This window comes from Callionymus lyra, chromosome 5 (assembly GCF_982586985.1).
Source record: "Callionymus lyra chromosome 5, fCalLyr1.hap1.1, whole genome shotgun sequence".
NCBI lineage: Eukaryota > Metazoa > Chordata > Actinopteri > Syngnathiformes > Callionymidae > Callionymus > Callionymus lyra.
Genome location: NC_141822.1, coordinates 29,266,551 through 29,388,446, shown reverse-complemented (window position 1 = coordinate 29,388,446; position 121,896 = coordinate 29,266,551). Strand labels below are relative to the sequence as shown.

The 121,896-nt window shown below is 38.8% G+C and overlaps 5 protein-coding genes across 7 annotated transcripts; 3 read left to right on the top strand and 2 right to left on the bottom strand.

The window, feature by feature from the left end:
- Positions 1 to 287: 287 nt before the first annotated feature.
- LOC148080167 (protein-tyrosine kinase 2-beta-like) lies at positions 288 to 8,570 on the bottom strand. Of its 2 annotated transcripts, none has more exons than XM_087791774.1 (30): positions 8,394 to 8,570; positions 8,118 to 8,314; positions 7,566 to 7,744; positions 7,414 to 7,501; positions 7,258 to 7,337; positions 7,121 to 7,183; positions 7,003 to 7,057; positions 6,799 to 6,939; positions 6,411 to 6,482; positions 6,236 to 6,337; positions 5,956 to 6,064; positions 5,739 to 5,778; positions 5,646 to 5,671; positions 5,522 to 5,563; positions 5,325 to 5,419; positions 5,171 to 5,252; positions 4,964 to 5,064; positions 3,959 to 4,074; positions 3,783 to 3,883; positions 3,597 to 3,686; positions 3,195 to 3,399; positions 3,047 to 3,137; positions 2,928 to 2,975; positions 2,135 to 2,251; positions 2,031 to 2,063; positions 1,878 to 1,911; positions 1,678 to 1,718; positions 1,470 to 1,604; positions 1,321 to 1,401; positions 288 to 653 (listed from the first exon to the last, which is right to left on the bottom strand). In XM_087791774.1, the coding sequence occupies exons 2-30, from the start codon at positions 8,301 to 8,303 to the stop codon at positions 411 to 413; spliced, it is 2,796 nt and encodes a 931-aa protein (XP_087647900.1). In that variant the 5' UTR covers positions 8,304 to 8,314; positions 8,394 to 8,570; the 3' UTR covers positions 288 to 410. The 2 variants fall into 2 exon arrangements, with proteins under 2 accessions (XP_087647900.1, XP_087647901.1); XM_087791775.1 differs by having other exon boundaries at positions 8,118 to 8,309.
- Positions 8,571 to 15,973: 7,403 nt separating this feature from the next.
- Positions 15,974 to 42,798, top strand: mcf2la (mcf.2 cell line derived transforming sequence-like a). The gene is made up of 32 exons (XM_087791772.1): positions 15,974 to 16,186; positions 23,102 to 23,185; positions 24,936 to 25,050; positions 27,051 to 27,141; positions 32,283 to 32,396; positions 32,945 to 33,061; positions 33,138 to 33,287; positions 33,400 to 33,524; positions 33,657 to 33,771; positions 33,901 to 34,020; positions 34,104 to 34,295; positions 34,362 to 34,553; positions 34,619 to 34,772; positions 34,850 to 34,902; positions 35,369 to 35,448; positions 35,526 to 35,592; positions 35,667 to 35,782; positions 36,054 to 36,123; positions 36,602 to 36,694; positions 36,766 to 36,858; positions 36,923 to 37,048; positions 37,112 to 37,333; positions 37,400 to 37,492; positions 38,155 to 38,233; positions 38,397 to 38,460; positions 38,524 to 38,636; positions 38,818 to 38,901; positions 39,053 to 39,127; positions 40,063 to 40,172; positions 40,245 to 40,357; positions 40,949 to 41,052; positions 41,175 to 42,798. Exons 1-32 carry the CDS (start codon positions 16,114 to 16,116, stop codon positions 41,252 to 41,254), a joined length of 3,477 nt encoding a protein of 1,158 aa, XP_087647898.1. The 5' UTR covers positions 15,974 to 16,113; the 3' UTR covers positions 41,255 to 42,798.
- A 905-nt stretch (positions 42,799 to 43,703) lies between these two features.
- cab39l (calcium binding protein 39-like) lies at positions 43,704 to 51,825 on the top strand. Its single transcript, XM_087791773.1, has 9 exons — positions 43,704 to 43,910; positions 47,210 to 47,328; positions 47,514 to 47,678; positions 49,365 to 49,483; positions 49,583 to 49,751; positions 49,905 to 49,964; positions 50,074 to 50,139; positions 50,206 to 50,349; positions 50,875 to 51,825. The coding sequence occupies exons 2-9, from the start codon at positions 47,230 to 47,232 to the stop codon at positions 51,052 to 51,054; spliced, it is 1,002 nt and encodes a 333-aa protein (XP_087647899.1). The 5' UTR covers positions 43,704 to 43,910; positions 47,210 to 47,229; the 3' UTR covers positions 51,055 to 51,825.
- A 233-nt stretch (positions 51,826 to 52,058) lies between these two features.
- On the bottom strand, positions 52,059 to 64,121 carry LOC148080164 (radixin-like). The gene is made up of 15 exons (XM_087791771.1): positions 63,950 to 64,121; positions 62,710 to 62,777; positions 58,401 to 58,484; positions 58,159 to 58,254; positions 57,892 to 58,014; positions 57,678 to 57,829; positions 57,516 to 57,599; positions 57,302 to 57,448; positions 57,145 to 57,241; positions 56,912 to 57,075; positions 55,138 to 55,268; positions 54,922 to 55,082; positions 54,771 to 54,863; positions 53,440 to 53,676; positions 52,059 to 53,361 (listed from the first exon to the last, which is right to left on the bottom strand). The coding sequence occupies exons 2-15, from the start codon at positions 62,719 to 62,721 to the stop codon at positions 53,197 to 53,199; spliced, it is 1,746 nt and encodes a 581-aa protein (XP_087647897.1). The 5' UTR covers positions 62,722 to 62,777; positions 63,950 to 64,121; the 3' UTR covers positions 52,059 to 53,196.
- A 1,181-nt stretch (positions 64,122 to 65,302) lies between these two features.
- Positions 65,303 to 83,496, top strand: LOC148080163 (rho guanine nucleotide exchange factor 7-like). Of its 2 annotated transcripts, XM_087791769.1 has the most exons (22): positions 65,306 to 65,647; positions 67,156 to 67,239; positions 71,216 to 71,300; positions 71,412 to 71,527; positions 71,642 to 71,846; positions 73,142 to 73,233; positions 73,817 to 73,911; positions 74,029 to 74,124; positions 75,644 to 75,766; positions 75,833 to 75,971; positions 76,042 to 76,101; positions 76,197 to 76,343; positions 76,412 to 76,498; positions 76,581 to 76,659; positions 78,162 to 78,286; positions 78,351 to 78,563; positions 79,268 to 79,361; positions 80,204 to 80,293; positions 80,597 to 80,749; positions 80,882 to 80,978; positions 81,982 to 82,036; positions 82,280 to 83,493. In XM_087791769.1, the coding sequence occupies exons 1-22, from the start codon at positions 65,483 to 65,485 to the stop codon at positions 82,400 to 82,402; spliced, it is 2,523 nt and encodes an 840-aa protein (XP_087647895.1). In that variant the 5' UTR covers positions 65,306 to 65,482; the 3' UTR covers positions 82,403 to 83,493. The 2 variants fall into 2 exon arrangements, with proteins under 2 accessions (XP_087647896.1, XP_087647895.1); XM_087791770.1 differs by lacking the exon at positions 80,597 to 80,749 and having other exon boundaries at positions 65,303 to 65,647; positions 82,280 to 83,496.
- Positions 83,497 to 121,896: the final 38,400 nt, after the last annotated feature.

The following is a 121,896-nucleotide window of genomic DNA, read 5'->3' as shown; positions in this document are numbered from 1 at the left end:
TTTTCACTCAACCATTGTTTGATTTCTAGCAAACAATTGCCTAAGCTGTTCAGCCTTTGGGGCTCAGTTGGGTCAAAAGAGCAGTAGAGCTGGATGTCATCAGCAAAAATGTGATAAGAAACATCTGGAAATCTCTGAATGATTTTACCGAGACAATTTTTTAAATGAGTTAAGATGACACGCTGTTAAGGTTACGTGAATAATGTTGTAGACTCTTAATGGAATTGTACCAATCTAAAATGTTTTTACCGACCAATATGCCAGAACAAGAAAATACAACGACAATAAACCGTTTTCCAGCTTTATTGTAACAGCAACACATTAACTTTATGTGCATGATGTGCATCACAGTTTAAAACTTATCTGATGATACTTTTGATCTTGCTTATTAAAAAATACTGTTCGTCCCATCAGTCCCCAGCAGCGTCTGTGCAACACGCAACAGGTTTAGGCTTGGCCAAATTGGCTCGGATTCTTGCCTGATCAACAGCATCCAGGAGGTTTTTGGAGTCCAGGGCGAGTGTGTGTGAAGCTGCCAACATTTGCCGAAGGCACTCTTCCTTCAGAGACGTGACAGAGTTTTGTTGTGCCAGTCGCATCTTGTTGATCAGCTCGGCTAAATCGTTGTTCAGCAGTTTCTTAGTTCCTTCGATCTGATCAACAGAAAGAAAGAAAGGATCACTCATTTGAAATATTTTTAGGGCCTATCAGAGGAGTCACATTCAGTGGAGATAATTTATGGAGTTTTTATTTATTTTATTTATCAGACTAAATACAAAGTACCAGTGCATTGTGCAGTATGAGGGTTCAGAGTGATTTCCATTCTGTGTAAAATTCCAATATCTTGTTTAAGACAGTTTATATTGTTTTTACCACAATAAACTGCCTTTGTAACTCCTTTTGTCGGATACATTTTATCTCCAAATTTATCACAGCAATACATCAATAAAGGTTCTGACTTCAGAAAATATGATTTAATAAAAAATAGAAAATATATTGTCAATTGTATACAATTGAACATATATGGTGATAGAAAAAAATGCTGAAAAATATATAGTTTATGTTTTTTGTCAGTAATAAATACATAAAAGGTGTGTATTGTATTCTTCTATATGATTTTGTGTTCAAGCTTAACCATACAAAACATTTTTTTCTAAAACGCAGAAAATTCATCTGGGAAAGTTGAAAACTGGTGCAGAAAACAACAACTGGAAAAAAAGATTGTCTCTAGGAAACTAAGGTGTTGGTTGTGGTCAACCACAGGAATGCGTATCAAATCTTCTCTAAAAAACATGTTTGATGCGTCGGATGTTGACTCACCTCAGTGGTAACAGACCTGTGGAGGACCGGAAGGATCTCGTCTACACTTTGAATCAGACTGCAAAGACTGACACCGATGGCCTGTTGGCGAAGAGGAAGTGTCAAATTATAATAGTGCAAACACATGCACGTCAAGAAAAAACACGTACCTTGACAGCATCAGGATACTCTGAGACCTGCAGCGTTCCGATGTTGTTCTTCAGCTGGACCACTTGTCTGACCATTGCCATGACCCCCATGTAGACGCGGTCCTCTGACCGGTCCAGTTCAGCTGTGGGCGGAGTCTACAGGAAGGAAATCTCTTATTTCTTATCAGATTAAAATATTAAATCTTCAAAACAAACATATTAACTTCACCTTTGTTGCTGCTGCAGGTGTCGGAGGCTTCTGTGGTGGCTCTAAGACAAATAGAAAATTAGTTTCAATTTTTGTTTGGATGAAATATTTAGAAACATTAAGATGTTATTGTAACTCTGCAGATGCTGGATTACTTCCTGTGGACAATCAGCTGAGTTTGAGGAGTGAATTCATGATGTGTGTGGAAAACTGTCACTTACCGTCATCTGCGTTTGTTTGTTTGTTGTCAGGAGGCTGCAAAGGTGGAAATGAAAGAGTGAGAATGAATAATTCTTAGCAGAAAAGTTTTTTTTACTCCCTATTAGTGGACAGGAGGAGGTAGTACAGAGGAATTTTGAAACAAATTAACACACCTTTGTGTGAGATTCCACTTGCATTGAAGGATCCTGTAGACATGTACTCATTATTATATCAAAGTGTGTATCTCTGTGTGTAAGTGTGCAGTTGTTTGTGTTACCATTTGCTTCTCCTCCTGCTCCAGCCACTCTCTGTCCATTATCATCTCTCTCCTCTGTCTTTCTAAGGTGTCCTGTACTTGGGTTTGGTCCATCATGTGGCTCATCCTATCGGTGTCCTTCAATGAAGATTAAAACTGATTAGTTATCAAGACTAGAGTTGCTATGACAGAGTTATGTGTTGTGATAATCTAAATTGTTGATTAAATTCACAATAAACAATAATCCCAAAATGGAAAGGACAATAAAGTCAAAACTCAAATCAAGATAAAAGTTTATTTTCTAGATGAGTGTAACATGAATACAGGACGCTGAGATGCTCCAAAAAGTCTGCTATTTTTTTGGCCATATTTTTAACCTTTACTTGTTCTCTCTAACTGCATCCATGTCGGTGACATACATCAGAGAAGCTCTTTAGCACCATCTAGCGTAGTGGAGTTGCGGATGTCGTGTACAACTACCATATTGGCTAAAACATTAATTTTTAGTTTCACAAAATAAAATCGATATAGATATTGTATATTTGGTCAATTGATCGCGATGTGTACTGGGGTATCAATACTTTTTTACTTTTCTAAAAGCTAGACAATTCTAATAATCTGATAAACATGCAGTTCAACTGCTCGTTTCTCTGGATATTTTTGCTAAACTAACCAGTGTAACCCATACAAAATAATCTGGATCGGAAAAAGAGAGTATATACTGTATATAACTGGTTAAACATAAAACAGATGTAATTAAGGTGAGAGTTAAAATGCATCACTGAAAGCATTTATGAGAGAAAAAAGGTACAACCTCCATGTGTTTGCCTCTTGGTAAAGTGTTCCCTGGATTTCTAGAAGGCTGATGAGAGACAAACAAACATTTTACTCACAACACACATGAGAGTATTATGGCAGTTTGATAATATGTACTTTTGGTGGAGGTTGTGCAAGACTGTAGTCGGAGAATGTAAGGACGGAGCTAGACCTTCCTTCCTCATCCTCCTCCACTCTGTGGATTTCACTGAAGCAAAACACACATCAGCACCACCTTGTACCACAAGTGTGTGTTTGTGTTTACCTCAGTGTGCACACAAGCTGGGCGAAGGGGGGCCGGCTGTGCGAGCTGTAGGACCAGCATTGGGTCAACAGTGAGTAGACCATCGGAGGGCAGGACTGAGGTTTAGGTAGACGAACTCCTGACTCAATCTGGTTTATCACTTCATGGTTTTCTAGCCAGAAGAAAGGTTGTTGGGCCACAGAGAAGATCTCCCACACACACACTCCTGGAGAAATACAGGATTCATTTTACAGTAGGATTTGGATACCACACATTTGAATTGTTTTGTATGTTTGCTTTGAAATCAATATGTCAGCAAGTACTGCCCTTAGGGAAGGAAATGTTTTGAAAATGACAAAACATGCTTTTAGAAAATCCTGGTTTGAGCTGAAATCCTTGTTCTCTTCTTTATTTGATACTAACCAAACATCCACACGTCACTGGCTGTCGTGAACCTTCGGAAGTTGATGGATTCCGGAGCCATCCATTTGATTGGCAAACGACAAACAGAAGCTTTAACAGAAACATGACAGTCAACATCAGAGTAATGAATATGAGCCAGTGTGTGAGTGTGTGTGTGTGTGTGTGTGTGTGTGTGGGTGTATACACCTTTATAATACTCTTGTTCATCCATGTAGCGAGACAAACCAAAGTCACCCAGCATGACGTGAGAGGGAGAAGCCACAAGAATGTTTCTCACCGCTATGTCTCTACAGATAAAAAAAAAAGACACTGTTAGCTCAAGCTCTTCAATTTATGCTTAAAGTTGAAATTGTGTTTCCCACCTGTGCACCATATTAAGACCCTCCAGGTAGGCCAGAGCTTTGCAAATTTGAAGACAATAGAGGACCCGTGTCTTAGTGGACAGAACCAACTGTTGCTCCACCAAGTAGTTGCCGAGCTAAATATAAAAAGACTTATTGTTTTTGTTTTTTAACACATATCTTGAACCGTAAAGACGATTACAACTTAGAATAATAACTTCAGGAGTAGTCATATATATACACATAAACAACAACACAGACAGATAAATAAAAACATGTTTCGGTTAAAAAGTGTTTGAATAAGCGAGTCTATTCTACACAATTGTGTGACAAATGTGCGTGTGTGATTGCATCTAGACTTAAGTTACACAATAGATAAATAAATAAAAATAATACATACTGGGTCTCATTCATAAAGGGGGAGCAGAACAAATTGTGTGTGTAAAACGTGAACAGAGATTTTGGCTTCATCAATATTTTAGTATCTGCGATCTTGTGTTAGATACTCACAACATATACACCTGATCATTTTGTATAAATTCAAGAATGCACTAAAATAATGTTTGTCACTATTGGAAATAAACAATTGAATTCATATTGTGCTTTGTTGTGTGAACAATAAGCTGCAGATTCCTTTGCCAGATGTACAACCTGATTTAAAGATTAAAAAGAATAAATATATAAATACATATAATAATATATAATATATATATATAGTAAATAATAAATCAATCAATCACATTTTACAAGAAAATACACTATGACATTTTTTTTTTCTAAACTCGACTTCATGCAAAATGATTTGAATTCTCTCTCTCTGTTTGCTGCGTGTCTGTACAGCAGACAGAATCATCTACACCTCCTTTTATGGTCAACATTGTCTATTCTAACACACGTGTTTATGACCAGATCTGAGTGTTTCTGAGTCTGTTCATGAATCTGAAGTAGGTTCCTCATAGCAGAGACCTTTATGTACAAATCTGCACAGGGATTTACTCATGAATGAGACTGAATTTATATCCTCACCTCTCCGTGCGCATAGAGCTCCATTACAATCCAAATTGGGTCGACTTCAGTGACGCCTATCAGACGTACTATATGACTATGGTCCAGATTCTTCATCAACTCTGTCAAAAGTATATAAAAAAACAATTATATATATATATATATATATATATATATATATACTGTATATATAATGCAATGTTCTGGTGCGGATGTCACAAAGCTCACCAGCTTCACTGAGGAACTTCTCCTTGATATCAGGAGAACAATCTTTACAAGTTTTAATGGCCACATTAATCCTTTCTCCATCCTAGAGAAATTCAGGACTTTTGTAAGTGTAGCATGAGCTACATGATTTAAAAAAAAAATGGTTAAAACTCACTGGGCCTTTATAAACTCCAGCATGGACCTCTCCAAAAAAACCCTCTCCAAGGATTCGTCCAACTATGATGTCATCTCTGGAAATACAAGGTTTCTCTGAAAACGTTAACGGATGTTTTAGTTGCTTTTAACCTTAAAGGACCTGTTTATTTCTTAAATCATGTTATACCGTCATTAACAGTTAAGAATAAATCTCACCATCTGTGGTAGATTCTGGTATCTCAGCGTAGATGGATGATGCTGAAAATATAATTTATTTAACATACACTTTTAAATTTAACGTTCATGTATACTTCTAGTATTTTTTTTAGAAAAAACATACATCTTTTAGGGCCACTTGTGCTTGTGCTGAAAGAGGAAGCACCATCATTATAACATGACATCCATTAAATCAGAATACCTGCAAGTTTCTTACCATTTTGGAATGTCTGGCAATTTCGTTCTTTTGTCTCTCCCTGAAACCATAAGGGGTTTGGAAACATTTCAGAGTGAGGCATTTTGCATCTTTAGGTAAGAAATTAAAATAAAAAATGTATGATATAATAAATGGCTATTTGGTTCGGCATTGTAGAAGTACGATAAATATGAACACACAGTGTTTTGATTATCTAAAAGTGAGTATGTGCCTTTACTTTGCTTGGTGATCCGTGAGGTCTCAGCACCTTCCAGTCGACAATATCCATCAATAAGTTCAGCCATGTTTTCTGCTACAGACAAGGATCCTGTGCTCACTGACAGCGGCTGCAGGACGAAAAAAATACATATGAATTCCTAAAAAACCTTCTAACTATTTTTCAGTGACAAGCACAAATGTGGATGGAGAGATGTGGAAAAATAGACATTCATTGAGTGACTGTAGAAATGGTCAAATAAAGAAAATAGTGGCCTGGCATCAACACGGCTCACTTGTACCTGTTTGGCTCCCTCTATGTTGATGGAGAGCTGAGTGCGAGAGCCGCTCTCTGCTGACCAACTGATGCTCCTCACCTGAGAGTAGCAAGCCATGCAGACAGGCTGAAACACATAAAGGTTAAGATGTCAAACAACATGCGAAAAGGCTAGTTGGGGAATGATGCTTTGATCACACAGTTGTGTTTTCTGTTTGCTGACTGATGCCTTCAGGGCCGATGACAAGGTCTATGTTGACTATCCAGCCGTGCTTGAAGAAAAAAAAAGGACACAATTAGGGTTTGGTCAAGTTCTGTCACTGTTAGAGGAAGAACAATTTTATTTAACTATTGTATATTTAAAAAACTTCCATCGCATGTTTTCACACTTTTTATTTATAGAACAAGTTAGCAAGTAAACATTTAAAGAAACTTGTGACCAAAAACACACTTCTCTGTTGCATCTACATAAATAAATAATCAGCAAATAAACATTTCTAATCATGTCGTCATTTTTTTCTGCTGTTCCACCATTGTATATTGTGAAATAAATGTAAGTTGAGTAGTTTGTGTTCAGACAAATCCTACCACCAGCTGGCAGGAGAAACTCTCTTCCGTGAAGCTGTAGCACTGAGCCAGGGTGCTGAAGAACTTGCTCATACACTGATCCTGGTTCAAAGTTGAGTAGTTCTCAAAGGTCTGTTGGATCAGCCGTCGCCGCTGCTTGGGCTGGAACAACAACGCTTTTACCGGTCTGGTGAAAGAAAGCCAACAAGATGTCTGACGGCTTACCTTCATGCATTTGATGAGTTCTTCGGGAAAGAAAAGGTCCAATCCAACTTCCTTTCTATTATGGGGCAGATCAATTCTGTTACCACACTTAACTCTTGTAAAGATAGTGCACACTTACTCTAAGAATTCAAAATTGGACTTTTTCTCCAGTCCCTTAGGATTCATGTCTTTATAAAATCTCCTGTGGAGAGATAAATACAATTAAGATTTTTTTCAGAACCAGATATTTGACGATTACATTCCCGTCAATTACACCTTATTTCAAGACAACCAAGCTGCAGAGCCATCCCTTCACTGATCTTTGAGGCGTAATGTTGCATGTAGTCACTTCGCACCTGATGTTAAAATCAAAGAGCAGACGATAACGTGTTAAAGGGTCTAAAATGACATACTTCTCTCACAATGACTCACTTGCTGGTAAAAGTACACCATGGTTGTCTTGTCATCTTGAAACTTTTCACAGAAATTCGATGGTATGTATCGAATCCTGAGGTCATATCTGGAATAAAACATACATATATTTATGAACCTTTGATCAGCGGGTAAAAACACCAAATGCTGACCTCCATTCAGCCTCCAGGTGCTGCTGCTCGTAGCGCTGGGTAAGCTCAGACACAGTCAAGTCTGGATGAAGCCAATGCTTCTCTGACGACTTCAGATGTTTGAGCAGTAAGCCATAACACAGGTTGTGTGTGATGTTTGGACCGACACATCCACTAGAGAGCACGACGTGAACGATGTCCTGGAACACATCGAAGTTTGGTACGTCAGCTCTGCTAAATATATAGTATGGTGCAGTGCAGTACGGTACATTATGGTATGGATTGGTATAGCATAGCAATGTTTGTACAATATTGTGAACAATTTTATATTGAATTTAAAAGGCTACAAATCAAACCCTATGTGAAAATGTTCAATTTTCAAAATTCAATTATTAAAACTAAATATTTAATAAAAACTTTACAATAATGATTTTTTGTTAAATTTGTTAAGGAGTAGAATCTACTAGCATATTTGTACAATGTGCACTGGACAGTATTGTTGATCATTTTAAAATTTGTGTGTGAGAGATGATCCAAAAGTAAAAAGACGTTAATCAACATTGATATAATTACCTTGACAGTGCTTCCGTCTTCACATCGGACGAGTTTGAAGTTCTTGCTAAGGTTGCAGTTGTTGCTAAGGAAACACACTTTGATGATCTTCACTAGGCTATTACTGTGGCTCATAACAGGGGACACATCGGTGGAGCCAGGCGAAGACAGGCTCCTCCAGGTCAAGGTTTTCCTGTCTCCAGACATGACTCTCTAACCTTGTCAATGATGGAGACAAACAGGAAATCAAAGCGTTGTTAAGTTATTCAGATGACATGACGTTGTCTTCATACTCACCAGTATGGTACGAGCTCCAAGCAACACACAAAGAAGTCAGGAAAAGGTTATTTTAAATTAAAAATGGAAACATTGCTTGTCCGTCTGTTGCTGTGAAGTTCTAGATCCGAAAACCGAAACTTTGGTCTCAAGAAGCCCCACATGAGCAAGCGAAAGAGGAAATAGTTCTTGTGTGTAAATGAGGAAGTCAAATATAGGCAAGAAATGAAGTACTGACAAGTGCAGTGTGCACTTTTGTTTTGTATCTGCAGCAAAAAGGTAATGAAAACCACAACCCACTGTCGCGGATCAGAAGCGTCAGACAGCTCTTCTGTTTTTTTGTTGCTGAGAAGTTGACTAGTGAATCCTAATATCAACCTTATTAGTTAGCTATTCATTGACAGACTAAAAGACACGTTGTCAGGTATTATTGACGGAATTAAACCGTAAAATCAATTCTAAACTAATTTGACATGTAACTATTATCTGATAAAATGTAAAATTAAAGTTTTGTTTATCTTTTAATCATGTGCTTTTGACCTGTATGTTCAGGTTACAGTGAGGAAGTCCTTTACAGGTTTTTAATTTTATTTTTTAAACTCTAAATATCTCCATTCCACTTATACTTCTTCCTACTTCTGTGAAAACATTTGTTTCTAACCTAAAAATGTAACCTTAAACCTTAAATTTGACATTAGAACATGGTTTTTAATGATTAATTTATATGTAAAATCATTCGATGATGTCGACATAGGGGTCAATAATAATAATATTATTTAAATATTACAGTCATATTTAAAATAAATTATATTTTTACTCGAAGTTAAAAATAAAAATATTACTCGAGTATATATTAAGCGGACACAAGGGAGCGCTACAGTTTAATTGTTTTGTAGGTAAAAAAAACCCCCGAATTTGCCAGATAATATCGCGTGTATTTGTATTTACTGTAACCTGGAAATCGTGTGCGGAAACAAAATGCAAACAAATGAAACATGTATTATTTGTACCTTATTAACGGGGACGTGATGCATCACGGATGAGGAGGCGGGACATAGTTCAGTGAAGGGCTGAAGCGTTGAGCTAAATGTTACATTTAAAGACTACTTATACAAGTTTAACATCTGAAACGGTAGGCATACACACTACACACCTGTTGTAATATTAACTTTTCATTTATTTACAACGCTTTCACGAGCAAACTCTCGACAATTAAGCAACCCTCATATTTATTTACCGCTAATATTCATTGGAATTATTATTATAAAGGGAGCTGTCGTGACTTTATGCTCGAGTTCTGACAGCAAGTCTTAACTTTAAACAAATGAAAGACAACAGGTGCTTCACATGCATCGCTATTAAACATGGAGGAAGCTCTCATGTTCGTTTTAGGCAAATAAGTAAAAAAATGACCCCTGTTGCACTTAAAAAAACAACGAACATTTGTAATAATATTTAGATGACGTTATATTAGCGTTTGGGGTGACGTTTTTAGCTTAGTTGGCCTATTTCTTTTTAAATATTGCTAAAACGAGCCTTTCATACATGCAGTTTGGTTGGTGCCACAAGTCGAGGATGAATTTCGAATCTCAGGAAAAACAATGAAGTATTTTGCTCACACTTTTAATATGGAGCGTAATACAAAACTGGAAATATAATTTGTAATGAATTAAAAAACAACAATGACTTCGGACATGGCGAAATTTTTGGAGATCCGTTGTTTGTTTTTTTTTTATTAATTTTCAAGATTCAAAATCAATTGATTATTTGGACAAAGAGGAGCAATTATTATTCAGAAATTAAACTTTTATTTAGTTTAACTAAACATCTGTTGTTGGTTAGTTGGGATGTGTTAGTAAACAAGGTTTGGTATTTTAAATAAACAAAATTAATTGTTTAGTATAATAAAACCCAATCATGTTCTGAAACGTTAACTAAATAAATCAAATATTTAGTATTTCTCTTCAGGATATAAGTTGCTGGTAATAACTTGAAGCCATGTCCAGCTGAATGTGAGTTCTTTCTTCAATTTGACACCTGGAATGTGTTGATTCTTGTTACTTTTCTGTGGACATCCCCTCTGTGTGAACTTGTCACATTGTACTCCACGTGGAACTCTTTATTTAGTCCAGAAGATCATCACGTCACAAGATCCCAGTCCTTATGACCTGCAGCTCTATTGTCAAAGAGAAAAGGGAGCAACTGCTGGAGAAAGAAATGTTCAAGTCGGAAAACACAAGCTATGCTTGGCAGTATAGTAAACATTACAATTAGAAATCTAAATTCCAATTTATATGATAACCGTATTTTTTTTTCAGTGCTTGGTAAATGTTGATGTTGAAAAGGGAAAAAAAAGACACCTTTGTCTAGTCCTGGATCTAATTTTAAAAAAGTGAGATAATCATAATTTGAAGCACAAATTGAATTTTTTCTTAATTTCTAGATTAATATCAACAATTATCTTAGAAGAAGAAGTATCTGATTAGAAGTCTGAATATTTTGGCTTTCATTTCAGATTTGACTCATATTTGATTTTGATAAAATTAATATAAAATGAGTATGACTGGTTCCTGTCCTGAACGAAGTCAAGATGCTAACAAGATCAGTACCACAGCTGGAGCTTGAGATCAAATTAGCATGTGTAATGTTGTTAGTACAAGCAGAGGTTTTCAAGGAGCACCAACATCGACGTGTCTCACAACTGTCTGAGCTCCGTGTGTGAAGTATCCTCCGATGACTTCCTATGTCTCATGTTTTGTTTTTGATTCTTTCAGTGTCTATTCTTAGTGCATCATCAATCCTGATGTTTTCTGATGCTGCGGGACGCATGTGAGGGAGAGCTGGAGGCCAGCATGGGAGAAAATCTGTCGTTGCCTGAAGAGCAGGAGGAGACATCCGAGGTCCTGTCAACCATCAGTGGTAAGAACTTTTATTTAAAAGATTTTAATGTCAGTTTTAGATTCAAGAACAAGATCGTCCTGCCACGTAGATGAGTGGCAACGTAATTTCTCATCTGTACACTATATTCCCTAAGTTTTCACATAGGGTCAGTTTCTCTCTTCTCATTTTCTTATCCACCTCTTTTTTTTATTCCCACCATTCATGATCAAAACACCTCCATTACATAAAAAAATATCTCAGGGGGTTGTTGATTCATCTCTGATGGTCCCTTGACGCCTAATCTTAGCTGTGAGGTTTAAAATGTAAAAGAACATGTTAGATAATTCAGTTTATTAGCATGTCTTTAAGGGAAGGAAGGCTGACGTCTTGATCTTTACAAGGTGACTGCTCTGCTTGACGAATAAATGAATCTAATAAAATCGCATGGTAGTTGTAATGAAAAGAGCGTGACGAGCTTCGTTTTCTATCTTTTCATGTGTAAATGGGCAAACACATAAAAGTTAATGTGATATTTCAATAAAAGCTGCACCGCCCCAACTATCATCCACCTCAGACCCTCCACCCTCTACTTCCTCTACTGATAAACTCCTCAGACGAGAAGCACAATAAACAAACACTCGGCCAGAGGAAGAGAGGGTTTGGAGCCTTGCTGAGTTTTTGTAGATGTCATCATGTCTGCGATGGTTCTGACTCGCCAGCTGCGGATCCTGTCGACGACCATCAACTTGCTGACACGACATTCAAACGCCACCAAAGCCGTAGCACTTCGAACAGGTCAGGACTTTAATTTAGTTTTAAATAAGACGCATTTGTTCAAAAAGTGTGTGCTCCAGATGCGAAACCTTCTTTTGTATTGTCTGACGGTTGTAGAGGGAGAATCTCGGATCGAAACCCTGGTTACCTGAGGCCACAAAATAATTAATTTCATTGATGATTTTTAACATTTAAACAAAGAAAACTAACTAAAAGCTTAATAACTGTTGCAATAATTTTTGTATCCTTACAAACCTTTACAAACAGTTACAACTATCTTTTGCAGAAAACATTAATTATTAAAAGAAAAATAATACATTTAAAATGTAAAAGCTTAAAATATATATATTTTTATATTCAATTCTGCAGTAGTCAATGTGACCTAAACAAGAGCTACAATGCCCAAAATGAACATGAATAAGATTAATAGTAGAATGATGCAAGTTTCCTTTTGTTTTCTACGCTTATGCAGGTTTGGGTCGCAAATTATGAATTCATAAAAATATTAATAATACATTTAAATATCTTGATTGAAGTACGAATGTTTAAGTATGACACTTAAACATGGAAATATTTCCGCCATGTGCACTTTGCCCTGATCTGACCTGAGAAGCTTGAGCATTGCAAAAGGAGGAAATGGTTAACTTAACATACTTTTGTCGTTTTGTCAAGGCTATTGTTTGGTGTAAGCCTGGGGAAGTTGAGGTATTGTTGCTTTTAAAGACAGTTGCACCAACACATTAAATAAATCCCAGCTCGTAGATACAACCATGATCCAACCCTTGAGAGTCTTTGGGCGTGTGGAAGCTGTCAATGATTATCAAAAAGCTCACGGCTGATGAGCACATTGTATAGAAAGAAACCTGTGCTGCTCAGTTGTTTGCCCGAAGCTTATTTGAAATATCAGTCTCGAAACATGTTCTGTGCTCTGTGCTGTGGACATGGAAACACAGAAAGAAACCATAAATGCATACAAGTTAACATACGAGGTGAGTGTATTAAGATCTTGTTGCAGTTGTGAGTGAAGGCTAGTTTGGTTGAAGCTATTGTCAAACAACAATATGGAACCTTTTTGGTTGATCAGCCTATTTTTTACTGCAAAATGTTGTTTGAACGTGAAACCTTTGTTTTTTAATCAAGTGTTTTGTAGTGGTGAATGGGAAATACAGATATATATACATCTATTTTAATTTTAAAAAAACAATGGCCGCTATATAGTGGATTTTGGTATTTAAACATATTCTCAACTCCAATAGTAACTGATTTTGTCTGTAGCCTCATGTTTACATTTGCTTCTAGTTCAAGGTGCAAGAGGGTGGAGTTTTGTGTTATAATAATATTAATATGTGTGCGATGACATAAAGAAGGGAGGGAGGAGAGGATGAGATAGTTTGTGAAGACGAGTGTGAGGGGAGACAGTGGAAAGTGGAGCAGCAGGATGAAGAAATGTTCAGGAGCAAAGTTCGTCTGCATCTCACTGATGGAAATGCGGAGCTACTACACATACACCATGTGTTGTCAACTGCTGCACAGTGAGTGGCTGTTTTGTGCGTTTAAGTCGATTTAAGTGATGCTGCCTTTATTCTCTGTCCGGATTATTCATGTTTTGAGTATATTAGTGATCATAAGTTACAATAGACCTGAGAGCTTGATCACCTTATATGTATGTGTTTGTTGTTATTCAGGCGGTCAGAGATATATCCTTCCTTATAATGGGTTGTTAAATAAAAATGTATTCATTGTTCGTGCGTCACTGATTAAACATTGGTATCAGCACCAGGAACTTTCTGATGATTCTTTTTTTAGGTGTCATCATTTTTAGGTCTATTTCTGTCACTTCCGGTTTTCCATTTTTAGAAGCAATATGTCCAATTTCAGCAAAGAGCACCGTTGTTCATGTGTTTTTATATAACCTGTTTAGAATGTACTCCACTCGCACAACCACTCATTTGGGATTCTTATCAAAATCAAATCAAATCAAAACAGAATCACTTGCATTAGTGTTTTAATTTCCATGTTATGATTAATATTCTTATGATCGACATCATTTTAAACTTGTGTTTTTTTTGCATTACTATTTATTCATATGCTCAATTATTTTAAGGAACATCTTTGACATTTATAAAATAACTTTTTAGGCATTTCTGATTGGCTGATATCTTATTTTAAGCTGTTAGGAAGATTATGTCCATCTCTATATAAAAGAAAGAGCTGTATATTGATTCATTTTGACAAATCTAGGTTGGACAGTGTGTCATAAATGTATGTATGTTTCTCTGCAATAGTGTAGATATTGTCTCGACTGCAAAATGAAAAAAGCAAGTCAAAACTGTAATTGTGGAAAAAGGGGAAAGCCATGGAATCTGACCTCCTTCCACAAGAACATGCCTGGAACATCTCACCATAGAGGCTCCCAGGAGGCATCCATGCTAGATGGCCAAACCATTCTAAGTGGCCTCTCAGTATGGAAGAGTGGTAGCACTTTTACAAAGCCACTCCTTTGTGACAGTCCCAGCATCCCAGGGAGAACTAGTGTCTGCTTGTATGTGGGCTGTTTTATATACACCTAAGGTGAGAGTTGGGATGTAGATTGAATCATAGAGCTTTTGCTTTACCTGTTTGCTCTTTACTAGGGTCCTTGTGTCATGACTGAACTCTGTTCATACTATAATCAAACAATCTTTTGGATACTGTACTTTGACCACACACAGACACACACACAGACACACATATTTGTGTGGAACACGTTTAGTTATTAGTCATGATTAGCAGCTGTTCGATAGCTTTGACACGTGTTTAGACAGGATGTAAGGTGATACCTTTAATAGTCCAGTTTACTTCCTGTTTACAGCAATCTGGTTAATGCCGTTTGATCTGCGCAGGAAGCAGCAGATAGTGTTTGTGCACTGAAAGACATTGATAGACAGGAAGTAAAGTCTGGGACGGTGGGTTCCGAAGGCTTGTTTATGGGATAATAAATAGTCTGCACCTCTTCCTTACCCTTACAGACACAAATACACACACTTACTCTTCTTCTACTTCTATTCATTTAACGAACTTCACAAGTCTATACAATATACTGTGAAATGATACACTCGTCCTTTAATGTTCTTGGACTATGGTAGGCTCTGTCGACCCAGTCTTGAGCAGTCAAAAGGTTCTTCTCTGAGGAAAGGACGCTGTGTGTTGGGAGCTAATGTTGAATTTGGTGCTGCCTCTAGGGGGACATGTGATGAGGAGGGCAACATAAGATTTCTGGATTGACAGTTGTAATAAAGATTTGAACATGTGCTACAAAGCTTATTTTGTGGTTGTTTATTTGAGAGTAATGACAACATTGTTGAGGAGAAAAGGAAATGGTTCCATTGCTCTGGGTCACGTGTTTGGGAAGTGAAAGAAGGTTTGATGTGAGATTTTTATTATTATTATTATTATGTGATGGATTTGTGTGTCAATGTGCAGTTGACAGAAATTTATTTGGGTATCAATTGACTTGATCCGGCAAAAAGGGGAAAAGTCTCACCATTTTGAGCATCATAGTAAATGTGGAAATGTGGTTAATAATTTACAAGTCCTTTATGAGCCATCTGTACCAGGAGGGAGTGGTACCAGTCAGGTTAAGTGGGGTGACGGTTTTGATAGTAGGCTGTATTTGTACCGGGATGTTCACTAAATTGTTGTTTCTTCTTTGATAGTCCAAGAAGTTGTGTTGCACTCATCACCAGTTTTGTATGGTGAAGGGATTAGAAACTGTAGGATGTCAAAACCTGTGCATGTGAAAAGATGTTCTCTTTCTCTCTTACCCTCTTTGTATTTGAAACATTAGCTGGGGGCGGGATAACCGAAGCTCCGCCTAAGTGTCTGCTACTATTAGTGCAGGGGGAGGTATTTGTGTGTGTGTGAGGGAGAGTGTGTGCGGCTTATCGGCGCTCTGACTGCCGGGCGAGCGCTGGAGTCCTCCGCTGTGGCGGAATGGACTGGCTGGACTTCCACCCCGATGTCCTCTGACGGCATGTGTCTGTGTGCCGGTGACTTTTTAAAAGTGTGTGCATGAGGAAGGGGTTCACGCACACCCACCAGCAGGACGATGGCTCTGAACCGAGTGTCGCAACTATGCCATGATATCACCAGGCTGTGGCTGCACCTGAAGATGCTGACAGGTGAAATTCACGCTCAAGATTCTGTTTCTGCAGCTTTTCTGATGTTCGCTTTCATGTGTAACCCAACAGCCAGCTCTGACATTTGATAAGATGAGAGGTCAAGACTGTCCACATGTTAGTGCTTGAGCTCAGCTGCAAACGTTCTGCAGAGTAAATCCAACTTGAATTTTACATCTGTTTATCAGGATATTTGTTGAGAAATGTACAATTATAGTCGTCTGTGAGAAAGATTTAGTGTCTGCAAGCATATTTTCACAGATGAAATCTTCACAATCCTGATCACTGTTTGAATTCATAGGGATGCACTAATGCTTGTGTGTGTGTTTGTCTGGCAGCATATCTATGCTTTGGCTTGGTCACCATGTAAACTGACAGTTGTATTCCCCTCTTAGATACCAACATTAACACTGTGCTTAATAACTGAAGAGAAGTGCCTATTAGTTTGCATATGTTCACTCTACCATACATTCATACAAAAGAAGTCTTTTGGCCTCCAGACTTTTTTACTAAAAGCTTTACCTTGCGTTATATAATATAATCTTGTGGTCCTGAGGGTCTCTGTGCTGCAGTGAGGGCCGACCCGTGGTCTACTGGCCCACTGTGGGCCGTTAACTGCATGTTAATCACATTGGTCCCATTAACACACTGTGTTTCCTCTCCACAGTCGGAACAAAACCCTTTTGAGGCTTTGAATGTCAACAACTTTATTTTAACTTCACGCACATGCAGGCCAGTGCATGTGATTGACAGCTGTATTTATCTTTTATTTTGAGCAATTTGGGGCCATATACCTGAGTCATTTCAGATGTCTCTGTTCTGTGGGGGAGCTCAGGTGTGCAGGTACAAGCCCGGTGTATTTGCATGAGGATTACGGTTGTTTGCTTTGCTAGCAGATGGATTGAAGTCTTACTGATGTTAACCTGCTGCTCGCACATTCACAGACATTTAGTATTAAGGTTCCCTTGCACTGCTTTTGGACAAGTGAAGATTAGCACCCGGCAGGTCTGGACTTAGCCTAATCTAGGATGTGTTTCCACGTGCGCTTGTCTCAGAAGAGACAGTATTTATCTTGCCCTGTATTGGATTTGACCCCAGCTGTTTAAATATCATATTTGCACCTGAACTACTTTTTAGTTGATTAAAAAAAACTCCTAACTGTGTTTTACCTAACATACTGTTATAAAACGTCTAAATATTAAAGGTAAAATAACCAACAATGATGGTAAAAATTTGGAATACGATTATTGACTTATTTTTAAACGTTTTCAAAAGATATAAAAGCACAGAGAAAGTGCACAGTGCAAGGCAAGAGCTGTTTTGGCTTAAGACAAAAAGTAAATAAAGTAGGAATGAAACGATAATCATTGATTTGAGAGCCTGGCAATAATCCAGAGTTGTCCCAATGTTGTTTAAAACCCTAAAGTTCTACCTAAACCTAAACCTAATATAAAATAGTAAATAAAACCAAATTCTGTTAATATAGTCACGTAAAAGTTTATTTCAGTCTGACGGACCATAATGCATAAGCTTAAGCACAGATGGGGAAACAGTTCTTTGAAAACCTTCCTAAATCCAGATGGGACTTCAAAATATCAAAATAGAATAATACTACCTTAACCTTTCCTGAAAACACCATTTCACTACCTTCATAACTTTTCTGTGCGTACCAACAGAAGAATTATTCGGCCTGCTATTTTATTAGTTGCTTCATCTTCTGCACAAGACGAGGGAAGACCTGGGCTTTTTGTGTCAATGTTTTTTCTATTACTTGAATAAATCATTTATTGTCGTGAAAAACAAGTTCTAATCTTTATCACGTGGAGAAATAAAACCCCACTCTTCAAATATTTCAACATAAATCTACAGTGTTATTTCCCAAGGTTGGTTGAAATTCTGTTTTAACAAACGGAATCTTCGAGCTTCTATCTTTGTGGCTTTTCCAACTCATGATGATGGCTTTTTAAAAACTGGTTGTGGCAGACAGCAGCTAAAATAAACCCCTTCCTTTATCTGTGCTTTGATTATGGTTTTGGCTGATTAGTTTTTAATAGCCAAATATGTAGGAAGGGAGGAGGACCTGGACTTATAACCCTATAATACTCTGCGGCCTACTATTTCAGTAGTTGCTCCATCCGCGGTGTTGCCATGACATCACAGGCCTGGTTTCTGTAGCGTCAATGATGTGGTGGGTGCTCCACCCTCGTGTGTGTTCGTGCTCCACTGACAATGGCCGACGGACAGACAGTAGAGTGTTGTTCGCTCTATGGTGATGCCAGCGTGGAGGGCACACGGCCAGTAATAGTAATTTCACAAGAAGCTTTGGTGGGGCAATTCATTTTGAGGCTCACTGCCTCAGCGGGAAACACTTTTTCATTCCCTGGATTTAGGTCTTAACCCAGAATAAAATGCTTTTGGAGTCTTTTGTTCTTAATTAAAACATAACATAGATGTGACTTTGAAACTGGGGGAGTTGAGTATAAACTGAGTATGTTAGGTTAGAGTTCTATGGCTAAATGATATTATCTGACCAGACAACAGATCAGTGATTGGTCAGAATTGTATCTATTTCTGCAGCACATAAAGGAAGCCACGCAGCCTGTACTTGAAGGTGTTAGCTTTATCTTTTGGAATATTAATGGCCCCTGTATATACAGTACATAGAGATTACGTTGTCTGGAGCATCTTAGTGTGTTTTCGGCCAACAGGAAATGAAGTACATCGTTTGATTTGATCATTTAACATTTGGTCAAATCCTCTCATTTTAAAGCCTGGGGTCTGGGGATTGGCACTGCACACACACTCCAGGTCGTGGCTACCCCAACTGACCCAGTTGTTGTATTTTGTGTGTGTATGTACACAGCCCCATGTGTGTGTGTGTGATGTCTGTACTTGTGTGTGTTAGATTAGCCACAACAGCAGTGACAGATGGGATTTTTGTAAACCCTGGCTGTAATACCACATAATAGTTTGGATAGCCTATGTGCAATACACACATGGGCACACACAGCTGGCAAATCCTTGATGGTCTACATTCAAGCATGTGCACTCAGATTCACACATGCGTGCAGCTGGCTCTTCTTCTGTTGGCATTTGATACCAGAACACACCACATGTCTTCGACGTGCCTCTTCGGCTGCATTCCAAGCCGTTTCTTTTCGGGCGTTTGTACCCGAGTGCCAGTCTTGATGTGTAACAGTGTCATTTAACACCACTTCATTAAAACATGGATCATGTCACATGTGCTGTGTTATAATAATAAAGAATGAATCGGTAAAGGTTGTTTAGATCAATACTTAAATAATTTTTTTTTATTATGTTTGTGTTTTTGTGCGTTTGTGTGTGTTGGCCAACATCACAAAGCTTCCTGTAGCTTTGAACCTTGACCTGTAGCAGCAGGTTCAACACAGCTGGCTGCTGTTCCAGACCTATGTGTACTTAACCAAGGCAAACGTGAAGAAACTTGCATGCATGACACAGTCGACGTAATGTTCAGAGCGGAAGTTTGACTGATGGTGTTTTTGTTTAGAGCTTGCCCAGGTAGTGACTTTAAGGCTGATCTTGTCAAATTTCTGGGAATTTTTCCACAGTTGTGCGGCACAAGTTGTGCCTCATGACACCACTTATGTGATTGGTGCAGCCATTATAACATTATTGGCTTGTGCATGAATCAACATCACATGTGATTCAGTTGCCTGTGAATCTTCTTTTATTTTACTGGATTGAGGATTTCAATGGTTTGTACAAGGTGCTGCATCAATAATGTTTCATCTATAAATGATCTGGAATGATTCGTATATTCTTATGATATAGATTTTGGTAAACATGGGAATTTATAATAATGATATAAAAAAGGCAGAAGGCTTTAATTTATGCTTTTTAAAATTCTGCACTAAAAAACTTATTTCGTCACAGGAAAAAAGTGGGACAAAGTCTGTTTTAGGTGAACATTCTTTTTGATAAAACCAAGCTCTCTTTATTATTGAGTATTTAAAAAATGAAATATGTTCAAAATAAAAGCAGATTTATTTGGCTTGGAAACCACTGGAGTTGAGAACCTTGCCCCAGACTACTGGTAGAAAAAAAATGTGGCTTGGATTTTTTTAGACTTCATTCCTTGTAATAACAGTCCTGACACCATCCTGGTTTTCCGAGCATAACTCATCCTTCCCTCCATCCTTCTTAAATCTGCTTAGGTAGAAACTTTTTTGTTTTAGTCGAGTTCAAAGACGGAGGAAAGAAATCAAATCAGAAATAAATATAAAATGGTGCTTTTTATTTATTTTTTAATCTTTTTTCTCTGACCAATGTGAACTATAGGGACTAAGATCTTCACAGTGGTTTTGACTGAGGTTGCTTTACTTCTCTAATGGTTTGTGTTCATTAGCTGCTCAGCCCATTAATTTTGTAGGCATGTGTAAAGAAGCCTCGTCCTTCATTCAATCACACGGACATGTCAACACTGCTTTTTCCCTACTTCCCTATTAATGACCCCCTCTCTGCCTCTTCTTCCTCAACATGGTTCAGCATTTTCTTCCCCCTTTTCTACACCCCAACATCCTATTCCCCCTTCATCTTCCCCCCTCCCCCTTCCTCTTTTCACACTATCTATTCACCTCTGTAAACCCATCGCGTATTCTTTCTCTTTCACACACAAACATGTTGGATGCTGAGCACTGTGGCCCAGTTTCTGTTCCTTATAGCAAAGAAAATCCTAAAATGAAATTTTAACCAGAACCTGTCGATGAGTGTCACGTGAATTAAATGAATAATTTTCTCACACTTCACACATTCTCTTTTGTTGAGAAAAACGATAGTGTGTGTTTTTATTTTTAACTCTCCCTCTGTTAAGCTCCTAAAAAAAAGGATGAATGAAGTGAAGAGGGAGGGTGCCCGAAGGGGGACATTCTTTCCCGGCCCCCCATAATCACTATTTGTGTGTGGTTGCCCCACTTCCAGTGTGAGAGCGGGTTATATTCTGGGTGAAAGATGGCTCACTCGCAGCCGCTTGAGTTTGATTTCATTCATTAAAAAGGACAAAGATACGTCTAAGCGTATTGCAAGAGGGCGCCAGGCTGTCTGAGACATTTCTCAAAAACTTGGTTCACATCTTCTTGTCAGAAAATGTCATCCTAATCATCTTAACAAGTTTGAAAAGTTCAAACATCGTTTTTTATTATGCATGGTTTAAATTTGGTTACTTGTGGAGCGTGATCTTTACAGATGTGTTTATAAGAATCTTCATCTCGACAACACACGAGCAGAAACTACTTATTAAGTTTGAATGTCATCCATGTTTTTAAAACCGTTTACATGGCCGTAGTTTTGTATGGAAAAGTTTGGTTCAAATTCATGGTCATAAAATGAAAAATATTAAAGTCACATGGTGTGAAATGTTCAATTTCTCTTGCAAAATATAATAAACATCCCCTCGGTACTCAGTAAGTCAAACATAAGGATTTGTAATGCCAATTAAATCCTGTTTGAAGTCTGTAACACTGTAAACACTTAGAGTTAGACTGAGAAATGACATGAACAATAATGTTTTCAATTAGTTGGGAAAATAAACTTATTTTATTGTGTGCTATATTTATACACTAAGAACTGAACTCGCTCGTGCCAGCTTCCAGAACTTGACTTATAACCTGGGATTACTGCACTACACACTTAACCGACAACTGTTAGACAGACACACACATATACACATATACACACACAGACACACACACACACTGACACTCTTGACAGATGACAGCTCATACTTTTAGAAACCAGCCGTGATGTTTCTGCTCTCTCCAGATAGTCTTTCTGTGAAGTTTCATTTCAAAGCGCTTCCTTCTTGCCTCCGCCCAGTCCTTCTCCGTGTTTTGTGGAAGTTAATTATAGCAGTTTTTTTTGGGGGGAGGAATTACAGGCTGGTTGTTTTTCGCTGGAGGCTGTGTGGTCTGTCAGAGTTGACCAGCCTTTGTGAGCACGTCTATAATTTCACCTTCACATCTGTCCCTTTTAACACTTTAAAATTGTACATCTATCTATATTGATTCAGTTTTGTTTAACACTTTTCTTCTTGTTTGGTTTATCTTTTACTGTAGCCGACTATTTTTTATTATTATTATGTCTGTTCTGATCATTAATTCACTTTTAATCCACGCTCAAGAGTCTAATGGACAGCTACTATCTGACTGAAAAGCACTTGGATCTGCATTCCAAACATCAGCTGCAGAGTTGCTGACTACATGATGACACAACTGTTAAATCTCTTAATCTGGATTCTTACTGCATCATACAGGCCAAATACTTAAGATGTGAATCAGGAGAATGTTTCAATGGCAGCAGTCGGAATGTATATTTGTTTTTAAGTTTTTACCCAACACAGTTAATCATTTTGAATGATGAAAAAAATATTATTATAGAGTTTTGAGACTTTCAGCTGCTAAGTTTTAATGTTGAGGCGATTTCATAAACTTTATTAATGTTAAATAATAATACAAATATTTATTTTGTTGGATTGATTCCACACGTATGAACAAAAATACAAACTAATTTAGTTTGTTTTGTTTATTGCATTATTGTTGTTTTTTAACCTATTTAGGATTTTTTGATAATAATTGGTGAGAAAATTATTTGATTATAAGGAACTTCAAAGAAGAGGTTCGCACATAATCAAATTAAACTGTACTAAAGCAAACTAAATTAAGGTTGATTTAAGTAAATAAAGTAAGGCTCAAACAAAAAATCTGCAGAGATATATATTGTGGATTATACTACAGTAGAACAATAAGCCTAGATACTTATTCTAGATATAATAGCTCTAAGTCACTTAAGTGGACTTAATGATGACAATGATTTGTGTCATGATGTAAACGTTCTTGGGCTTGACAAGAATTTCTCTCAACACGGTTTTGTCTTTGTCAACAGATGAGATCAGGCACACCGAGGTCGGCCCTATGTGTGCAGCGGAAATAGGCTCAGAGCTCCAGAAGCAGTTTGCCATCCTGCCAGGTTTGTTTCCTCTTATATGTTTTTTTTAATGTATTAATTATTCCACTGTCACACTGTGATTCACTCATTGTTGAGTTACTGGGATCTGGTTTTCTTTTCTTCAATATAGTCCTACTTAAACTGTAAAGTGTATTAAGATAACTTTGTTATGATGACACTTTAAATAAATTTCAATTGAATTGAATTTAATATTTTGAGTTCCCTCTGGCAGGAAGTTCTAAAGTCTAGGTTCGCTGATTGAGATTGTCGCTCCTGGTCTCAAAAAAAGTCTCTACTTTGGCACAACCAGGAGAACTTCCTGATCTGAGGGTTAACTCATAGAGAGTCATTGTTGTTGTATTAAACCTGGGAGAAAAGCCAGTCTTCCGGTAAAATATTTATTCAACATCAATCGAAACAGTGGACATTGTGTGAGAATATGAATAAATAAAGATTGAACTATTTTATTTAAACTAAACCAGACCTGCAATGCTTGGGTTGTATTAAGTTCCTTTTTCTATGGCCACATTATCAAATGTATTTATTTTAAATATTGTTTTTTCATGGACCGGCCTACAGGTAAATACCACAATTGTAAAATGGCATGCACTGCAAAAAAACCCACAACTGACTCAGCAGGAGACGGTTTCATATAGACTTTCAGTTTGACTTATTCTCTCCACTTTATTTATTTTCTGAGTAAACGTTGACAGAAGTAAAGTCACTAGCTAAAGTTATTCTGGAAAATAAATCCTGTTGTTTCATCATTCAGAAAGTCGCTATCAATATAAATAACTTTTCTTTTTCTTTGCGGCCTGGTATCGTGGATCGGTACTGGCCCTTCGGCCCACTGGCTGGGGACCACTGTTTTAAAAAAGTTAATTAAACATATGTTGTAAGTCCCGCTCCCTTCCACTTGTTTTGCATTGTTTTATTGCTTCACTGAATGGCTGAATTCTGGAAGTCTGGCAGATCATTACCCGCATTAACAGTAGAACATTTAAGCTGCGAAATTCCTTGTGGCCCTTTTGTTGAAGATGTTCATTCTGTACTAGGAATCTCTCGAGAGACGTGCTGAACTTATTTGTTTACGCTGTGAATGATGTTGTAATTTAGCAGAATTTTGTTTATAATAAGGGGAGTGGATAGAAAGTGTTATTATTTACAAGACTAAGTGTAACAGTCCAAGGCAACTTGTGCGACTAAAAGTAACAAAATAAAGGAATAACATTAAAGTTTCTATCCATGAAGCTTCTTTTTCTTTTGAGATTTAATGTTTCAAATAAACTAATGACTATTCCAATATGTGACACTAAAAATAATAAATATATGTATAAAGCCTGTTTGGCACAACAAACATGGAGTTACACAAAAGTGCTCCTCCTTCGTCTATGGGTCGAGTTTCCAAGCGGAACGTCATGGTGATGAATTATTCACACGCCGTCCCTGGCCTGTCGTGATCGTCATGACAACACAACACTCGACCTCAAGTTTGTGTTGATGTGTGCAGCTATGTGCAAGTTAGGTTGGAGTTTGTTTCTTTGATCTCGTCCGCTGTAGAGTGTTGGTCTGTTAATAATTAGTGGTCGGTTCACGTCCTGTTTTCAGAGTTTCCTCAACACATCTCAGACAGACAGTAAAAGTGGGTTTATTGTAGTTAATTCATTTTTAAATCCTGCTTTTCAGGATTTTTCCATTCAAGTGAAAGACTTTACAACATGTTGTGATACATTACACCAGCTATTGTTCAAAGTTCTATCTTCTTCTTCAGGGGGTCGTGGGTTGAACGGCAGCCCTGTTATCATCTTCCCAGAATTCCCCTCTTTCAATGAGCTGGATGAGGAGGAACTCGAGAATGTTCTCAACTACCTCAGCAGTGTTCCCAGGTGAGAAACAAACTACACACTTCCTCTAAACACTACGCACTCGATATATTGCCTTGTATGGGTTATATATGTGTACATTGTTTCATATTTATTTATTATTATTTATTATTTAACCACAGTCCTTGACTTCACTCAAACAATTGATTTCTATTGTACCATGAGTCAATCAATCACAATTTTTGGATTATCATATACCATATATTAGCAATACACACTGACACACACTTGCAGGCTAAGGTGGTTCTAGGTATAGTTAAACCGGGCAGCTGCCCAGGGCACCATTTTTTGGGAGGCGGCATGGTCCGCTTGCGGAAAAAAAAAAAGTTTAAGAGAGCATTGTAGTTACTTTACTCATGTATCCATCTTCAACCTGTCCCTTATGATACATGTTCTTCAGAATACAGGATAGCTCAACCGGTAAAGCCAATAACTGGAAGCAGTCTCGCCCAGGGAGCTATTCACTGTAGGACCGCCACTGCCTGCGGGCAAATTCTTTTGTTTGTAACTCAATCTGCAGTACATTTAAAGTACCAGCAGATGGCAGTATTGCTCAAAACAGCGCTCACCAGAAAAACAGCAATTGCGTGTATAAGAGCTATAAATTGTTATAATTAGATTAATATTTTTTCCATTAGTGTGTAACTCTTTCTGATTTTGTCTCTTCAACCTGTAAAATGTATATTATACGTGTCTGCTGAAAAATGGGAGACGTTGAAATCCATATCAGTGTTTCAGTGCAGAAGTCCTTTTTTTATGCAGCTATCACCTTTTACTACCCCCAGCCTCCTCCTGTGTCCCCCCTCTCTCCCACTAGATATTAGCGCTTGACTGCACGGTGAGCTCTGATTGGCTGTGACCGCGCAGCAAGAGGCTGAACTGCCGTTTCATTGGCTGAGGCTGGGAAGCGGGGTGGTGGGGGAGAGAAGCGAGCAGGGAAGGAGGAGGGGAGATGCTCTGTAAGGATGAGAACGGTCACCTCTCGCCAGCCGCAAGATGCCGAATCAGGAATTTTATACTGACATCATGAGAATCTTGGATAAATGGATTATTGCTTAGTGACACTGCTGGAATACGGAAGATAATACAACTGATTGCATCCCATAATTCTGGTTGCTGTGCTTCTTCAGCTGGTTGGATTCATGTGGTTTGAATATTTTTTTCCTGTGGAGATGGACTGAGGACCGACTGTCGCAGTGTTCACTGGGTAGTGTAGCATTCTTTTAATGCGTGTGTGTGTGTGTCATCGTAATGCACGTCTTGAAACCAAAATATGTTTTGACCAGAATAAATCGTGTCATTTGATGACAGGTTGCATGTCAACAGTGCATTTTCACACACACACACACACACACACACATTCGCAGACACACACTGGTGCACACATTAATGAGGCAGCTACATATGGTCCTGCCTGTGGATACACACATAGATGTGGAGCCAGGGTTGCCATGGTGATGACAAGAGACCGCATAATCAAAGTGATGACAAATACTGACTGCACACACACAAGTAGCTACAAATATAAAATGATGGTGGTTTTCAAAAAGGCTTTATTTCTATTATACAAAATGCATGAATGTATGTCATGTGGAGCCATTATTGTGTAATTGTTTGCTCAAGACAGAATTCTGATGTTCCTGTATTCAGACTGAAATGTACATCACAGATCCTGGTAAATCCGTTATATAAGATTTAAAGAAACCATGTTTATGCCTGGAGTCAAGAGCGTGTGAGTCAAAATATGTTTGAGCTATAAATGAATCCTTTCTTCTGTGTTATTTTAAGATTTGTGACATCGTTTCTGCTGACAGCGTTTGAATATCCTGATAGTCTTAAGAGTAGGTTAGGTTTTATAGCATTGCCTCTCCATTTTAGGCCGTTGTTTCTTTGATTTCATATGGTAATGTTTGGGTTTTACCTATTTGGAAGAAGGGGTTCCACACATTGACTTGTCTTGAAACAAAACAGGACTGACCGGGTTGTTTTTCTTTCACCTGCAGTGTTGCTGCATCAGACGTGGGATTCATCCTGGTCATCGACAGACGACAGGACAGATGGGCCGCCGTGAGGGCCACCCTGCTCCGAATCGCAGTAAGGCAAATGAACAATACAGTTGAATATGGCTTAAAAATAACTTAACTTAACTAAAGATTAAGAGACTCAAGTGTTGCAGTGCAGTATAGGTTTGTATGAGTAATAATAAACATAAATACCTCTGCCAAGGAGGTTATGTGATTTTTGGCACTTTCATTTTCGCTAAATTATTTTGCTTATATTTTAATGATCATGAGACAAAAACATGTTTTAGTTATTGTGGTCTTCTGAATGAGAATGTGGATCCAGGTATCTCTTATTACTTCCTTCTATATTAATGTTTCTTAAATCCTGGTCTGGCATTTTTTACCTGGCTGTACAGAAAGAAAATATCGGTTTATATAATATCTGTCCTATTGATTACTACTGTCTGAAAGATGTTTTTCCTGATGTGACATTAGCCTGTGACTCTTGAAACATGAAGACTCTCATTTTGAGTCAAGTTTACTGAAAACAAAATGAACTTTTAAACTTGTGAATATTAGTAAAACACAACAATTTATCTTACTGTTTTTATATGGAGGCAATTCAATCTATTGCTTATTTTGTGTTTTATCTTATTTCATTATCATTTTTTTTTTTTCTGTAATGCCACCACAAAAAATTGATATTTCGTGTTCAGAATAAAATGTTCTCACTCTCATTCTGATAATTCCGGCATTAAACTGATCTATGGTGCTGTATGCACTGTAGCGATGGAGCTGAAGTGCAAACTCCACTTCTAACTCCTGTGTTGCACTTGCTAGTTATGGAATTGTCAATTCTGTAGTTTCTTTCAATTATATGTAAATACTAAAAAAGCTATATAATTATATAGATGAATTGCACAAATATATTTTCTTTCAAATTATTTTTCCTTAAATTAAAAAAAATAGTTTCTTACTATCATCACTTAAATAAAGATTACCTACATTTTCTTTCTTTTTTTTTTACAATATTGTGGTAGTTACAATATTATTTCTGGATTTATTTTCTTTGTTCAAGCTTTGTGTTGAAGTTTTGCAATCACATGTATGTATTCCCATGAATCGATTGTTTTATACAGGGAATATTATAATTGAATCATATAATTAATCTAATTGAATCATATATTAAATCGACAACTTAACAATGGCATTTTTATTTATTTTAGTTTATTTCATTTTACATGAGTTTCCTCACCTTTTTCATTTTTTAACAATATTTTAAAGACATGTCCTCTACGAAGTGACCGCTTATTGATACATTATTGTTTATAATTTGACGGTCCCTCACCATTGGAAGTGTAAGAGCTAGATTCAAGATTGGAGGCATCTTGATTCACGTACATGTTTATATACAGGATATTCTGAAAAAAACAATTTTCTATTCCAAATTCAATCACTCATAATTGGCTTCTCTGTTTGTTTGAACAAAAAAAATCTTGTATTACACAAATCAAATTCCAAGAGTCAATAAATTTGGATAGCAATTATGGTTTGTTAGTTTTATTTGTAATGCATGTGTGCAGACATGTCCTAAAGCTTGTTTCGGTATAAATATTCATCTTCTATTTCATGAAGCTACAAAAAAGTAAAATACTGACAAGTCCCATAATGCACAACTGCGCAACGTATTAGTTTTTATTAAGGAGACGTTCAACCTGCTGCCTCAGTCTACAGTGATATAATTACACATGAAGTGAGTCCGGCGACTACAGCAGGGCTTCCATGTGCTGGTTGGTCCGGGTCGGAGCTGGACAGCTGTGTTCTTCGACTAAAACAAGTGCCCTCATCATGACTAACTACCTCTGTGGGGATAGTTGGTGCTGAAGAACAATTAGTCCTCATGATAATCATTGTCCAATTTGCATACATTTGCATGAATCTGCATACACGCTACATGCTAAACCATGTATGGCGGAGAGAGAGTGCCCTGGATGTAGGTGTGTTTGTATGTAGTGAAAGGTTTCATCACAATTTAAAGAAGCAACATTTTCTTGATTTTTGTTTTGAAATACGGAATCAGACTGTTTTCATTTCAAAAAGACTTTCATGTTTGCATGATTCATGCAGGGATAGCATGACATGTAAAAGCCATCTGATGCTTTAGGGCCAGGTGGTGTGTGTAAGAGTGTGTGTGGAGCTCACTCCCCAGCGGCAGTCCTTGTCCTTGTCGGACACGCCTTTGTCCACAGGCAGCCGCGATTGAAGTGGATGATGGAGGTCGTTCATCTTCCTGTGTAACGCTGCTCTCCTGAAGGTCTCTCGCTGCCGTTGAGCAGGATTCTTTAGGCGATAAAGAGGGATTGGCCAGTGGACTACCATGTGACGGCAGGAAGCAAAGCACAGATGCCATCACTCTGAGACGCTTGTCCTTTGCCGCGAGTGGTCTTGTTTATTGCCACACACAAAGTGTTGGATAAATAATGTTTTCTCGGACCAACAGCCTCATTAAACGTGTTTCCATCGAAGGCATTTGACATTAAGCATATTATTTTTTTTGTCTTCTTGGCTTTCATCCATGTTTTAGTCCATCTTTTTAATGCCCTTTTTTAACATAAACCTCCTTTCAACACCTTTTAATCCAGACGCCTTTGTCCACTCAGTGATTAATATTCAAGCAGAAAAATGCTGCCTCGTCTGATTTATTCTGTCGTTCAAATCAAGGCAGTGTTTTACCACAGCACTGTTCTGTTGCTGTCGCTGGTGTATGAACATTGAAGTGCAAGATAAACGTCTGCTGTCACACAAAGGGAGCTTCTCTTCTGTAGCATGAGGTGGATGTTGTCCGTGTCCCCGGAGATGAATGTCAATGCAGTTAGCAACAAGACAGAAGCACTTTTTCATGCGTTTTTCTCTGGAGGAATAGAGATGGACCTTGTTAATCCAAGATCAAATTGTGATACTTATTATTTATTCATGTGTGTCTTTCATCTTTGACATGTGTCTGTGCTTGAGAGCCATCGAGCAGCTTGTGTATTGTTATGATAATGACGTCAAACCTCTCAGGATTTTTTTCCTGAATTTGATGGATTTTAATGAGTTTTTTTTCAGAGCTTAGATTCAATTTTATGCACTTTCCCTCCAAAAACCCAGGCCCAGACACCTAGATAAATAAATTACATGAATAAAGACTATCTATCTGTCAAGATAAACTTGGCTTTTCATTATCGACACTGTTTGTTCAGAGAGGAAACTGACTACAGCTTCTGGTTACTCCTTAGTCACAGTGAACAACAAAAGGCAAATGTTTAAAAAAATGTTCATCAATGTAAAGTGAATACATCCTAAAATGAATACAAATATTTTTTACTGGGTTTTCAGGCGAGCCAGCTGCACTCTTTCTTTTGTTATATTCATCATCCCTCATTTAACACACCTACTGTCAATGCTTACAGTGTGTTTCCAAGGCAACCTCCAGCATATAGTCATTTCAAGACACTCAGTGTGTCATGTGTCTGCATTTAGACTCATGGGCCATCTTTCCTCATATGGATCAGAGATCTTTTAAACCCTCCGCATCACTCGTTCACGTCTTGGTCAGAAAACTGAACTCAGATGTCCTTATACGAGGGCATTACCTTTGTCCAGAAAATCATCTTGTTGTGATTCATTTTATCCATTTTATTGAAGATCTTGGGAGAGGAGCAAAGTACTTCCACAGCGACAGTATTATTGTTGTTTACGAGAGCGTTTTGTTTTGTTTCTTTTCTCATTAAAAACGACTACCTCTACAAAGATTTCAGTTTAAAAATGAGAAATATTAGCCCATATAACAAGGAGAAATAAAAAAAACGGCTAGTTTGAATGTCTTTAAGAGAAAAACCTTAATAAATTAATATATCTACGGTAATTGAAAGCATTCTCATTGAACTCCATTGATGGTGTTCGGGCTCTTGATGGTCTGCTTTACGACATTATGTCAAATTCACAGGGTGGGCCACTAAAAAAAACTTTCATCACAGACCAAACAGGATTAAACTGACCATCAGTATAAATTTGATTTAAACCTTTAGCTCCATTTAATAATGCATTATGGGAGTTTAAGTGTTTGTCTTTTTTTTTATATAAGGTCATAAACAATTGACAAAATAAATAACATCCCCTTGGCAATTCCCGTCTTCGGATACTATTTAACAGAAGTGTCATATTTGTGAAATAATATCATTAACCTCTGAGGAGAAATATGATTTTATTCTTCATTGCTTGCCAGGTCACCCCAGAGAGGATTTATAGTCTTGTTAATGGCTCCGTGTGTGTTCATGCCATTGATTTATCAAACCTACCTGGTTCTAACCACTCACTGGGGTTTTTGAGAATCTAATAAAAGCCTTCTTTCACTGAGTGGCCTCCTGAGCGCCACCCCCTCCCCGCCCCCACGTCCAATCCATTTCATGCTTTTAACCAGTGTGTGAGGCAGAGGAGAGCCAAAAAAATCCCATGATTCACCAGGGAACCAACATTTATTTACCTTGTTTAATGTGTGCAGAAACAGCTGTGAAAAATTATTAATGCAGGGAAAAAATCACAGGACATCGGGGGTTGGACCAAAACGTGTGTGGATGTGGTCCGGCCTGTCATTCTGCCGTCTGTTACTGTCCATCAATTATTCAGTTGTTCTCCTGCTCTCATTTGCAATGCAGGAATTATTTAAATGCTTCTACTGAACGTTGGACTTGGCCTTTAAAAGCATTACATATTTTGCAGTTTGAAGCTTTTTTTTTGTAAAAAAGAAAACAAGGCAACAAACCTCCAGTCAAAGTATTTTTTGTGCTTGTTTCATTGTATGTGCTAAGAAAGTTCCATGCACAGTTGTAATTTGATGGAACTCAATATGTTGAGGTGTTTAAATGACCTGACATCTCATGTATTAAGCAGCAATATGTAAGATTAAAAAATTTGTTTCTGGCTCCCTCCAGTGTCAGAACAATATAATGGTATATCTTTGCTCATATGTTGCACCTTTGGCTCTGATGTAAGTTATGTAGTGAAGACCATTATTACAATTATAGCTACAGAGTTCTACTGCATGACTGTTCAAATGAATTCAATCACTACACTTTTCACATGTTACAAATACCTTTTCACAACATACATATTTAATTCTAAATGCTTGTTCTGCCACGAGCCACACTAAGATGTAATGGATACAATTTCTCCTCCCCTCATCTCTTCCAGGGATCTTTCTCCAGGAACTTAAACCTGGTTCTGGTGTTGCGTCCCAGCACATTGTTCCAGCGGACTCTGTCAGACTTCTTCTTCAAGTACAACAAGGATGAGTTCAAGATGAAGGTACGTTCTTGAGATTCTAACCCTCAACATTTGTAACTTAACATCATCTTAAGAAAATTAAACATGTTTTTCTAAAAATACTTATTTAGTAATAAAGCTGTGTGCTGCATTATGTAGTACAATATGTGATAAATCAAATATATTATAAGTGTTTTAAAGGGTTTGCTCATTTGTTCTTTATTTTCAACTTCGAATTCTGGAAATACTTTAAAGGTCAAAAGCAGCACACACACATGTAGGTTCTAGCAAAAAAAAGGGAACAATCACTTACTGCTGTAAATGTCTTTTCAAACAAAATGTCCCAACATCAGTTACATTACAATTACAACAAAATAATGGGAGGAGATAGTATTTTGAAAGATTTTAAAACAACTATCTTAATCCTTTTTCATGTTTAAAAAAAACTTTTAAATGTTTATGTGATTTTAAATAATAAGTTCATCTCACACATGGTCATTTAAAGGTTTTCCTTTTCAATCAGATATGTATCAGAAAACTCATGGTCCATGAGCAAAGTGTTTGATTTAACGTGTTCAACTGTGCTTCAGGTTGTGATGCTGAGTTCAGTGACTGAGCTCCACGCTTATATCGACCCCGGGCAACTGACCACGGACCTGGGCGGCTCTCAGGAGTACTGTCACGAAAGCTGGATCTCGCACCGCACTGTAGGCTCATGAAGCAACATACCTTCACCAAGTCGTAGATTTTACTTAATCAATGTTGTCAAACTTCCATGTTCAGGCCATCGAAGCGTTCGCCCTCATGGTGAAGACCACCGCTCAGACGCTGCAGGCGTTCGGCACTGAGCTGGCAGAGACTGAGCTTCCCAATGATGCCGACGCCACCATCGACCTGCTGAACTTGCACACGCTGAAGAAAGACAGAATGAAGGTGAGACAAACATGTTCACCTTTCAAGTTTTAAACAAGTCTGTCGTCTCAGATTGAAAAACAACCTAGCAGTTATAAATCTGTCAACATCATAATGTTGTTGTGACTCTTAGGAGGACCTGCAGGTGGCGCTCTCACAGGGTGGGAGGCTAATGGAGTGTATAAACGAGCCTTTACAGACGGACGCTGAATACAACATGACACACGATGAACTGGAGAACATGGTCACTGTTCAGAGGTGAAGTCCACCTTCACTCCTCTCATTCCACTACAACTTTCCATCTTATCTTCTTATTTACTCTTTACCTCTTTTCTTCCTCCCCATCTTTCCTCCGCTGCCTCGCTCTCATACTGCCGTTTCCACGGTTAGACTCATCGGTCAGTTGGACGAGACTGAAACAGCATTTGATGATTTCTGGGAACGTCACCGCACCAAGTTGGAGCAGTGTTTACAACTCCGACACTTTGAGCAACACTTCCGTGAAGTGAGTTCCTGCTGATATTTCAGATGAATGGACTTTTTAGATGGTGCCATTGTTTGTTAAGAATAATTGAAAACTGATAAAAGGACTAAAGGTTAAAGTTTAAATATGAGTAACTGCTGACTTTTTCAGGTTCGGGCTCAACTGGACATGACGTCCGATCGGCTGTCTGGCTTCTCTGAGGTCAGTGTAAGTCCAGCTCATGCTGAACATGTCCTGAGAGAACTTGGAGGCCAAGAAGAGAAGGCTTGTGTAAGTCCCAGACATACACTTCATTCACGTTTTTAAGTCATGACCAGCTTGAACATAAGGACATTCATCTGCTGTGTCTTCAGGAGGTGTTAGACTTCGCTCTGTCTCTGGCCGCTGAAGGAGACCGACTCATTGAGAACTCGCACTACGCTGAAGATTCCATCAGGCCAAAGTGTTGTGAACTGAGAGGAGTGTGTGAGGAGATCAGCGCCACCCTGAGGTCCAAAAAAAACTTGCTGCTTAAAGCCATGGAGCTCCATCAAGCTCTGGATAAGGTGTCTTGAACTTTATGAACAATCTTTACATAAAAAACAGATAGTTAACTGTGCATATGTTTCAAGGCCTGCAGTTGGTGCGAGGAGGGAATCTTCCTTCTGGCCAGCCAACCTGTTGACCGCTGCCAGTCTCAGGATGGAGCTGAAGCTGCTCTGCAGGAGCTGGAGAAATACATGGAAACAGCATCACAACACATCCTGGCAGACTGCAGCGCCATCTGTTGCCAGTACGAGGCAGTGCTCACTCCTCCTCTAAAGGTACGAGAAACAATGTCACATCGTTAACGAAAGGTTGCAATCTAACTCAGAGAGTCTGCCAACAGGAACACGTGGAGAAAACCTTCCAGAAACAAACCTCTCTTCAGGAGATGTTCGAGAAGCGCCGCGTCAGCTTGAAGAAACTCGCCGCCAAGCAGACGCGACCTGTGCAGCCTGTAGCTCCACGACCAGAGGTGAAGTCTCCACAGACGTCTCCAAGTAAGCTCCCGGTTATTTTTGCACTATTATTTAATGAAATACTACATTACTGATTGTATTTTGTTTTCTTCTCTCAGACCAGCAGAGAAAAGAGAGGAGGTACTCAGCTGATCATGTGATTTGCAAGAAGGTGAACACACTTTTCATGAAACCCTTGTCTTTATTTGACCATGTGTTGGTCAGATAAAAGCACCATGTGCATCTGTATCCACACGCGAGGACCTCACATGTCTACCATCCTTGACTATGATCCACGTTTACTCCAACATCTTGGAGAGACATCACAACACAACATCTGCTTCAGTAAAAACAATATTGTCAGGATAGGAATTCCACAGCAGCTGACAAAGAAAACGTTTAAAAATTCCCATCCAACAAAGTCAGTCGTTTCATAAATGTCAACATTTGACAAATTAAAATAAAAGTGGCAGTAATGACTATTACTGTTCAATTCCTAATCATATACCCTCTTTGGTTATTTGTATTTAAAATAACATTGAAAATTAAATGCACACCTCAAAGATTTCTCTCACTAAATATTGACCAATTCTACCTGTTTATCCTGCTTATCTTGAGCGTCTCTATGTGGTTTCTAGACAGAGGCTGCTATTCAAAATGGCAGCACCAGACACGCATCTCTCTCTGAGGAGGAGGAAAACCTGGCGGTGCTGAGACGGTCAGTGTCAAAGCTCATTCTTGCTGCCAGTTCAAAGACGATTTTGATTCTGACCATTGTGGGTTTTGTCTTCGCAGACACGTGATGAATGAGCTCCTGGAGACGGAGCGGGCTTATGTGGAGGAGCTACTTTGTGTCCTGGAGGTGAGAGATGATGCAGACGATCAGAGATCAATTCAACATCATTTGGAGGTTTCATTCTGGACCTTTATCTGCAGGGCTACTTGGCAGAGATGGACAACCCCTCTATGACACACCTCATCCCCAGTAACCTCCACAGCAAGAAGGAAGTGCTGTTTGGGAACATGTCAGAAATCTACCAGTTTCATAAACGGTGAGGATTATGACTCGACAATATGGAAGTATATCAGTGGCATCTGAATAATAAATAGTTGAATTTAACATATCAGATGTTTGTTTTTTAGTATTTCAATTGTTGCATTTCAATAATTTAATTCAATGTTTTCTATATTGAAAGGTTGAATTAGTTTTTCTTTTAAAAGATTGAATTTGAATATTTTCTAAACTAGGTTTTTTATTCTTTTAAACCCATTGAGTTTGACATTCTGAATCCAATAATTACCTACAATTCTTGTTTATTGCAGGACGTTTCTGAAAGAGCTGGAGGCGTACACAGACTGTCCGGAACTGGTGGGACGCTGCTTTTTAGAGAGAGTGAGGCACTTTACATTTTACTTTTTTTTTCCGCTGTGACGTATGATGTTTTTCAGATTCTGGTGGTTTTTAGAACTCTTAACAGGAAGTGGCGCATTCAACCGCCATCGACATGAAGTGCTTGTTAGGACGAGTTATGTAGCCTCAGTTATTAGTTTGCCTGTAAAGTAATGATTGTTAAATCTATGCAATTTATTTAGAAAATAGTTTAAAAAAAACAAAAAAACTATTGAAAACAAAATTCTTGGAAGATTGATGAAGTTTCAAAATGATACAACTGATAATAAAAAGATTGTTATAAATCAATAATGGAGGAGCAGTGGGCTAGAACAGGCTGTGCCGTTGACGGTCCAGAGAAGATAGGTCCAGAGATTATGACCAAGCGGACTTTGGAATGATACCATGACTGCTTCAATTGTAAATTCCAGTTTAAGATGTGCTGAACAATTCCTTATTAGCGTTATTGTTGTGTGAGCAGATGAAGGACCTACAGATCTACGAGGCATATTGCCAGAACAAACCTCGCTCCGAGAGCTTGTGGAGACAGTTCTCTGACTGTGCCTTCTTTCAGGTCAGTTTGCAATCAACGTCTGTGTCTTTTATCCAGCCTCGGCCAACGTTGTGTGTTCATATCTGTCCCAGGAATGCCAGAGGAAGCTTGAACATAAACTGGGGCTGGACTCCTACCTCTTGAAACCTGTCCAGAGAATCACCAAATACCAGCTGCTGCTCAAGGTGCAGTTTTGTGACGTTCATCTGAAATAATCAGTTCCCAGTGACTCACTGTGTTTCTCTGCAGGAGCTGCTGAAATACAGTAAGAGCTGCGATGGCTGTGATGACCTGCAGGAGGCGCTGTCCTCCATCTTGGGGATCTTGAAGGCAGTGAATGACTCCATGCATCTCATCGCCATCACAGGATATGAGGTTGGACACTTCATATTTTATATATTTGATTTATTCTCAGCTGACGTTTTTCTTCTCCTGCAGGGAAACCTGTCAGATCTGGGTCGTCTGCTGATGCAAGGCTCCTTCAGCGTATGGACGGAGCACAAGAAGGGTCACGCCAAGGTGAAGGACCTGGCCCGCTTCAAACCCATGCAGCGTCATCTGTTCCTGCACGAAAAAGCTCTGCTGTTCTGCAAGAAGAGGGAGGAGAACGGGGAAGGATACGAGAAGGCTCCGTCGTACAGCTTCAAACACTCTCTCAGCGTACGTTGTTCACACGAGCTCCTCCACAGACGCCTGCAGAAGCTTCACGGCTTGTTCTCCTCACAGATGAGTGCGGTGGGAATCACAGAGAGCGCTAAAGGGGACAACAAGAAGTTCGAGATTTGGTGCAACTCCAGAGACGAAGTTTTTATTGTCCAGGTGAGTTTGTAGGGACCTCTAGTGGAGGATCAGTGGAAAAGACATAAGTGGTTTGTTATTGAAGAATATTAGCCAGACCTGAGCATAATGTGTGACCCAGGGCAACACTCGGCCCTCTGACTCCATCTTTCTGGTCCTCATTGTTTCGAAATAATAACCATAAAATCTATAAAAACAGATTTTATTTTTTTCCAATGGCTATCTTACAATATTTGTTACTAGTTCAATTCTACATATAACTTGTTCAAGATATTTGATTAAATAGCTTTTCTTGCTTTTTTATGGGTATTGGTTTTTTTTGTAATTCATTTGTTTTATTTTCTGGCGCTTATTAACTTATGGGGGTCCTGGAGCCTATCACATCTTCTTCGGGCAAAGGCGAGGGACACCCTGGACAGGATGCCAGTCTTTTGCAGGGCACAAACACATTTTTTTTAATTAAATGCATATAAAAACATTAACATTTTCATATTTAGCCCTTGTGTAAGCTCAGGGTCAAGGTGACCCAAAGGCCGGAAAACAAATGGGTCTGACCATTGACCCTGAGATAACACAAGGGTTAAGGAACTTTAGAGTAAAATCTTTTTGCTATTATGTTTTAAGTACTTAAAAACAACTTTAATATTCTACTTTTATTTAAATGTATGTCTCTTTCTGCTCAGGCACCAACACCTGAAATCAAAACATCATGGCTGAATGAAATCCGGAAGGTTCTGACACGGCAGCTGAAGGCCTGTCGAGGTAACAATTGATCAGACATGAGGACGAGAAAACCTCTGTAAACTACACATATAAGTCGGATCAGTAGGGAATTAAATCGCTAAATTGAGAATTAAATTGTTCCTAAAGTAAACAAGTTGCTTCTGCATCTAAATAGCGATTATGTTTGTGGATTTTTCTTCAGACGCCACCCAGCAGAAGACCACTGACTCCCCCACTTCCACCAGCAACAACTCCACCTCTCACAGGTGTGACCCTGCACACGAAGACCCCAAGCACACTTGTAGTGATTCACAACTTCTCTGCCTCAGTCCGTTCCGGAGCAGTGGGCAGAAAAACCAGAAGAAACAGGTGCAGGAGGAAAAGAAGGCGGAGCCAAGTCCAGTCCAAGAAGCTGCCCCCGCCCCGTCGCCCAAACACAAAGGTGAATGTCAATCGATCAATCAATCAATATACTGGCTTGTGTTGTTGAACCGTATTTGTCTGAAGCTGGATCTTAACCTAGCTCTAACCTGGAGTCTTATCTTCTCCTCACCTCCATCGCTCCCGTCACTTCCTCATCGATCTCTGTACACACTTCCTTTGTTCCCATCCTTCGCTTCCAGACGAGCCGCTGACCAGTCCCACCACTGACCGCTCGTCCGCGGCTAAAAAGCGTTTTACTTTCAGTAACCTCAAGAGTCCCAAAGGTAAAGAAGGAAGCGCTGAGGCCTGTGAAGCTCAGTGTGCGTCTTTAAGATGATACAAGGAGGAGATTCTGCTCTATTGCGCCCCCTGCCATTATTTTGTTAGTTAAGTTCTTCTTCCTGTCTTCTTTCTCCTCGTTCTTAACACCGTCAGGCTCCGTCGTGAGCCCCGAGCACAACGCCAAACGTCACTCGGTCAAGAGTGACCCCACTCCCTTCGGGTTCAAAGGTAAACCATGTGATCCATTCTTCATCGTGTCATCTTGTGACTCCCGTGTGAGAGTCGTCTTTTCATCAACATCGAGATCACGAGTAGCATCTGACCTCACACGCCCTCACGTCTCTTCCATCCTGGATCTTCACTCACCGTCTTACGTACATAACATCGTGACCACCTCTCTTCTGTTGCTCTGTTGCACAATATCATCCTGTCGGTCTATAGTTAAGGCCAGTAACATGCATCTGTGGCCGGTTTACCTCTGTCCAGAGTCGTGCGCTCATGTGACTCTGAGCAGGGTCAGGTGGACGAGCTCGTCCAGTCTGCTGCAGAGCAGGCGCAGAGGTACCCTGAGGTGCTGTGGTCATGTGACTGGAGGTCAAGTGGACCGATGGGTTTCAGCTTCAGAAATGTGACATTAGATGGAAGTCTTGGCTCGGTCCATCTTCACCTCCATCACTGCTGTTTGAGACATCTTTCATGTCGTTTGTGTGCGTTTTGGTGTCTGAAAGTGTTGCCATGAATTTGTGTTTGGTCAAATGAACACAACTTAAATATTGGCTTGATTTTTGAAGTTCAATTAATGCAACTGCTCACAATCCTGCGACAACAGTCTTGTTGTTCAACGTCTAGTTCAAGTCTCAAAACTTAAGACCCAACAAGTCATTTTATTTGGACCACCGGATCGTTTGCTCAAATCAAAGATCATGTTTGTATCCTGACCTATAAAGATGCCAGTATTTAAGATAAAGTATAGAGTAAACACAGACTTCCAAAAACGTTAAAACTGACGACGAAGCAAAGGAATAGATTCTGTTAAAGACAGTTTGGTAAATATAGAATTTGTTCGACCAAGAATGCTAAAAGAGTTTGGCCCCTGGTGTGATTGAGTGCAACACGCCTGCTCTGGTTTGTGAGACCATTTGAACGGACTCCTGATCCCTCAGGCTGGAACAAGACCTCGCGCTCCGTCGACGCCTCAGAAGACCAGGATGGATTCTCCAGCGGTGAGGAGCCTCTGAACTCTGACCTGGAGGACGACGGCGGGAAGAAGCTGGTGAGTTTTCTTTCACTTGAACTCTTCTTTGCCGGATGGACATGGTGACAGATTTGACCTCTGAACCTCTAGGCTCCCGGGAGGTACACGGTGGTAGCAGACTGTGAGAGGGTGGGGCCTCAAGAGCTGTCCGTCAAGAGTGGAGACGTGGTCCAGCTGATCCGAGAGGGAGAGGAGGGGCAGTGGTATGTCTCTTTTCTTCTTATCTTCTCAGAGTCTCTGCTGGTTCATAAGTCTGTCCTTCTGGATCAGACTTTGGGGGCCACATGCATCCCCCTGACTGAATGAATGCGGCCCTCATGAGGTCAAACTGTAGTATTAAGCTAATTAAAGTAATTAATTGTCTTTGTTTGCGGACTCTTTTCTTTTATCTTTGCTTTTGAAGATATTTTTACATTATATTTGTATTAATATGTATTTAAATTTCAATACTACGCAATAAAATAACTAATTTATATTTATTTTATGATGTGATGGCCCACTACGTTTCATATTTTATTTTTTGTTGTTTTACAAAACTGATTAGATATAAATAATTTGTCTTTAAAAGTGTCTTTAAATAAAATAAAATGTTTAATATGCAGTCAAATTACATCTTCAGTTTACTTTATAACATCCTTATAGTCTTTATTTTTTATTTATTTTATTAGATTAATTTTTCCTATCATAATGATTCTTCTCTTATTTCTTTGGGCTTGACAGCTTCACAACAGTCACAGTATTTAATGTGTCCCCTGAGAGAATCTAAGAGCCAACCTCTGTTCCTGACCGTGCAGGCTCGTCAAGAACCTTCACAGCAGCAAGGAGGGCTGGGTCGCAGCAACGAACCTCCTCAGCTTCATCTCAGAGTCCAAGTCGTCGCAGTCACTCAGCAGCTCAGGTCAGAAGAACAACACACACACATGCTTGAAAAGCGCTATATAAATAAATATTACTTACTTACTTACTTACATGGACACGCACGGACACACAGAGTCTGATCTTGTTCCGCTCACCTTGTAGATGACAGCGTCTCTGGGAACCTCAGCACCTCGTCCAGCTGCAGTGAGACGTACACCAGCTACTCGGACATCAAGCCCTGAGGAGGAGTCGTGATGGTCCACCTGTCTTCACTGTGTCTGTGGAGAGCAGCTGTCTCCTCCACTGGGCTTCCATGTTGCCTCAACCAGAATGTTCTTGGCTCAAGTTCGGAGCTGGTACTTTCTGGTGATGAGTCAGCGGATTCTTCAGGTCTCTGGCTTTCCATTTAAAGGAACTTCTAACCCTGGTTTGCTCTGGGTCCTTGGATTCCTCAGGTACTTTGAGGCCCGTCAAAAAGTCCTGGTCCTCAGAGGTATTGGTTAGTCACTTGGGAGCTTGGTAGCATTTTTCTACTCTGACGGAGACACAGTCATGGACGAAAACGACGTTGATATGTTTTAATATATATTTATTACGAGAAGACGAATGAACAGCACCACCTAGTGGCCACTTTGTAACAAATCAAATCCCAAAGGCATCCGTCTGAACCAGTTTAACAAGTGTGACTGGATACCTGTGTGTTTGTGTGTGTGTGTGTGTGTGCGTGCGTGTGCGTATGGATCAGATTTGTGGGATTTGCACAACCCCAACAGTCTTTTGAAGATTGTAAAAACATTTTGCTAACCCTCACAGACGTTTCACAATTCTTTGTAAGTGCACATATTTAAAGCACTTGCAGCATTTATTGTGGAACACAAACAGGCTTTGTCCGAGCTCGGGCTCCCGGCCCGACTCAGGCATGTGACAGCAGCCAGACCTGCTCAATGTGTTTGCCAGAGAGCAATATTTGTTTATGCGAGGCAGCGGCGGAGCTGAGGGCCCGAGTGACGAGTGCAAAGACGCCTCATTGCAACACCAGTGTTCAGCTTTTTTAAATTGTGGCCTCAACCATCCCTGCTTACAGTCCAACACTGACATTTAGGGACTTTAAGGACAATGTTTTTAAGCTGTTGGGGTTTGAAATCCAGGACTGAAAGTTTAATTTATAGAGAAGATACTTAAACATCTTGTTTGGTTGCTTCTCTGATGTGTGTGTCTGTGTGTGAGAATGTGCCTCTTGAGCTCCGAGCGTCTTGAGCTGCGAAAACAAAGTTATAACATATATTCTGCACCGATCGGTTTCGCTTGAGGCGTCCTCTTCAAAAAATGTCTTCCCGGTGAAACAACTTTCAGCGAGAGAAGAAGCTCTCGTATCTTTGATGTCAGCCAGACTCTGAGGTGTCTGTGGTTCAGGTGTGTTCGTGTCGTCTCGTCTTTGTTTGTTGAGTTGCCGTCGGTAATCACTGGACAAAAGGAAAGGAACAGTGAGAGGTGAAATTCCTGCCCTGCCATGGAAGCTGACACAGGCACTAAACTTCAGTCAGTGTTTGATCATTGTCACACGATCCATGTGTCACAGGGGGGCTGCAGAGGCGGTCCTGGGTTGTACTCTTGTTTTTATGCAGCACATTGCAGCAATCACTACCTTTATTTTCCTACTGTAGACAAACTGTAGAGTATGTTGTCAATATATATAAAGATATTATCTGTGTATATTTGTACATATGTAAGTCTGACTGTATGTAAAATGAGAAGCAGCTTTAATAAAGTGAGATGGTTTCCTTTACTACTGTGTGAGACTCGCTGATTTTGACTGATTTTCATCTTTTATTGCGTTAAATACACTATCTGTAGTCACTCAGAGGTTGATCAGAGGTCGTCTTATGGAGGAGTCTGCAGGGCCAGTCCCTCAATAAACTTTTCAGGTGAGTAAAAAATAAACTGGTGAAAGAAAAATAATTACCAAAAATGATAAACTCTCAAATCAGGGTCTTATATATTTTATTGAGTATTGTTTTGATTGTTTAAGTGCTTTCTGACCCTGGTCTGGAAAATATCTCTACAAATATAAATTACTTACTTATATAATTCTTCCATATTTCTTCTATGTTTTAATTGTGTCATTTATTTAATAAAACGTATGTTTCGGAACTTCAAGGTTTAAATAACGTTAAAACAATTACGACCACGTGACACCCTTCTTCAATAGGCGTTCCCTATCAAGTCCCTCCCCGGCGTCCAAGGTTCCCTTCTAGCACTCTTTGTATCGGCAAACCAAGAAAGAATAAACTCATTTGTGATACATTTCTATGGAAGAAGTATATCCTGCTGTGACATTTGTAAATCAGCCCAACAATAGTAGCAAGGAGTCACTGCGAGAGATACGGAACGTGAGTCATTTCAGGCTGGAAAGATACAGATGTGTCAAGCTGGCAGGAGCAAAAACCTCAACATCCGGGTTTGAATTTTGTTTCTCAGTAAAAGCTTGTAAGACACGTTTTCGGTTTAATCCTCTTAAACGTAAAGACTAAAACAACAGTTAATCCCAATCATAAAGAAAAGTAATGAATCTTGACAATAAGTGCGCAAGCATTTCTATAAATGACGCGTTCATGACGATAGACCGGTTTGTGAAACATTTTATTTTGTATCTCGAAATTAAAAACCCCGGATGTTGCGCGTCTTCCTGGTAGCTCGACAGAAGCCTGGAAAGCAACCAGATGGAATTCTGCACTGCCTTCCCAACAGATTCCTCACATTTTAAATTGTGTCGCCAATATTTTTAGCCCCGCGTTCGTCTGAGGAGCAGCAGTGGAGACTCTTCGGTCAGGATCGGCTGCACTGATTTTTGGGGACGGGATCGGTCCAGACGTTGAACGAGCGAACATCTTCCCTGCTGTAAGTATCTCCGCTCGTTCGGTCGACATCGTCACTTTCCGGCCGGACTTTCCGAGCCGAGCCCGAGGCTCGAGGGTTGTGTTGGTGTCACACGCGCACAAATGTGTCAAAACAACACAAAAAAACGGGGAGTTTGGCCAGAGGCGAGGAGGGGTGTAGCCTGCCTGGAACCACATTGTCTGGGAATGTTGTTTCCGCGGCCCGGCGAGCCCGGAACAACCGCCTTCGATAAATAAAGCGTGTCAAGTCCAGGCAAAGTTGGACGCGGCTGCTTGTACGTCAGGAGGACGAAGCGAGTCCATGTTGTTTCAGCGCGTCCACCCTGCTGCCTTACTTTAGGCAGGGGCGGCAAGCTCGCCGACACGGCGCAGCTTCCGGGTGGATTTCAAAATAAATCATCAGAAATGTAATTCGTCTTTGTCTGATTTTTAGGAGTTTCCCTCGGATTTATGCAAACTACAAACGCAAATTATTTATTACTGCCTTAGTTGTGTTTAAGAACATGTTTACCAGGCTCTAAAATGTGTGTTACGGTTTTAGCAACAACGCACACCCACTCAAAGTCACACCTGTATTGTACTTAGCTTCTTTTTTTGTTGCTTTAACTTGACACTACCTCATATCCTGTGCCTCTTCTAGGTTCTCTCCTCAGAATCCAAACCACCTATAACAAGACATCTCGCCCGATTCTTAGCCCAGAGGGCAACCACTTGTGTTTCAGGCAGTTTCATTGAGAAATCTACTTCCTGCTTCTGTGTCAAAATAAAATTTACAGAGGTATTTCAACGTATAATTAATCTTAAAGGCAACTAACGTTTAGATTTAAGTGTCTCTATTGTATCATCAGTATGTGTCTGTTTGTACAAAACTCTCTATTCATTGAAATATTTACATTAGAAAATGTAAGCCCCGCCCACTGAAAACACTGTTTTTCTGGAGATTAAATCTTGTTAACCATAACCACACCCACTCTGCTGTGATTGGTCAAACATCGAGGATCATCACCGTGTGCCATCAATCCTGGAAGTCTCCACCTCCAAGGGGTTCATTGTATAAACAAAGAAGTTGTGATTACAGCTGGAGAAGGAGTGAAGCCTATTATTACGTCATAATGGACTTCACTCTCGTAACTTCTCGTTCGCTGAGATTTCAGACAGAGGAGAACTTTATAAAGTAATAATTTCAAAACAACTGATGAGGGACTTACTGCATATTGGACAGAAAGACTTCAACATTTGAAAGCAGAGTTGAGTTTTCACAGTAGTTGTCCTAAAATGACAAGCTATGTGTGAAATACAATGAAGATGATACCAATATGACATCATCAATGACTCATGCTAGAGTCAAAGTGATGTCACTACATGAAGGCCCTCTATTGCACAAATACTACACATGCAATGCAGGAGCACCACGCCTCCCCACACCCACTGAGCAAGGCCAACACCAGTAAGGTCACTTCACCTGTAGGTGGCGTTATGTTTGTACAGCCACTATTGAGGGGATTTATAAAATCTTCATTATAGGCTCTTTTACATTATTTCTCATGTTATTATCCAGAGGTTTTGCAGTTATACCCTAAACATTGCATTTATATTTCGATATCTGTCTAGTTCAGATTATCACTAAAAATCCATTCTCTCTCTTTAACATGTATTTGAGTTTAATTAAACGTATTTAAAACGTTTTAACAAGTCATTTGTGGATTAATTGTTTGTTTACAAGTTCTCTTTTTACTGATTTATTTGACATAGCTTAGCATTCCTGCACTAATTTAATAATTTTCTACCGCTGGTTCCCTTAGTGGGGTCTTGGAGAGGCGGGGGACCCCCTGAACAGGTCACCAGTCACACAGACACACTATCCACACTCACACCTACGGACTTTTTAGAGTCCTCGACAAACCTCTGATTGTTTTCCGACTGTGTGAGGAAACCGGAGTAAACCAACTCAAACAAGCGTACATTTAATCAAAGAGATGACACGTTGAAATATTGGCCCTTAAACTGCTTTATTGTCACTGAAATGACATGAGGCCCAAGTTAAGAGCCTTGTGGCACCTCAGTAGCAAAGATAACGACAGCATAATGTGGAATATGGAAGGATGAGGATGTGAAGGATCACGTGCAGGGGTGGAGGTGGATCTAAAGCGGGAGCAGTGTTGGACTCGGAGGAGGATTAGCAGTCACAAGTCTGGCCAGAGTCTTAATACTGTAGCTGTAGAACAAGTTGAAATTCAGGTCCATGTGTCACTGATGCTGTGAAAATACACTCCCTGAGGCCGGGCCGCCGAGATTTCACAAACCTCTCTGTGTCACATTCTTGTTGGTGTTGACGGTGGGCGAGGAGGAATTCTTCTCGCCGAGCATGTTCGCACCTGGACGGGCAGGAAGCATCATCCTGTGAGCACTCATGTAGACTAGAGGTGACACAGGAATGTGACTGAGGAGTGTGACAGGAATCCTCAACCTCACAGACGCTACATTCTGACGATGAGGGGGGGGGGGGCATGTGATGATTTAATTCTTATCTGAGGACCTCTGTTATCTGCCCACATGTGTCGTGATCGTCTTGAAAACATGTTGAACATTGTCCACTGTTTTCATATTAGGGCTGTGTTTTTATAATCCAAGCGTTTGTGTCTTCTCGTTTAGACTATTGTAACAGTTTATTTTCGTGTCTAAACAAGAAGATGTTTTGCCTGCACTTAATACAAAACTCTGCAGCAAGAATTCTAACCTTCTCTAGTAGAAGAACTCACATTTCTCCAATCCTTAAAACTCTTCACTGGCTTCCAGTTTCTTTCAGGATCAACTTTAAAATTCTGGTTCTTACTTTCAGATCTATTCATGGTCATGGCCTAACATAACTGATCTGATCCAGCCTTACACCCCAGCTCAGGCTCTGAGGTCTGTGGATCAGAAAATGATACATTATCGTGAAAATTTATTTTGCAAAATATAGCTTTATTCAATATTTTCTCACACCCTAGTTCCTTATAATAATAATAATAATAATAATAATAATACACTTTAAGAAGCTGCTTTTCTAGACACTTGAGGTCAACGTACAGTTACATTCAAAACTCAAGAAAACATTAATACTTCAAGACAAATAAACATAAAACTAAGTTGTTACATTTCCAGAAAAGATGAAGAAAATTAAATCAGGTGATGTTCTAACTAGATGAGTTGTGAGTTGAGATTAAACTGGTTAAATAATGTTCTGGTGTTAAGGAGTTCCAGGTTTCCTGTTTTCATGCTTAGAAATGTTCCTAAAGATTTGACCCACCATGTCTTCAGGTCTGTGGAGTGTGTCCATCATGCCACTGTTCGGGAAATCCCACAAGAGTCCTGTGGAACTGGTGAAGATGCTGAAGGACAACCTGAACATCCTGATCAAGCAGAAGAAGACGGACAAGGTAGAGAAGGTGGAGCGTGTGCACGTGTGACACGAGCCCGTGAAGCCAGAACATCCAGGTGCTCTCCTCGCACCTGTCCGTCAACACGCCGCTGCCGTGACGACGGAGATGGTTGCGGGGAGAGCATGTGATCCTGGTTCTGGTTCAGCTCTAAAGGAACCATCTCTCTGTGCTGATGTTCGCAGGCGTCAGATGAGGTGTCCAAGTGTCTGGGGTCCATGAAGGAGATCCTGTACGGCATCAACGACAAAGAGCCGCACACGGAGACGGTGGCCCAGCTGGCTCAGGAGCTCTACAACAGTGGCCTGCTCATCACGCTGGTGGAGAACCTGCACCTCATCGATTTTGAGGTCTGTCCCCATCCAACTTTGACCTTGATTGTTCAGTCTAGCTGGACAGTCAGGAAGTAAAAACATTTTTAAAAAATTAAAAAAAAAACATGAGTAACTAGGAAACAAATGTGTTTTAAATGTAAGTTAGGTTAGGTAGAACTTTATTGATCCCTCAGGAGGTCTCCTTTGGGAAATTGTAATTTTTTCCAATTAGACACAGCAATACAGAAATTATTCATAAAAATAAGAACAAGATACAAGATAGAAATAATTTCACTGAAGATTTTATTTTTAAAGATAAATATCAAGAAAGGGATTTTTAAAAGTTTTTTTATTTAAAAAACAATTGTACAAATATTTTGTGGGGCCAAAAACACAAAAAAGGAAAAAAAGGTTTTGTACAGTTTATTCTAAAAGGTTTAGAAAAAGAGATTTTTAATATAACACTGCTTGGGCTTAACATGCAAACTTTATCTGAAACTTTAACTTAAACTTAAATGTTGTTAGCTGTTTCAAAATAAAAGCGCCAGCTTGAAGAAAACACAATAGTTAGGTTGCGTATAATAATAACTAAACTTTCATTTTATTTTCTGGCAGGAAGTGTCTACTAATGTTTTCCCAGTGTTAAATGAAGATATTTATTTCGGTAACATAAATGAAAAAAAAAACCTCTTCCCTCTGGTTACTAGTGTTCCTGTTCCGGATTATATGTGACTTTTAAAAAGACATTTGGTGTTTTTATGAAAAAAAGTTTTGACAAAAAAGTATCAACTTGGCACAACTTTATTTAAAAACATCCTCTTTCCTCTGGACAACAACGCTATGACCTCTGAACTCTGTCTTATCTCTCAAACATGTTACAACTGTTTCCATGCTAGTTAATGAGTAGTTGTGTGTTCAGTGACATGTCTCTAGTTCAACACTGCAGGAAACTGACCTGAAACTGTTTCCTAGAACTGAGAACAATCTCTAAATTTAGGAAAATGTTGTCACAACACGATCTGGAGTTTATAATCCATGCGTTTATGTCTTCTTGTTTAGACTATTGTAACAGTTTATTGTGGTGTCTTAACAAGAAGGATCTGTCTCATCTGCAGTTGATTCAGAACTCTGCAGCGAGAATTCTGACCCGCTCTCATAGAAGAACTCACATTTCTCTGATCCTTAAAACTCTTCACTGGCTTCCAGTTTTTTTCAGGATCAACTTTAAAATTCTGGTTCTTACTTTCAGAGCTATTCATGTTCAGACTCGTTCTTACATCAGTGATCTGATCCAGCCTAGAATCTACTGATGGTTCCTGGCATACGGTTCAGGACCAGAGGAGAGAAATCCTTCCAGACTGTTGCTCCTAAGCTTTGGAACAATCTTCTTCTCTCTTTGCGCTTGATGGATCTACTGACTCCTTTAAGAAACATCTTAAGACGTTTCTATTTGTTCAGGCTTTTCCTTGATTTTCTGGGACTCCTGTGTTTGTCTTGTTTGTCTTGATCTTTTAAAGTATATATTTTAACTGTGTATTATGTTTGATTGTTCAAGCGCTTTGTGACCCTGGTCTAGAAAGGCGATTTACAAATAACCGTTACTTACTTACTATGTCTGTATCACAACACAACTTCTGTCTCTGTTTACAATATTAATAAAGGTTTTGTGTTTTAATGTTTATTTGATGTAGACATGAAAAAGTCAGTTTGATTGTTTTCCAGGCCAAGAAAGACGTGGGTCACATCTTCAACAACATCTTGAGGAGGCAGATCGGGACGAGGTGTCCCACTGTGGAGTACCTGTGCTCCCACCAGGAGGTCATTTTCACGCTGCTTAAAGGGTGAGCACACCCGGAACTACACTCTTGAGCTCGATTGAGCCTGAAAAAAAAAAGTCGCCCTCGGTGTCGGATGATGTCTGACTGAAGTGCTGTGTGCAGGTACGACACCCCGCAGGTGGCCCTGAACTGTGGTCTGATGTTGAGGGAGTGTATTCGCCACGAGCCGCTGGCCAAAATGATCCTGGACTCGGATCGCTTCTACAGTTTCTTCCACTACGTGGAGATGTCCACCTTCGACATCGCCTCAGACGCCTTCGCCACCTTCAAGGTTTGACGCTGCCCCCTGCTGGCCGCGACCAGCACATGCAAGAGTGTCATTTTTTAATCGTTTGCGATTCTGATATTTATTTATTTACATAAAATGTTAAGCAAGTAGTTCGTAGTTAAATGAATACAAAGGTTTGCTCTTTTTCTTTCTTAGGACCTCCTGACAAGACACAAAGCCATGGTGGCTTGTTTCCTGGAGAAAAACTACAATGAAGTAAGATTTGTTTGTTTGCTTGTCCAGCATAAATTATCAAATATTAGAGGTGAAAATGTAAAAGTACTTGTCAGTGTTCATTTTAATGACGGACCTTATTATCCGGCAGGTGTTTGCAGAGTACGAGAAGCTCCTGCACTCCGAGAACTACGTCACCAGGAGACAATCTCTCAAGGTTGGACTCTCGACATCCGAGGATCATTTATTTACAAGCTGGTCAACGTCTCTCTCCTCCCCTCAGCTTCTGGGCGAGCTCCTGCTGGACCGGAACAACTTCTCCATCATGACGCGCTACATCAGCAGACCTGAAAATCTCAAGCTCATGATGAACCTGCTCAGAGACAAAAGTGCCAACATCCAGTTTGAAGCTTTTCACGTGTTCAAGGTAAAGGCGAAGATTCAGAGATTTCTTTCTGCTCTCAGAACTTTTTTTCAAACTTAAGTCGTAGTCGTTTGGTTGTCAAGCTAAAGAAATAAATATAAAATAATAACCGCAGTAACAAGAATAATTTTTAAACATTTTCTTAACATTATGACACTTACAAATGAGCCATAAATGGAAGATGCAATTTAAAACTGCCAAATTTAGGGGGAAAAATACATAAAAAGGCAAATGCCATGAAGAAAAAAACCTTTAACAATTTAAAATAGTTTCATGCGGGCTACCTGAGGTCAACAGTTTGTTTTTAAACGCTGTTGGTGCTTAAAATGCAAACTCTTTCTAAAAATGTTTACAAACTTTGCATTTTTCTTTTCAAAATAAAAGCTTGGGAAATTCAATAATTAAGTTTGACTTTACACATTTTTCCAACGACAAGACCTTTTTTTCCAGGCAAGTCCTTAAAGAAAAAGTGGGAAATTGAATTTCATTATTTAAGATCCGTTTGCTCCATTTTTGGTTGTTCGGCAGGTGTTCGTGGCGAATCCCAACAAGACGCAGCCCATCAGCGACATCCTGCTCAAGAACCAAACCAAGCTGATCGAGTTCCTGAGCAACTTCCAGAAGGACCGGACCGACGACGAGCAGTTCAACGACGAGAAGACGTATCTAATCAAACAGATCAAGGAGTTGAAAAAACCTGCATCCTAGACCTAGACCTAGGCCGCTCGCTAGCCAAACTTTCTAATACATAGGAGAAAAAAAAAAAACATTATCCAGGACGGTTCCACTATTTAAGATGTTTTTTTTTATTCATTTAAAAAGTTCACACACTGATCCTTTTTTGAAACATCTTTTTTTATCGGTAGCATGTTTACAAGGTTTGATTGAAAGATGAAGTAGCTGCAAAGTTTCTCAGTCCAGGCTCTGATCAGAGGAAGCTGCCTTTTTCTTTGCTCATGGAGTCAAATTTAAACTGTCAATCAAGATCAGAAAAGGGTTTGGGTGCCAGAGTTTCCTTACGTTTAATTCTCTAAAATGATCAATACGTTGCTGGTGTTTGTCTAGAAATCAGAGCTAAGCAAGACTGAGAATCAAGCTGGTTGATGCCAAAAAGACAGAAAATGGGTGATTGAATCTTTGAAGCAGCTGTTGTTGAAGACTAGCGCCGCCTGGTGGCTGAAGCACTTTGTGAACGATCAGTGTTCCGACTCCTGTACAGCTGCCGTTTTATTTTCTTTAACTTCTGCTGCGTCTAGAAGTGCCATTTCCTGTGATGTGATTTGTTTTTAACATTAGGGTGAGCTTAATTCTTCTGTTTTGAAAATGATTTTTGGACAGTGATTGAGCGGTGAACCTCGCCATCTTCTCGGTTTGTGCGCAACAAGTTTTCATTCTTCCATATTGGGAATTTAATGATCGTCCAAGACTTTCGGGCTTCGTGACATTTGGCTTTGAGAAAATAAAAGTGAATAAATCAGATGTGGGTTTTTGTAACAAACTTTTTTTAAGACGGTCATCTTTCAAGAGGTGTGGAAATTTAATTCTGAAAAGACTTTCATCCAAAATGAAAGTTTTCTCTGAAAGTTATCTTAAAATAAACCCTAGTGTCAACAAGAACTAAACGGATACACATTAAGAAACTAAAGTAGAATCAACCCAAATTCTAGTTTTCCTCATTTGGTTTCTGTCCACGATAAGAACGTCACACATGATGGAGTTCAAAATGTAAAACTTTTATTAGTGAACCACTGAAAAGATCGTCTGCGCTCTCAGAATAAACGTCAAAAACAGCCGACCAGTACCGGGGGCCTCCAGCAGAGGGCCGATAATTGGGTCCGGTGTTGCAATATTATATCCGAACTCAACGAAAACAAAGTGGACTCACCTGATACAGGAACTAAAATAATGTGGGATTCTCACATCCTTTTGTCGATGACCCAAAGAAATCCTCACGACAACTTAAAATACTTGATGGGAACTAAATAAGAAAAAAAGTATTTTTGGCATCCGTTAACCAATTTAACTGAAAAAGCGTGTAAACTGTCTCCACCGGATGTAACATAATTTCCAGGTGAGTCACATTTTTAACAAACTTTCTTTGACAACAAAGGTAAGGAAGGTTTTCGGGGGTCAAACCTGACGTAAATTTGACTTTTAAAAAGTGATTAGTCGCGAACGAGTGCAGGCAGAATGTTTACAGAAACATCCTTCCACTTTTTTCTTTTTTAATTTGTGCCGAGTCAGCTAATGCGTTTCCACAATCGTCCCCCCCTCGGCCACTGTGGCGAACTTTATCTGAGGTAGAGACCCAAACCGAGACCGTTATTTTCATAAGCTCCCCGGCCAGAGAGGGCGCCGTTTCTCCGAGCCGGCAGGCAGAGAACAGCCTCTCTGGAGGCCGAGTGTGGAACAACACTGTGCTGACACGTGCAAACAATCTGGAGGTTCCCTTTTTCACCTGGTGCTACAAACCCACCCCAAAAAACAACGTCTGTTTTTCCCAAAAATTGACCATTTGTGAGTGAAAGGTGTGAAAATACTGCGGTGAGGTTATAAGTAAACACTGAGACGTGAGTCAAACTAAATCAGGAGGTTAACTGAGGTCAAGCTTAGCGAATAAAGCAGCAGCCGAACAAAAGTAGCTCTACGACGTGTCGGCTCTAAATTAAACTATTCGTTTTGGTTGGAGAAGATCTCCGCCACAAGTCTCCTCCAGAAACGCGTCTGCGAGAAGGTTCCGAGGGAGGCGGCGGAGGTTTGGCAGTTTGGCAGGAAGTGGCCTCGTGGTTTGTGCAAGAGTTCCGGGGCGCACGAGTCCACAGCAGCTGTTCATGAAAAGCAGAGCTCCTCTCACATGGACTCGAACTCGTCGATGCGCTGCTTGGTGTTCCCCTGCCGGATCTGACGCAGCGTCTTGTACTTGTCTCGCCCCGCCTTCACGTTCTCCGTGTGCAGGATGTCGTTCGCCGTCTTCTTGGTTTCGTCTCGCGCCTCGGCCAGCTCGGAGGTGAGCGTCTGAGGGAGGAAGAGCAGGTTGAGGCGCTGCAGCATCCTGGTGATGGTGATCCACTAACACCTGCAGCAGATGCTCACCTGCAGCTGCTTCTTGACCCACTCGTTCTTCTGGGCCTCGGTGACCCTCTCCTCCTCGCTGCGCAGGTCCAGCTGACTCACGCCCTCGTTGGACAGATCTGCGCTGGCCTCGGCGTGATTCTCATCCTGCTCGTCCTGCTCGCTCTCAGAGTGGCTGCCCAGAGGCGGCGTCACCACCATGATGGCCGTCTTCAGCTCCTCCTTGGTCTTCTCCAGGTCCTCTTGAGCAGACAGAGCCTGCGACACAAACTTGTTTTACACACTTCCCTCCTAAACGTGATCCTCGTCCCTTTGTGTGAGAAAATAACGATTCATTGTTTTGATACTTTTCAAATCATTTACATTTTTTATCACAGTTCTATTATGATTTATATTATAACGTGTATAGAATAAATATTTTTAAACTAAAATTAACATACAAATATTCACACCCTTTGTTCACCACCAGATGTGGCAGTCATTATATCCCGTAGATGACTGAGGACGAGAGGATACAGTCGACTCCAGCAGCTTTTATAGCTGATGTTTGTATGGAGCATGATTTCTTTCTTTATTGTTCAATCAAAAAAGTTATTTTTCAATGAAAAAAAAAGATTAAATAAAAAATATATTTAGATAAAAAAAAATAACTTTAATAAAAAAAACATTTTCACACCGCTTTCTTTGATTGAAGTGGTCTCTTTTTCTACAGGGTCATATTTTAGGTAGGACGTTTGTGTTTTAATTATTCAATAAAAAAATAAGTGAACTTCAATCAATTAAAGTGAAGAAATTATATATATTTTTGATTGAAGTGAAAAAAGTTGGGGGCTAGTGAGTCATCGCTACATGTGCGCTCCTTGATCATGTGTAGTACACAACATACGTGTTTTATGCGCCAGGATAATGTTTTTGTGCTCGTTTGTGTTTCTGCGCCACGAGTTCACTGTGTTCGCTCTCAAACAATTGTCCAGGTTGTGACGCCATAAAGCACCCGCCCTCATATGACACGTGACTAAATGAGTCTTTTCATCCATTCATTCATTAAATACTGCTTCATACCTTAACAGGGTCGCGGGGAGACTGGAGACTATCCCATGGGGATACAAACTCCACACAATCAAAAATATGAATCCTTTTTTTACTTTGATTAAAAACAAAAGATTTCAATTTTGAATTGAATTGAACAATAAAGAAACAAATCTAACTCCATACGTTTGTACATATTTTTGGTTAAAAAAAACTAATGAAAGCAGTTACAACTTCGTCAAGAGTCATGTGGTCTGTAAACTCTTCAACACCAGAGTCAAGTACTCCAATAAACACTTTAATAACCTCTCACTAGTCTGTACCTTGTACTGCCACTCTGTGGCCTCTTCGTCCTTCTTCTTCTTGGCGTCCTCGAGGAGAGCGATCCTGGCGGTGAACTCTGCCAGCTCGGCGGCCTGAGATCCAAAAGTGGTCAGGTGACGGTCTAGACTTCATGATCAGACTCGAGCTCACCAGTTGCTCCTGGTTCTTCTGCTGGTCTGCGGCTTGTTTGGCCAGCTCCGCTTTTGCCTCCTCTGCTGTCTGTCTCTCCTTCTCCAGCCTCTCCGCCTCTTCTCTCGCCCTCTTCCTCTCTTGCTCCAACTCCAGGGCCCGGCGGGTCTGCTCCTCCAGCTCTGTGACGTCACACACGGTCAGATACAAGTCGTTCTCCAGCCTCAGTCTCCACACCTTTCTGAGCCTTCATGGTCTGCCCCTCGATCTGCCTCAGTCTCTCCATCAGCTCTTCCTTTTCACGCTCTATTCTCTCCTTCTCCTTCTCCACCTGCTCCCGCTTCTTCTTCTCGTTCTCCAGCAGCGCTCTGGAATGTTCAGTTACATTTACCGACTTGGTTACATGTCATTATTCATATTAGCCTTTAGAACAGTGGTGCTCACACTTTTTCGGTTTGCGAGCTACTTTTCTAATGATCAAGTTCAAAAGATCTACCTTCATCAAATTTGCTCAACGTAAGTAATTACATACTTCACTCAGATGACTTGCACTGAATGAAGTGAAAGGACTGATAATCAGTCATGATGGAAGGATGTGAGGAATTAATCATCTTCATATAAATACTGACTTACATAAATAACTAGAGTCAGTCAGTGAGGAGCATATTTCCTCATAAGAAGATACTTTTCCTCTGAGAGTAACTTCCAAAAATGTCCATGAGATCCATGAGATCCATGAGACCTGGTCTTAAGCTCAGTGTCAGCCTGTGTTAAATGTCATCCTCCACTGCAGACAAGTTCAGACTCGTATGTACTAAGAATTGCATTGATTTCCTACTAAAAATGGTCATTCATTCGAACCCAAATGGTGCACAAATAATATTCATGTGTAAGAATCTGTGCTTGACACGAATTCAAGCCCTTTTCCTTTGTTCATCAAAATCAACAAATAATTCAGACGGGTTCATCCCTTTCCATGCCTCCATTTCAATATGTCCATCATGTTTAAATGAAGCAAGACTTAAATTTCTCCATTTCTGTGATCATGAAAAAACAAAAAAAAATGAAAACATGAATTCAAACCAACAGTTTATATTTGTTAATTTTAAACATGTCTGATATGAATCACACAAGTGGATTATTTAAAATTTAAAACATCTTCAGATGAAGTTTAACGAGAATAGAAACTGTTAACCAGTAATTTATCATCATAATCGCTTTGTCTGCTCGTCTCTGACGTCATTAGAATGTGTGTCTCACCTGCACCTGTTTAACGTGTTTGGGTTTCAGCGTATTCTTATTATATTCGTGAGATAAAGGTCATTTACAAATAGTCATCATGTGATGTTGTATTAATACAAGTGTGTTTTAAGGACGCGATCACAAAAGGTTGGAACCTGCAGCTTGACTTTGATGGAACTGACGTCATGTTTCTGTGACTTTTTTTTAAACAAGCTTATAATTCTATATCGTTTTTCTGAATTGCGTAAAATGACTGTCGCACGTTTTGCTCTTTTTATTCTCGATTCATATGAACTTTGCCATGCGTTCAGTGGAAGAGGCGGGAGCTCTGATTGGCTGCTGTGCATGTCAATCAAATTGTCAACCAATCGGCGCAATAACCATTTGATTGACATGCACAGCAGCGAATCAGAGCTCTCTTTACCATTTTCTTATATCATATTTTATTAAATCACGCGATCTACTCGCAACAGCTTCGCGATCGACCGGTAGATCGCGATGGACGCATTGCCCACACCTGCTTTAGAACCTTCAAGTTTAACTGCAGAAATTGAATTCAAAATTAGCAATTACTGGGTTCAAATTGAAGTTTAAATACAAATAGATACTACATAGTCGTTAAAGTGTCATTATATATTTTTTCAGAATGTAAATAAGAGAACATACGCTGATAGATTCAAATCATTGTCAATTTAAAGAAATACTTTTTAAAGAGCGACACAATGAGGTAAACACTGCCCTCTAGCGGGCAGCATGTGTCCAACACTACCTCTCCATCTGTTTATGGTGCTTCTCCTCGCGGGCCTGAGCCTTCATCTGCTGCACCTCAATGGTGTCGGGCTTCCTCCTCCGCATGTACAGCTCGTGGTTTCCCATACACAACTCCAGGATGCGCTTGTTGATGCGCAGACGCGGCGCATAAAAGACAAAGTCCTGTGTGGGGTGGGAGTGATTGAGTGAGGGGTGCGACACAGGTGAACATGAAGGGAGGCGGTCACTCACGGGGGCTTTCTTGTCGATGGGTTTGATGACAAACTTCTTGTCGTTGAAGGAAATATTGCGGATCTCACTCCAGGGGAAGCCGATCTTTGGCGTCAGCCTGCGTCGGACAGCGTTTAGAAGCACGTCGAGTGTGTGCGTTTGTGTTTGAATCCCTCACTTGTCTTCGTGCTCGTAGATGTTGAGGCCGAGCGCGTCCACGCCCAGCCACAGCTGCGTCCCTTTCTTGTTCTTGATCTCGAAGTAGTTGACGCCGTACATCTCCAGGTCTTGTGCGATCTTCAGGTACTCCATCATGGAGTCCTCTCTGTTTGGACACACTCGTGATGACAAACCTGCTGCAGGTCTACGCACACGCATGTTAGCAAACCCACCTGAGCATGCCCTTGTGCTCCTCGTGCCAGGTCTGGATCCGGTCCTCCCACTGCTCCTTCGTCAGCTTGTGCTGCTCCATAACTCTGCACGGACACAAACACAACGTCCATTTTGTCAAAACCTGGGAATGGGGCGGATTCAAAGGTCACTTCCTGTGGTACCTCTGAGGCAGCAGCCTGTCGTGAGTGAGATATCCCGGCTTGTGCACGTCTTTGCTGTAGTCGCCATATTTAGCCTGGACGGCGTAGGACGCCAGCAGAACGGCCGTCTCGGGGGGGCAGTAGTTCTCGTCATTCAAGAGGGCCTCCTTCACCTGTGCGGAGGGCGACGGTTATTTAACTCATCGTCACAGGTTCCTGGTTAGATCTGCTTTACTTGAAGGAAGAAGAGTTTCTGTGTGATTTCCTGGATCAGCTCTTCGGACACGTCCTCTGGGAAGAACTTGGCTCTGAACTTGAACAGCAGAGGCATCTCCTTCTTCACGTCCTGCTGAGTGACCTGCAGCGACAGTGACGGTCAGCACACATCAACCTGGTCTATTCAAGCTCCGGGAACCATTTTCCTGTTCTGGAGCAACTGCTGTTGACTCTGACGTGTTTGCATTCAAATTTGTTTTGGTAAGAAATGACAACAATGACACACCTTCTTCTTGAGCTTCAGCCATGTGATGTAACCTTTGCTGTCCACGTACTGCAGGCCGAAGAACCAAACCTCTCGCAGCCCGACAGTCTTCACCACCTGAGAGAAAAAATGTTTCATTTAATGGTCTGTTCTCATATTTTCTCAGGTTTTTGAATTTAAAATACACTTGTTACATGTCAGAAAATAAATCTAATCTACGAGTCCAAGCACACACTTCTTCTTCTACACTTTCTTTTACTGACCTGCTCGAAGAGCTGCTTCCCTGTGGTGTTTGGCATGATGGCAAACTCCAGCTCGGCGTCCATGGTCGCCACACGCACGTGGATCTTAAAATACATACAAAGAATGTTTGGCTCCTTTCTTTACTTTAAAAAAAAAAAAGAGCTTTTCCATTAGATGACTTTCAAAATAGCATAAGTGTTACCAGTGAGCAACGAATAAGTGTTGTGACTTCGCTCAAACAACTTATTGATCTCTCGGACTAGAGCAGCAGGACTGACCTATAAGGCGTCCTCACACACGTATGTTGGACAGCATGGAAGGAAGAGGAAGACAAAGCCACACTAGAGGATCTGGGAAGTCGTGCACTGAGCGACACAGAAGCAGTTATCATTGATACTTTCTTTTCTGGCTACTGTACTAACCGCACTAATACTTCTACTGATGCCTCCTTTGTTTCCCCTCGACAACTTCCTCACACCATGACTGCAGTGAATTATACATGACCCGCGTCTATACAGCCAAGAGATGACCCTGGAGCACCTGCACAGGTCTGCCCCTCATCTATTACCCATGAACACTTTCCCTGCCTTTCCAGCCCGTCCTGTAAAAACTCCCCCAATCAAGTTGTTCACTTTCCATAAGTTGCATCCAAAGATATCTTCATTCCATCATCATGTATCAAATGAAGGCTACATACGTAGTGAGTGATCTGGAAAAACCACCAACACCAAAACCCTAGCAGGCACAATGCAACAATTGAAAAACACTTAAATTAAGCATCATCAGTAATACAATCTTTAATAGATTTAAAAATATTTAGGCTCTAAAGAGGCTAAATAGTGAAGAGTCAAATATGTGAAATGCATCCCAAAGCATAGCCAACATCACATATTTCCAAGTAATTAACTATACTGTGGTGGTCCGTATAGGCAAGGATATGATACGCATCACAATACAATATATTATGATACTGTAGGAACAACAATGTACTTCATGTATTGTCCGAGAACTTGACTGTGGTGTTGCAGAATTTACAGACCAGATGATTCTTCTTGACGAGGTTGTAACTACTTTGTTTTGAAAGTACAAAATACATCCAAACATCAGCTTCAAAGTTACTGGAGTCGACTGTATCCTTGTGTACTCAGTCATGGGGGGTTTTCAATGTTACCTTAGCTTCAGAAGACGTAATGAAATTGAAAAAAATGATTGAAATATAATAGTATACTGTACAGTCAAAGTCAAATGCAGGTTCCATTCAAATAAAGTATCATAAATTACTAAAGTAACAGATTACTCTGAAAATAATCCCAAATCTTAGTCAACATGAGAGTGAGTAGAAAATGAGTGTGAACTATAACTTTAACCTCATACGAGTGAGCAGGCGAGGGCTGTATCCACCTATTGCTGACCCTTCTGTCCTCTTATAGTCATTCTCTGCTGTAGCCTCATCATATTCCACCACATGTTTCTTAAAATGTAGAATACATTTGTTGTTTTGAAGCCTTTGAGCAAACTTCTACTGGTGATTGTTATTATTGTTAATAAATGAAATGCCAGTTACATATACAAATATTTTATTAAAACTGTAATGTTCAAAAAATAAATAAAAACAAAGACGGATCACTGATGTCAATTAAAAAGTAGGTTATTTTTTTTAAATGTTTATTGTACATGTTTAATGTCTTGCACCACAAACTTCTATTAACCACTAGAAGTGGTTCTGCTCAAGAAAATGTCCCGTTATCAGCTTTGCATGAACTTTAACTGCCCCCACGTGGGGTTAACTCATACATCAGAGAGAACTCTCTGCATGTGTGCAAGAGCGAGAGACACAACATGCTCGACTTGAGAAGTCTAGAGAGGTGGAATCCTTCGCAATGAAGCAGACGGTCGGCTAATCTGTTCTCACCCCCGCCATGAGAGAGGGGGGAGTGGAGGGACAACAACAAGAAGTGCAACTGACACAGCTAATCGGTCACAACGACTGAGAGGGAGAGGTGACTTGTCCTTATCTGACACCAGCTGTCTGGGGTCAGGGACTGGCCACTACTGCAGAGACACGACCCACATCTATTTCACAAGCCAGTGAACTGGAGGGAACGATCCAGAAAAGAGATGATCTGAAATGATTGGGGGTTTTAAACCTGGTGATCAACTGAAACTCTTGTACCATAAGAGTAGCAAGTACATGAGGCACATTGGCACTTTAGAAAATCTTTAACCTAGTTAAGCCGTTTCAACAATCTACCTCATACGAACAAACATGGCGCTGGAGAGTGTGTCGTTGCAGATCGATCTAGCTCCTCTCTCCTAAATCCCCTTATCCATTTCAGATGGGAGGTCCAGACCCTTGTTGAATGTGCAGTTGTTTAGATAGCGTAAGCCGTTTAGCAGAGCTTTGCCGAGGGAAGTCTTAGGACGGCCGCAGCCATATACACTTCAACCAGTCGAGCTGCTAATCTGCCCTGTCTGTCTTCGAGCAGCTGTCTCTCCCAATGATTAGCCCCCCCGTGGAGAGGCAGGAAGGCCTCAGGGTGGAAGAGGGAGGTTTGACAGGACCAGTGTAGGAATCACAGTCATCAAGACCTCAAGAAGAACGTTACAGGAGGCAGGAAAGTAGTTTGGCATTAATGCAACCTGGAAAATAGAAATAATGCAAATCCACCAGAAGACCACCATTGTTTGCCACTCAAATAGAATTGGTTTCCATTTAAGTTGCATGTCTGGTCAATTTACAAAATAAAACACAATATGCAGACATCCAACATAACTTCATTCACCAACACATCCCTCTGTGATGACTGTCTCACCTACGATATGCCAAATAAGCAGTTTAAACTGACAGTTATTGTTCTTTTTTTTAATCTTATATCAGAAAAAGTGATGCATTTGTTCTTTTTCTAGCTTTGCCCAATCAGCTGGACCTTCACAAAAATTTCTCAATGAAGTTGTTAATCTGGAAAAGCGCTATATTAATAAAAATTAATTACTTAATTTAAGGGGTCATCATTTCTTATTTCTAAATGCGTCAACGATCTTGCTATGCAATTATTCTCTTAATGCCGCGTCTGATGCCAGATCAGGTTTGATGCAGTCATTATAAATCTCTCCTTGTCCATATATAAATATACTGTGAGCAGGATGTAGCCCACGGGCCTCGACTTTAACAAGCCAGCGCCGACCTTCATCATCTCTCAGTCATAAAGCGTTTCACCGCCAACCTTAAACTGCCACACATACAGGATGTGAAGACACGCGCACACAGGGCTCGGAAACACACAAAGAGGCCCCTCTTCGGCAAAACAGCCGCTAGCAAGGAAGTGAGCGAGAGACCTGCCATCACCTCGTAATTTCCCTGACCAACACCAGCTTGTAGCGTTGAAAATGGCATCAGCAGACAAAAAAAGTGTTGTGGTGCTCCTTTGATGATTCTTCATTCAGATATACATGTAGTAAAATATAAAAAAAAACACAAGTTGGACAGAGTTTGCACCTACTAAGCATCTGCACTAATTATTATTGCTTTCAACAAGTAATAATTTGGCACTGGAATCGAGAAAAACACTTCTTATTTGCCAACCACACAAATACAAGGAGGATGTTTAACAAGACTTATGATGGAGTAAACACATCGTTCAGAATAGCTTGGTGACTTGTCTAAATGCAGGTGGATGACAGAGTTGTCAGATGAACGTCTTTCAGATGTTCCCCAGTGACTCAGGAGGGCCAAAAGTGGGCTACGCCAAGGTTACTCATCGCACAAGTATTCTTCAGTCATGTCCAGATCACACTAGTTCAACATGTCCACAGGTGAGGTCTGACTCATTTACGTTGATGAGGAACACACTTTGAAAACCCCTCACAAACAGATCATCAGACTCACGACTGGTAAAAGCCTGTGAGCAGAAGCCATCTGACAGCCATGGAGCAACTGCAACAAATGTGCTTTGGCCTCGCTTGAGATCCAGGACTCTGGCCTGCTCTCAACCCTGAAGGCAACAATGACACCAGTGTTGCAGTTGTGTTGGCCTCGGGCTGCAAGTTCACTTCCCACTCGGGCCGTTGTCTGGTCTAAAGGGTCTTTGAGTAGTGAACCCACAGACCAACGGGGGGATTTCTCATAATGTACATAAATATAAATATATTTTAAATATGGCTTTGGTAGAAAATGTGCAACAAACATAATCGTCTTTCCAATCTGTGTTTTACAAAAAATTTGCAGCATATCGACAAACAAAGATGCCATTTTAAATAAGTGTTTCACAACATCTTTGACTTTTTTTGTTTTGCTTATGCAAGTAATCACAATGAATTTTGGTCACTTACCATTTTCGGCATCTTGGCTCCCTTTCCTTCGGAAATATTCCTCGAAAGGATGGCAACAATCAGAGGATCTAAAATCACAAACATAAAGTTTAAAATAAAAACTGTATCTTCCAAGTAGAAGAGGGCTATCTTAACACTTTTGCTGATCTATAAACTCAATTAAATTATTTATTTGATCCTTCTCTCAGCCCAGTTAGCAAAGGCAAAGTCCAGAAAACACTAATGGAATTCCAGGAAATAATAACAAAGGAACATATTACTAAATCTACCTAGTCTGGTTTTCTCCAACAATAAAGGATTTGGAAAGATGAATTACAAAGAGACTAAAGGACATCTTTGTTTTGGTAGGTATAAAAAGTGCAGTGTTTTCAAAGTGCTTTAAAATAAACTGTCACTGTGACATGTCAATCAAGCTGATAAAGAGAAGTTCCTGAACCAAAATCTAGGAAGATACAAAGACAACATAATACTTGAATATTAAATAAAGGATAAAGAAGGGAGTTGAGTCAAATTAAAAAATAAATATGTATATATTTGAACGGCCTTTATATTAAACAGCAATAAACGTTTGTTATCAAAACGTCAGTCAAATCCACAAATTTTATTTATTGCTTAAACGTTGTATTTGAAGAGGAGATCAAAGGAGGAACTTGAAAGTACACGTTACTGAAATGACAGTCCAAGGAGGAAGCAATATTATTGTAAACTCGTGTGTTGTAGAATGAAACGATGCATGTCTAGATCAGCCCAGCAGACTGAAGAAGTGCCTGAAAAGGAAGTGTAAAGCAGAGCCTCAGGTCATGTATTTTAGCAGCAGGAAGACAAGCCCACTTGTAGCATGTCAGCCACTAGCTTAGCTCGTTACATTTTTAACTATTTTAACAAACCATACATTTTAACTCGCTTCGTTTCGAGCCAAATGGACTTCACGACACTTTAATACAAACACTCTTCCGTTATTACCTTTATTTCCTGAAGAATAAATCTGAATTATTTCACTTCTTCATCAGTTTTCTGGAAAATCGCAGCTTGTGACATGTTGCTCTGGCGCTTCACAGGAAGTTTCTACAACACGTTTGAGTTACGAAACATGATTTAAAAATAGAATTAGACTAATATCCAGTTATATATACTTGCCGGGCGACACTCGAGTGGCCCTGAACCACAGCAGTGTTGGAGCAGCACGAGGATATATATCCGCTATTGCATCAAACTTGAGGAGCTCATCTTCAAGACTCACCGTCTGTCCCTGAACTGACGAGCGAGGCCGGAAATCCCTAAAAACGTGTAAAAATGTCCTCCAGTCGAGAGTCCAGAGCCAGTTCCAGCCGTCAATGTGTGGTTATCTAGTCCGCATTAAGATCCCCAATGAAGTGTGGAAAAGCGTTTACACTGCCATAAGAAGATTTGGGTGTCTGAGGCCAGCCACACTATCAGAGCACGATTTCCGGTGCTTAGTTGACACAATAAAAGCATGGGAAGGAACTTCAATATTATTTTCCAACTTAAGCTTTACATAAATAGAGTGTATTAAATACATCGTTTGAACCGTCGACCGGTAATCATTGTAATAATCATTTTTGAAATAATTTATTTAAATTAATTTCTGGCATTAAGTACAGGTAATAATACATGAGAAAAATACATTGTTAAAGTTAGGTTATACTATTCACTCACATTATTGTTATTCGTCCCAGGAAAAGAACTCCATTCTATGTAAAGTATTTCTGAAAAAACGCGGGTTATCGAATATATATTTGATTGGCTCCCTCTGCTGGTATTTATGTTTAATACATCACCTGTTACCTGAAGTACTACATTTATTTAGGTTATTTTCAGAATCAGAAACGTGTATTGCTAGTGTTGTAAATACCGAATAAAATATTGAAACAAGATAGCACACAACATAAGAAAAAAAGGGTTTTACCGTGCTACTATTTCCCAACCTACTACTACATCGAATAATACAAATATTAGCATTAATGATGAATTGGAGTATTGGGAAATGATTGGGTTTTTTTTTATTTTACCACGAGATTTAAGTCGTTTACTTTATACAATTACAAAGATAATAATAATGTGGCCCTAATGCTTTGTCGTAATAACATATAGAAAAAGAATCAAATTACAATTATCATCAGCATTCCTTCCGCTTTGACTCTTGGCCATGGTATTATTGGGAATAGGAAAGATTATAACTGCTCCGAGGATTCAATGTTTTTCTTTGCCTTGCATCAGGACCAGAAACTTTGGTTAAGGGTAATATTTCCTTTTTTAGAACTGTCAAAATTGAGAAAGACCCTCTGTTTCTGTTGTAATAGGAGTTGATTTAGATCAAGATTCAATCACCTTTTCACATTCCCTCAAAGGTGATGATGAATTCTATTATTTTTCATTGAATCGAGTGGTTGGTTGATTATGAAAAAAATCCAGTTGTTTTTCGTTTTAAATAAAATAAAGCGTGTCATTGGATTATGCTTTTAGTTTGAAAACTGGCAGAGGTTGCACTTAACTGCGATCGGTAGCTTGACGCCGGAGCGTTAATGAAAGTGATGCAGACATCCGGAGAGAGACAGACAGCCAGAGGGGTGAGACTGGGTGAGGACTGGGTGACTCCTCCAAGAGCAGGGATCGGCCTTATTGTCCTTCCCACCTTGTTCTTAGAACACAGTCCAGCCATGGCTCAGTGAGTCCGTCCATCCCAGCGGTTCTGAGTCTCGTCCTGGTCCTGACTGTGGTTCCTGCTGTCGTCCTTGTCTCGGGACCTCCGAGGATGAGTTCGGCCGAGCAGACCGTGACCTGGCTCATCACGCTCGGGGTTCTGGACTCTCCCAAGAAAAGCATCCAGGACCCAGAGGCTTTTCTGCAGACCTCCCTGCAGGATGGAGCGGTGCTGTGCCGGCTGCTGGAGCGGCTGCGACCCGGGACACTGGACAAAGTAGGTGTTGTGAAGGCTTGCGTTTTCATTAAATATATTATTTATATTTATTTATACAATTCATTCTTGACCATATGAGAAGTCATTGTATATGATTTATTTATTAATAATGTTTTATTTGTTATTATTTTTAATGCATTTAGGCTGTTGAGTTTGTTCATTTGATTTAATTCACATAATTACCTATTTTTTATAAATTATTTCTTAATAAGTTTAGTTTTGATGTTTAATCGGCATTTTTATACTAATCATTTGAGTTGACTTATAGAGAAAGAAAACACAATATGTTGACAACTTCTAAATCTAACATGCTTTAATTTATCCGTATTTCCCCTCCTGGAATCGATATATTAGTAAAAAATGAAAAAAAATGAAATGAACATTTGTCCACTAATATTGTGAGCACTCCGGCTACTACGATTTTTTTAGCATGTACTGCTGTTAATACTTTTACTTTTCACTTCACCACATCTCCAATCTAGTGTTGAAGCTACTGCTGCCACCTCTTCTACTAGTGCTAATATAACTAGTGCTTCTCCTAGTTCTACTACTACTACAACACTACCTGCAATTACTTCTACCTCCATATACTACTACTATACTACTATACTACTTCTATTATTTCTTTGTCTACTGAATTGTACTACTATTTCCAGCACTGATACAGCTACTTACACTGTAAGTAAGTAAGTAAGAAAGTAATTAGTATTTAAAGAGCGCTTTTCTAGACCAAGCGTTTAAACAATCAAAAAATATACAATAAAATAAATACACAAGAGTCTATGAAAATCATGATCTATGATCTCTCGTCGTGACCATAGTAAGTAAGTAAGTAAGTAAGTAAGTAAGTAAGTAATTTTTATTTGTATAGCGCTTTTCCAGACCAGGGTCACAAAGCGCTTAAACAATCAAAACAATATTCAATAAAGTATATACTTTAGAGGTCAAGATAAAACTGATAACACAACAGGAGTTCCAGAAAATCAAGGAAAAGCCTGAACAAATAAAAACGTCTTAAGATGTTTCTTAAGTAATTTATATTTGCAGAACGCTTTTCCAGACCAGGGTCACAAAGCACTTAAACAATCAAAACAATACCCAATAAAATATATACTTAAAAGGTCAAGACAACACTGAGAACACATTACTTCACTTTAAGTAATACTACACCCTAAAAGAAAGCCCTGGCATCCCAAATTACTTCCCAAACTGATTGAATTCAGTGTATATATCGCCACCCCTCAGAAGTTCAGTGCAGTAGATTACTGTTCAAGTCCTTCTTCATTGGCTACTGCGACGACCTTAAATGCTGCAGGTAGTCTAATTGGATTGTTTTATTTTGAAACCGGAAGTGTTGTGTATTACTCCAAATACTAATAGATGCGGTGAGCGTCAAGTGCGCGCAGCACGCGAGTTCCTGGATTGTTTACACGCCGTACAAGTGAAGCGTGAAAGACTGTGTTGATGTTCGCACTGATGGAGTATCTTGCACTTCCGTGCGTGTGAAGTTCCACCAGGAGCCTCGGAGCGACAGCGACAGTCAGCGGAACATCGGCGAGTTCATCAGAGGCTGCGGCTGCTTCGGTGTCGAGGTCAGTGGAGGATAACACAAGTGTGTTTAAACACACGGGTTCACTCTTAATCAAACGTTAAAACACACATTTAATATGAATTAACTTAATATCGTGACGTTTTAAGTTAGCTGGTTTTCTATGAGCCTGTTGCATTTTTGAAATACACATTTATTATTGTAACATTTATTTATTCCAACATGTATCCATACATTAATTCAGTGAATACTAAAGTTAAGTCATGTTATTAATAAAGTAAAAGGTTCAATGATGCGACTCTCACGTCGAGGGTGTGGCTACGGCGTTGCCATAGATACAAGATTCACTCAAGTGGAAGACTGATGACAAGGATGTTGACAATGTTTGTTTTGTTTAAAATCCTTCCAACAGATTTGACATGTTTGCTTAATTCTTACAGTTCAAAGTGCATTCTCTATGTGTGTAGTCAGAGCAGTACATGCTACTATTGAGAGCACAATATATTGAAACAATATGTCATTATGTGTCATTTGTTAAACAACAAGATGCAGCCGGGGTTGAACCCTGCAAGAGCCGTCTCTAAAATCAACGTTTTTTTTTCCAGTAGTATTGACAATCTTTATTTACTATCTGAGTTTTAGTGTGTCAGGTCAAACCTGCCTAAAATATAGCTTTTATATCTGACATTAGAGGCTTTTTTAATTGTATGTTATTTCATCTCCACAGTGAAGGACAACACACAGTAGTTACACCTCCTTTTTAGTGTTTAAACAGTAATGACTCCCCAAAGATCCTCCTGCTCTTGTTTGGCTTCTAATCAATTGACCGAATGACACGATGAATTGTAAAACGTAGTTTGTTGACGTAATTTCTTTGGTTTGTCTGCACGACTGGAGTCATGCCAGGTTTACACACACATGCACTATTGATCTTTGGAAAAACACATTCAATCATTATAGAATTAGAGGATTACGTAACGCGAGCGTCTCGCCTGGAGAAATGTAACAAGGTTATCATGAATCCCAGAAAGGTTGGTGCGAAGGATGACGGCAGCTTTACATCGTGAGTTGATGATTAAACAGTGACGTGAAGGAGCTGAAGCTTAAGTTGATGTTTTGAATTAGAAGCAGCCGTTTATCCCACTTTAAATAAAAATGGTTTCCTTGAATAGTGATCAAAGTACGAATGTCAGTGACAGGTAAGAATTTCAAAATATTTAGAGGTGAAAAACTTACCTTAATGTATTTTGAGTCAGTTTTAGGACGAGATAAAGAAAGTACACTATTTTAATCAACAATCCTACAAACACTTTTCAGAAAAGAAAGATGTATGTAAGATATATGATTCAAATGGAATCATATATCTGTACTGGAGAAAAAACATGGGGAGACAAGTTCGAGACAAAATTCAGTTTTTCTCTCACATCTACTACCAAACTCTCACATCTACTACCAAACTCTCTAACATTTACTACCAAACTTTCTCACATCTACTACCAAACTCTCTCACATCTACTATCAAACTTTCTCACATCTACGACCAAACTCTCACGTCTACTACCAGACTCTCTAACATTTACTACCAAACTTTCTCACGTCTACTACCAAACTCTCTCACATCCACTATCAAACTTTCTCACGTATACTACCAAACGCTCTCACATCTACTATCAAACTCTCTCACATCTACTACCAGACTCTCTAACATTTACTACCAAACTAACACATATACTACCAAACTCTCTCACATCTACTGCCAAACTCTCTCACATTTACTACCAAACTCTCACATCTACTATCAAACTTTCTCACATCTACTACCAAACTCTCTCACATCTACTATCAAACTCTTTCACATCTACTACCAAACTCTCTCACATCCACTATCAAAACTTTCTCACATCTACTACCAAACTTTCTCACATCCAGTATCAAACTTTCTTACATCTACTACCAAACTCTCTCACATCTACTATCAAACTCTCTCACATCTACTATCAAACTCTCTCACATCTACTATCAAACACTCTCACATCTACTACCAGACTCTCTAACATTTACTACCAAACTAACACATCTACTACCAAACTTTATCACATCTACTACCAAACTCTCTCACATCTACTCTCAAGCTTTCTCACATCTACGACCAAACTCTCACGTCTACTACCAGACTCTCTAACATTTACTACCAAACTTTCTCACGTCTACTACCAAACTCTCTCACATCCACTATCAAACTTTCTCACGTATACTACCAAACGCTCTCACATCTACTATCAAACTCTCTCACATCTACTACCAGACTCTCTAACATTTACTACCAAACTAACACATATACTACCAAACTTTCTCACATCTACTACCAAACTCTCTCACATCTACTATCAAACTCTTTCACATCTACTACCAAACTCCCTCACATCCACTATCAAAACTTTCTCACATCTACTACCAAACTTTCTCACATCCAGTATCAAACTTTCTTACATCTACTACCAAACTCTCTCACATCTACTATCAAACTCTCTCACATCTACTATCAAACTCTCTCACATCTACTATCAAACACTCTCACATCTACTACCAGACTCTCTAACATTTACTACCAAACTAACACATCTACTACCAAACTTTATCACATCTACTACCAAACTCTCTCACATCTACTCTCAAGCTTTCTCACATCTACTACCAAACGCTCTCACATTTACTATCAAACTCTCTCACATCCACTATCAAAACTTTCTCACATCTACTACCAAACTTTCTCACATCCAATATCAAACTTTCTTACATCTACTACCAAACTCTCTCACATCTACTATCAAACTCTCTCACATCAACTATCAAACTCTCTCACATCTACTATCAAACACTCTCACATCTACTACCAGACTCTCTAACATTTACTACCAAACTAACACATCTACTACCAAACTTTCTCACATCTACTACCAAACTCTCTCACATCTACTATCAAACTCTGTCACATCTACTACCAGACTCTCTCACATTTATTACCAAACTCTCACATCTACTATCAAACTTTGTCACATCTACTATCAAACTCTCTCACATCTACTATCAAACTCACACATTTACAATCAAACTATCTCACACCTACAATCGAACTTACACATATACTACCAAACTCTCTCACATCTACTATCAAACTCACGCATTTACAATCAAACTATCTCACATCTACAATCAAACTTACACATCTACTACAAAACTCTCTCACATATACTACCAAACTCTCTCACATCTACTATCAAACTATCTCATAAAAGGTTTGACAGCAGATGTAAAGGAAACTGAATTCTGTCTCAAATGGCCCGTTATATCAGACGAATACCTAAGTTATTAGTTAGTTAGTTTGGTAGATTCACATTTCATTCGACCCGCGACCTCCAATGCATTTTGTCCCCTTATGTGTGACACTTCTGACCTACATTTTTATCTACAGTAGCTTTAGAAATCTTGACACATTTCAATATTTTATTTGGTACAATGTGTGACTGTAAGTCAGTTCTCCAACACACATGGAAAACTACTACAAGTCTGTGGGAAATATTGGATGATGACAAAAGTTCCTGAACTGCAAAACACATTGTCTATTGGTGTGTGGTGGGATACACAAGATTAGGGGTCTCTGTGTTTTAGTTTTGCCTGTGTGTTTGCCTGTGTGTGTGTTTGTGTGTGTGTGTGTGTGTGTGTGTGTGTGTGTGTGTGTGTGTGTGTGTGTGTGTGTGTGTGTGTGTGTGTGTGTGTGTGTGTGTGTGTGTGTGTGTGTGTGTGTGTGTGTGTGTGTGTGTGTGTGTGTGTGTAAAGGGAGATTACTAGTAGCAGCTCAGACTTGCTATAATCCTGCTCCAGACTGTAGTTGAAGCATGAATGTAAATCTGTACAGTTGGGTCAATATCATGAAGCTAATTCAAATACTTTTTTCATTATCTTAAACTTATCTGCATTTAATGTTTATATGTAAACCCATTTCATTTTGTCTCTTTTAGCCGTTTGAGGTCAGTGACCTCCTGCAGGGACTGAACTTCCCCAAGGTTCTAAACACCCTGGTCGCCCTTAATAAAGCCACGGAAGGTGAAAAATCTCTTTGTTTCTTAAAGCTAATTGTCTTATAATCTGGTATGTTCACATGGAAGCATACATATACAACGTCCTGGTCGTTTGTATGATCAACTCTTTGTTCAGAACCAGGTCCAGCCGAGTGTGTGCCGCACACTTCCTCGTCCAGGATCAAGTCTTTCGACTCCCTGAACACCCAGACTCGCTCCTCCAAAGTGCTGCAGCCTCAGTACAGAAGCCTGGTGGGTTTCCATAGCAACGCTGCCATCACAAATCACCAGCGGACCCAGAGGAACGACAGTGTTGACATGATCAAAACGCTCGCACCACAACAGCCAGTGTGTCTCTCTCTGCAGGACATGTCAGAAGGCAACGGGTGCGGCCGTTCGCTGGTCAAGGCGCGCTTCCCCTTCGCTCAGACCAATGAGGACGAGCTGTCGTTCTGCAAGGGTGACATCATCAGCGTGATCAGGCAGGAGGACGGGGGCTGGTGGGAGGGCTCGCTCAACGGCAAGACAGGCTGGTTCCCCAGTAACTACGTACGGGAAATGAAAGGAAACGGTGCGTCGAAGTTTCCTGCTTCAGCGTGACATTGTTGTTTTAAAGTGGAGATCTGAGGTGATTGACAACACTCCTGCTGGAGTTGGATAAGATAAATGACATGTGGCTTTATGTTTAGCCAATATTCAAAATAAATTGTATTCTTAAGAAGAAATATATAGGACATTAAGAATAATCCATATTATATTATAATATTTTTATCATGAACGGCTGCTTAAAACGCACTGACTCGTATTATTCTCAAAAGTGCAAACACAGATTTGGTCTGCTCCAGCTCACGTCCTCTCTCTGCTGCAGCTCCATGACATAAATGGGTCAGTTGTCTCCCAAGAAAGTCTAGCTCATGTTATATTTAGAATCAATAATTTACATCAGCTTTGGAAGCACATGGACTTACTGCACTGCCTGAATCTTTCTGGCTGATGTTGGGTCTGAGTGGGACAGGAAAAAAGGAAGGAAGCCCCCCCCCCCCCCCCAGCAAACAAAGGCGGGAAGTTCCAGAGCTACAGAACAAGACTTCCTGTGAAGAAAAATCCCCATGATAAGTGAAGAATAGAATGAACTGGGACAAGGAAAGATGGAGAATTAGAGCATGAAAGTAGGATTCATGATAATAAGAATTAGAAACCTGTATTGCCAGTGTTGCTGATTTATTAGAAAGAAAAAAAATACAATTTCTATTCAATAGTTATTTCTTGTTTTGCCTAAAATATATATTTCCCTTTTTCTTTTCCAAATAAAACAGTATTTTGTAGGTTTTTTTTGTATGTTTTGACATTTGACTTGAAATCTAGTTTTCAATATGTCCATTTTTACATTTAAACTTACCTTAAAACCATTTGTTTGGTGACATTTTACCGTCTTGCTTTTTTCCCACAAAAATTTAAAAGATAGATAGAAAAACATTATTGATTTCTCTGGAGATCTACTTCGGGAAATTGTTTTTCAAGCACACAGACTCATTCATGAAACAAGAACAAATGCAATAAAAAGAAAGTGCAAGATGGCACAATCTAAAGATAAAGAACATAGATGAAAGAAAAAATAACAAAGACAAATGATACAAAGATTAACATGGAATATAATCATGTTTTCACTCCACTCCTGCCCCCAAACTCAGAATTAAACAGTCTAATAGCACGAGGAATGAAGGAGTCCCTGAGTCTATTAGTGTTGCATCCGGGGAGAAGCATTCTTTGTCTTTATTGTTTTCTGTCCACCTGTCAAAACTGATTGTATTTTGGAATTTCTCATTTGTCTCTCCTGGTGCTCATATGTCACGCTTATTTCTACAGATAGGACATTGGAGAGACAAAAGTCTGGGACCCTGAAAAGTCCCCCTAAAACATTGGACACCAACATCATCAGCAAAACCTACTACAATGTGGTGAGTGGACACAAAATAATGTAGGTCAACGCTTGAACAAGAGCTAGCTAACTAGCAAGAGCAACATGATTGTAGCGCGGACGTTTACTGTACAAACAGTGTGTGTTTGTGTGACAGCATGTGCGCAATAATTAGGGCTGAGTTCAATAACAACCAATTAAACCTGGCATGATACCGACGGTGTGTGTGTGTGTTTGTTGGTGGAGGCTGCCTGTCTTCTCTGTGTGTGTCATGAGTGTGTGTGAGACTGCAGCAGATCTAATGTAGGTTACTGCTTCCATTCCAGTGGTTTCTAGGACAGCCCGCCTCGGGTTGGTGGTTGTCGCTGCTGTCCGTCTGCATGTGTGTGTTTGAATGATGCAGGAAGCTGACGCTGTCGGCTCTTCACCTGAGAATCACAGATATATGGGCCCAAAGGTCCAATCCAGGCTAGTGTCTTCAAGCTAAAAATAGAATGTCTGCGCAGTCTTCACTGTGTGTGTGTGTGTGTCTGATGTTTTTATCATAAATAATCAAATGACAAACACAGGGTAGTAAAATCATATTGAACAGAAATTCTAATAAGTATCTGTGTTTTATTCAGGTTCTACAAAACATCCTTGAAGCAGAAACTGAATATTCCAAGGAGCTTCAAAATCTTCTGGGGTCATACTTGCGTTCACTTCAACCTACAGACAGGTATAGATGACAACACACGACTAACCTTCTTATCTCATAGACTCCCTAAATGATCTGTATCGTTGTTGTCCAGGATCAGTGTTACACGGTATTGATCGAGTCGCTTGTGTTTTGCAGACTGAGCTCTGTGGACATCAGTCACATTCAGGGTAACTTGGAGGAGATCTCCACCTTCCAGCAGATGTTGGTTCAGTCCCTGGAGGAGCACACAAAGTTAGTACTGTCACCTACACCAGATGAAAAACAATTATAATCATATCTTAATCTGAAAAACAGGTAATAATGATCATGTCTGGATCATATATACATATGAATTGAACATAGGAATTGCAATATATAACTAAGTAATTAGACAAATGATTTACCATGCAGATTGTGTGGGAACTTCAGGTCTTGTGACCTCGGCTCCTGCCATGGTTTAGATGATCTGTTGTTTGTGATGTCACTTAAAAAAACATAACAGCCAGAACATGAGAGCAGTACGTGGTGGCGTGTGAATACTACCATGTGACCATGGAACAACTTAAATTGTTATTTTTATATAAATTTTTTTATTTTAAATACATACTGCTCAGTATCGGTCAGCATTCTTGTTAGTGTGACTGTCCAGTCTTGGACGTTTAAATAATATCTACATTCTCAAATCAATTTTCAAATCAATTTTCAATTCAATTTTCAATTCCATTCGACAGTTGCGTGGAAAATCTTCCTTTTAGAAGGCAGAAACCTTGAGCAGAACCAGACTGATGAAGAAAAGAGTGAGGGAGGATACAGTGAGAGGAAATATGAGAGTATAGAGCAGAGTCCATGGAGAGAAATCTAGATCCTTTGACATGGTGGAGATCCTGGATCCAGCAGCAGTTATGGAGGTCTGGTATTTGGTTCCACAGCAGAGTGGCTTGAAAACTGAAGGCCCAGGCTCCAAATCTACATTTAGAGATTTGTGGTATAACTAATGTACCGTGTAAGGCTTAATAGGTTAAGAAAAGGATTTTAAATTGTATTCTAAATTATATGTGAAGAGGACAGCACAGGAGAAATGTGTTCGAGCCTCTTCATCAGGACACAAGCTGCAGAGTTCTGAATGAGACGAAGAGTTCTGAGAGACTTTTTAGAACATTCTGACAGAAGAGAGTTACAATAGTCTAGAGGTAACAAAGGCATGGATGAGCTTCTTAGCAGCGTCCAAAGGAAGGAAGTGCCAGATTTTTGAAACGTTACGAAGGTGAAAGTAGGCAGTAAATATTTGTTTTATGTGTGAATTCAATGATAAGTCCTAGTTAAAGCAAACAACAAGATTGTTAACAGTGATGCTAGCAGCAGGGGCAAGTCCATTTTGAAAAGCTAGAACATTAGCCTGAGATGTTGTGGACAAACTAGACCTAATGAAACCTCCCTATGAATAATCCAGAATTTCAATATATTTGTCTCAGATTTGGAGACGCTTGTAATAGGTTGGAATTAAATCCATATTGTGTCAATCTTTTGTTGTAGCAGTTGATGTGGCGCCTATTATAGTGTTTATTATATTATTAAAATTGTATAATGATATTTTATTATAATTGTATAATTGTTTTTATTATTATGTTTATGTAAAATAGTTTTTGTCATTTTTTTTTATATGTGTACTGTATCTTTAAACATAATGTTATGTATGTTTCATGTTTTTGTAAAGTAGTTATCAGCTAGATTTCAGTTTAATCAAAAATCTATACATCATCTGTTTCTACAGACCTCCAGAGAACCAGCAAAGGATCGGTGGATTCTTCTTGAGCCTGATGCCCCAGATGAAGACCCTCTATGTTGCCTACTGCTCCACCCACCCGTCTGCTGTCCATGTGCTCACCCAGCACAGGTACCGACACTAAACTGCTGGTTTACAACTTAGAAAAAATATGAATGCTTTTCTTTTTTACCCGAGTGAGGAACTGGCGGAGTACATGGAGTCGAAAGGAGCCTCCAGTCCAGGGATCTTGACTTTGACCACAAGCTTGAGCAAACCTTTCACCAGACTAGAGCGATACCCAACCCTCCTCAAAGAACTGGACCGACACATGGAGGTTTGACTTCTCATTTTCATAACAGTGCTGCAGTGAACTAACTCTTACTTCTTCCTCCTTGTTTTTTCAGGATCTACATCCTGACAGAGCCGACCTCCTAACCTCTATGGCCTCCTTCAAAAGTCTGGCAGTAAGTCCATCATGTGAAGTTTAAGGAAAACCCAACAGTTTGATCAAGGGATTGTGAGAAATATATTTGTACTGACGCTTTTACTTCGTGCCCAGGCTGAGTGTCAGGAAGTGAGGAAGAAGAAGGACCTGGAGTTACAGATTTTAACTGAACCGATCAAGAACTGGGAGGGAGATGACATCAGAACACTGGGCCCAGTTCTTTTCATGTCCCAGACTTCGGTCCACACTCAGGACTGCCAGGTACAAGAAAACTCTGAACACCCACAGACTCGTCGACACTTCATGACATGCTTGTCTGCTCACACCAGGAGTCCAACGAGCGTTACCTGGTCTTGTTCCCTCACACTCTCATCATCCTCTCGGCGAGTCTGAGGATGAGCGGCTTCATCTACCAGGTACGTGTTCCACCAGCTCACCTGCAGTTGACAAGACTTTTATTACAATTAAGAACAATTACATCACATCCACTGTGTGCAGGGTCGGATCCCTCTGTCGGGAATGTTGATCTCCAGGATAGAAGATGGCGAGAACCTTCGGAATGCTTTTGAAGTCACTGGTCAGAGTTTGCTCTTCGCTATTCTTTTGTTTCTGTGCTACACAATTCAGCTACCCAGGGAAACATACGAGGGAAGACCTGGACAGATAGAAAGACAACCTCTCACACTTACATAAAGTAATCTGACATGTGTTTTTGAACTGTGGGAGTAAACCCAGAAATGTCCACACAGAAAGGAGACATGTTACCTGACTTACTCAGGGTTGACTAGACTTGTTAAACTGTGTACTCTTTGACATTTGTTGTTTATACTACCTTGATATGTGACCATGTCTCATTGTAGGGGAGAAACATTTGTCAACACTACTCTAAGCATCACATTTTCTGTGGACATTTATTTATTTTCTGGATAGTCAAAGTATCAAGCCGGTACGAAGAGGCGAGAATTACATCAAAATATTTGAATATTGAAATCCCATTTATCTGAAAATATTATTTATTCATCAGATTAATTTGTATGTTTTTAAAGATATATAACTTTATAGCATTAAACTAAGAAACTATAATCACAATAAAAATACAAATTATACATATACAAAGGAAAAAATATGTAAACTATGTGGAAATGTAACAAAATTTCATTTAATTTTAACTGATTTTATTATGATATATATTTAACTGTAACATTATGTCACAACTATGATGAGCACTGCTGCCCTTTTTTGGCCATGTCGTCCTAGTGAAAGAGATCTTGATCTCAATGCGTCTTTCATCTGGTTAAATAAGTGTTAAAAAAAATAGAAAATAAAATGAATATACCACTTAAATATAAATTTACTTTATTTAATTTACTTACATGTAATGCAAACTGGATTGATAAAGATTTACCCTCTTAGACTCCTCATTAGCTCTGGGTATCATTGCCTGTTTCCAAAATCGATTTGATTTCGATTAACAAAGATCTGAATGTTTTTTTGTTTTTTTTAATTCAATTCAGAATCTGCCTTTGCATAATGAAAATGGCCTCTATTATGATCCTCATTTAAAACAACAGTTCTTCTGCATGCATGCTCTGCCCTCTACAGGCTGTTGCAATGGGTTACCTCTCCAAGAAAACACAAAGCAACAGCCTGTAGAGGGCAGAGCACACATTCGTAGAACAGGAGTTACGACTGTAACTGGGGTCTCTTATTCGCTTAAAAAAAAACCTAAGATGAATTAAACTTTGAAGTCTCAAAAATGTATTATATTTTGTTGTTATAATAAAACATTATCAATTACATAAAGCTTTAGTCCTGTGACTGTGTTCTCACTTGGTGGGATTCTGAAGTAGTCCATATGTCACACGCTACAGCGAGTATGTGTCGTTTTATAACCTTTTTTCCTGATGGTCCGTGTAGAATCAGCTGGTAAACCTGACATGAATGTGCCGCTACACAAGTTTCGATCTCTTGCTGTAATAATTGATATTGTAAAAGTATATGAAATTGAATCATAATCGATTACATTGTTTTTTTTCTTTACCCAACCCTACTCTTCATTACTGTTACAATCTTTTGCAGGTTCCCAGTGTGAGAGGATGCAGGTTGCATGCAACACTCGGAAGGATCTCCAGGATTGGCTGGACCTCCTCACCAAACACACACACTCTCCTGCTGTACACAGGACTCACTCTGTGTGTCACACAGTAAGTTCTTCCTCTTCACCGTCTCGCTGCTTTGTCTTTCTCTCACTGTTTCTGCTTCATGTAGTTGCCCTTACAGCCCGCCACGCCCTGCAGACACTCCGAGTCTCGGATGGTAAGCACTGGAAGCATCTATCACACCCTGCCTCACCTGTCGGTGCAAAGCAGCAGCCCCATGTGGGGCCCCCTGGAGCCCCTGAGTACCCCCAAACCCTGGAGCCAGAGCTGCCTTCGCCCCGCGCCTCCTCTACGACCATCTGCTTCTCTCAGTAACAATCAGGTTATACACGTTCGAAAAGCTCCACTTTCACATTCTGACCGGCAAGAACCATTTACAGCATAAATCAATATTCATGTTTTATGGTAGATTTTTTTTAAATAGCAGATTTATTCAGCTTTACCATCCACAAGAACAAGATGTTCCTAATTATATTTAAGAAATGATAGTTTTGTTATTTAACTGGAGATTTAAATCTTATATAGAGTGTAATCCTCAAAATACATAAAGAAGATTGTAATCAACAAGTTGATCTATCAAGTATAACATTCCATTTTAAAATCTTCACCTAACATTACAGTTAAAAAAAGAAACCCTTTTTAAGAATATCTTTATCTCGTATGTGTAATTTGGTGATTAGCAAATAAATCATTAAAATTGTGTGGGAAGTTTTTAATGGGCATCATAATCATATTGATAAAGGAAATTGTACTTTTATTTCTTAACAAGAGTTACATACTATTCTTTGGATTGTTATACTATCAAACTTATTGGATAATTTAATAATGAAAATACTGGTTTGTAAATTATTTGTGGGACTTCTTAGACATGGCAAAATCTTTTTTTACAATCATATGTTTGCGAATAGATGACAGAAATACTGACATTGACACATGTATCTTAAACTCCCAGGATAATATTAAAAATGTTTCTCTCTTTAAGAATTATGCCTCCCTTTTATCTTACTTTAAACATTGTCCTTGCAGGATTTAAGTAAAAGCCCTAAAAACATGAAGAAACTGTTGCCAAAGAGGAAACCGGAGAGAAAACCTTCAGAAGAAGACTTCACTGTCAGAAAGAGTGAGTGCAGTGGTTGTTTTCTTGACATGTTTATTTAGTTTCCTCAGTAAGTGTTATGACTTGTCTTCTGAATGGGGTGGAGACCAATAGTCGTGTTAATACAGGCCTATTGGACAACCTTAAAGTTAATTTCATGGAAAGAACCAATCAGTAAAGAGAAAATGAAAGAGAATTAAGATCATTCAGTCCAAAAAATTGCAAATATTTCAAATGAGCCCAGAAGGTGTGTCCAAACTTTTGGCTTGTACTGTATGTTATTTTATTACTGATACAAATGTATCCCTTTTTTTCTCTTCAGACAGTTATTTCTTCATCAAACAAAGATTAGTCCTGAGCTTCAAAAGCTACTGACAGACTTTAAACACATATATCCACAGATGTAGCATGAAGCTAACAATGGTTTCTTCTCTTGAAGGAATTAAACAAAGTTACTTCCTTATCTGTAACACATGTCACTTTATCTTGGGTCGTATTTAATCCCAGTGGTACCGGGACTTTTATTAAATGTGACATGCAAACAGGACTTAAACATTTACATCGCTTTTGTCCAATTTAACTACTATTGGGTTTTGGATTTGTAATAATAAAAATTCCAAATGTTACGATCTGAAAGTCGTTGTACTGAGCATTATATCACTATTTTACTATATTTTTATTTTGTATTTACACTGCGTTACAACCAAGTGATGCATTAGAGTAATGCATTAGCCAACAGTTTTAACTATCTGATATAAGACAGAGACGGACTTCAGACACCGTATGGAGGGTAGCTTGCTGCTAGCTTGAGTGGATTCCATCTGTAGATGTGCACTGACCTGGTGGTTTCCTCTGCTGTCTGGCAGGTACAGCAGCTCTGGAGGAGGACGCTCAGATACTGAAGGTCATTGAAGCATACTGCACAAGTGCCAAGACAAGACAGACTCTCAACTCCAGTAGGTTCACAGAGAAATGAATACTGATATTTACTCTACTTTAACAACTGTTTTTTTCCTGTGATTCCAGCACTAACCATGCTCTCTTTCTCTCTTTTCTGTCTTCCCTTCATTACCTTACCTTCCTTTTACTTTCACTTCCCTATGTTGTTACATTTCCTCCACCTTCCTTCTTTCTTTGTGTTTCTCTCATCATTCGTTAAATTTAATTTATTTCAATCAACAACCCCGTCACCTGGTTTGTGTCCTCCCCTCTATGGTTTAACTCCACCCTCGTCCTTTACTTGTGACCTTGTGGTACAGCCTGGCAAGGGACTGACCTCATGCACAATCACGTACTCGCTGACACCAGCCTCACTGTTGGCGCTAACAACCCGCCATGTCCCGATCAATCAGAGGACTCGGATTATGACAGTATTTGGACCTCCCATAGCTATAGGACCGCCTCATTCTCCCGTAAGACTTTGGTGTTAAACCGGAAAGAATTGTAGAGTGTACTGTCTGTGTGTGTACTTCAGTGTGTATAGGTGAGTCTTTTGAGTTTCTTTGAAAGGAAAATGATGGATGTCTTTGTATCATCTTCATCAGGCTCCAGCAGGAGGGATGTTCACATGTTGTTTCCAGAGGAGGAGAAAATCATAGTGGAGGAGACCAGGAGCAACGGACAGACTGTTGTGGAGGAGAGGTGAGTGACCTCTAGTGATCAAATGATGCCACATCCTGTGAAACCGTTCTCCTTCATCCTCCTGCTGTCAGTGAGCATGAGAAGACCGCCCATGTTGCTCAGTTGTACATTGTTGTACTTGTCAATTAGCAGAAAAAAATGATAACTTAAGGCCATTCTATTTTACTTTTTTAAAAGTATCAAATCATGAAAGTTACCTGACGTGAATAAATCCCTCATCATAAAGATATTTTAAACTTATTGCTTTATAGAGTTCTCCCCCGTCAGAAATCTCAGCGAACAAGAGACTTGAGAAGATGAAAAGAGGATGACAGAAAAGACAGGGAGGAGAGAAAAGAGAACATTTTACAAAGATGTGTGGAGAGTCAGAAGACATAATGGCAGAAGCAGTTACAGACATGAATATAATATATAAAAAGTTGCTGGATCTCATTCATGAAACTTGAGTAAATCTCAAAAGATTTGGACATCAGGCACAAGAGGAGGAATCTAACAGTCCAAAATATCACCTGCCAAAACTAAACAAAAATCCAACAACAACAAAACAGGAAACGAGCATGGCTTGAACCTAAACTCACACCAGATAAAAAACATGCAAATAACAGGAACAGGAACAGTTCAAGGATACAGGGTACGGGAGGGATCAGAATAAAAGCCAAACCCGGTCAGAAGACACAACCAACTGGCGTCCCCTACTGTTTCCGAGCTATGGGGGGCTCCGGAAAAAAACACACTTTAAAACATCCAAATACCTCCATACTGCTCGCATGTAACGTCCATCTTGCATTGAAGCGTTGACAAGATAAAGTGTTATGATAAAATGTGAACAAGTCTATATTTTTAGCTTGTTTGTAGCAGAAGCTAAAGGGCTAACATGCTACACATGTTATGCCCCCTATGCCCCCGGCTTTCTCTTGCACAACTTGTGTTTTACTGGCTGCATGATAGAAAGTAAATTTCCTGTTTAATGATGTTTTTTTTCTCATCTGATCTGTTTCTGCAGGAGTCTGGTTGACACCGTGTACAGTCTCAAAGATGAAGTCCAGGAGCTGAAACAGGTGAGCGCGCAGCTCCTCCCATTTGTCAGATGGTTGAAATGGTGGAACTGGTGTGTGTTTCATATACACACCTGGAACAGATGTTAATGTGACCTTAAACCTAGAGTTATAAACGTGTGTGTTTCATTTGCTTCAGTGGCATTTAGATACTGCTCAAAGTGAGAACAAACAAAAGTGAGAACAACTATAGACGAACCTCAACAAGTTGAGTTGAGTTTACATTTCTCTCTCTGGCCTCTTCAGGACAACAAGAGGATGAAGAGGACTCTGGAGGAGGAGCAGCGGGCGAGGATGGAGCTGGAGAGGATAATACGCAGAGTTCTGAAGAACCTAAATGACCCAACTTGGGATGAAACAAACCTCTGAGCTTCACTTGACTGTTTAAAGAGCCACTGACCATCAATAACTTGAAAACGTTTTGTTATCTGCTTCATTTGACTACCTGCCATCAGACTGTGGACCAGAACCAAGTGACCATAAAGCTGTGAAGATCATTCTAATGTTGTTTGATCCAACACAGATGAGACCAACCACTCTTGCCAAATATTGAATGCGTAGTTTTAGTCTTAATATTGGTCCCGACTTTTTTTAAACTAACAAACTGCACTCTTGTGGATTTCTCATTTATTACTACGATAGTAATCAAAATGATCATGAATATAGCTAGAAACAAAACTGTTAGCCATAAAATAAGCCATACTTACCTGTTTTATTTTCTGAATTATACAGATTAAAATAAGTCTTGTGAGAAGCTGTGATACAATCTCCTCATTGACCAGAGGCACCAGTCTGAATGTCAGAGAACCAAAATACACCTTACATTAGTGTAAGAAACCTACAATCTTACAATGTGTTACTCTTATTTGCTACAGGATTCAGGATGTGTCAATTTCAAATACTCATTAACAGACAATTTAAATCTTTTTTCAAAGATACAATCAAAGCAATAACTGGAAAAAATAATGTCTTTTGATGTTAATATGCAATGTTTTTTTTTTATATGAATTTGTTATTTTTATATCTTTTTATCTGAACTGGTCTAGATTATGAAAACTACATCAGAAATAATGTATCTATTAAACACATCCACTTATAAGTTATATATTTAGTATATCCAAGAGTAAAAAACAAAACTTTGGTTTGTGTTGGTGGAAAATTAATTTAAAAAAATTAAATTAATTTGGTTAATATGTTATATTTTATAACAAATTATATTCTGTTTATCAACCAATACGCTGGAAAATGATTTGCAGGATGTTTTTTCGAAGCTATCACTGACTCACTAAAATATCTGGCCAACCGCTGAAACAAACAACATCATGGCAAAGTGTCACATGGAATGTGAAAGGTATAAATCACTAGGCGGGAATTTAAACTTTAAATATAAACACATTATCTAAAGCTTTATGAACTGTATGACTAACTTGTGTATTTATGTGTAAATGTACTGTGTCAATAGATGGTTATTGTAGCTGAATCGCCTTTATTTATTTGTCTGTGAATAAAGTGTTGGATTATACGTTCAAATCTTTGTTTTTATTTTAAAACAATTTAAAATGTTTTTTGTTTGTTGTTGTTGTAGTTTTTTGAATCTGTGGGTAATTTGGAACATAACTTAGGTGAAGAAAACGCGGTTTGACTCTTGTCACCTGGTGAAGAAACAAGTGCGACTACTTACACCTGTTGAAGGAGTTCTTCACAAAAGGTGAGTTCAAAACTAACAATTTTGTAACTTCTAACAAAAAGGATGCATTGTTCACATTTCAGATGTAATATGCTCTTATATGTTAACCAAGTGCTATTGTAATTTAACATCAGTTTATATTTGTACATGAAGAGAGGCCACTGGCTGATGCTAATGCTTTCTGCGCCATCTAGTGGTCATGTTGCTTCAAGCTGATTTCTTAACAACGGTATCTCTAAATTGTTACATTTTAAGAGTCAAAACTGTCCTCCTTCATTGTCTACGTTGGCTCATTGCATGAAAAGCAAACACGTTCATCCGTTTGACATATATCACCTCATTTTGCCAGAACGTTCTGCAGTGATACTTTACTGGGATTTAAAGAGCAACATATGTGCCTTTCTTGAGCAACTTTCCAGACTCACTCACATGTTTCCAATGTTGAAGCCTTTCTCTCCAAGATGCAAAGGCTCTCATCGTGACATATTACTTTATAAAGTTCTCCTGTCTGAAATCTCAGAGGACAAGAGGTTAGGAGAGCAAAGTCCGGCTTCATTCCTCCTCCAACCAGCTGTAATTCTGCCCTGCTTTGTTTATACAAAGAGTCCCTTGGAGGTGGAGACCTCCAGGATTGATCACTCTTAGTGACGAAACTTGTTTCTAACCAGTCATAGCAGAGTGGTGTGGTTATGGTGGACAGTTATCATCTCCAGAAAAAGTGTTTTCAGTGTGGGGGGCATAAGTACATTTTCTAATATTAATATCTTTATTAAAAGAGAGTTTTGTACAAACAGACAAATACTGATGATACAACATCTATCTGAGAGACACCTAAATCAACACATTAGTTGTCATATAATGTAATTTATTAGCTTGAATTCCTCCAGAAACATCACAAAAAACGTACGTCTTCAGTGCCTATCGTTGTAAATAATTTTGGATGGTACAGTATTTTAAACAGTTCTAACAAAATCTTAAATTGGGAACCTAAGTTTTCAACTTATTTATCCAGCCAAAGTTCAACTAAGAGTCACTCATAAAAAAGTTGTCTTTTCAATTCACTGAACCATTGACGCTGTCAGGAGAGCCAGCACATTATTGATCTGAGGACTTAAAGGCCATGATTGACAGCTCAAGTGTCTCCATATTAACTGTTCGTTATCGATGCAATCAATAACCTCACATGGTCAAGTTGCCAACTGGAGGTTTTGGCAGAACACCAGACGGGAGCATTGTTCCCATAACAACAGCGGGGAAGAGGAGAAAGGAGTCTTTGTGGAGTTATCCTTTCCCAAATTGACAAGGCCTTTTACAGCCTTTGATACAGAGCTGGCTGCCACCGCACAATGGCAGGCACATAAATTTGCAGATGTCGTCTGGAAAGCTCAAATGTCAATGCTTTTCACAACACCAGAGCTCGGCGAGAGAAATAATTGATTACTTCACCTTTTGTCTCCAGCAAAAATATTTATCCAGGAGAGCAGAAGAAAAGATGAAAGAGAATTTCTAACTGACAAACCAAACTAGTCATCTTGTTCTGACTATCTGTGAACACCAGGAGCTGCAGAAGGATGTACCAGTTCAGAGCAACAGCACCGTACAACACTTTTTAAACGTTGAATCTCTGAAATCTATAGAATCTTTTAACCATGTATGACTATTCACTTCAGCGCTACACTTATGTTAACAAAAATGTCAAATAAATTGTAAAACAAGGGAAAGGTTGATTTTCACTTAACAACTACATCCAAACCTGGGAGCCTTTTTTTCCATATTGTTGTTACTTCAGCCATTTTTCTTTAAATATCAATAAATAATACATAAATATAATAACCTACTTATAAGTATTTGGCATCCAAAAGTAAGTAAGTAAGTAAAGGTTATATGTTAATCGCTTTTCTAGACCAGGGTCAGAAAGCGCTTTAACAATCAAGAACTATACGATTTGATTCACATGGACAGCATTTTGAGTAATATATAAATATTTTAAATACATATTTTTGTATTTTTGTATTTATGTGTTGATCTTAAAATGGAGAAGGGTTTTCTTTGTTTTTTGTTTTTTATGAGCCTTGGTTTTGTAAAATATTCCTTAACTCGCCTCCAGCAATATCGTTAACATCCTGTCTGGTCGCCTACAAGCAACAGGTAACAGCTTCCTTTCAGACATAATCCCACATGCTTCATCACGCAGAGTTATTTTTTAATGGCGAGTTTGTTTCTTGTGTTGCGAGTCTTGCTGAGTCTCTTTTCAGTGATATTACTTTCTGACCCATCAGTGGTCGGCTGTCGGTTGACCTCACCTTTTTGGTATCGGCTTGGCCCGCTTGGAACCAAAGTGGAGAAGGTACTAGAAATAGTAACTGCTTCGATGTCACTTCTTTGTCTATGTCTTTTATTTCTATTTTAAACTGTTTTTGTCACAATTTATTCAGTTAAAGGAAATCTTTGCGCTTAAGCTAACTTTGTCTGAGCAATATGCAACACCATTTCTTTCTCTTTACACTTGATGGAGACTTTATTGACAATAAAGAATGTCCACGTCCAAGTGGTCTAAGATGTACTGTTCCAGTGGAAAAGCAACCAAAATGGGCTTGAGTAAACTAGAGTATATACAAACTTCAAAAGTTTTGGTGAGGAAAAAAGGATGATGCAATTAACAACCCCATCAGTGTGTCGTCTGCATAGACCTGCTCTATCTCATCGATCTAAGGTGGCCATAGTTGTTGCCCTCCCGGTTAAAAGACAGCTCACACACAAACACACTCCTGGTGGCTCTTTTGTATTGGAAATGACAGTGAGTCACTGGGCACTCATTGTTTTTGGCAATAGAACCAACAGGTGACTTTTCAGTGAAAGGTGGAGCTGTGCACCTACACACACTCACTCACACACACACGCATCTCACAGTAGCGTTCAATAGCTAGTGATCATTTATATGTGACTGGTATTGTTGCATTGTGTGGCTGCTCTTCTTCCTCTCTGTTTCCTTCCAAAGATTAATCTCCAGCCCCTGCAATTTTCCTCTCCAAGAGCAGAAAGGAGCCAAAGAAAGATGACAAAGAAAACCAAGACCCCTTCTTATTTCCGGAACCCTGTTATTGTACAAAATAGCCAATAATTTTTTGTCATTGGTTTACTCCTAAAAGCCCAACTGACGTGGGCTGTGAAAGGAAAGCAATAAAGAAACCTTTTCAGAGGCGCTGAAAGAGCAGCAGAAGGAATGATTCCTTTGGGATTCTGGTACCATGGAGGCCTTTATATTTTTCCTTTCTCCGGTAATCAAATGGAGCTGAAATGAAAATGGAATTTTCTACGAAAATGGTGTCCTTTGTTAGCTTTGGAAGGCTTGTAATTCATAAACAATACACAAGCTTCTTTTGTTTGGGTCAGAATATATTCTTTGAAAGAGGACTCGCACACATGCGGTCGCACACACGCGGTCGCACACAGCGGAGCTCGGGTAAAAGCCGGATTGTGGCAGGAGAGGAGAGAGTATAAAAGCCGGCACAGGGAGCCGACTTTCATTCATCCTCCTGCCGGAGCGCCGGCAAGACGCTCGTCGACTCCTGAAACTTCGTCTTGGATTATCTCCTGGCTATTCCACTTGATCCGATTGTTTTGTTGCTATCTTGCAAGTTGTCAAGGAATGACATGTCACTGAGGCTGTTTATCTTCAAGCGTGTGGAATGTTTTCCCAGTGGAAATAATGTGGAGTTTGACAAAGCAAATGGGAATATTCAGGACTGGACGTCTTCACTGTCATTTCAAGTGACACTTTATTGCTTTTGGCTGAGACTTCAAATGGAATAACATTTTGTTAAATATTGTCAATCACACCTGCTGAGGTAAACTGTTCTTAAGCTACCTTTTAACTTTCTCCTTCAGACATGAGGGAAAGTTTGAGCTCTTTTAGGATCAGTCGCATAAATCAGTTTAAACACTGAGTTGCTGCTATTTTTGAGAAGATAGTTTAAAATTAAATAAAAATACTGTTTTAAATGCAAGAACATGCACATCGTCGTTAGACTTAAACATAAACAATAACAGAAATGTGGTTGATGGTTAAGATTAGAAGGATTCGTAAAACATCTTTCATTTCTTCTTGCAGGTAATGGCACACGAATCGATTCAATCCAGAATTCACCAAGAATTCTTTGGGAATATGGCTTCAGACCAAAATCCAATGGTAAGTTCTCTTCCATTCATTCATTCTACTCATGATATCTTAGTGGTGTCGAAGATGGGCTACTTTGGGGGAGATGTGGGGGACACCCTGGACAGGTCACCTTCTTGTCAGAGGGCAGACCGAGACACACAACCACTTACACATTGATTCACACCTACGGACAGTTAAGAGTTCTCGATCAACCACGCAAACTACACAAAGTGAAGCTGAAAGTGAACCCACAACCTTCTTGTTGTACAGCTGTTATAACTATGTCATTACATTCCAAAGTAGGACCCACTTTTCTGACTTTGAGATTATCAGTTGTGAAACATAATTTTAGCTTAAGCAGACATCAACATTTGCACTCGAGGACTAAGAATAATGTCTTTTTCGGAACAATTTTCAGTTCATTATGTAGCAGCTTATATTTGAAAGACTAATGAGTCCAGTGAGGATGTCTCAATCTATTTCATTCAGGTCAGCCTGATAACAGTATTGTGGAGGACCTGTTGTAACATATTGAACTATTTCCATGCATGAGCTATGAGAACATACTTGAAGGATTTTCCCAGTGTATTTACTCTCTGTACGCTTGGAAAAAAATCAATCATTTGAAATCCAACCAAACCGACAAGGATATTTTATAATAAAATGGATGTAAAGAAAGTCCTTCTCCTGAGCTTCACCTGTTCTTCGTCTTGTTTTAAGATCTAAACTTTTTTTGCCCTTGTTTTTAACTGACCAATGTGTTGCATTGTAGTACTGTAGTGTTACACACTCACCTTGCATTAGCTCAGCTGAACTGGACAATATGCAGGGAGGGGTTAAGATAAGCATCAGTATACAGGGTCACCAAGACTGAACGTGGGGCGAGAGGCACTTCAATTGGTTTCTAGTTCATCACAGAGAAATAACCAATGGACAAACACAAAAATGCAAACCAGTTCAGCTCATCACGCAGCAAGAATGTTTTTTTATTCATCATGTGGAGTTATCCAACCTAAAGTGTACAAAAAGGGAAGGATGTCGAAGGAGAAGCTGTCATTATTATTATTTTTCAGAAATGAGAGGCAGCCTTAAGTACATTTCATTAATACTTAATTCATGTTATTGTTACTTATTAAAAAGACCTAAAACAAATAAGATAGCAATATTTAATTCAGAAAACAAGATTCAAATGGACATATTGGAACTCTTAAGCAGTCGAAAGAATGAATGAATGTTCAGTTGAAATTCAGCCTCCTATAGATATATTTAAAGTGTTCCAAAGCCACAGAAAATTCAGTAAAAAAGGAAATCGGGAAAAAAACATCAAAACTCTTTTGGAAAGTACACACGTTGAAACAATTTTAACTAAAGTCAAACAAAACTATATTGTACACAGATAATTTAATATATACTTATTTACACATTTTAAGAGATAAAAACACATTTCAAGATATATAAACAAACTGAAATAAAGAATACATTCAATGAACACATGCCAATAATTAAGCCAAATCATTAACACAGAAAATTTTACAAAGGTTTACTATGAAGGACGATAAATGACTTATGTATAAATAAATGTATTAATGTATAAATAAATGTATAAATACGTAAAAAAAATGATAAAAATGTATAAATAAATGTGGGGATAAATATCAATATATCAAAATGTCTAAATAAATAAAAAAAATTCTAAATTCTAATTTTGGTCAAAAAATGGGGCTTTTTTTTACGTATAAAGACACATTTTGTCATTTATACATTTTAACTTTTATTTATACATTTTGTCTTCTATTTATTTAGGAATTTATACATTTTGTCATTTTGACATTTTGTTGTCCGTATGTAAATTAAGTGGGCGGGTCGAACATCAGTCTGAGGCAGTGATTGGTTAAACAGGCGAAACAAACTAAAGCAATCGATGTCGATCTCAAAACTATCGCTCCTGCAGCAACTGTTCTAAAGTATCGACGCTGCACAAAGAGTGGAAGAATCTTTTCTGAAATCTTAGCAAACAAACTTCAGTTGTCCGTGTTGTTCATGTGCATGAGACCGATTTTTTTTAACAACCACAACCCTAATGAATGCACTCCTTGAATCTCACAGTTATAGCACAAGCTCATGTGGCTCAGAGTACTTGCCTCCGGACCCAGACGTCCGGGATTCGATTACACACTGGACTGTGATCTTATCCAATCAAATCTATATCAAATCATGAATTATTAGCAATAGCATGGACACGGTCCATCTTCCCTGGATTATCCAAAGTTAGCCGTGAAGCTAAAATAAACGTGTGATGAATGTGTGATGCTCTCAGGGCAGTGGTAGTTGATCCAAGGTAACCAATCACAGCCTTAGACTGATTTTCGACCGGCCCACTTAATTTTCATACGGACAACAAAATGTATAAATACCTAAATAAATAGAAGACAAAATTTATAAATGTATAAATAAATGTCAAAATGTATGAATGAAGAAATGTGTATATATATATAAAATAGCTCCATTCTTTGACAAAAATGAATTCAGAAGTCATCATTTTACGATGCAGAGCGTGTTTGTGGTGGCCATGGAAACCACACAGACTGTAGTGGGAGTGATATTTTGATATAATGCACTGGTGTTCATTTGATGATAAACATCAAATTGACCTATAACAGTACTCGGTCAGATCCCTGTGGTGTATAAAGAACCTTAAAGTAGTTGCGAGGTGGATTCATTCAAAGGTGCACCACTGAAGGTCTATGTGTGAAATGCACGGCCACTGTATTTATCCAAACATGTATTTATACATTTTGTGACGAATTTATATATTCATTTATACATAGGTCATTAATCATCCTTCATAGTTTACAGGTACTGAGAGTTACGCTTGGAGGCCGTAGGGGGCAGACCTACCTGGTAAGATAGTTACATAGTTATCGATGTGAAGGGCCTCATTTTAAAGATTTTAATGTTCTACGCTGTAAATGACCAGTAGATGGCAGCAACCAATCAACCAAATGTTCCTTAATGGTCCTTAACCCAACAACATACGCAAACATTTAAATTATGGACTGTATTGCATAATATTTTTATTCGATTTTTAGCCAAACACTTGCCATGATTTTAACTTATTATTACTTTTTTTTGTACTCTAGGACGAGAACAGTTCAGGCAACAATTGTGTGTATATGTTTTATAAATAAATACAACAGAAATAAGAAATTGATACGCATCACCCAGTGGGACAAATATTGCATGAACATGTTATGTTTACATATGGGAACAAGTTTAAAGTTTACTGTAAGTTTAAGTGTCCCTTTTTAAAATGTATGGGGCAATTGTATTCTGCAAAAATAATACGTTCTACTTTGACATTCAAAAGTTCAAAATCAGAAGCTTTTATTACCAGTGTTGTAAACAACATGGGAGTTTTTTGTGGTAGCAATGCAGAAAGACTTTGAAGTAAGATAACACACAAATATATAACTCTGTATCTATCTCATTTATTATTATTTGAACGTGGGTCATAAAAGCAAAACATTTTTTATACATCTCTTTTCCCCAATGGCTGATAATCAATTAAAAATGGGACATCTGAACACAGTCATTCAGTTAATACTGCTTTTAGATCATATGTCTTTCATTTTAAACGGAATAATAAAAGTTCAAATATCAAACTATGTCAAATGTTTGTTTTTTAAAATAATCTAATGCTTCCTACTTTTTTGTCTGAAGTTCAAGATCTGCTTTTGCGTCTTTTTGCAGAAGCGAGTCTTCTTTGCATCCTTTTTTGTGTCTGTAGTGTGTTACTGAATATTTCCACAAGATGGCAGTACAACTGTACAACCGGTACAAGCGGTCATTTTCATCTGAAAACTTTGGAGTCGCAGCACTGAATGGTTAAAAATATGAGGAATAATAGAGGAGCACCTGTCACAAACCCCGTGTCTACAGTTCCCCTGCTAAAAAAAATAACAAATTATTTTTGCAAATATAACTTTTGCTATATTATAGGTAAACGTTATTGATCCATTAACTCGTCAACAAGCCGTTCCTCTGACAACATACTGACCTCCTTTTCAGCTAAAGACTTCGAAGAAGACACTTTCTCAAACTCTGTGTTGAACACAATATCAGATGTTCATGTGTTTCTCCCAATCAATGGGCTCCAGTGCTCAAAACTAGGTTTTGAAGCAAAGATGTTTTTTGCTTGACCTGGAAATATAAACATAACATGTTATTGAAACTAGAATAATTACAATTATAAGATAAAAGGGGTTATGGAAAATGGTAATATGCATGACAGATTGTGTCTGGAGCAGGGAATTTATCTTTCCTTAGACATTCCAATGAATTTACCACCTTGGACACTGAGACATTATTCTAGAAGGAGTTTGGGAGAAAATGTATTTAGTCCTTTGATCAGAACCACCTGATGATACCTGTAAACCATCTGGCAATTTCCGGAAATTGGTTGACACATCTGGTAAAAAAAAAAAAACGAAAGTCTATTAAATAGTTGACATAGTGGCAATTTCTTAACAGCTGAAAAAAAATGACTTCCATTTACACCATTCATGGTGACACTCTTTGCTTTTCTAGTGATCCGTGAAGACTTCTCTAAATTAACAGAGTCCTAACAGATGGTGCAAATAGCCTCTGCTGGAAGGTCATCAGGTAGAATGGCTGGTAGCTTCTTGCTGTGGTTAATATCATTTACAAGCTTGCTCAAACTTTCTTGTAATGATGGTGGATAGACAGTGTCCTGCTACTGTGATGTTGTGGTAGAACTCTGGATCTGTGTTTTAAACAGGTCCTGATTTGTTTGAAATAAATGCCACTTACTGACATTTGTATGGACACATGAAAGTCTAGCTTTGGCACAATGACAATGCCATGTGTTACCAGAAGTATTATACGTCACCATGATCCTTCCAAGACGGGTATTATGAGTCAAAACTGGCTCAAAGATTGAAAAACAAAGCTGTGTTGGGTTCTCCTGGAATGCTACTGGGACACAGAGAGGGACGTGTTTTTTAATGTGCAGACCTTTGCCTTTTTAGACATGTTGCATTTTTTGCTTCCCCAAAAAACTGAAGCTGAACCATTTCTTCAAGAATTCTTTCTTGAAGCCTTTCTTCTATAAGTGTTTCAGTACAGAACTGCAATGAGCGGACATTACAGTGCCAGTTTACATGACCACTTCTAACTGCCAAAAACTGATACTGCCTACATTAATCCAACTCACACTGTACTTTGTGTATATTGCCCCATGATTTATTCTGTACATGGACTGGGACAGAGAAGCTGTGCCTTGACAAAAGCTGAAATTGCAATTTTGGGTTCCACAATTACACTTTTTAATTGATGTTCAATTGTAATATGTTTGGGGGTTTTACATGTTTTCTTAGAATTTGGGTTGCTTTTTTTCTTGTAAAGTAGATCACCACAGTGGGGAGACTTTTTGTTCTTATTTTGATCCTCCTCCTGAGCAGCAGTGACAATAGAAGACGTTCCATATGTGTTCTGAAAGAGAGAAGGGCTGGACAATGGTGAACTGTTGGTCTTTTTAGACATAGAGGATGGCGTAATAGTTGGCCTCTTCTGGACATCAAAAGTTGATCTTTTAGTAGACGGCAGAACGTTATCTCTGCAAGACATCATGTGTCTAACCATGTACCTTTCCCTAGCCTTGTATTGTTGCAAACGGGGCAACGAAAATGCGGCTCTGTTCCAAACTGCACCTGCATATTGTTGTGTCTGGAAAAAAACAATCAAATGTAATATTGGGATATTAATACTTATGTTGCAAAACAATATGTGGGCTTCACTTACCTTCAAATCAAATGCTATTTTTGAAGTGCACTTTCAAGACTTATAAAACCTTGGCACAACGGGCAGTGGAATAGATTTCAGCATGTTGTGCAACGAGCAACTGCTATTTCCTTGCAAATCAAAATAAACAAGTGATGCATCTATGTAAAACCAAACTTAAACTGCACATTAAACGTTACTCTTAAATTAATAAATTTTGTTTTAGTATTATAGCAACACTTTCCAGTGAACTCTTAAGATTAACGCCATTAATATCAGCAGTCTTTACAGCTTCATAATAAAAAAACGTATTTTATCTGAAATAACCCCTGAGTTATCATCATAATCTCAGGTTCTACGAATTGGTGCAAAGCCCTCTAACCGCTTCGCTATTGGCCTCGAGGATAAACCAATCGCGAAGCGGTTAGAGGGCGGAGCACCAAATGACGTAGAACCACCCGTATCCTAACAGACAAACTCGATATGCTTATAACACAAACACACTCCTAGGTGTTTATACTGCATTTAAGATGGAAGTGAAGTCAAAACAACATAACTACGATACTGAAGTTAGCTTCTGCTAACGCAATTGTTCGCTTTGAACATGCATGAAAAGCAAGTAAAGCAGTCGAGCAAACGAAGAAAGTCACATTCGGTCAAACATTATTTTTGTATTTAAAAATAAACAGAAAGATAGTTTTAACCTTTCAACAGTCACCTACCGGTTTTACGTCCGTGAAAAACTGTCTATATTTTCGGTGTAAGCGCTCGAAAATCACGTCATTTCCTTAATGGAAAATTCCGATGGGGCTTGACAGTGCAGATGGCAGTCTGCCAAACAGGGTCTTGAGCGTGCAGATGGTGGGGTCTGACACTGCAGATCTGCAGCCAGACCCCTCTCCCTTAAAAACATATATTAAAAAAATGATAATTTGTTGTCAAGTTGTTTATCAAATCTATACATATATGGTGTTGTGAGTTTGTTCTGAACTCCCTTCGCTTCGATTTTCAAACATACTTATAATCATTCATTCTTTTTTTTTTTTAGTAACTTTTGCAATTCTGACTCCAACGAATAGATTTCGTCGGGGACTCTTTTTCTTACCACAAGGGGGCGCTCGCTGTTCATTCAGACAATTTAAATCGTCCTCGCATATGAAACTCTCTTATTTATGTTAAAAGTAACCTGTAAACACATTTTTAGAACGCCTTTCAAACATCCATCCACTCTATTTAATTCCTTTGATTTTTGCTACACCATATAGACACTTCAAGCCATAAAACTATTTTTTTCCCCTTTTTCCTATTTTTAATTTATGACACAAATGAAGGTTAAGATTACAATCGCTCGAAGTTTTAAAATACTGAATTTTGAGAATTAGTATTCATGTCCCTGTTATTCTTTTTTGTGTTTGTAAAATAACAAAAAGTACATTTGTTATTATCATATTTCTTCGCCCATCAATTGTATGCTAACATTTAATATATATTGTCTTTACAACAAAAAATCAGCTATTTATTTTCACACTTAAATCATCAAAAACCATTAATGGAATAAAATTCTAACAGTTACCATTAAGTCAAAGGAATCACTGTTCCATGTCATGTTTTATGTGAAGTTGTTTCATGTGGAATCTTCACAGCAGGCACAAGCTCTCTGCTCCATTTTAATTTAGCTGTTGTTGCTTACTCAGTCAACTTGTTGAATAATCCAAGAATCATCTTGTTCTAACCTTCTACAATGTGGCCAAACATGCTAACAAAGCTATTGCTAAGAATTCAAGCAACATCAACAATTTCCGGAAATTGGTTGACACATCTGGTAAAAAAAAAAAAACGAAAGTCTATTAAATAGTTGACATAGTGGCAATTTCTTAACAGCTGAAAAAAAATGACTTCCATTTACACCATTCATGGTGACACTCTTTGCTTTTCTAGTGATCCGTGAAGACTTCTCTAAATTAACAGAGTCCTAACAGATGGTGCAAATAGCCTCTGCTGGAAGGTCATCAGGTAGAATGGCTGGTAGCTTCTTGCTGTGGTTAATATCATTTACAAGCTTGCTCAAACTTTCTTGTAATGATGGTGGATAGACAGTGTCCTGCTACTGTGATGTTGTGGTAGAACTCTGGATCTGTGTTTTAAACAGGTCCTGATTTGTTTGAAATAAATGCCACTTACTGACATTTGTATGGACACATGAAAGTCTAGCTTTGGCACAATGACAATGCCATGTGTTACCAGAAGTATTATACGTCACCATGATCCTTCCAAGACGGGTATTATGAGTCAAAACTGGCTCAAAGATTGAAAAACAAAGCTGTGTTGGGTTCTCCTGGAATGCTACTGGGACACAGAGAGGGACGTGTTTTTTAATGTGCAGACCTTTGCCTTTTTAGACATGTTGCATTTTTTGCTTCCCCAAAAAACTGAAGCTGAACCATTTCTTCAAGAATTCTTTCTTGAAGCCTTTCTTCTATAAGTGTTTCAGTACAGAACTGCAATGAGCGGACATTACAGTGCCAGTTTACATGACCACTTCTAACTGCCAAAAACTGATACTGCCTACATTAATCCAACTCACACTGTACTTTGTGTATATTGCCCCATGATTTATTCTGTACATGGACTGGGACAGAGAAGCTGTGCCTTGACAAAAGCTGAAATTGCAATTTTGGGTTCCACAATTACACTTTTTAATTGATGTTCAATTGTAATATGTTTGGGGGTTTTACATGTTTTCTTAGAATTTGGGTTGCTTTTTTTCTTGTAAAGTAGATCACCACAGTGGGGAGACTTTTTGTTCTTATTTTGATCCTCCTCCTGAGCAGCAGTGACAATAGAAGACGTTCCATATGTGTTCTGAAAGAGAGAAGGGCTGGACAATGGTGAACTGTTGGTCTTTTTAGACATAGAGGATGGCGTAATAGTTGGCCTCTTCTGGACATCAAAAGTTGATCTTTTAGTAGACGGCAGAACGTTATCTCTGCAAGACATCATGTGTCTAACCATGTACCTTTCCCTAGCCTTGTATTGTTGCAAACGGGGCAACGAAAATGCGGCTCTGTTCCAAACTGCACCTGCATATTGTTGTGTCTGGAAAAAAACAATCAAATGTAATATTGGGATATTAATACTTATGTTGCAAAACAATATGTGGGCTTCACTTACCTTCAAATCAAATGCTATTTTTGAAGTGCACTTTCAAGACTTATAAAACCTTGGCACAACGGGCAGTGGAATAGATTTCAGCATGTTGTGCAACGAGCAACTGCTATTTCCTTGCAAATCAAAATAAACAAGTGATGCATCTATGTAAAACCAAACTTAAACTGCACATTAAACGTTACTCTTAAATTAATAAATTTTGTTTTAGTATTATAGCAACACTTTCCAGTGAACTCTTAAGATTAACGCCATTAATATCAGCAGTCTTTACAGCTTCATAATAAAAAAACGTATTTTATCTGAAATAACCCCTGAGTTATCATCATAATCTCAGGTTCTACGAATTGGTGCAAAGCCCTCTAACCGCTTCGCTATTGGCCTCGAGGATAAACCAATCGCGAAGCGGTTAGAGGGCGGAGCACCAAATGACGTAGAACCACCCGTATCCTAACAGACAAACTCGATATGCTTATAACACAAACACACTCCTAGGTGTTTATACTGCATTTAAGATGGAAGTGAAGTCAAAACAACATAACTACGATACTGAAGTTAGCTTCTGCTAACGCAATTGTTCGCTTTGAACATGCATGAAAAGCAAGTAAAGCAGTCGAGCAAACGAAGAAAGTCACATTCGGTCAAACATTATTTTTGTATTTAAAAATAAACAGAAAGATAGTTTTAACCTTTCAACAGTCACCTACCGGTTTTACGTCCGTGAAAAACTGTCTATATTTTCGGTGTAAGCGCTCGAAAATCACGTCATTTCCTTAATGGAAAATTCCGATGGGGCTTGACAGTGCAGATGGCAGTCTGCCAAACAGGGTCTTGAGCGTGCAGATGGTGGGGTCTGACACTGCAGATCTGCAGCCAGACCCCTCTCCCTTAAAAACATATATTAAAAAAATGATAATTTGTTGTCAAGTTGTTTATCAAATCTATACATATATGGTGTTGTGAGTTTGTTCTGAACTCCCTTCGCTTCGATTTTCAAACATACTTATAATCATTCATTCTTTTTTTTTTTTAGTAACTTTTGCAATTCTGACTCCAACGAATAGATTTCGTCGGGGACTCTTTTTCTTACCACAAGGGGGCGCTCGCTGTTCATTCAGACAATTTAAATCGTCCTCGCATATGAAACTCTCTTATTTATGTTAAAAGTAACCTGTAAACACATTTTTAGAACGCCTTTCAAACATCCATCCACTCTATTTAATTCCTTTGATTTTTGCTACACCATATAGACACTTCAAGCCATAAAACTATTTTTTTCCCCTTTTTCCTATTTTTAATTTATGACACAAATGAAGGTTAAGATTACAATCGCTCGAAGTTTTAAAATACTGAATTTTGAGAATTAGTATTCATGTCCCTGTTATTCTTTTTTGTGTTTGTAAAATAACAAAAAGTACATTTGTTATTATCATATTTCTTCGCCCATCAATTGTATGCTAACATTTAATATATATTGTCTTTACAACAAAAAATCAGCTATTTATTTTCACACTTAAATCATCAAAAACCATTAATGGAATAAAATTCTAACAGTTACCATTAAGTCAAAGGAATCACTGTTCCATGTCATGTTTTATGTGAAGTTGTTTCATGTGGAATCTTCACAGCAGGCACAAGCTCTCTGCTCCATTTTAATTTAGCTGTTGTTGCTTACTCAGTCAACTTGTTGAATAATCCAAGAATCATCTTGTTCTAACCTTCTACAATGTGGCCAAACATGCTAACAAAGCTATTGCTAAGAATTCAAGCAACATCAGAGTGTTCCACCAACACTGCTGCACTCAAATTGTCTTGATAAAAGCTTCAAACATAAGTGACGTGCAGCATTTCAAACCATTTGCTGGGGAAAAAAGTGTCGAGCAGTAGGATACCGTCGTCTTCCTGCTGACTGAATTGCCTCAAAGTGCCAGGCTGCTATCAAACTGCGTTAATGTGATGGATATCCAGCATCCGGCATTCATCCGTCATGCCATAAACACAGGAGCTGACAAACAGAGCCTGGAGAGAAGGCCTCTGGTGCCAAAGCGCCGCTCAGCCGTGTTCTGCTTCTAGTGCACAAACAAACGCAGCCCAGGTTCAAGAGCATTTATGCAAACTCAAATAAGCATTTTCATCTAAACTGGCTGAGAGTGGTCGCCTTGTAACCCAGGAAGTTGCAGACTAAACCCCGGCTCCAGAGGCGTTTGCATCCGTGTGTACCTTGGCAATGTGCTTCACCCGCGGTGACTCAGCTGTCACTAGTGTGTGTGTGTGTGGATAAGTTTGAGGATCGCTGATGCTTTATTAAGTAAGAGCAATTTCCTCTCAGTTCGGTAATGTCTAAAATTGGTTATGTCTTTTCTCTCTAATCTTGGGTCACTAGAAAGTCTGTTAAGAGCTTGACATAATGCTTTTAACAGCATTGGATCAAGTAAGCTGGAGTGAAGTTATGAGGACATTTTGATAACAAGGAGCGGATGATTACGTCTTGCTGCTTTTCAGCTTGGATTTTTCTCACTGCAGAAGAAGCTTTGTATGTAGTTTGATTATGTTTCATAACGCTTCTGCCGTCTGCTGTTGGATTATGACTATAAGTATAAATAATTTAAATTGCAAAAAACTGTACATGTAGAGTACAATCGTAGAGTATTCAACTCCAATCAGTTCTTTCTACTGAAGTCAACCAAAGTTGCATGTGTGTAGTATTCGCTTAAGTTTGTGAGAACCTCCAATCCTATCAGTCACTGAGAAGCCAGCAAAGAGCCTTAGGAAGGTCTTCAACTACAGCCTGGATGACAAAGACTCAATCAAGCTGGCTGAGAATAGTGGATGACTGGATTCAAAGCTTGAATATACCAGCATGGAATCCTTTCAAGAATCCTTTGGCCTCTGGTTTGAGCAGTATCAGCAGCTATCTACGCATAAGCAACATTGACTGTCCAGTGCCGAGGCGATCAGTGACGGGATAAAGGCCAGTCGAAACACCCAAGCTAAAGCCAAGGCCCTCCAGTTTGTTAAGGAAGGACAGAAGCCAGAAAGGTTTGGTCTCAACGGCTCCAGACAGGATAATGAAGTTGAGACCAGATATCATCTCTGATGCTACACAACGGCTGGTCTTGCTGGAGCGGACAGGAGAGGAAGAGCAAGAAGCATCAGGAGCTGGTGGAGGAATGTCGGAGAAAGCATCCAGATGGCTATGGCTGAGAAGGGGAGATCATTGGGCAGTAGAACACTACTTGGACACAGGCCGGTATCCAGCCAGGCTTGGTCGGGTTGCCTAGATGAAGGTGAATTTTCTGAGACTCGAAGTACCCAGTGACTCCAGGAAATAACCCTGATGATGTGTCCAAGTGAGTGCATTAGAGCGTGTTTTGAAACAGCTGAAAACAATACATTTTCAACTGCAATCCAACAATTTTCCACTGTAATCACACAATTTACAAGTGTTATTTCACAATTTACAGTTGTAATCAAACGCATATCTGTGTTGTCCAACCATTTTTACTGTAATCAAACTATTTTCAACTGTATTAAAACAATTTATATCTCTAATCAAACTATTTACAACTCTATTAAAAAAGAATGTGACTGGAGTCAAACATTTTTAAAACTGTATTCAAACCATTTTCAACTGTATTAAAATCATTTTCAAGTGGACTAAAACAAGTGTCAACTGGAATCTAAAACATATTTAAACTACAATCAAACATTTGATTAACTGTTATCATTACAATTGTCTCTGTTATCACACAATTGTCTCTGTTATCACACAATAATCAGCTGATTAGACAAAACATTAGACTGAATAGAAGCAGAGGGAAGAAAGGTTTTTGTTATTCAAGCCTCTTATTCATACTTTCCTATTTCTCCATACACAATATTGACTTCATATTGTCGTTTCTGTTTATTGCAAAAGCTTAAAGAATGATCTCTTTGTGCAGGTACAACAATTAAATGACTCTCTCTCATCTGCTTTTATAGTATCAAAATAATACTGCACTTGAGTTATTTTAACAAACTTAAAGCTACACTAATATAAAATAAACACTGATCAGAAAAGTATTCTTTTATCATGCCATTATTCAAACCTTTCACTGGTGACTTTTTATTTATATTTATCATGATTATAATGATTGGTCATTACTATGCCTCAGAAACACACTTTCAACTGTAGTTCACCAAATAAGAATTGCTAAACTCTTTCGAGTTAAAATGATTAAATTAACTTTTATGAGATGGTGTGATTCCTATAACCTTAAAACTGCTCAAAATATGACAGAGAGGCCTGTTGAACGAAAGGTGCAAAAAACGACAGATGAAAGAAAAGAAGAATATGATTGGGAAAGCAAGCAAATATTGGGAAACAAGGGAAAAGGGGGGTTAAGGTTTGCAGTCTGAGCTCACCTTTACATTAAAGATTGGCAAACATTTGATGAGTAAACAAATCATTGAGTACAAAAGTACAATGAAACGTGAATTGTTTTTTATTTGTAAGTTGTCCTGAATGCAGCACGGTTGTCTCTCTACTCACACAGTGACTCTTAATAAGTCACCATTAAATGGTCACAAAATATGACATATGCTACGATCTCAGATGATCTCTCCAACAAGTCCAGCAGCAGGAAGTTTACTGAGAGTTAATTCATAACAAGGGTGAAAGGAAATCACATGTATTAGCATTGCAACACAAACAAGAAGAATGGGTTATGTAACTTAAAAAACAGAAAAATTAATTATAGTCGTCCTTGATGTATACCAGATGCTAGATTAAATAAAAACGATGAACAATAAGTTGGATATTACAAACCCGTCAAGCCTCTTGTCGGCACATTTGCTTTCATAAACCACCTCACACCCTGCCCCCATCCTTATCCCCCCCAAAATGGTACTTCAGTCATCACACAACTGCCGGCATTATACAAGATACTCTGAATGGCCAATTACATTGATTTTAAGAGGAGCTACGTTGTTTGCATTAAGGCTGGGATACTGGTCCATTTTCCCTGTTGTTGGATGGGAATTAAGAGTTCATGTCTTTTCAAGGTCCATTATGAATAGAATTGCAATCATCCTGCTGATGTAACCCTACACGCTGACATCTTCCACATCGTGCATCATGCATTATAAGGTACTTTTTTTTAAACATTTGGACGACTGTGATTTATTTAATGTTGCACTAGAGTGAGCGTCAATGAACTTCTATTTGTGACATTATATCAAGATAGTTATTTTCGGGATACACTTTTAGATCGTTGGAGATGAAGAAACATGTTGCACACGTTTATAAAAACTATTCTTTATGAAATAAAACCTGCCTTCATATACACATTAACTTCATTATACTGTATAAATACTCTCAGTTCAAGTCATGGAAACTATAAATTAATATTATACTTTACAACCCCCCCCCCCAATGCTTAAACAAAGCAAATTTTATGTTTCTTATGCTTAACAGACCACTTTACAACTCATGTGCAGCGATCTGGTATGGATTAGAAACATCCTAAATGACTTTAAAGAAACACTTGAGGGTAATCAACAAAGGCAGACAGAACTTTTACTGGAAAGGTTAGCAACCTATTTAAAGCTTTTCTTGCAGGTGGTTTCATGCACTTAGGTTACTTCTGATGAAAGCATTTTAATGGATATGTAATATCCGTCACCTCTAAACTTGTATGGATCACCACAGTGCAGTAGCTATTGCTGTAAGAACATTTTTAGTAATTATCAAAAATAAACAAGGGTGGTCTGGTCATTTTCTGGTGGCTGAGTAATTGTGCAGACATGGCTGCTGTTGTTGTAGTGAGAATTGAGTGCATCATTGAAAAAAAAGAGACCATTTCTTAATTACCAACTTTTTACATGTTCACACAATACTTAGCTGGAGCCATAGTGGTAGACAAGTAGACATAACAGAGTACAAGAATACAACATGAAATCTGGACCTAATGCCAGTGATCTACCTCTTCAAGAAGGCAGTGTCCCTGGTCGTCCGTCATGTCGATGCGGGGTGTATGTGGGCGTTGAATGACATCGAGGTGACTCCGTGCTGCAGTTGCTGGCCTCAGCAGAGCACATGGATGTGTCCATGGTGTTTGCACAACAAAGCACTTGAAGTGCTTCTGTGTCCATGAGCACTTTGCTGCATGTTGGCAGAAATTTTGCCTCAAAGCTCATCTGCTTCACGCTTTTTCAGATATCTTTATACATAGATAGATGGATAAACTTCTATCTTTGTATACATGGCTTTTACTTTATCGTCTTTTCACATTGTTATGCAGGATTTTCCTCCTGTGATGTGATTGTCAGTTCCATTCCCTGTAGCTGTGAAGGAAAATTAAAACTGAATGGATTAGCTGGTCAAAATATTATGTCTCTTTCTTAATGGTAGTGTCCAAATGACCTGAAAAATGTAAAGTGGGATGTCAAATAGTTTTTAAATGACCCAAAATCTAACTGTGATTTTAGTAGAACTGTCACCTTGCTTCATTTGCACAAGTCATGTCAATCAAATCAACGCTCAGATATAGTTGATAGTACTAATGTAAGAGTGACAGGTGTGCTGTCGACTCCTCAGAAGTTTTTAGTATTCCAAACACATATTTCCATGTTACCTGGAGCATAATATCGCTGTAAGTGTCTGAAGTACATCTATTGGATCTTGTTGGAGATGCTGACACATGACCAAAGACTGCTACCAGTGCTCAAAGTTCACGTGAATCAATTTTAAAGGAGAGAGTTTCTGGGGTTCCTCTCATGACAACGCATCCGATGTTGTCGTCTTTTTGTCTCAAGACGAGGTTGACGGAAAAACAATTACAGCCCACGTCACTTAGCACTGACAAATATTTGCTCATATACATTGATGTTACACGATCAAGATACATTATGGCCTTATAGCTGGCAATAAGCACAACAACAAGCCTCTGCAGCCACATATCATAGCCGTCTCACAACAAACCTCGCCTCAAAATAATTTCTTAATCCATTAATTGGCGTGGAGCAGCGTTCGGGGCAGGGCTTTTTGTTCAATATGTTTTTCAGAGATGCATACTAATCATATAAAGTGATCCTTTGTACTCAGGTTGACAGCAGCAGCAGCTAGGGCTTTTAGATGCGCTCACACTCACACACACACATTTGCAGAGGCATGTGTCTGGGAGCGCCGACAGCAGAACGAGTGTATTATTTTCCCTGAAGAGTGTTATTTTCCTGTCAAGGCTTGATGGCGACGTGCCAACAGATGTGACAGCGAGCGATCATCCCTCCTTCATGTAGTACAGAGAGAGAGGAGGGAGCGTGAGGACCGAGACACTAACTGGGGTTCCATCCAAGCATTCTGATGCAAATTAAAATATGGCAAATTTGAATAGTGGCAAGGGGATGACAAATTAAAAAAAAAAAAAAAGTTTCCAGGTTTGAAGTTTGATTTGAGAAACGATGCAATTCCTGATCTCTGAATGATAATTGGCAGTCGAGAAACTGAGTGCCGTGGTAATGTGTCCATTAGTTTGTTCATTAAAATCCTGTCAAGCAATTTCCCCTCAACATTAAATGACCACTTAACTAAAAATGCAGCAATGTGTAATCTCTGCTTGATTGTACAGGCAAAAAAAAAAGGTTGTGGATTTTTTAAAATCGGTTCCGACATGGTTAAATAATCTTTAAGTTCAGTTCAACCTCGCGTAAATGTTCAAGGATCACATTTACACTTAAACCTCAATAATCTTAATAATTCAATTCAAAATTCAAAATTAAAAAAAAAGTATAATAATACGAACCCATATCTGAATCATATTTGATACATCTGATACAGTAAAATTTCCTCTTTATAGCCAAGATATTCCAAATAAACAAGGTCAAATATTATTTTATCTAATACAATAAGTTGAGCCTAAAATGAGTAGTTAGTACTAGGAGGCTCACTCTTTTGCTTTATGTGTGTCATGCTTGCATATGTTTGTAGGTCTTTATGACAGTTACAGGAGCAAGAAGTCCAATATATTTTGAGTAATTACAATCAGAATCGAAATCAGAAAACCTTTATTGCCAGAAGGAGTTTTTTGTGGTGGCAACATACATTTATTACATATAAATAATGAATTTAAATAATATAATAATTAATTAAATTTCTTGTCAGTGGTCAATTTGGTTTAACACTTTAGATACATCTTCAGTAGTAGCACAGTTAGGATTATCAGCACTACAGATCACAGAATAATTTACAAAGAGTATACATAAAAAAGCCTGTTTCACACATAAAAAGCGAAATAATGAAATGTAAATATAACAATAATAAGAAGTATGCACAAAAAAGTGTACTACAAAATTTGCTCAAATTAGAATGAAAGGCTGCTCACTTATATAATTGTTTATTTTTCAAATCTATTTATTACATTACTTTTGTCTCACTCTATGCTTTCCGTTTAATGCCTTTCTCCAAAATTGTGCTCAAAACGGAGGTCTTCAATGGTGGACGAATTAGTTCCCCTCAGCTTTTCTTAGTTATGGAATGATGTCGTTGTATTTAATGTATTAATTAGAAATAGCCACCTACAGACATTTTCAATTATAACATCATGTTTTTCAAGCATGACTGACAAAGAGTCACCACAGGGAACTTTGGGAGCTGTCACGTAAAGTGAAAACTGATAATTTCCATAAAAAGTCTGGCGTGTAAAACAAAGAGTGTTTCTCCAGAGGTGTTAAACCCTGGAAGAATCTGAGGAGGATTTTGAACAGACCTTTAACAATAGAGTGGATATTTATTTGATAATTGACTTTAAAGTCTAAAATGGTTAAGCTTACATGACACAAATTCCCAACTCATTAAAAAAAAAAACAGCGAGCTGATGGCATCTTTTAAATCAATGACTTAGTAAGCATTTCCCTCCTCGGTAATCAAGCCAACTGTAGATCAGATTATAGTTGTGTATATTTGTGTGTCCTCCATTGTCGTCTGGAAGTGAAGCGATTCTTTTTTGTTATCTCCCGCTCAGGCTGCCCCTGCACTCTCTTCATTTACTACTTGTTTGACTTTAAATAAAACAAAGGACAAAAACAAAGCAGACAAAACAAATGGGAAGAAAAAAGGACGTCATTAAAGGTTTTTTTTTTATTAACCACAGAAACCCTGATCGTTCTCTGTAAGTGATGGAGAGAGATGGCAAGCAGCAGACAGAGAGAGAGGGAGAGAGAGGCAGTTTAATTTAGATAATTATCTCACAAATTAACCACAAACTCCTTTCCTTTAATTACCTGTCTTGGGGAGCAGCGTTGGAAAACAAAAAGCAGAAGCAGGGAGGTCTTTGTTCGGGTCTTCTTTGGGGGAGGCGTAAATTGGCTAAGCCCCTGCTGAAAGGCCAGATAACCCTTTGAGGGAACAACCATTAAAGGGCTTGATAGGCTAATGGGGGATACTGTTAGCATCCGCGTTTGTAATTGGACGTCATAAATCTGGAACAGGTGACGGGCGAACAAAAGAGGGGTTTTGTCTGGGTATCAAGGCCACCCCGTGACTTGTAAATCTTTCCGCTGCTGAATGGCACTATCGCACGTACAAGATTTGCAGAATCTCTCGCATCAAGAGAGTGTGTGTGTAGTTGAAAAAGAAAGATATACCGTTGTTTACGATGTGCATTTGTGTGTGTTCACGTGCAACCAAAAAAATATCAGCTCTTATCTGGAGTAGCTGGTTCTGTCCATCACTATTAACCCCTCATTCATAATGATGAGACACTCTAGACATGGTCGCCCTCAGGGTTTGTCACGTTTTAAACGTACCTGCAAAAATACAAAATGTGGATTTGACCACGCAGACTTAAGTAACAGTTTGTTACGACAAAGCTGTCGTTGTTTTGTGACGTTAGAAAAGTTCTAAAACGTAGCATCTGGGTCCACCTGGGGGCCACTCTGGAACACATCTTCAACCTGTCAATATGTATTTATTATGAAGGAAATGGGATGAACAAATCTAATGTTTGTTCTACTTCAGCTAAGAAAGGAGCCAAAAAGCCTTACTCGATAAAGATATCCAGACCATGATAGGTTGTTGGGTGAGAACATATCTCTGAAATTATTGATGTTTTACAAAGCTACAACATTCATGAACTGGATGCATTTCTCTCTTGCCATGGTACATTTTTATCTGATATTGCGTTTTTGTGGGGACGCGAATCAAATGGTTGAGGGTACAGTGTCTAGCGAAAAGGATCAGTAGGAGAGCTTGAGAGACCAGTTCTTGAAGGCGAAATTAAGCTTAGTTCAAGGGCAATTTATGAAAAAACCTTCCTGAGCTACTCACATGTTTCAAATGTTGAAGTTTCCTCTCCAAGATGCAGTAAGTTCCTCATCATGACCATGTTTGGAACTTATTACTTTATAAAATTCTCCCCCATCTGAAATCTCGGCGAATGAGAGGTTACGAGAGTCCATTATGACGTAATAACGGGCTTCACTCCTCCAGCCAGCTGTAATAACACCCGCATTGTTTATACAACGAGTCTCTTGGAGGTGGAGTGTGTGTTGTTTGGGTAATGTGAATTTTTGGGTTTTCAGTTGGTGAGGCTTAGGCTCATGAATATACTGTATATGTATTTCAAAAAATAACCAGGTCAAATAATAATCCTAAATCTTGCTGTATCCCCTTGTCCTCTGTTGTTGCCAGGATCATGAAGGATCTCAGTGTTGCTTTGGCACAGAGCCAGTAATGACTGCTGCGAATGATATGAGCGTTTTTTTTAAGTGTATACAATATACTGGAATGTAAGGTATAACTTCATATTCTTTCCTTTTTCACTCTTTCCTTTATTTTATTGAAACCTATGTTTAAACGGTTATATAGTATATCCTGTGTTGGTCATATATCATCATATTATTGACTTGTGATCTACTCATATTGTCTCAACCCTGATAGGCGGGTCAGAAATATACTGTTATTGTTTGATTACTCACAGCTTCAATCACCAGTGGTTCGCATTATATCACCTATAGTTTTCTCTTCACTATTCTTGCCCTTTTTGTTTTCTTGAATATTTGTTGGAGAACTTATCAAGCAAATCTTTTAAGGTTGTAATAGGGTATAAAATCGAAATATCCAACAAACAGTTTAATGTATATTTTTTAATACATGCCGTTGTATACTTTATCATTAACTAGTATTGAGTTTCTGTCCTAACACGGCAATTGAAGGTAATAACTCAGACGGGCAGAGGGCTGAAAACCATTAAATATTCGACAAGTATATCAGGTCAAAGGTTAGAGAATGGTTGATCAGTTTTTCTATCCATCAGAGATGATTTAATAATAGACATGATGACACACATTTTTGAAGTTCAGGTGAGATACAAGCACACTTGACACACTGTTTACGAAAATGTCCAAACTGCACCAACATTTGTGTTTCCCGCCCGTCACCCTTTTTCACGAGTCCTCGTATCTGCTCTCCACATCCACAGGCAGCAGGTGTGAACAACTCTTCTGCTGAGAGTGACACTCTCGACTGTCACCCATCAGGCGACGGGGACACACACATGCACGCACACACACACACACACTTGGGATGGGGCTAGGCGTGGGGACAGGGAGAGATCAATAGTAGTGAGAGTGGAGTTTGGATAATTACAGTTGTTAGCAAAGAGAGGAGAACAGCTTTAGTGGCCTCTCCACTCAGTCTCTTATCACTCTCTGGCCTGTCATTATGGCTTTAAATGCTGCTGTCGTGGCAAAGTGTGGGCCATGTTCGTCTTTCTCATTCACCGCTCTCTCAATATCTCCTCTCCTTCTCGCTTATTCCCTCTCCTTCCTGTCATTCCGAGCATTCTCTACATTTCTCATCCATTAATCTCCCTGTGTCCCCCATTTTATCCCACCTCATCTGTTTATGTCTCCCCTCTTTATGCTCCCATCTTATCCATGCCAAGAAGAGGAATTTACCACGCAGCTCCACGCTCCTCATCCCTCACATGGTTTGAAGTGTCCAGCCAGACTGGATTTTGCATAGCTGTTGAGTCCCGACACGCGACACGCGGGTAAGCCTGGAGAAAGTGTAAATTCCTCTTAGATGACTGTTTCATACAAACACACACACGATTTGGTTGATCTTCGCTGCTGAAGCTTCTTGTCAGACGGAAGAGGGAGATGAGAATGATGGAGAGAAGGATTAGATGAGCCCAGAACAACGGCACTTATTCCCCTGAGGCTGTTTGCTCTGATTTAGATGAAGCAGGATTAGCTGAGATTGTGTGTGTTTGTTTAAAGGATGCATGTTCTGAGGAGAAGTGGGCTGATGATACATGGCAGCTCCAGGCATAACTGTCAGATACTCAACCACATTTTCTTGCCATGTAGAAGGTTAATGGTGAACCGTGATGGTAATGTGCAGGCGCTGCAACACCCTGCAACAATGACAAGACGTCTATTTAGAATCTTAGCTTCAATAATCTCAACTCTTTGAGTCTTTCCCTGGACTTGTCAATTGTAGCAGTATTTCTGGTTTTAAAAGAATCAATGTTGCTAAAAAGATTCGCCAAGTGAACAACTTTGGTATTCAGCTGAACTAAACCATCTACGTTGGTCATCGATGCTCTGATTTGGAAGTTAATACTTTATAAAATTCTCGCCTGAAATCTCAGCAAACGAGAGGTTACAAGAGCGGAGTCCATTATGATGTAATAATGGTCTTCACTCCACTTCCAGCAAGCTGTAATCATGCCCTGCATTGTTTATACAATGAGTCCCTCGGAGGTGGATTCCAGGATTGATGACGCGCAGTGACCTACCTCAATGCTTGACCAATTGCAGCGGAGTGGGCGTGCGATCTTATACGGGAAGAGTTGTGTTTTCACTTTAGTTGCCATTTAAATTGAATTATCTATTCAAATTAACTCAATGCATTTAATTTATTTCAATAAGAAGCAATTTATGGAATATTAACATATAGTTAAATAATAGGCTAAAATAACTTGAACATGTCATCTATATTTCCTGACATAATGTGAGTGATGCTCTTAGCAGAAGTTGATATTTTTTACTCCTGTGGCTGATTTCTTTTGCATAGGCATATACATGTGTTGGCTTCAATTTCATGTCAAACCATTCAGTTTCATCTGTGATATATTTATATTCTAGTTTCAGTTTGATATTTTATATTTCCCGATACATTTCCAAAGTTCTATGTCCCCCACAAAAAAAGTTGAAACACTCAAATCAATATTTAATAAAGAAACTCTCCTATATACTTTATTTATACGTATTAGCTTTACTGTTATCTAAAATGTAAAGACTTTTACAAAGATAAAATGCAAGTTAAAATCGTAGTAATTGAGTATAATTAGGGGAAAGCGGTGTCAGGATTCTCCCTCAGCCGATATAGCGAGTACCGATGTGCGATTGTCTCACTATTAGACAGGAAATGGTGAATAGAAAAATTCTCTCTTTTCCTCTCATAAATACTGAGCCAGTAATCTGTGGCGTTGCCTTCGTGCCTTTCAAGGCCGCTCCAATTAAAAGGCATCAGACTGTCAAACTGAGCGTCATATTTATCATATTAATTAGAACTCGCAGCAACACAAAGGGTCCTACAGCTGCGGGAAATGAGGAATAGCCCGCCAGTGGAAGTATGATTGGGTTTGCTTTCTTGCTAATGTGACATCTGTTACACAGGTTAGGCCTTGAACACAACGATGACACGACAGCATGTGGTTATTATGTGGGCGTGTTTCACTGAACGCTTCTGGACGAATAACAATATAGATACAAGTAAATGTGTACTTAATCAAATATATTTTCAGTGTTAGGGACGCTAGTAAAGTTTGTAAATCGGTGAGTCAGAATACATGAATAAAGAAGCTGATTTTTCTTGGTCGTCTGCAGCTCCATCCAAGGTGCTAACCACTAGGTAGAAGGAGAGCGAGAGACCAGTATTTATCTAGATGATTCATGACAAGGCCTCTAAGGACTCTTCACTCACCCTCAGAGACCCCAGTAACCCTGCGCTGTTTTAGACATAATAGCGAAGGGTTGAAATCGATGTTGAGAGCTCATGTTTAACCCTGAGGTCCACCTCATAAACTGCACTTTGATTATGTTCCCATTCAGACTGGGAAACTGGGTGTTGCTCCTGAAAAAACGGTTTCAGTTGGATGTTGAAAAACATTTAATACTATTCACCTTCAGCTCGCTCTCGACAATAAGGGTTATTTTAATTGATAAATCTTAGTTAAAGGGGGGACTGTGTCCATGTTAAGGACTTCTAAATGATTTTAGACCCTCCAGGGATGAGTTTCTTTGTTTATAAAGCTCAATTTCAATGACATGCAGGATAATATAGACTTGACCTGCAATGCTTCATTTTAGTGTCTGTGCTGATCAACTAGTCGAAGTTGAGTGGGCTTTATTGCGCACCACTTTGCCACAAAAGTACATCAATTGAATGTATTAGCATGGCGACTGCTGACAGAGATCTCTAATCTGTTGGATGAGTTTTGTGCGGATGAAATCAGGTTTCTGGCTACTGCTATGGATGGTTTAGGGCAGGGGTCGGGAACCTATGGCTCGCGAGCCAGGTGTGGCTCTTTTGATGATTGCATCTGGCTCGCAGATTTCGGCTTTTCAGATAAAACATAAAATATTATCACTTGTTTCAGGGGTGGGCAATACGTCCACCGGTCGATCGCGAAGCTGTTGCGAGTAGATCGCGTGATTTAATAAAATATGATATAAGAAAATAGTAAAGAGAGCTCTGATTGGCTGCTGTGCATATTATTCAAATGGTTATTGCGCCGATTGGTTGAAAATTTGATTGACATGCACAGCAGCCAATCAGAGCTCCCGCCTCTTCCACGGAATGCACGGAAAAGTTCATATGAATCGAGAATAAAAAGAGCAAAACGTGCGACAGTCATTTTACGCAATTCAGAAAAACGATATAGAATTATAAGCTTGTTTTTTTAAAATAATATATCGAACAAAATAATGCGCGTTTGATCGCTTCAGGTTCTTCTCTACGAGAGTCACAGAAACATGACGTCAGGTCCATCAAAGTTAAGCTGCAGGTTTCAATGAAAGCGCAACAAATGCTGGTTTTCCTTTTGTGATCGAGTCCTTAAAACACACTTGCATTAATACACCATCACATGATGACTATTTGTAAATGACCTTTATCTCACGAATGTAATAAGAATACGCAGAAACACAAACACGTTAAACAGGTGCAGGTGAGACACACATTCTAATGACGTCAGAGACGATCAGACAAAGCGATGATGATGTGAAGTTACTGATGAACAGTTTTATTCTCGTTAAACTTCATCTGAAATTTAATTAATCCACTTGTGTGATTCATATCAGACATGTTTAAAATTAACAAATATAAACTGTTAGTTTGAATTCATGTTTTCATTTGTTTTTGTTTTTTCATGATCACAGAAATGGAGAAATGTTAGTCTTGTGCTTCATTTAAATATGATCGACATATTGAAATGGAGGCATGGAAAGGGATGAACCCGTCTGAATTCTTTGTTGATTTTGATGAACAAAGGAAAAGGGCTTGAATTCGTGTCAAGCACAGATTCTTACATCTGAATATTATTTATATGGCTCTCACTGAAATAAATTTCCAAATATTTTGCTTTCATGGCTCTCTGAGTCAAAAAGGTTCCCGACCCCTGGTTTAGGGTATAACTGATACCGGTACCTTTTGAAAAAGTGTTAAGTAGGCTCACAAGCTCAAATAAAAGCGATTTTCCTAAAATGTTTAATAAAATAACTTTTAACATTTTTCAAAAGACTGCAGACCGCAGTCAAGTCTTGGGAGCAGCAGGGACACCAAGAACCATCTTTACCCAGCAACATCGTCCAGCTCTTCTCTGGAGTAGGAGGAAAAATTATGTCTAAACTTAAAGACGGTGAAGAAACCTGTCTTGCTTTTTAGTCTCGTTACCCAGTGCTGTATGTCAGAACCAGTGCAATTATGGTACCAAGTACTGCTTTCTATCCATACTCCTGCCTGGAGTTAGATTGCCGATGTTATCTAAAGAGTTGTTTATTTGATCAATTACCCATTTTGTTGCTCCTTTGAAAAAATATATATATATATTGAGTTCATGTAGTCATCATGAATAATGAGAGTGGTTTGATGAAGTCTAGGATGTAGTTCATAGCTTAGGTGACTGTTACTTGTATGTTTTTTTCTTCTTTCCATATCCTCAAATGTTAAATTATTACGTGCAAGTTGACGCAAATACTCAAATTATTATGTTCTTTTGAGTCAGAAACTGACAGATACATCAACGTTTTTTTTAAAGCCTTTTGTCTCATGGTATGACCCAAGGGTGTGTACTTGGTATTTCTGTTTCTTTGACCTGTTCACCCTCTTAAAAGAGTCATATATAACATATATATATATACATACGTATATATATACGTACGTACATACGTATATATATATATTACTATACATGTTTTGGATACCCCATGGTTGTCAATAAACAAAAATAATATATTTGTTTATTCCATTTCAGAGCTGCACTACAAAGAATATGCAGTTTTGGAAATAACTTGTCAAATGAGTCATGTGACTGACATCTTTATACCTGTTCAATACTTATAGCCAAAGGTGTTTTTTAATATTGTGGGTATAGAAGCGGTACAGGTAGAGTTTTACACAAGGTAGAGTGACACATTAGTTCTGGAGTCTGACTTTGAAATGTTTCTTGTTACAATAAGAATCTAATGATGTATCTTTGAAAGAAAGAAGTTGGCTGCTGACCAAGGTGCTGAAATCCTGAATAACACTGCTAAAGGAACTGTCCAGAGTTCTGCTGTGTATGTGATGGATGCAGGTACAGCATGACCACACACAAGCCTGTCTTTCTACTGTTGCTGTCTTCTGCTCAGAACAGCTGTATTGAGTTTAGACATTGTTGTGTGTGTGTGTGTGTGTGTGTGTGTGCGCGAGTGTGTGTTCGGCACACAAGCAGCCTTGTGTGTGTCAGTCAGACCAGCCATCTGGTTACCAGGGCATTGTTTACACTGTCACAGCTCAATATTTGCCCATCCATCCCACATTGTCATTGCCTGCAATGTGTGTGTGTGTCTGTCTGAAGAGCATTTGTGTGTGTGTGTCACTCGAGGTAAACTGCTTTATGGGTCTGTGCTAAATAGTAAATTTAGAACATAATAAATCTTATGCCTACAGAAAAGGTCACTCCAGCAAATACATTAATAAGCCCTGGAGGTTAGAAATACATATTCCAGGTAAAAAACAAACACACCTGTTGACAACTCTCATGTATATTTTCAACTCTTATAAGTTTAAGAACAATAATAGAATGATGAAGAAGGAAATAATAAATTATTATTATTTTATAATGATGGTTCTTAATTCTAATAATAAATAGTAACCAATTAATACAAATAAGTATCATTATTATTAATAATTTGATATCTTGCTAGCATAGCATACAGTAGACACTTTGTATGATGTCAAAAGCCTCATAATGTTATCATTATGCTTTTAAATATGCTTAATTTGAATTAAATTGTTTAAATTAAAATTAGACTAAAAAAGTAGCTCCCAGAGATGCACTGGAAATCTGAAATAACAAAATAAAAATGGGAGGGTTTGTGTCAAACATGATACAGTACAACAACTATCTTTGATCTAAAAGTATTTGGGCTGGAAGAACCTTATACTTATATTTACCACCTTTTAAAATGTAAATTTAATCAGATTACACAAAGGAGAATGTGTTGAGAGGAAGCCCACCATGTAAATATTTTTGAAAATAACAATAACAAAATAAGTATTTTACGCAATTATTAGTAGAAAACTTAAAAAGGTTTATGTTTTCTCAATACTTAATATGTTTAGTATGATTTACCTGGAAAATATAATGAATATGTTAAACCATGTTGTGTTTATTTGTTAAAAAAAAGAAGTTTTCTCTAACAAGGCGATTACCTTGTGTAAAACAGAAAAATATCCCTCTGTGATAAAGATCATTTTTAAAGAAATACAAAGCATGGATATAGTTACTTTTAACCCTGGACTGATAGAAAATAAGTGGAAATTTCCATTTTTCCATTTTCTTTTCATCAATCCTTTAGATGTTCTTATTGAAAAAAAACTGTACATATATCTGTACCGCCATAAATCTCTTCTCCAATAGCAGTGTTTGCAAAAGGTACTCTTTTTGAGAATTTTTTTTTTAATTTTGAGTGTTGAGATTTATTAAAAAAGAAGAGATTGTTCAATAATCGTGTTACTAATCTGTAGCTGTTCCAGAAAGCTGGTATTTAGCATTTGTTTTGCGATGAAATGTGAGCATGTGTGTCTGCTTGCATTCGTGCATGTGCGTTTGTCTAATGTGTTTGACAGGGATATATTTTCCTCTTTAGCTGCCAGACCGAAATGCTTGCTGTCCTGACAATTTCCTCTCTATTATGTAGCTTTCATACATTTGTGTAAACATCAACTGCAGCTTCAGTCTGAATTTCTTTGACAAACTGTGGTGCACTTACACCAGGAGAAATGTCTTTGAAATAAACGTTCTTGCCTCCATGGATCTTCCTCTGTATCCAATATGTCCTCCTCTCTCACTTCTCCTCTGCTCCTCTCTGATCTGCTGCCGTTTGATTATCAAAGGTACTGAAGAGGTTTGCCATCTCACCTTCCTTCCCACGGAACCCTTCATCTTCTTCAAACAGATGGAGGTGCAAAGGCTAACTGTGGGTTTATTTGCTTGCTCCGACCCTTGCTATTAGAGAAGTGCCATGTGAACATTTTGAAAAGGATATAGAAAAGCCTTTTAGAGCATCCGTGGTTCTGAATCATTTTGAATTTCATTCTTTATTTCCACACAAACAACACATACCTCCTTTAATGGACACACTCAAAGAATATTACACAAGAAAAATGACTTTCTTCAGAACAATAACTGCTCGGCAAATTACTTTCGCTGATTTCATCATCACCTTCGATCTGCATAGTAATTTGTGTCTGATATAACAATTTCCTGTGATGCAACAAGATTAGATAAGCTGGGCGAGGTTAGTGGGGTTAGGTAAATGGGCTGTGATAACCAGCTGATCAGAAAGTTGAGGAAAACCATCAAAAGACAAGTTTGGACTGAAAAATGTTCAGCAAAAGACCATTGTATACTGCATTGTATACCAACCCGGTCCTCAAAGAGCCGCAGTGAAGGCAGGTTTTTATTCCAACCATTCAAGACGACACCTTTTCATCAATCAGGTGTGTAGTCAGTTTTTCAGTCTGGTGTTGCTTGTTTCAGCTGAAACCTCTTTGGTTAAACTGTACATGCTTGATCGGTTCGAACAAAAACCTGCACCCACTGCGGCTCTTTGAGGACCGGGTTGGCCACCCCTGGTCTACTGGCTGTTAATAAGAATTAAATAAGTCACACCAATTAAAAGGAAAATGTACCATAATAATTACAATATAAATATCTACAGAATGGAGTTTTATACTACGAACTGAAATGTAAAAGTTCTGTAAGATGTGGACCAATTTGACTGAGTAATGTCTCAAGGGAGATTAAGTTGTTTTAGGGGTTTTTTTTCTGTACAAAGTTATTTTTCTTTTTAGCTTTGTAAAAATCTTCTATTTTCCTTCTCTCTTGGCATCTGTTTTTTGTACTTTATACTGTAAATAAAATGTAAAAGTACAAAAAAAAAGCTAAACCTTTTGAGTTTGTGTCCAAACTATACAGTATATAATTTGTCCTTTTGAATTGCCTTTGAAAAAGACAGAAAACCATCAGTATGTGTCCGTTTGTACGAAACTCTTTTTTTTTTTAAATATTGAATCACATTATAATGGGGATCGCTCCCATAACCACTCATTTGCTAAGATTTCAGACGGGGGAGAACTTTATAAAGTAATAAGTTCAAAACATCATCATGATAAGAGACTTACTGCATCTTGGAGAGGAAGACTTCAACATTTGAAACATGTGAGTGAGTCAGGGGAGTTTGGTTTTCACGTTAGTTGTCCTTTAAAATCCATTATCCATTAGATTACATTAAAGAAAATACAAATTAGACAGATTTTGGATCAAATTTTGGATTTGCTTGGTTCCAGAAACAACTCAAAAAAGGATGTTTTTAATCATTTTTTGCCAGATAATAATAAGGTTTAGGAAATATTAAAAGTGGTGGACTTAATGTATTATGGTTCCCGTCAGACATTATAATTACCGTATAATGACTTTCTAGTTTCAAGACTTGAAGAACTTAGGAATAAATTTAAGCTTTAGAAAAAACACAGATATATAGGATGACTTTGTGAGCTTAATGTAAAGTGTCAACACTGCATTAAGTTGTAAAATTACACTTTATTCGGATTAAGTCAAATTTTAACATATTTACAGGATCAAATCTTGTGTCTTAACATCTCTCTTACCGTACTTCATAAACGTTGTTATCAGTTTCCATATATGTTGACTTGTTAGCATTCACAACGTCCATGGACAATACTGCACTAAAGAGTTTTTTGATTTAAACTTGCTTTTAAATGCTACACGTCTACAGGAATTTAAACATAAAATGGGTCAGTTTTGTGATTAAAATATAGTGTAAGATGTTCACAGCTTTAAATATTGCCAGTTTTCTACTCTAAGGATAATTTAAAAACAACATAACAATAAGTGGAAATAAATGACATTTTGTTAATTTTGTCTGGCCTGGAATAAATAAGGGTTTAGTTCATGGGTGTAACTTAAATAAGCATTTAAATAGACAAATGATAACCCATTTTAAAACAGTTTAATAAAATAAATAAAAACATAAACATTGGTAGTTTGGTATTAGTTTCAGATTTTTACACCAGAAATTAGACAACGTACGAACCACATGACGTGTGTCTGCGTCATGTGTAGAAGTTGATATGCGCGCAATATTGCCACCTCCCTGCGTAGCAGACTATGTGAATGAAGACATTTATTACAACGCAGACACGTGGGATTAGCACAGGGCTTAAACCATTCACATGGTAATGTTGGAAGCTGCGGGCGTGCAGATAAACACAAACACTCACCTTATCAAACCCCCCAGACCTGAGCGCCGGGTCCTTAACGGCGCTGACAGACGGGTCCAGTCTCTGACGGAGGCCCACAGCAGACACACGAGGAGGCGAGAGATGTCAGTTTACTGGGGAAGATATTTCACTCTTTCAGAGGAAGAGTCAGGACAAAAGAAATAGGCAGGCATCGATCACGACACACCTAAAAGAAAATGTATGACTTGTGGAATGTAAAATGCATTTATGGTCTGTTACATTTCCTGGAGTTGAATCAAGAGCCTGAGTTTAGGGCGTTCTGACAAGGATCATGTTTGGGTGAGTTATCCCAATCAAACATCTGTGCTACAGGGCTCAGGATAACTCTTTCTGAGTTAACAAAAAATGTCAACCTTGGAAGTTTTTCTACTGTATTTGTATAAGGTAATATACCACATTTTACCAGTTAAAGTCCATTTTTAGTTAGTTATAGTTTACTTCAAAACAGGGTGACATCACAAAAAAAAACATATATCTTTATCCTGCCCCACTAGTGTAGTCAACAGTGATTCATCAAAACTGTTAACAAAGGGTTCTGTAAGTCCCACACTTTGTCAGTTTTATACAAGTGTATGCATTGGCATTTTTGTCGGTCACTCCGTCTGCCTCAATATACGCTAGAAACTTGCAACATGACTATGCTAAAGCTTGTTTAGAATCAGGAGTTTCTGTGCAAATGTGCTAAAGCACGGCACTATTGCCCAGGTGTGAGTAGACCCAGTTGGTAAGAGCAGGAAGTGTAAACATGTAAATTCAAATATCGATATTTCACCCAAGGTTGTTGTTTGTGGAGTCAGGTGTAAAAGTTGGTCATGTTGATCCATGAATGAGGGGAACGACAAGTATTTATGAGGAAGTGTCATTACATCAGTTGAAAGAAATTAAATAGTTTCTTATTGTAAACTACCATTTAACCTTACCATTTAACAGTCTACTGGGTTAAAGGAAGCTCCTTTATTGAGTTGACTTGAAAATGGAAAAACAGGAAAATAACTTTTGTCATTCAAAAGACAAGGGACGAACTGAAAAGATTTTCCTGAGGGTCATGGCAGATTCCAAGGGGTAATGAATTTGTAGTGAAAAAAAGTATTTCCTTGAGTGAAACTTCAGGGTTGCGGTAGAGGCTGTTGCGTCTGTGGTTGTCCTTGGCTTCACTGTGGTTTGGTTAACAGTATCTTCTGACTGAAGACGACATGATGACAAGTTCAATGTTCTACAAGTGATGGAACTACCAACTATGGTACTTAAAATGACCCTCCAAGGCTTGTGTTTAAGGTCTGTGCAGCAGACCACAGGCCCCGTAACCTTGACCACGGGAGTCTTTTTTCCCCTTTGTGACTGACTCACCTCCAACCTTCCTCACAAGCTGCCCATCATCCACACAGTGACAGAGACGTAGCTCTTAAATTCCTCCCCTGCCACCTCTGATTAAGGCCACGGTGGACGAGACACACCTGTACAGCTGATCGGAGACAATGCCGCCGCTTCCTCTCCCAGATTGATTTTCTCCATTAAAACGGCGTCTTTGTCTAAAAAACCCTGCACCCGCTTTGTTATGCTAAAGAGAAGATGGAAGATTTCCAATTCAATTTGGGCTGAGTCGAGCGCCGGTCAGTTATATGGGCCTCCATTGTCCTGGTGGAGACCGCTGGGACGACGCGAGCGTCTCCCAAACGCCAATTAGGCCGGACAGGGAGACGGACCGGGATAATTGACAGGCAGCAGAAAAGCAGCCTTCCTCCTCTTCTGTCTCATCACCGCAGAGAGAAAATAGAAGAAAGGCGGTATGGATGAGAAGTGAGGGATGAGAGGAACAAGAGGGAGGACAGCAGTAACAACCTGTTATATACTGCCCAGAGCAAATTCAGATTACATCAAGTGTTTGGATCAGACACTTGACTTCCATCATCCTTACGACGAGGAGAGATGACAAGTGCAAGGAAGAACTTTATTCCATTATATACAGTGTGCTCAATCTATATTATATATCTGTTTTTAATGTGTTTCAAACAAAAGACTAATTTTTGAAATGTAGAAACAGTGTAAACAGTTTAAAACAGTGTGCTAAATTATGTTTTGTATCCTTTTCATATATCTTTTTAATGACATTTTCAAACCCTGAAATACTAATTATTAATAAAAAGATTTTGGTAGCTAAATATGAAAAAGGAAAACTACATGCTACCATACATTCCTTATTCATCCTCAGTTAATATGCTTAAGTCCAAGAATAAAAGTATTGATTCATCAAATCCAACTCACTACACCAGAAGTTCTCAAAAATAACAATATGATCTTGAACAAGGAACATTTGAAATCTTAATTTAGCTTTCATAATTTTGGTCTTTGCTATTTGGAATGGATCTAGTTGCATAAATCCACTTGCAATTTTTGTCAAATGAATAAAAAACTACAAAAGGTATATAACTCTAACAAGGTCATACTAGCTTTTGAACGGTTCTGTTAGCCTTGGATTTAATTATTGGTTCGAGACAAAGAGAGAGAGGAGGGTGAAAATGATGGCAGCTGCGCTTCAATTCCTTCTATACACTGTTATGGGAAAGTGAGGGTTTTTGAGTAGGAACTAATGTGAAAATCCAACTCCAGTCTTCTTCTTCAAGATGCAGTAAGTTCCTCATCATGACAATCTTTTTAAGTTATTACTTTATCAAAGTTCTCCCCCGTCTGAAATCATGCAGAACGAGAGGTTACAAGTCCATATATTATTATTATATAATGGGCTTCACTCCTCCAACCAGCTGTAATCACACCCCCTTTGTTTATACAACGTGTCCCTTGGAGGTAGAGACTTGTGGGTTTGATTACACGTGGCGACACACCTGTTTGACCAATCACAGCAGAGTGGGTGTGGTTACAGTCAACAAGATTTAATCTCCAGAAAAAGTGATTTTAGTGGGCGGGGCTTAAGCACATTTTCTAATGTAAATATTTCAATGAAAAGAGATTTCTGTACAAGATCAAATTAAGAGACAAGTTAATCAACACATTAGTTGCCCTTTATATTCGCTAACCAACCCGTGTGCCGTCCCGTCCCAGCTGTGTACTGAAATACATGAAGGTTTACGGTTCTGAATTTTCACAGTAAGAGGGTCCTGTAATTAATATGTTATTTAGAATCTTGTATATTACACGTTTTTTTTATGTAATATCTCACACACTTCAGAAACTTTTTCCTCCTTCACGTGGATTAACTCACACCGTTCAAAAGGAACAATAAGGAATAAGCGTCTCTAGTCTCTATGCACCTTACAATACATAAACATATTTAATTTTATTCACAATTTTAACCACGATATTTATTTGTTCATGTTTCGTGTTGCAAATTAAACTTCCGGCCTCTAGATGGCAGCAGTCGTTACAGCCTCCGCAGCCAAAGGAACAAAAAAAATTTGTGCGAGATCTCAGCGATGACTGAGGATTAGAGGATACAGTTGACTCCAGCATCTTTTAAATCTGATGCTTTGACATATTGTGTTACAGAATTTATAGACCACATGACTCTTGATGAAGTAGTAACAGCTTTCAAGTATGCGGATAATACTACAAATATCTAGCTTTTACTACAGTATCGCAATAAATGGCAATATATCGTATAACCAGCCCTGTATTGTAATATGTATCGTATTAAAATATTCTTGCTAATACACACCTCTATATAGTGTTGGTTGGTCATGCGGAGGAAAACATATCAGTGTGAAAAGTTAATTTTACATTTTAACAAGTAAAATATTATTCAGGTCTAACAACAACGCGTTACAATATGTACCGCTAATGTAAAAGCTACTGATCAATTCCAAGTCGCCCATCCATAGAGATGCCTTTCTACCCTCCAGTGAAGGCTGGAAGCAGCTCCCTGCCGGCAGGAGAGGAAAGTGATGTTAAAACCGTTTAAACGTAAATGTGTGTATAAGAGAAGTGGTCTGAGAAGAAACCTTGAGTTACGCTGAGGTGGTTTA

What these genes read in the sequence shown, in the direction of transcription:
- mcf2la (XM_087791772.1), top strand. Translation starts at nt 16,114, where the DNA reads ATGGCTCTGAACCGAGTGTCGCAACTATGCCATGATATCACCAGGCTG. An exon ending in CCACCCTGCTCCGAATCGCA is followed by an intron (nt 27,142 to 32,282) that starts GTAAGGCAAATG and finishes CATCTCTTCCAG; the next exon opens with GGATCTTTCTCCAGGAACTT. An exon ending in TCGCCATCACAGGATATGAG is followed by an intron (nt 37,049 to 37,111) that starts GTTGGACACTTC and finishes CTTCTCCTGCAG; the next exon opens with GGAAACCTGTCAGATCTGGG.
- cab39l (XM_087791773.1), top strand. Translation starts at nt 47,230, where the DNA reads ATGCCACTGTTCGGGAAATCCCACAAGAGTCCTGTGGAACTGGTGAAG. An exon ending in TGCACCTCATCGATTTTGAG is followed by an intron (nt 47,679 to 49,364) that starts GTCTGTCCCCAT and finishes ATTGTTTTCCAG; the next exon opens with GCCAAGAAAGACGTGGGTCA. An exon ending in CCAGGAGACAATCTCTCAAG is followed by an intron (nt 50,140 to 50,205) that starts GTTGGACTCTCG and finishes TCCTCCCCTCAG; the next exon opens with CTTCTGGGCGAGCTCCTGCT.
- LOC148080167 (XM_087791774.1), bottom strand. Translation starts at nt 8,303, where the DNA reads ATGTCTGGAGACAGGAAAACCTTGACCTGGAGGAGCCTGTCTTCGCCT. An exon ending in ACAAACAAACGCAGATGACG is followed by an intron (nt 1,719 to 1,877) that starts GTAAGTGACAGT and finishes TATTTGTCTTAG; the next exon opens with AGCCACCACAGAAGCCTCCG. An exon ending in ACAGGTCTGTTACCACTGAG is followed by an intron (nt 654 to 1,320) that starts GTGAGTCAACAT and finishes TCTGTTGATCAG; the next exon opens with ATCGAAGGAACTAAGAAACT.
- LOC148080164 (XM_087791771.1), bottom strand. An exon ending in CCATCGACAAGAAAGCCCCC is followed by an intron (nt 57,076 to 57,144) that starts GTGAGTGACCGC and finishes CACCCCACACAG; the next exon opens with GACTTTGTCTTTTATGCGCC. An exon ending in CCACAGAGTGGCAGTACAAG is followed by an intron (nt 53,677 to 54,770) that starts GTACAGACTAGT and finishes TTTGTGTCGCAG; the next exon opens with GCTCTGTCTGCTCAAGAGGA.
- LOC148080163 (XM_087791769.1), top strand. Translation starts at nt 65,483, where the DNA reads ATGAGTTCGGCCGAGCAGACCGTGACCTGGCTCATCACGCTCGGGGTT. An exon ending in TCCCTGGAGGAGCACACAAA is followed by an intron (nt 74,125 to 75,643) that starts GTTAGTACTGTC and finishes CTGTTTCTACAG; the next exon opens with ACCTCCAGAGAACCAGCAAA. An exon ending in TAGGACCGCCTCATTCTCCC is followed by an intron (nt 80,750 to 80,881) that starts GTAAGACTTTGG and finishes CATCTTCATCAG; the next exon opens with GCTCCAGCAGGAGGGATGTT.